The sequence below is a fragment of the Sorex fumeus genome, unplaced genomic scaffold, assembly GCF_029834395.1.
Source record: "Sorex fumeus unplaced genomic scaffold, SorFum_2.1 ptg000131l, whole genome shotgun sequence".
NCBI lineage: Eukaryota > Metazoa > Chordata > Mammalia > Eulipotyphla > Soricidae > Sorex > Sorex fumeus.
The window spans coordinates 39,949,442-40,061,623 of record NW_026606188.1 but is presented as its reverse complement, the minus strand read 5'-3'; the positions used below and the strand labels follow the sequence as shown (position 1 = coordinate 40,061,623).

The 112,182-nt window shown below is 48.1% G+C and overlaps 4 protein-coding genes across 6 annotated transcripts; 1 reads left to right on the top strand and 3 right to left on the bottom strand.

The window, feature by feature from the left end:
- Positions 1-18,726: 18,726 nt before the first annotated feature.
- On the bottom strand, positions 18,727-27,783 carry AMPD2 (adenosine monophosphate deaminase 2). 2 transcript variants are annotated; one of them, XM_056139021.1, is made up of 18 exons: positions 26,825-27,015; positions 23,241-23,371; positions 22,999-23,129; positions 22,808-22,876; positions 22,610-22,721; positions 22,256-22,442; positions 21,991-22,132; positions 21,795-21,884; positions 21,568-21,697; positions 21,287-21,481; positions 21,074-21,205; positions 20,797-20,960; positions 20,581-20,707; positions 20,325-20,488; positions 20,131-20,251; positions 19,861-20,034; positions 19,669-19,779; positions 18,727-19,571 (listed from the first exon to the last, which is right to left on the bottom strand). In XM_056139021.1, the coding sequence occupies exons 1-18, from the start codon at positions 26,904-26,906 to the stop codon at positions 19,362-19,364; spliced, it is 2,472 nt and encodes an 823-aa protein (XP_055994996.1). In that variant the 5' UTR covers positions 26,907-27,015; the 3' UTR covers positions 18,727-19,361. The 2 variants fall into 2 exon arrangements, with proteins under 2 accessions (XP_055994996.1, XP_055994995.1); XM_056139020.1 differs by lacking the exon at positions 26,825-27,015 and adding an exon at positions 27,630-27,783 and having other exon boundaries at positions 18,729-19,571.
- Positions 27,784-37,501: 9,718 nt separating this feature from the next.
- On the top strand, positions 37,502-50,531 carry GNAT2 (G protein subunit alpha transducin 2). Of its 2 annotated transcripts, none has more exons than XM_056139093.1 (8): positions 37,502-37,619; positions 40,165-40,207; positions 40,861-40,989; positions 42,861-43,037; positions 46,878-47,006; positions 47,241-47,370; positions 49,711-49,864; positions 50,304-50,531. In XM_056139093.1, the coding sequence occupies exons 1-8, from the start codon at positions 37,502-37,504 to the stop codon at positions 50,492-50,494; spliced, it is 1,071 nt and encodes a 356-aa protein (XP_055995068.1). In that variant the 3' UTR covers positions 50,495-50,531. The 2 variants fall into 2 exon arrangements, with proteins under 2 accessions (XP_055995068.1, XP_055995067.1); XM_056139092.1 differs by having other exon boundaries at positions 40,861-41,002; positions 42,880-43,037.
- Positions 50,532-59,931: 9,400 nt separating this feature from the next.
- GNAI3 (G protein subunit alpha i3) lies at positions 59,932-100,050 on the bottom strand. The gene is made up of 9 exons (XM_056139104.1): positions 99,822-100,050; positions 81,053-81,095; positions 80,795-80,936; positions 74,415-74,572; positions 71,368-71,496; positions 67,135-67,264; positions 65,982-66,135; positions 61,545-61,757; positions 59,932-61,457 (listed from the first exon to the last, which is right to left on the bottom strand). The coding sequence occupies exons 1-8, from the start codon at positions 99,937-99,939 to the stop codon at positions 61,567-61,569; spliced, it is 1,065 nt and encodes a 354-aa protein (XP_055995079.1). The 5' UTR covers positions 99,940-100,050; the 3' UTR covers positions 59,932-61,457; positions 61,545-61,566.
- A 4,201-nt stretch (positions 100,051-104,251) lies between these two features.
- GPR61 (G protein-coupled receptor 61) lies at positions 104,252-105,838 on the bottom strand. The gene has a single exon (XM_056139063.1). The coding sequence runs from the start codon at positions 105,705-105,707 to the stop codon at positions 104,352-104,354; it is 1,356 nt and encodes a 451-aa protein (XP_055995038.1). The 5' UTR covers positions 105,708-105,838; the 3' UTR covers positions 104,252-104,351.
- Positions 105,839-112,182: the final 6,344 nt, after the last annotated feature.

Below are 112,182 nucleotides of genomic sequence, written 5' to 3'. Positions count from 1 at the left end.
CATCTGATTTTCAACACCTTGGCAAACGAGATAGCATCCCTGATTCTTGATCGTCGATGGAGGTAGGAACTCCGGATTCTTTCTCTCATTTGAGTGAAACATGATACACCAAGCATAGCTCTTTTGATTCCTCTTTGAGAGACCCGAATAGCGAATAGCGTTCTCACCCTGTATAGTGTTCTCATCCTGTTTGCATAGGGCCCAGGTCTCTGAGGCATATGTTAATGCAGGAAGAACAGTGGAATCAAAGAGATGTGCCCGGAGCCGGAAGTTCTTCATCCTCTTAGCTATTTCTTCGAAGTTCTTTTCCTCTTGCACAGCTCGGGTGCCAGGTCATTTGTCATGTTGACTTCTCAACCTAGGTACACATAACTGTTGCATTTGGATATGGTGGTTCCGTTGAGAGCGAATGGAGCGTCAGGAACGAGGCTGTTTCTCATAAACATTGTCTTCGTAAGATTCAGCTGTAGTCCTACCTTTCCACACTCACGGTCAAAGTCGGCCAGCATTTGTGCCGCTTGGCTGATGTTTGGTGTTATTAAAACAATGTCATCAGCAAAGCGGAGTTGGTGTAGTTGCCGACCATCTATCTTCACTCCCATTCCTTCCCATTCCGGTCGTCACATGATGTTCTCGAGGGTGGCACTGAAGAGTTTTGGGGGAAGTCAGCCTTCTGGAAATAAACTTGGGAAGAAAGAAGGGACCAGCCCTCAGTGGGGCTTGAGGCCCCCTCTTTCTTCCTCTCCCTCCTCCCTTTCTTTCCTTTTTGAGAGGTCCATACCTGGTGGTGCTCAGGGCTTACTCCTGGCTCTGTGCTCAGGAGCTACACTTGGGATTCAAACTGGGGTCCAGAGTGGATGCAAGGCAAACGCCTTACCCACTGTCCTGTCTCCCTGGCCCCCTTTCTCACTGTCTGCTCGCTCATCCCACCGCTGGAGGCGGCCACCCATTTAGCCTCTGTTTCTAAGTGTCCAGCCTCTTTGGTTTATCCAAATTGCAATATATATAATATATATGTGTATATATATATATATATATATGTTTGTTCTGGTCTTGGGGCCACACCCAGTGGTACTTAGGATTTACTCCTAGCTCTGCATTCAGGAATCACTTTCAGCAGGCTCAGGACACCATCTGGGATGCTGGGGACAGAACTTGGGTTAGCAGAAGGCAAGGCAAATTACCTTGCCCATTTTGCTAGCTCTCTGGTTTAATATTTGGCATTGAGTTACTCCAACTAATGTGATGTCACTAAAGACAGGATTTCCTTTTCATTATTATACAATATATTTATTTCCTTTTCATTCTTCTGAGGTTTCTCGGGAGTTCAAGATGACGCTCTGTCTAATGTTCATTGATTTAAAGAAGGCCTTTGATTCTGTTGAGATGGAAGCGGTCATTGAAGCCCTAGCCAATCAGGGCATTCAAGCCCAATACATCAGGATCCTCCGTGAGCTGTATTGCGGATTCACTACCAGGATCTCACCATTCTACAAAGAAGTAATCATTGATGTCAAGAGAGGGGTTTGGCAGGGTGATACCACTTCAGCGAAACTCTTCAGTGCCACCCTTGAGAACATCATGCGACGACTGGAATGGGAAGGAATGGGAGTGAAGATAGATGGTCGGCAACTACACTACCTCCGCTTTGCTGATGACATTGTTTTAATAACACCAAACATCAGCCAAGCGGCACAAATGCTGGCCGACTTCGACTGTGAGTGGGGAAAGGCTGGACTACAGCTGAATCTTACGAAGACAATGTTCATGAGAAACAGCCTCGTTCCCGACGCTCCATTCGCTCTCAACGGAACCACCATATCCAAATGCAACAGTTATGTGTACCTAGGTTGAGAAGTCAACATGACAAATGACCTGGCACCCGAGCTGCGCAGGAGGAAAAGAACTTCGAAGAAATAGCTAAGAGGATGAAGAACCTCCGGCTCCAGGCACATCTCTTTGATTCAACTGTTCTTACTGCATTAACATATGCCTCAGAGATCTGGGCCCTATGAAAACAGGATGAGAATGCTATTTGGGTCTCCCAAAGAGGAATTGAAAGAGCTATGCTTGGAATATCACGTTTCACTCAAATGAGAGAAAGAATCCGGAGTTCCTACCTCTGTCGGCAATCAAAAATCAGGGATGCTATTTCGTTTGCCAAGACATCAAAAATCAGATGGGCTGGTCACGTAATGAGATTTAGAGACGGCCGCTGGACTAGAGCCATTACCGACTGGATTCCACGGGATGTCAAAAGACCGTGTGGCCGCCCACCTACCAGATGGTCAGACTTCTTCATCAAGATCATGAATGATCGATTTGAGGCTCCTAGAATGAACAGACGCCATTGGGCTACACTAGCACGCGACAGGGACAAATGGAGATGTTACTGGCGCCCGCTCGAGCAAATCGATGATTAACGGGAAGTCAAGTGATCAAGTAATCAAGTGACTTCCCCCAGCTGCTGGGAGAGTGAGCCAAGACATCGCCCGTGTGTTCCTCACATCTCACTAATGCCACACATGCTTAGACAGGCGGGATGCCATCCACAAGCCCACGACCCTTGCTGTTCGAAAGCTTGTCTGAAGAAGCCAGAGTACCAGCCCTCTGAGGCTCTCCCGCCCACCGATGAGATGTTTATGGAGACTGATGAAAACAGTACTCTTGGTGAAAAGGGCGTCTAGTTCAATGTGGGTGAAGCCAAATATCCCCGAAGGACATCTGAATTCTTCCAGTGTCTACAGAATCTCTGCGGCAAAGCTCCAAGTAAGCAGATCACAAAAAAAAAAAAAATAATAGAAAAAGACCCGGAAGTGGAGCGATAGTACAATGGGTAGGGCGGTTGCTTTGCATGCGGCATCCCATGGGGTCTCCTGAGCACTGCCAGGAGTGATCCCTGAGCACAGAGCCATTTTGGAAGCCCTGAGCATTGCAGGATGTGACCCAACCGCCCCCCCCCCCCACAAAAAAAAAATAGGGAAAAGACGCTGGTTAATTGCTGTAACACTGTAGCACTGTCCTCCCATTGTTCATCAATTTGCTCCAGCACCAGTAATGTCTCCATTTTGAGACTTGTTACTGTTTTTGGTATATCACATACCCCACAGGGAGCTTGCCAGGCTCTGCCATGCAGACGGGATACTCTGGGTAGCTGCTCCCAGCCGCAAGGGTGGGAAAAGATGCCGGCAGCTTTGTGTGCGAGGGTGCGGTTCCTGAGTCAGAATCTCTCTGCCCTGAAACCAGAATGTCCCCTCCCACTGGCCTCTGCTTCCCAGCAGAGGAGCAAGTAACTTCCTGGCAGCCTGTTTCAGTAGAACAAAGGTATTCAGGAAAAAGCAACACTTTTGTTTGTTTTTTTGTTGTTGTTTTATTTATTTTTTTTAAGAGTTTTCACTTCATTTAATGTATCTCTTTTTTTGTTTGTTTATTTTGGGCCATACCCATAAAGGTGTTGCACGGGGGTTATTCCTGGCTCATGCACTCAGGAATTACTCCTGGTGGTGCTCAGGGGACCATATGGGATGCTGGGAATTGAACCTGGTTTGCCCTGTGCAAGGCAAGCGCCCTACCTGCTCCAGCCCCTCTTTTTTTTAATTGAATTACCACGAGATACACAGTTACAAAGCGTGCATGATCAGGTTTCAGGCATCAGTCATACAATGTCCCAACATCCATCCACCTATCTCTTCACCAATGTCATACATTTCCTGCATCCCCCGTTTCCCTCCTGCCCCCTCCCCAGCCTGCCTCTATGGCAGACACCTTTCTTCTCTCTCTCTCTGTCTCTCTGTCTCTCTCTCTCTTTCTCTCTCTCTCTCTCTCTCCCCTTCTCTCTCCCTCTCATTCTCCCTCTTTCTCTCCCTCTCCCACCCTCCCTCCCTCTTTCTCTCTCCCTCCCTCTTTCTCTCACTCTCCCTCTTCCTCCCTCCCTCCCTCCCTCCCTCCTTCCCTCCCTCCCTCCCTCTCTCCATTTGGCAGTATGGTTTGCACTACAGGCACTGAAACATTATCATGTCTGTCCCTTTAGCTCCTTTCAGCACTCAGTTCTTGTCCAGTGATCATTTCCAGCTATCCTTGTAGTGGTCCCTTCTCTACCCTAACTGCCCTCCTCCCCTCCACCCCAACCACCTGTGACAAGCTTCCAACCGTGGGTTGGTCCTCCTGGCCCTTGTTTCTACTGACCTTGGGGTGTTTGTCTCATATCCACACCCCTCTTTAAAGGAGAGGTCTGTGTGGGGTGTTCTACAAGCTTGGGGTGGGGACAGGAGCAGGAGAACTCAGGAACACAATGCAGCAACTTACAGGTGGAGGTCTGAGACAGGACAGACCAGGACAGATCATGGACTGTCATGCAGAGCTCAGTCACAGTCCCTCAGCAGGCCGCCACTCACATGTAGAGAAACTCGCAAATGAGGTGGGGGCCAGAGGGGGGACATGACAACACACAAGGGGTCCTCATGTGCTTCTAAGGCTTAACCTTTATGAACGGATATTTGTGAACATCTTGTGAATATACTTGTTGGATATACTTGTGACTATCCTTTCACAATCTGACCAAAATCCCTAGGAGTATTTCCTTTTCCTTTTCTTTTTCTTTCCTTACTTCTCTCTCTCTCTCTCTCTCTCTCTCTCTCTCTCTCTCTCTCTCTCTCTCTCTCTCTCTCTCTCTACCATACCTGGCAGTGCTCAGGGCTTACTCCTGGCTCTGCATTTGGGGCTCACTCCTGGCAGTGTTTAGGGAACCATATGGGATGCCGTGGGTCAAACCCTGATTGGCCGCATGTATGACAAATGCCCTACCTGCTGTACTATCACCCCAGCCCTCAATCTTTCCACTTTTAAAAAATTGTATTTGTTTGGTTGTTATTTCAGTGGTAGTGGCCAAACCCAGGGCCTCATACAGGCAAAGCATATGGTCTCTCAGGGTGGCATTCCTGTCCTGGTCACTTTCACATTATCCGAGAGAGAGGGGCCTGGGGATCAAACGCAGGGACTCACACATTCAGAACAATCACTTTGCTGATGAGTTACATGCCTGGGCTTTCACCAGCCTGGCTGTTTGTAGAATCCACTTCACAAGGAGATAGCCTGTGAGGTTTCTGTTCTGCTGATCAAGAGTACAAAGGACACACAGCGTTCTATGTCCACTGAGCTCACTGTGGCCTCTTGCTCGCAGCCAAGATGGTCTAACAGCAGTGGCCACCATATTTACAAACAAAAATTATCTATTTTTGAGGGGGTGGGGGTACATTCAGTGGCATTCAGGGACTGCTCCCAGCTCCATGCTGGTGTTAGAGCAAAAATAACTAAGCCAGCTAGTTTCCGGCTCCTAGGTCCTCGGGAAAGGCGAGAAGACCAGCAGTGCGGAGCTGGAGCACCAGCACAGCAGGGGGTGCTCACCTTGAACACCATCAACACGGGCTCAATTCTGGCATCCCATAGGGCCCCCAGCGCACCACCAGGAGTGGTTCCTGAGTGCAGGGCCAGGAGGAACTCCTGAGCATCACCGGGTGTGGCCGAACACAAAAACAGAAAAGTACAGTGGTAGCCCATGGACCACAGCCTGTCTTCTGTGGCAGTTCTGGTTACACTGACAGCAACACTGTCAGGCCCCAAGCTCCCCTCCCGCTGCTTTTTTCCACCCACAGCTCCCCTCAGCAGCAACTCCTCACAGCAGCTTCTTTCTCTTCCAAGACCAAAACTCCAGCAACCCATGACCTGCGCTTAGAAACCTGAAGCATCCCTACCCCCCTCTCCGGCTGGCTATGCCCTATCCCTTCCCTGTCTCTGATCAGTTACGCCTTATCCACATCTGTCTGACTGGCCATGCCTTTCCCTCTCTGTCTGATCAGTCATCCCCTGCCCCCATCTATCTGATTGGTAATCCTAATCAGGGACTGAGGGCCGGAGCAATAGTACACCGGGTAAGGTGTTTGCCTTGCACACTGCCAATCTCTGACACCCCAGTATGGTCCCCTGAGCACCTCCAGGAATGATCTCTGGATTCAGAGCCAGGTGTAATTCCTGAGCACAGTTGGGTGTGCCCATAAACAAACAAAACCCCCCAAGGGGGACTGGAGTGATAGTACATCGAGTAGGGTATTTGCCTTGCATGCAAGGTTCGATCCCTGGCATCCCATAGGGACCCCTGAACATGCTGGAGGTAATTCCTAAGTGAAGAAGCAGGAGTACCCCCTGAGCATTGCCAGGTGGACACAAAAAGGGAAAAAAAATCCAAGGGATTGAAAACTGATCACCCAGATTGATTATACACAACGATCAACCAGATCACCCACATAAACAACCAGTCAGATGGACTCTACCACTATCCATCAGGTTACCTGCATGGTGACTAGTGGCTCAGCTCTGTGGCACCCACTCCAGCGGGATAGAGGAGTTTGCCTGCCTCGCTTCCATTGTGGCACTTGGCATCACTCCTATCAGTGCTAGGGGACCATGTGGTATGGGGACAGAACCCAGGCTTCCCACAAGCAAAGCAAGTACTCCAACTCTTTGGACCATCTACCCAGCTCCTCAGTCTCTTCAGGAAGAATAATGACCAATGTTTCTTAATATTTCCTAAAGAAGATGTGGGATTCTGTAGCAATTTTGGCTTAGAAATAACTATGATCTGGAAACAAAAGATAAAGATATGGGGGCTAGAGCAACAGTATAGCAGGTAGGATGTTTGCCTTGCACGCGGCCAACCCGGATTCAATCCCTGGCATCCCATATGGTCCCCCAGCACCCCCAAGGGTGATTCCTGAGTGTACAGCCAGGAGTAACCCCTGAGTATCATTGGGTATGACCCCAAAAAGAAAAAAAAGATGAAGATACAAAAACAAAATAAACAAGGGGCCTATTTGCCTTTACTAATATATGTTGAATGCCTATTTCATATTTATTACATAAACAGTCTCATCAAATCTTCAGAACACTTCTGAATTTTGTATTTTTTCCACCTTTTGATGGATGAGGCAACAGACCCAGGGAGGTTCGGTACCTTGCCTAAGGACACACAGTTGGTAGATTTGGGTTGTACTTGACACAATCCATTCAACCCCAAGATTGGGTCTGCACCCTCTGCATCTCCGCTCACACCATCATCAAACCTTCTGAAGGCCCAGAGGTGACTGAGTGGCAGGAGCCAGCATCCATGCAAGACTGTCTGTGGACATACCGGTCACTGATGTTAGACCCACTGGACTGTGAGTAGGTGGCCATACAAGCACAGAGGACATTTCTTAGAATGCTTTGTGCCTGAGTAGTGTTACTGTCACTGTCCTCCCATTGTTCATCGATTTGCTCGAGCGGGCCCAGTAATATTGTGAGACTTGTTACTGTGTTTGGCATATCGAATATGTCACAGGTAGCTTGCCAAGCCTTGCCATGTGGGCGAGATACTCTCAGTAGCTTTCTGGGCTCTCCAAGAGGGGCGGAGGAATCGAACCCGGGTCAGCTGCATGCAAGGCAAACGCCCTACCCACTGTGCTATCGCTCCAGCCCAATAATAATAATAGCAATAAAAATAACAGATATGATGGAGAGAGATGGTAAGACAGAAGGAATGTGCTAGAAAAATTTCAAACAGGCACAAAAAAATGAAAATAACTTAGCTGCATAAACCTTATTATACTATACCTTGGGGCTTTGGAATAACCCGGGATGATCATTGAACCCCTGAAAACTGTGGAAAGCGAAGTAACACGCTTGGCTCCAGAGCAGAGGGAGAAGAAAGGAAGTAATTTACCTATGTTGAACCCTACTGTGTGCCTGGGATGAATTCTACTTGCCCTTGGTATATGATAAGTTGTTGGATTTTGTTCGCTAAGATTTTGTTGGACATTTTTGCATTAACGTTCATCTGGGAAATTGATCCGAAATTTTCTTTTCTAGAAGTGTATCTTCTTTGGATATTAGTATAAAGTTGGCTTCATAGAAACTTTTGGGAAGGATTCCTATTTCTTCAATATTTTGGAAGATCTTGAAAAGCTTTAAATGTTTAATACACATGACCATTGAGGAAGAAGAGGGGAAGAGGAGGAGGGGGAGGGGGAGAAGGTGGAGGGGGAGGAGGAGGGGGAGGAGGGCGAGGAGGAGGAAGAACTGTCCCTTTCCGGAGAATGGACCCAGGTCGGAGAAGCAGGAAACTCCAGATAGCCACGGCGGAGGGGTATGTTTTGGGGGCCCTGCCAATGCGGGGAGGGGCGGTGGCGGCACAGGAGTCCCCCAGAGACAGGAGACAGGATGCGAGGATGCGCGCTCACCTGCCCAGGAGGCTGAGCCGGGTGCGGCCGGCTGCTGGGTCCCCAACCCTCACCGCAGACGGCAGCACCTCAAGCCTCTGTTCTACAGGGGGCCCGCCAGGGTAGCTGCCCGAGAAGGCGGCGACCCCCGAAAAAGGCCACAGACTGTTGGAGTCCCTGGGAGGTTCCAGTGTGAGAAATTGGTGCCCCACGGACCGGCCGTCATGCCCTTAGCGCCCCCTGGTGGCCGCTTCCAGCCAGGACGCCAGGGTTCCTCGTGCCTGGGGAGTGACCAGCATCGGCCTCTGCCCACGCCCCCTCACTCCCCCCACCCCGAAACCTTAGTGCTTCCCCCCTGGCCTCTGCCTTCGCCCACCCAGACAGACAGCACTGCAGGCGCCACCTCACGGCTGTGGCCAAAGGCCTGCAGCTGGCCCGGGAACTGAAGCCACACCAGGCCATCAGAGACACTTCTCTGATCCAAACAGCATCCAAACAGCAATGGCCCTGGGGCCAGAGCCGCCGTACGGTGGGGAGGATGCTCGGGACGGGGCTCAATCCCCAGCACCACCTATGGTCCCGTGAGTCCCACCAGGACTGATTCCTGAGAACAACAGGGTATGACCCAAAAGACAAAACAAACCAAAAAAAAAAAAAACCCATAAAACAACAGACAACAACGGCTCCTTTATTGAGAGGCTGGAGAAGGGCCACTTTGTACCTAGTATGTGTTCCTTACCACCTGCACAGGTAAATAGGGAACAGGTTGTGGGGGAGACCACCTCCTGCTGTGCTCAGGGGTCATTCCTGGCGGCGCTCAGGACACCATGTGCTGCGCAGGGGATCAAACCCAGGTCAGTCAGAGCCGAGGCCAGTGCCTAAACCTCTGTACTGTCTCTCCAACCCCTTGAGTTGTTTTGAAACGCCCCGTCATGGCATGAATGTTGAGGACTGGGTTCCAGAAGCTCGGGTGTTTTCTTCTGGTTTTATTTTTTGGGGTGTGTGCGTATTTATAGCCACACCCAGTGAGTAAGCTCAGGGTTTTCTCTTGGCTCCGCTCTCGGGGATCACAAGGCAGGCTCAGGGGACCGTGCCAAGGATAGAGCCAGAGCGGGCCTCATGCCATGCCCTTCCCGCCACGCTATTGCTCCAGCCCCAGGCTCCTTTCCTCTGGTTCTCACGCAGTGAGCTTCCCACGTGGCACAGGCTGGCATGCCCACCAAACCCACCTCTCCTTCTCTTTGGCTTCCCATTTTCTGATTATTTTCCTTCACAAGTTTCAGGAGGCTCTCTCCACCCTTAGAACGCCTCAGATGCTCAACGCAAACATTAATTCTCTTGGCAGGAATCTTGCCCTTCACTTGAGTGTTGACGATGTTGGCTGCATGCTGGATACACTGTAGATGCTTCCAGCTTCACCCTGGAGCGTGTGTGGGCCCTCCTCCTGGAACTGCACCCATTCCCTTGATGTTGACATAGCACCTTTCTGAAGGAGTCCCATATACGTGGTCAAAGAATCCATGTCATGGTTTTGTTGTTTCTTGGGGGGCTGAGGAAGGGGTTTCAGCCATACCTGATAGTGCTCAGGGCTGTCCTGTCAGTGTTTAGGGTACCATACAGTGCTGGGATCTAACTGGTATCAGCTGCAGACTCTCTGCTATCCCTCCAGCCCCATAGTGCCATGTGTTCTTTTTATTTGTTTGTTTTGGACTTTTAGCAGGGGAGAGGGGCAAGTGCACAGGGCTTACTCCTGGCTCGGTGCTCAGGGTTTACGACTGGCTCAGGAATCACTCCTGGAGATGCTTAGGGAACTATATGCAGTGCCAGGGATTGCCAGGGTAGTCACTTATGAGGCAATCACCTCACCTGTTATATCTCTCTGGCCCCAATTCCATGGTTTCTTTTTTATTTTTTATTTTTTTTTGGTCTTGCACGCAGCCAACATGTCCGACCCGAGTTCGATTCCTCTGCCCCTCTCGGAGAGCCCGGCAAGCTACCGAGAGTATCTCGCCCACACGGCAGAGCCTGGCAAGCTCCCCGTGACGTATTCGATATGCCAGACACAGTAACAACAAAGTCTCCAATGGAGACGTTACTGGGCCCACTCGAGCAAATCAATGATCAACGGGAGGGCCTTTACTTTACTTTACTTTACTTTACTTTACTTTACTTTGGTCAGGGAAGGGCAGGATATGGGGGCCACACCCAGCAGTGCTCAGGATTACCCCTGTTTTCACTCCTGGTGGTGCTCGGGAAACCACATATAGTGCCGGGGATTCAAACCAGGATTAGCCACGTGTAAGGCAAGCGCCCTACCCCCTGCACTGTCTGTCCAGCCCCATAATGCCATGTTTTCTAAAAGGTGTGATGCTATACAGCTGGGGTTGCCCTTCTGTCCCTTTGAGGTGGTCGTTTGGGCTGATTTCCTGGAAGGTGACCATTTTGATGGGTGTGTCTTACAGCAGTGTGAGGCTTAGCTCACACTTCCCTGCTGTCCTTTACGGCTCACCTCTTCCCGGTGCTCATTTCTGTGGTCAGTCAGGTGACCTCTCCTGTGGCAGGCCTCACCCAGACTTCTGCTCATTTCCCCAAGAGTTCGTTTTCTTATTTCCAGTTCTCGATCTAATTCTGGCTGCTACCCTTTCATTGTCTGTTCCCATTTTGCGGCTGTGGATAAATTAAAATCCCTTCATCTTAATAGGACCCAGTTGACCGCTGCCAGCTTCCTAGCTGGTGCTTTTGGTTTCTGTGCAAGGAATCTTAGCATTGCAGGGTCATCAGGCCGGCGGCTATTTCTGTTCCTTCTCAAAGCAGCGCTTCAACCCACCCCAGCCGACACGAGCATGTTGTGAAGCTGGAGTTGGCAATTTGCCCCTATACACTGCTGGTTGACCCGGCACCAATTATTAATAGAATGTAATATAATATATATTTTTAAGGAATGGAGCAATAATACAGCGGGTAGGGCTTCTGCCTTATATGTGGCTGACCTGTGTTCGATCCCCAGCCTCCCTTATGGTCCCCCAAGCACCTCCAGGAGTAATTCCTGAGTGAAGAGCCAGGAGTAACCCCTGTGCATTGCCAGGTATGGCCTCAAAACCAAACATATATATGAGGCCGTTGTCTTCCGACTTCCAATTTTTGGAGAGGGGGTCAGTGACTACCCAAGTTTCAGGCCAGAGCGGGTGGAAAACATTCCCCTTTCTCAGCACCTTAGGGGGCTGCTTCACTTACTCTCCATCCCATAGTTACCCAAGTAGCAAAGAGTCCGGAAGAAGAATGTTTCTGCCAGGATCCAGGAAACTATAGAAAATGGGGCTTGGAGGCTCAGTGGTCAGTGGAGTGCCAGAGTTGCAGCCCTGGCACTGCACGCGCCCCTACAGGTGTGGCCCTGGAGTCCCGCCCCCAGGTCGTCCCTTATTGACACGCCAGGACAAAGAGCTGCGACCACAATCATCATATCTGCGGGTGGAAAGCCACTGGGAGGAGCTGGGAACCCTCACCAACTCTCCTCTGACGGCTCCGCGGCTTTGTTGCTGCCCTCACGGCAGGCTCAAGTGACCCACCTGTCCACTGCGTGAGCTGAGGCAGCAGCGGATGGCACGAGAGGCTCGGTACCGCCACCACGTGGACATGTTGGGAGCTGCAGGGGCCTGCTGGTCGAGTCAGCAGGAACTCAGTTCTCTACCCAAAGACACCATCAGATCCCTGAACTCTTGGAGCTATACCTGCCCAGAGGGCTCTTGCCTTTTTCTAACTCATTCAAAGTGGCACACAGGTAAGGCCAGCCCTGGGTTTGTGCATGACGCGACCCAACCCTGCCCCACTGCACGAGGGCCTCACGCCTTGATGAACCAGGTCAGGGCAAGACAACAACGAGGTCACATCATCTGATTTGAAACACAGGCAGGGGCCTGGGAGATAAGACAAGCGGCTAAAGAGCCTTCCTGGGTTCCATCTCCAACACCCCTGAGTTTCCTGAGCACGGAGCCAGGAGTGACCCCCGGAGGGCAGAGTCAGGAGCAGTCCCTGAGCGCAGACCCCAAATTAACAAATAAACTGGGAAAATAATAAAATGCTCACATGAGATGCAACATGGAGTTCTCAGCGCCCACTGCGCGACGCCCTTCAAGACCAAACACTAGGGGCCTGAGCGACAGCACAATGAGGAGGGTGTTTGCCTTGCATGCATCCACCCGGGTCCAATCCCCGGCATCCCATATGGTTTCCGGAGCCCTTCCAGGAGTCATTCCCAAGTGCAGAGCCAGGAGTAACCCCTGAGCACTGCTGGATGTGAACCAAAAAGAAAAGAAGAGCAGACCTGAGAGCACATGTCCTGCCTGATGGGGCCAGGTGTGTGTTGGGGGGCAGCTGCAGCTGTGCTGAGCAGACGCCACAGTGAATGCCTGAAAGCCAGTCTGTGCCCCACGGCCACACTGCACCCGTCATGAGGCTCCGTTACCCGAGGAAGGGGACTCTTTCCCAACCTAACTGCTGGCCGGCAGCAAGCAGCCCTGCCTGGCCCCGGGCCAGGGGAGAAGGAGCCCAGGGCCAGCACAGGCTGTGTCGGGGGCCTAGGACAGGGGTCAGGGCATGTGCCACATGCTGTGAGTTGGCAGGCAGCTGCCCCGCCTGCTCAGGTCACCCGGAAGCTGGGTGCCGGGAGACAGTGCGTGTGGGCTGGTCATCACCATGATAACTAAGCTTCTGCCCTTCGAGGACACCTGGTTCTCCCCTTCCCTGCACTCTGTTGCTGTTTCTGTGATAACAAAGGACAGCCCCCACTTCCCCACCCCACCCCCACACACAGGAGCACGATACTCACACATGTCACGGGTTCACTCTTGGGCGTCCACTTTTACATGCAGTGCTGGTGTGCCCCTGACAGCTGGCCACACTCTGGGCTGTGGTGCTCGTGGACCTTCTTCATTTGGGTGCTCAGGGTGTCTCATGGGTGCTTGCTCCTAACGGCTGAAGTGCCACCTCCTGCAGCATCAAAGGCTCTGAGCAGAGCTGCAGGGTCAGTGAGGCCTAAGTGGGTGCCCAGGCTCTAACCCAGACTGAAATGTGGCCCCTCAGCCCCTGCGCCAGCCTCCAGCCCACAGCTACTATCTCCTGCTTCCCTCTGCTGATCCTGGAGATCTTTCTTCTCAGCAGTGCTGTAGCTGGAGGTCACTGCGACTCTTATGTGGAATTCAGTTACTCAAAGATAGAGTGATCTTTCGGGATGATGGGGTCTCAGGGCCAGAGAGATAGTACAGTGGGTAGGGCACTTGCCTTGCCAGTAGGGCGGCTGACCCAGGTTTGACCCCTGGCACTCCTTATGGTCCTCTGAGCCCATCAGGAGTGATCCCTGAATGTAGAGTCAGGAGTAAACCCTGATCACTGCCAGATGTGGCCCCAAACCCAAAAAATTAGAGATGGGAATTCTCTGCCCCCCCCTCCGACCCTGAGATGTGCCCTTGTGGGTCAGCTTGTACTTGGGGTACAAGTAGACTCTAGAATCTTAGCTCTTTTTTTTAATTTCTTTTTGGGTAACACCCAGCGATGCTCAGGGGTTACTCCTTCCTGGCTCTGCACTCAGGAATTGTTCCTGGCGATGCTCAGGGGACCATATGGGATGCTGGGAATTGAACCCGGGTCGGCCACGTTTGAGGCAAATGTCCTACCCACTGTGCTAACGCGCCAGCCCCTAGAATCTTAGCTTTTGATGGCTCCAGCCAGACAACTCAGGACAAAGGACCAGCTCTTAGGACGTCAGGAAGCCAGTTCAGTGAACAGAGGGGAGGATGGCGGATACTGCAGGTGTGCAGAGGACTGTGTGTGAGTTGTCAGGACAAGGAAAGGGGAAGGCAGGGCACACAGAGAGAGAGACAGACAGACAGACAGAAGGAGGGAGAGAGAGAGAGAGGGAGAGAGAGGAAGGGAGGGAGAGAGGGGGGAGAGAGAGAGAGGAATGGCAGGTAGGCTGAGAGACCAGGGGCCAGTGGGAGGCACCTGAGTAGCCAGAGCCAGCAGAGGCTCTTCTAGAAGGCCGTTCCTATAGGCAGAAGGTGGGGTGGGGTCAGAGGAAACGGCAGCTCAGGGCACTTGGAGGCTCACAGCCTTGCTCCTGATAGCCTCCCGCAGGCCTCGGGCTCCCCCATCCTCCCTTCCAGCACGTCTCTCTTCAGCAGGGATCTCCCCATGGCCACCCCAGTCTCCAGCCACAGCTAGAAGGGGCCTGGGCCAGGAGTCAATGGTGACCCTTGCCGGTCACCTCCTTGCCTGGGACCCAGCTCAACTGCCTTCCCAGTGTCCATTCTGAACATACAATTTCCATATCATCTTCCTGCAGGGACCCGGGAAAACGGCTTAGAGGTCTGAGCCCAGGTCCAACCCCAGCACCGCAGGGTCCTCTGGAAGTGACCCCTGGGCAATGCAGGGTGTGGGCCATTCTCATGAAACAAGTGTGGAAACGTATACGGAGCAGGACAAAGGTGGCGTTGCTGCAATTCTCTCTGTAGTCAGGGGACCTAGGGATGTGGGCCGGGGTAATGCACCCACCTTGGAAGCCCCATCCCAGACTTCCCACACACCACATGCAATCCCAGGAGCACTGCCACCGGGCACCGCAATGACAGGCCAGCATTGCCACCAAGCGTGCGGCCGGAACCTTAACCATCACGTCAACCACGGGAAGAGAGGGGAGAGGAAACAAAAAGGGTCAGCCCGCCCTTCTCTTTCCAGATCCCCAGGCTGAGTGCAGGCCTTTGCCTTTCCTGTGTCAGCCTCTGTTGCAGCTTCAGACTGCCACATCCCAAGAGGGTTTCCTGCCACACGCGCTGGTTACAGTATTTCAGTCTTTCGTGGCCACACCCCACCAACACCACAGACCTGGGATCCTCAGTCTCTGGCTAGCAAACGGCCAGGGTCTCTGGGCTAGTAAATGCTGCTCAGGACCCCCAGCTTCAAGCCCCAGCACCATGGTCCTTAGCTCTGCTGGGAGCAACCCCCGAGCACAGATCTGAGATCAGCCTGGAGCTCTGCTGGGTAAGGCCCTCTCATGAACAAATAAATGCTGTGAAAGAACTGTGTCAGGAGGCGCCAAGCCAGAGCGCAGCGGGGAGGACATTTGCTCTGCACGTGGCAGACCCTGGTTCGATACCCAGTACCCCATGTGGTTCCCTACGCCCCAGCAGGAATGAACCATGACTGCAGAGCTAAGAGTCAGACCTGTGCACCTCTGGGTGTGTGATCAGCCCTTAAAAAAAAAAAAAGAAGTAAGGAAGGAAAGAAGGAAGGAAGAAAAGAGAAGCAAGAAAGCAAGAAAGCAAAAAAGAAGAAAGAAAGAAAGAAAGAAAGAAAGAAAGAAAGAAAGAAAGAAAGAAAGAAAAGCTGTACCAGAAACAATAACTTGGCAGGGGTTGCAAATTCAGACACATCTCTGCATCTCTGATGGCTTCTGAATTGCCTTAGGTGAAAGCATTGGGGAGGGGGAGGGCTTGTGGCCAGCTAGAGAACTTACATGGCACAGAACGTTCATCACATTTTTTTTTTGGTGGGGGGGTACACCTGGCAGCTCTCAGGGTTTACTTCTGGTTCTGCTCTCAGGAATCACTCCTGGCAGTGCTCAGGGGACCATATGGGATGACAGTGATGAAACTTGGGTCTTCTGCATGAAAGGAAAACGCCTCCCCACTGTACCATCTCCATCTCCAGCATTCACACTCTCAATCTTTCATGACCCCGTGGCTAGTTCTTCCACCCCGTCTCACCCCTGTCCTACCTTCTGTCCCCCTGCCACACAAACACACAGAGCTCCTCTCCCTCCCTACTGCCCCTGACCTGCTCTGCTTGTACCTGGGTTACTGCAGGACCCGCCTCCAAGCCTTTCTGTCTCCGGCCTCAGGGTTCCAATCGTCCTCATCAAGCCTCCCCACCGGTCTAGTGTAGGAACACAGTCACTCGTGGGGGTGAGAGGGCAGGGCTGATGAACAAGCCTTGTGACCCTCACCCCACCCCACTGTGTCCAATGACTCTAGGGAACAGTCTATGCCCAAGTCCCATGCAGACTGCAAGGAGGCAGCTCCTGGGCCCCTCACTGCCCTCCTCTGGGGCTTCCAAGCCATTTGGATCCCTCCCCTCTCCGCATTGGTGCAGAGGCCCTGGCTCCTCTCTGGACAGATGACCCCCCTCTCCACACACTCAAGTCCACCCAGGCGGGCCACGCCTTGCTTCCCAAAGCAGAAAAAAGCCGGCCTGAACCTTTATTTTTATACTTTATTTCTAGCAGTAAGCAGTTAAGAAAAATGAAAGAGTTGTATCGTGGACCTGGTCGTTTTACTCATAGCCATTGGAACTAGGAGGAACCATATCTGGTAACCATGGCAGGTGGCCATCAACCAAGCTCTTGCTTAGTGTTTTCTCATCAGAGCCTGGAGTGACCGAGCCACCCCACTGGGCTAGAGGGATGGTCCAGGGCTGGAGTGCATGTGGCCGTGGGTGTGACCCAGGTAGCTCTTGCCCTCACAGAGCCTTCCAGAAAGCTTATCCTACTCTCCTGTTTTAAAAAAGACAAAGTGATGCATTCACCTTAAAGTCAGCTTCCCTCCGCCCTGGGCAACTGGGTCCTGGAGGTGCACAGGCCCACGTGGGTGAAGCAGTCCCGATGCTGACTCCATCCTCCCCGTCCCATTGCGGGCCCCAGCTGCCAAAGGTCACCTGGCCCTCCTGAGCCTGATTCTCCAACAGACCTCAGCCAAATTTGTGCCATCTCTTGATCACACACTGAGCCCTGCCACACGGAAATGATAGCACCACTGACAAGAGTGGCTCCCTGGGCACAAAAGGGTGCCTGGGTCTGGGCTCGAAGCCCTCAGGGGACAGAGACATCAGGGAGCTTATGCCCCTAGGCAGAGGCCACCCAGCCATGTCCTGTGGGTGCTGAGGCGCTGAGGGGCTGGGCAATTGTCACACAGGATTCCTATTCCTCTCGGCTTGTGGTCTCTGGGGCCACTTGCTCATCCTCTTTCCCACTCAGCCGCTGCCTTCTCCGGTCAGGCCCCAACACACACACACACACACACACACACCGGCTCAGCCGCTGCCTTCTCCGGTCAGGGCCCAACACACACACACACACACACACACAGAGTCTCTCTGCACAAACCCCAACACATACACACACTCTCTCTCTGCACAGGCCTCAACACACACACACACACACACACACACACACACACACACACAGAGTCTCTCTGCACAAACCCCAACACATACACACACTCTCTCTCTGCACAGGCCTCAACACACACACACACAGAGTCTCTCTACACAAACCCCCCCCCACACACACACTCTCTCTCTGCACAGGCCTCAACACACACACACACACACACACACACACTCCGGCTCAGCCGCTGCCTTCTCCGGTCAGGGCCCAACACACACACACACACACACACACACAGAGTCTCTCTGCACAAACCCCCCCCCCCCCAACACACACACACTCTCTCTCTGCACAGGCCTCAACACACACACACACACTCCGGCTCAGCCGCTGCCTTCTCTGGTCAGGGCCCAACACACACACACACACACACACACACACACACACACACCGGCTCAGCCGCTGCCTTCTCCGGTCAGGGCCCAACACACACACACACACACACACACACACACACACACACACACACAGAGTCTCTCTGCACACCCCCCCCACACACACACACTCTCTGCACAGGCCTCAACACACACACACACACACACACACACACACTCCGGCAACCATCAGAAATTAGGAGTAGGGTATACTAAAGAGAGCAGAGCAGGGAAGGACGGTGGCTTGTACCTGGCCGACTGGGTTTGATCCCCCGCATCCCCAAAGCCACCAGGAGAGATTCTTGAGTACAGAGCCAGGAGTAACCCCCTAGCCTCACTGGACGTGGCCCAAAAAGAAAAGAAACACAAGTAGAGACTGAGGGACCTACTTGCAGATTCCCCAGCCTCACCATCCACCCATGGCTTCCCCCCTGCTCCTGTGAGGCCCTGCCTGGTCGGGGGCACCAGAGATCACACTCAAGCCAGCGAGGCGGTGCCAGGCGGAACTACAAGGCAGGACCCTGCCAACAGAGCGAGCCTGGGCCCTGGGCCCTGGGCCCTAGACTCCACATTTTAAACAAGCTCCTGGGGTGAGTCTGCTAATTCCAGGGTCTGAGAACTGCTGGCACCAGGCCCACCTGTGGGCGCACATTCCCACATGGACTGGCCATGCCAAGGTCCAGTCTCGGGCAGGAAGCAGAGGCCAGGTGGCTGGGCTGAGTGGGGGAGGCAGATGATCCCCCAGCCCAGAGCCCCTCTGCTCTCCAGCTGCTCCCTTTGTCAGTCCCCTTGAGCACCAACCAACAGCAATCTCAGAACATGCTGGACCCCAGGGGCTCCCTCCCCTTCCAGCAGAGACCACAGCGCCTCATTACTTAAATAGTCTTTATTTCTCATGCACTAGGAAAGACAGGATTGTACGAAACACTGCATTTCACAGCAAAGGCCTCAGTCCAGAACATAATGCAGGGCACTGGCTAGGACCCAGGTCGTGTGAAAATTCAGGGGCCACACAGGGGACATGGCCCCTGAACAGGGCAGTGCCAGAGCCCTCCAGCTGCCTGGCCCAGGAGCACGGGGAGTGCGTGGAGCCAGCAGTGATCAGCAGAGGCAGGGACCCGGCACCCAGAGGCCAGGGCTGCAATGGGCCCACAGCCCAGCCACCCGCCCCAGGACTCCCGCAGCCCCGTGCCCACAGTGGGCACGTCTATATGGCGACCTCCCACCGCACCCAGCCACATAAACTGGACAGGGACTGAAACGCAAGCTCAGATTTGCCCATGGGACCCCTGTGGCCAGAGGGGCCAGCCCCCCACAACCATCCCTAGGGCCTGTGGACAGATACACGCCCGCAGGGGTGACCGAGCACCGTGGGAACAGAGCCAAGGCTGAGGCACAGGTGAAGCCCTGCTCGCCCCGAGTGGCGGGGCAGACACGGCGGGACGGGACAGAGACATGCAGGACAGGACACAGAGGGACGGACACATGCAGAGGACGGGGCAGAGCGCGGCTGAGCTGCGGGGTTCACTGAGGCCCGGGGCTCGGCGGCACGCCCGGCTCCTCGGCGATGGTCTCCAGCATCTCGCTCTGGACGGCCTGCGTGATGAGCGCCAGCTCCTGGCACAGGGTCTCGTGGCGGTAGCCCACGCGGATGTCCGGCACGTTGGTGCGGCGGATGTCGTTGCCCTCGGGGCCCTCCTTCGTGTAGTTGGGCCCCAGCCAGTGGCTCTTCACCTGCAGGGGACAGACAGAGGGGGCGGGGCAGGGGCGATCGGGCAGGGGACCCCTGGATCCCAGCCGAGGGCGGGGCGGGGCGGTGGGCAGGGGTTACCTTGTGGGAGAAGCCGCTCATGAGCACGCTGTTGCGCGCCAGCTCACACATGTCGCAGGAACTGAGCTTCCACACCTGGGTGGCGATGCTGTACTCCTCCATCAGCGGCTCCTGCGCGAGCCAGTCCCCTCAGGCCGCGCCCCCGCGCCCGCCCCGAGCCCCCGCGCCCCGCGCGCTCCCGAGGGCGCCGACCTTGGTGAAGTGGAACTGCAGGGGGTCGTCGGTGGACAGGGAGACCATGAGGCCGCGGGACAGGTACTCGGGGAGCGGGTTGCGGTGGTAGCTGAGGAAGAGGCTGTTGTTGCTGAGCGGGGACATGGCGATGCCGATCTGCGCCAGGTAGTACAGGTACTGCAGGACGGGGGCCTGGGGGGGGCGGGCGGGCAGGGTCAGCGGGCAGCGGCACAGGGGCCGGCGGGCAGGGCGGGGTGGGGCGGGGCGGGGCGGGGGGCGCGGCCTGACCTTGCGCAGGAGCAGCCCGTGGGAGATGTTCTCGGCCAGCATGAAGGCCGACACCAGGTGGTGGACGGGGCCGGCCTCCCCGCAGTGCGGCCGCAGCACGAACGTGTGGAAGCCCCTCTGCCTGGGGCACGGAGACCGGGTCAGCCCCGCCGTCGGGGGCGGGGCGGGGGAGGGGCGGAGGGGCGGGGCGGCACCTGCGCAGGTGGTTGAGCACTGCCATGTTGGCGAAGGTGTAGTACAGGTAGTAGGCGTAGGGCGGGTTGTCCTCCTCCACCCACGCCTCGGGCAGCGGGCTCTCCAGGTTAAACACGTGGTTCTCGGGCTTGGACTCGTCGTCCACGCTGTCGAAGCCGTCCACCTGCGCGGGGCGGGGGTGGGGGGGCGCCCCCCAGGTCAGGCCCCCGCCGGCCAGCCCCGCCCCGCCGCCCACCCTCCGGGCCACCCCCTCACGTGCTCCAAGAAGAGGTGCAGCTCCGGGTGGCTGGCGGGGTGCACCGTGGCCTCGAAGAGGGGCAGGAAGATGTTCTCCAGCATCTCCTGGAAGTTGGCCAGCTGGCCCTTGGTGCGGTACACGTCGCTGTGGGCGAGGGGCCGCGCCGGGCGGGTCAGGGCAGGGCGCGGGGAGGCCCTCCAGCCGGCCCCCTTCCCCGCCCGGGGGCCACTCACAAGAGGCGCGGCACCTGCACTAGCCAGCGCACGTTCGGGGAGTGCACGCGGTGCATGACTGCCCAGCGCGCCAGCTTGTCCCACTCGTCCCGGGCGCGGCCGTAGATGGACAGCCGCAGCTCCGCGTTCTGGTACTTGCTCTCCTCCAGGTCGGACATCACCTCCTGGGAGCCGCGCGAGGCGAGGGTCACACGCAGACCGCGCCCACTCCCACCCAGGCCTCCCCACACTGCCCCCTAGCCCCGGCAGGAGGGGCCACGCCCCTGCCCCTCTTCACCTTGATGATATGCGCAAAGTACTTCCCGGCAACCCTGTTGTCCGTCTTGATGAAGATCTCCCGGAGGACAGACTCCCCAATGGGGTTGTACTTGGCGTTGAACTTGTCGAAGCGGTGGAAGGTGTTCCTGTCCTGGGGGTCAGGAGACACCTGGGTCACCACCGGCCCCACCTGCGCCCGCGAGGCCCCCAGCCCCCGGGCCCAGGCACTGACCGCGTGCACGTCAAGCGTGTCCACGCTCAGGTCGTACGCCGTGAGGTTCATACTCTCGAAGACCTCGCGCAGCGTCTGTTCGCGGCCCTGCTCCACATGCACAATCTCCTCCAGGTGCCGCTTCATCGCCCGCTTGATGAAGCGCAGCAGGTGCTTCTGGTTCATGCAGGACGAGGCGTGGATGTGCGTGTCCACCTGGGGGCACAGGGGGGCTTCCAGGTCCTGCGGGGACTGGGCGGGGAGGGGAGGAGGGGCAGGCGGGGGCAGGGGCTCGGGCGCACCTTGCGGATGTTGTAGAAGTCCCGGTGCGGCACCTTCTTCTGGGCCGCCAGCTCCTTCATCTCGTTGAGCAGCACGTGCATCTGGAACTTGGAGCTCAGGTACTGCAGCCGGCGGTAGCAGAAGGACTTTCTGGGCAGGGAGCAGAGAGCCGGGCGTCAGGCCGGGCTTGGCAGGGTGCCCGGGGTGGGCGGGGCGGTGTGCAGGCGGGGAGGAGAGAGGGGCTCACATGGGGCCGTTGATGATGAGGGCCATCAGCACGTTGACGTCGGCCACAAACTCCTGCAGGTCGGGGTAGGGCAGCTCCACCTCGGCACAGCTGGCAAAGGCAGCCCAGTGAAGAGCGCGCGCCAGCCCCGTGCCTCACCCCCCCGCAGGCCAGTGTTCCCCCCCCTCCCCCCCGCCTCACCCCGTGCCCCTCTTACTGCTCATCGGGCTCCCTGTGGGTGTAGACATGCACCACGCCCTGCACCATGCGCAGGCCTAGGCCCAGGTCCCCGGGCATGGTGCTGGGCTCACAGTGCTCGTAGGGGTGCTGCTCCAGGGCTGGGGGGTGCACCGGAGTGTCTGCAGGGGCAGCAAGAGGGGCGGGGCCAGGCTCACCTCACACCCAGCAGCAGGCAGGGCACCCAGAGGGAGAGCGAGCGCCCCCCGCCCCGCCTCCACCCGGGGCCAGGAAGGGGGTCCCACCGGCAGACACGGGGGTGTCAGGCCCCTGCTCGTAGGTCCGCGTCTCCAGCGGCTTCTCGGCCAGCTGCTGCAGGTAGCGCCGGGTGGTGGGGCAGAAGCTCTGCAGCGACAGGGCCATGTACTTCTCCCGAATGAACAGCGCCCGCACCACGCTCTTGGCTGCATCCAGCAGGTCTGTGAACGGCACCTGAGGCCCAGGCAGTCTGAGCGCCCCGTCTCCAGGCCAGGAGGGGGGGCTAGCACCCACCTCCCACCAGGGCGAGCACTCCTCTCTCTCCCCCAGCACCCGGCCCCACCCCCACAGGCAGGGTCCAGGGGTGCCGGGCCCAGAAACCCAGGCCGACCAACACTCACCCCACACTTCTCCTCTCCAGAGATGGTGACGCGCTGGAACTCCCGCTCCAGTACCACGTCGCGCTCCCGCAGGCCCCGGTCGCCCTGCCCCTCGCCCTGCTCCTTGTAGAGTCTGTGGAAGGAGACACCGTGGGAGGGCGCGGCACCCCCGGAGGCACACCCCCCCACGCACTCACCCCATCCTTCTGCCCTGCTCACTGGAGGTCCGAGTCACTGTCTGTCTTCAGGAAATCTTGCTTGGCCCGAAGCAGGATGTCTGGCTCCAGCCTGGAGGCGGGAGAGCAGCGGTGAGGCAGGCAGGGGGCCGGACGCCCAGCGGGGTGGTGCGCCCCCTCACAGGGCCCGGGCTCCCTGTGCCCCCACCCCAGGGCGGCAGGGCCGGGGCTCACTTGACATCCTGGCTGATCTGCCGCTCCAGGCGCTGGCGTCGCTCCTCCAGCTGCTCTATGGGGCTCTCCTCAGGGAACTCGTACGGGGCACTGCGGAGCTCACTCTCGGCCAGCGAGCGGCTGAACAGCTCCTGGAGCGAAGGCAAGGCCTCTGAGCAGGCGGCAGCAGCGGGGGGCCAGGAGAAGAACGCGGCCAAGGCACCCCACTGGGGGCAGGGGGGGGGGATCTGAGGCAGCCGTACCTCGGCGATCTCCTTGTACTTGCCGTCCATCGAGGTGCGCAGGTCCAGCGGGAAGTGCTTGAGGCAGGGGGCAGGACCCGGCAGGGAGCGAGCGGACTGCAGCGGGGGAGCCCCCAGGCCTCCCCGAGCGTCTGTGGAGATAGTGATGCCCAGGGTCAGAGGGGGAGGGTCTGGCCTGGGAGCACCGAAAGCCCCGGGCCAGGCCCAGGCAGGGGTGAACAAAGGAACTGTCCAGGGGCCTCCCCCCACCACACTGATTCTCAGATTGCATAAATCGTTCACCTTTCACCAAAGGACCGCCCTCCAGTGGACCCCCCCACCCCCCACTTCCCCACCTATCCTGGGCTCCGGTCTCGGGGGGCCCTGAGTCTGCCCCAGGAAGGGGTCACTGACTCCAGGCCTCCAGTCTGAATCCCGGGCTCAGGCCTGCCCCCTCCACCCAGAGACACTCCCGGGGAGTCGCCCAGCATCCCCCTCCCAGCCCACAGCCCACACACCACCCGCAGCCCAGCTCAGGCGGCCACGGCGCCACTCGGCTCTGACAGGGAAGTGAGGGCAGGAAGTGGAGGAGCTGGCTGGCACAGGAAACCCAGGCCCTCCCCAGAGGCCTGCCCTCTGCCCAGGACCCCGGAGCTGCCAAGCAGAGGCCCGTCCGGCTGCCCTCCCTCAGCTGGCCGCCCCCCCTTCCCCCCCAAGGGCCTGCGTCACTCCGGGCTGGGATCTGGGCGGGAGGCCCCAGGAGGGCCTGGGCAGGGATTATCAGCAGCAGGGGGCTGAGCGGGCCAGCAGCAGGGCAGGAGGGAAAGGCCCCACGGAGATGGCTCTGGGTCTCTGGGGCGCCAGCCAGGCCCCCACACCTCCCACTCTGGGGGCTGCTCCTTCCTCCCACACCCTCTGCACTGTGGCTCAGGGCGGGAGACCCTATCCATGTAGTGAGCCCTCAAGATTCTGGCCCACTTCCCGGCAGCCCACTCGGTCCCAGGCGGGATAAAGGGAAGAGGAGGCGCCCGCTGCAGGCCTGGGCCCCGGGCACTACCTGGCGAGGCTGGCTCCCCACGGCCTGCACCCACCCGAACTCCAGAACTCCGGATCGGGGACCAGCACGGGCTGTACCAAGTCAGGCCACATGCAGGGGAGACCCCGACAGGATGGAGTGTCAGGGACTGAGCAAGTTCAGGGAGCCCCAAGAGTTAGGGAAGAAGGGTGCTGGAGGCCTGAGGAAGCCCCAAACCAAACAGAGCCCTAACCTGTCCAGGACCAGAGTCTAGTCAAAAGTGTGGCTCTTGGGGGAGGGGTAGAACAGAGTAAGCTGTGATGGCTGGGGTAGACTGCAGGGGTGGGGCAGGGACAGTTAAAAACACTGCTGGCCTGGGGGGCAGTGCTGGGCAAGGCCTGAACCGTCAAAGAGCAGAGGGCAAGGCAGGGCTGGCACCTTTATCACCACAGCCTGCTAACAGCTCCTATTTTGCCCACACAGTCCTCCTAAACCCAGCTGGGGCCCCTCCCAAAATGAGGCCTCCCCTGGGAGAGGCGGGAGCTCTAAGGCCTCCAGAAGGCTGAGAGAGATAGGCACAGTGAGGGCGCCCACAGAGAACAGCATCCTCGAGTGTGGGCTCCCGGGCTCATCGCGCTGCCCACACGCAGTCCGAGCCACGGAGCAGGGGGCAGCAGGTGCGGGGGGGTGGTGTCTCAGGCCACAGCCAGGCCGAAGCAATGAGCCGTGCAGGGCAGAGGAGAGAGGGGAGCTGGCAGGCAGCGCTGAGGGGTGCACTCTCTCTGGAGAGGGCAGAGCAGGAAGGGCAGCACAGCAGCTCATCCCCAGGGTGTGCGACAGCCCGAGCCTAAGGTCCGTTTGCACAAGAACCTCCTTCTCCTTGTGCAACTCCCTCCCTCCCTGACAGGCATCGGCCCTCGGTGGCTGTGGAAAGGCTGGCAGGAACCTGCTCAAAGGCCGTCCCACTTCCACCAGGCAGCTCGCCCCCCCCCCCCCCCCCGGCAATACTGGGATGAACAAAACAGTTCCAGAAGCCAGAACGACCCCCAACCTCCACAAGCTCGCCAGGCCCCTCGCTGGACAGACCTCCAGGGTTCACAGGAGGTGAGCACAAGCAGTGACCTCCACATTCTCTGGGCCGGGCCAAGAAGACCCAGCTGTGGGATCTTCTGATCACTGTGCTGGAAGTTCCCAGTCACAACAATACACTCTCTCCCACACACGCGCGTGCGCGCACACACATACACTCACACTCTCATACTCACGCTCATACACACACTCACACATACACACATACGCCCATATACACTCACATCCACACACACGGTTACATTCACACACAGTCACATTCACTCATACACTCATATTCATATACACACACATTCACACTCATACACTCACACACTTATTCTCATATGCTCACACATTCACACTCATTCACATTCACTCACACTCTCACATATTCTCTCCTGCCCGCTCTCTTCCTCTCTCTCTCTCTCTCTCTCTCTCTCTCTCACACACACACACACACACACACACACACTCACACTCACACAAGCCAGCCAGGCTACCTCTCAGCCACTCCCATCAATCTAAAACCAGTGAAACCAGGCACCTGGTCTACCCTCTTGACCACCGGCCCTTTGCTGCCAGCTAAGAGCCTCAGCAAGCAGGGCACTGTGGCTTTGAGCTAAATATCAAATACTTTCACCCCAAGCCTGCAGACCTTAGGACCCGGGGAAAGACCCTCCGTTGGCACCCACCTGAGCAGACCGCAGGCTAAGCACCATCAGTGGCCTGAGCCTAGACAAAAGGGACATCACCAGCCCACAGAACTGATACCCACTGGCAGCTAGGGCGAGGCTGGCCTTGACCTGGTCACCAAAGCAGGTGTGGCTCTTCTGTCAGCCCAGAGCACACAGCTGTCCCTGGGCAAGCCCTGGAGAGCCAGGCACACCACGCTGCGTGCTCCAAATGGTGCAGCAATGCCTACCCGAGCGGCAGCCAGACCAAGGCAAGCAGCACATGCAACCCCGATTCCGGCTGGCCCAAGGACACCCCAGACCTCTGAGGGAGGCTCACGAGATGCCCCAGGAGCAAGCACACAGCGGCTGGCAAAAACAAGTGAGCCCCACCTTCATGACCAACTAGCAAGGGTGAACCCTACTGCTAGACTCCAGTGAGAGTGCTGGAAAGGGGGTCCCCAGAGGAGAGTCGAGCCCGAAGTGGGAAAGACACCGCCGAGAGCGGCGCATCCAGCCCGCACCCCAGTCCCGTGCATACATCCCCCTCCCCTCCTTCACAAGCGCCAACAGCCCCAGCCGGGGCATTCAGGACACGTGTGCAAACACACCCCCCTCACACGGCACCTCCGCCCACTCCCCCTCCCGGGCATCCCCGCCACCGAGACCCGTCACCTGCAACCAGCTGCCGCGACTTCCCGGGCCGGCCGTTCCAGCCGCCCGAACGCCGGGCACCGCGGCACAGAGGGCGCAGGCCAAGCCCACTCGCCACTCTCCGGGGCCGGCGACCCTGGGCAGGGAGCGGTGGCCGGGCACCGCCTGCGCCGGGGCCGGGGGTACCCGCTCACCTGGCACTGCAGAGGCGGCCTGCAGGCTGGCCCGCTTCTTAAAGGGACACTTGGCCTTGGCCTTGCCGGGGCAGGATGCCATGGCTCGGGCCGCGGGGCCGGCGGGGGGCGTCCGAGCCGCAGCAGCTGGGCCCCGCGCGGCCACCTCCGAGCCCGTCCTCCGCCCCGCCCCCAGCGGGAGTGACTGAGGCAGGAAGCAGCGCCCCGCCGGCGGAAGCGGCCCTGGCCGCGATTCCTCCCGTTGTCTAGGCAACGTCGGCGAGGGGGCCTCCATCCCCGCCCCTTAGCCCTGCCCGCCCTCCGCGGTCCCCGGAGCGACGCGACGCGGGTGGCGGGGACCGAGGGGGAGAGCGCCAGGCGGGGGGGCCAGCCGCCCCCTCCAGCTGCCCCCGGGACCCCGGCTCCCACTGCACCCCCGGCACGGGCCCTCGCCCCAGGCCCGGGCTCGGGGGCAAAGGGGAGCCAAAGTCCGCGGCCGCGGGTCCAGCAGCCCGGAGGAAAATGATCCGGGCCCACGGGAGCCCCAGGCGGACTCCCCGAACCTCGGAACACGTGCCGCGCGGGCAGGCGGGCCCCGCGGAGAGCCAGCCCACCGCCCACTCCCTCCGGCCCCCCGCGACCCCACACCCCCGGGGGAAGCCCACCCGGGAGGACGGGCTGGAACTGAGAATCCCGGCCGGCAGGGAGGAGCCTGCCCTGGGGAAATTCCACTGACCGGCACCAGCTGCCTTCTAGGAAGGCGGGAGGCCGGGCCGCGGGGGCCGCGCTGGGGGGCTTCCCGGCCCCCGGTCCCGCGCGCACTCACCTGAGCTCATGCCGCCCGAGCCCTGCGGGGCCCCGGGGAGTCGGCCCGCCAGGATCTACAGAGCCACGAAGGCGGGCAGGGGCGCGGACCCCACGAGCCCCGACCCTGGCCCCGGGAGGCGGGCGAGAAGGCAGCCTTCCCGAGCCGCCGGGAGACCCCCGCGGCCCAACTCCCCCCGACCCGGCCCCACCCTCCGGAGGCCGGCAGGCCACGTGCTCCCCAGGGAGCGGGCCGGAACTCGACCCGGCTCCCCTCACGCCTCCCGGGGGACTCGGGATCGCACGCCAGGGGCTGCAGTGGGTGGGGAGCCACGCAACAGGTGCGACTCCACCAGAAGCCCGCGGACACAGCCGCGCGCCTCCGCAGCCCCAGGCCCAGCCAGGTCCGAGACCCCGCCCACGCCGGCCCCGCCCACGCCTGCCGGCCCCGCCCACTCCCGGCCACGCCCGCGCCCGCCGGCCACGCCCACGCCGCGCTCCCCTCGGCCGGGCGCCACGTGGGCGGCGGCACCCGGCGGTCGGCGAGTCCCAGGCGGGTGTGTGCTTCCTCGTCAACAGGTTGCGTGTGGGCCGTCGCCGTCCTTCCTCGGCGGCATTACAGCGATGACCAAATATCAAGCACCTCTGCGCGGTGCCCGACCCCAAATCGGCGCCCAGTGAAAGTTATTATTGTTCCGCGATTCATTTTTAGCCTAAGCCCCGTCCTCCACCCGCTGGCGTTCCTTCTCTTCGCATGTCAGTTTCTTCTGGCAGGCCGGCGCGGGCAGGGTGTGCCCTGCAGTTCTGGCTCTCCAGCCCACATTTATTTCTGTATTTGTGGGTAGGCGCTCAGGCTCTGCAGCCAGCATGTGGAGGTTCAGACTCCCACCTTCTTCCTGAGTGACCTTGGGAAACTGCGATCTTCCTGCGCTTCCCCTGTGGCACGTGTCCCAACTCCTCTTCTGGTGGGTGTTAGGATAGCGCCAGCATGATTTAAGCGTTTGGAGCAGAGTCTGGCCTGGACCTCTGGCTTGCTGTATCCTTGGCCTTGGTTCCTGCGCCAGCGCACTCAGTGTGGAAGTGGGTCTGGGCCCTTTGAGGGATCCTCAGATACCACCCAAACAATACCCCGACTTCTCGGAGTGGAGAATCCTACCTAAAGGGAGTTTGAGGGAGGTCCCTAAGACCTCAACGAGTATAATGAAATGCACTAGCAGGAATTAGTCTTGTCCCTGTTTCCTCTCTTAAGAGGGCCCTTTGCCCTCCTCGTCCATCTAATAGTACTAATGCTGTTTGTCCTGCCCCTCCCAGTGTCATCAACCTGCAGACACATCCTTCCTACACCACCGCCCCCACCTCGCAGCATGGAATTTCGACCCTGAACCCGATACCCACATCTGTTGCCTCCAATGATCTGTGGGTCCCTCACCTTGGAAACTAAAAAGTCCTGGTCTCCATAATGGTGGGGCGCAGAGGGGAGGGGGAGCAGTCCATCTCATAAAAAATCACTAAAACTTTAAAATAAATCCTTTTTTTAAAAGTAGAGGAAATAGAGAAGTAGTACAGCAGGTAGGCTTTCTGCCTTGCACACAGCCCACTCATTGGATTCCTGGCACGGAATATGATCCCCTGAGCACCAGTACCAGATATGGTCTCCAACCATGCCCCCCTCCTCCCATCAAAGACAAGGAGATATCATGTTTATCCATGAAATTAGCAAAGATTATAGGGAAAAAATTCCTAACAGGCAAGGGTGTAGTGTCTAAGGGCACACACAAAACCTACTCATGGGCATCAGTCTTCCTGAAATTCTTTTAGTGAATGACATACAGTCAAGAGTCTTTCAAAGGTTCATATTATTTGAATCAGTAATTCCACTTCCAAGAAACTGGCTTTTTTAGAAGTGCTATGGAGGGGGGGAGAGACAGTACTGGAATTAAGCTGTTTGCCTTGCATACATGTGGTCAACCAAGTTTTTTTCCTGGGTAGCTGTGGTCTCCCCCAAGCACAGAAGGGAGCAACCTCTAAGCACAGATCTAGGGGTCACCTCCACGCACTGACCAGTGTGATTCAAAAGTTCACAGATAGAAAAAAAAAGAATATAGCTGCCAAAACATTTCACAAAGTTGTTCATCACTTTATTAACAGAAAAAAATTGTTTTTAGGGAATTTTTAATAAGATTAAAATGCTGAGCCCAGAGAGAGTCCAGTGGATGGGGCATTTGCCTTGCACGCAGTCAACCCAGGTTCAATTTTTGGCATCCCATATGGTCCCCCAAGTTCTTCCAGGAGTAATTCCTGAGTGCAGAGAACCAGGAGTAACCCCTGAGCATCTCCAGGTGTGACCCAAAAATCCAAAAAATGAAAAACCATATATGTACATATATATGTTCACATACATGTATATGTATATATTAGGTTATAATATGTATATATAAATTTAAGTGAAAAGATATATGCAAAAACTCTACACACAGTACAACTCTGATCCTGTGACATATTTGCACAGAAAAACACTCCTAAAAGTGATTATATGTAGCTTTAATTTTTTTCTTTATACCTCTCTGCATTTTAAAAATTGTCTACAATGAATATTTATTATTTTTGTACTCTAGGAGTTGGCGGAAACTCTATAATAATCTGTAACAGCCACCCCCCTCATTCACAACATACTCTCCTGGGTCTAAATTGGACCCCAGACTTAATTGGTCTTGGGGGTCCCTTTGGGCTTTTGTGAATGTTTGTGATTTTTTTTAAAAATATTTATTTTTTCCCAAACACAAAAATATGTAACTCTGCAACTGTACCTCAGAGTGTTTCACTAATAAAAAATAAATAAGTAAAAACATTTTTATTTTTAGGACTGGAGCGATAGCACAGTGATTAGGGTGTTTGCCTTGCACGCGGCTGACCCGGGTTCGATTCCCAGCATCCCATATGGTCCCCCAAGCACCACCAGGAGTGATTCAAAGTGCAAAGCCAGGAGTAACTCCTGAGCATCGCTGGGTGTGACCCCAAAAGCAAAAATATTTATTTATTATTTTTATTAAAAACACTGTGATTTAAAAGTTGTTCATTATACAGTCCTTTTAGGCATTTAATGTTCCAACACCACCAGTGTGACTTTCCCTCCACCAGTGTCCCCATTTTCCTTCCTGTCTCCAACCTGCTCCTTTAGGGACATAACAAATTTACTTTCTATTACTTGTTCCAACAAAACTTTAAGAAATGGCAAATAAAATGATCAGAAAATAAATCAGTAAGAGCCAATTTGTGTTTGCTATATACAAACATGTATACATAAGGAAAATAAACCCTTTAATACAATATAATAAAATGCTTATTCTCACTTACATGTATAAGTTCTCAACTCTGAAGCCTAAAGTATATCACTTTAAATTTTATTTTATATTTGGATCTATTATGGTAATAATCATGTCAAGACAGGTAATAAACCTGTCTTTAATAAAACTTTTAAAGAAATTTTATACTAATATATTTTGGAGCTTCTCATCCTTCTCACCACTACCAGGATCTCACCATTCTACAAAGAAGTAATCATCCATGTCAAGAGAGGGGTTCGGCACAGTGATACCATTTCACCAAAACTCTTCGGTGCCACCCTCGAGAACATCATGCGATGACTGGAATGGGAAGGAATGGGAGTGAAGATAGATGGTCGGCAACTACACCACCTCCGCTTTGCTGATGACATTGTTTTAATAACACCAAACATCAGCCAAGCGGCACAAATGCTGGCCGACTTTGACCGTGAGTGTGGAAAGGTCGGACTACAGCTGAATCTTACGAAGACAATGTTTATGAGAAACAGCCTTGTTCCTGATGCCCCATTCGCTCTCAATGGAACGACCATCTCCAAATGCAACAGCTATGTGTACCTAGGTCGAGAGGTCAACATGACAAATGACCTGGCACCCGAGCTGCGCAGGAGGAAGAGAGCAGCTTGGAACGCCTTCAGGAACGTCGAAGAAATAGCTAAGAGGACGAAGAATCTCCGGCTCTGGGCACATCTCTTTGACTCCACTGTTCTTCCTGCATTAACATATGCCTCAGAGACCTGGGCCCTACGCAAACAGGATGAGAACGCTATTCAGGTCTCCCAAAGAAGAATAGAAAGAGCTGTGCTTGGAATATCACGTTTCACTCAAATGACAGAAAGAATCCGGAGTTCCGACATCCGTCGACGATCAAGAATCAGGGACACTGTCTCATTTGCCAAGGTGTCAAAAATCAGATGGGCTGGTCATGTAATGAGATTTAGAGACGGCCGCTGGACTAGAGCCGTTACCGACTGGATTCCACGGGATGTCAAAAGACCGCATGGCCGCCCACCTACCAGATGCTCAGACTTCTTCATCAAGACCATGAACAATCGGTTTGAGGCTCTTCGTGTTCCTAGAATGAACAGATGCCATTGGGCTACACTAGCACGCGACAGGGACAAATGGAGACGTTACTGGCGCCTGCTCGAGCAAATCACCGATTAATGGGAAGTCAAGTGATCAAGTGATATTTTGGAACTTACATGAAATAGGTAAAGCCTACTTCTGTAAATTTTCCCCTACACTTTATATAAACACTGTGGTTTGCAAAATTATTCATGATGATTTGTCATAGGCATTCAATAGTCCAACACCAACCCCACCACTATTATCACCTTCCCTGTACCACTGATGTGTGCTTTTTTTGGAGGTGGTAGGCCAGTAACACACCCAGAGACCCTCAGGGTTTACTCCTGGTCCTGTGCTCAGGGGTCCCTCCTGAAAGTTCTTGAGGGATCATATGTGGTGCTGGGCATGGAACTAGGGTTGGCCGTGTGCAAGGCAAGGGCCTTAACCCCTTTACTGTCTTTCCACCCTGCCTCCCAGGACTTGTGAGGTTATTGGACTCTTAATGGTGAATAACAAAATTTCAAAATTAAAAACCAAACGCCAGGATCAGAGTGACAGTTTAGTGAGTAGTGTTCTTGCCTTGCATTTGACCAAGCTAGATTCAATCCCCAGCGACACATATGGTCCCCCAAACACCACCAGGAGTGACCCTTAAGCACAGAGCCAGACATGGCCCATGAGTACTACTGGGTCTTGGATGTCCTCAAAATTATGGAAAATTTGACATTACTTTCAGGAGTGGTCTCCTGCACGGGGTCAGCCTCCTGACATGTCCCCACCCACCCTTTTTCCCTACCTACTTCCAATAAACCCACTTAATCAGCCAATAGACGGCAACTCCTCCGCTCCTTACCCAGGCAAACCGGTTCACAATGCTTTCATGCTCTTCCGAGTCCCATCTGCAACACCCTGTGCCCTGCCACCCTCCCCAGCGAGTCCCAGGTCCTTTGGCATGTTGTCCTCACTAAAAAATGTCTGCCCTGATTACTGCTTAGCATCAGTCTCCCCTCCTACGCAACCCCAACAGGAATCTCAGTGGGGGGGTCATTGTCTATGTAAAACAGAGTTAGGGAATGAAGTGAATCATCCCCTGCACTTCAGCTCTGCTTCCTGCGGGCACCCGACTGAGCTTCTGGAATCTCCTGTATGACTAAAGAGTCTCTTCTCCTCTCAACCTCTTCCCCATGCTTTCCTCATTGGTCTCCCCTGAGCCCCCACCCCCTGCACCCTTTCTTCTCTTGAGGAATGGCTCCTGAACCGCAGCCCACTTGCACTGCCTCCTTCGCAGATCCTTAGCTAGAAAAATTCCCCAAAGCAAGCCCCATCCCGAGGCCCTTTTAGAACCAAGCTGTTCACTTATTTCCTTTTGGTGGTTCTGGGAAGTGAGGGGCGGGCAGGTTGTGGATTGAATCCAGGTCTCCCAGTCTGTGCCCTCCCACTGAGCCACATCCCAGGAGTCCATTTAGTTGTTTCCTAGCTTGTCCCAGCAGCCAGCTGGGAGCCAACCCCGCCAGGCATTGTTCTCTGTCCCAGATGTTTGCGTCCAGCTGTACTTGCTTACACCCCCTTCAGGGATTTTTGCCAAACCCTTTGTCCTTACTCAAGGCCCCTGGCTGGCTAGCCAAAGTTTTCCTTTTCTGTCCTCACCTCCATGGCCTTCCCCCACCTTTCCCGCCCTCATCCCCAAACTTCAACCCTACCAGCAAACTGAATGTCACTTGCACTAGTCTCTTGCCTCACCACAAATCTCTATTCCCTGTTTCTATTGTAGTTCTGCTTCTCTGATGAAATTCTGTGTATTTTATGCATTTCATTTCGATCATGGGGATATCTTTGGACTGTACCCAGTGGTGCATGGGCGCTCTTCCTGGCTCTGTGCTTTGGGTCACTGAGTGGTGCTCAGGAGACCACGTGGTGCCTCGGAACCCACCACGTGCAAAGTCAGTGCCTAGGTCTCTCGGGCTGTGCCCTTCACAATGGCTCCCTTCTTTCTTCTGCTATCGGATGCATCAGCCTGACAGTTTTTGTGTTGAATTGTCTTTCTGCGGTGGAGGTTAGTTTGGAACAGCCCTAAATTCCCTGGCTCTGGCTCACTGTTCCCATAATTGTTTCTCTAAATTTACTCCACCTCTTCCTGGACTGGAAAAAAAACCCTGCAAATAGTTTCTCATTCCTCACATCTTCCCCCACCCCCACCGCCCCCAAGTCTATGTGGCACCAGGTTGCACCCACCGCCACCATTGGATAAGGCAGACCCCAAGGTCTCTGCTTCACTCAGGCAACAGGACCAAACTGGTTCAGCAATGCTGTGCCATGTTTTTCCCCTTGACAATGATTTATTTGGTTTGGGAACTAGGACACCTGAGCACTGGCTGATCTAGTGGGGTCCTGAATCAGCTGGGATCCTGTACACCAATTTGTTTATTAATGTGAATGTTTTGAAAGTTTCTTTTCTGTATTTCACTCAGCTCTGAAATGAGAAAAACAGGAAGTCGGGTTAAGGTGCTAGCTCTGTAGGCAACCAGCCTGGGTTCCATCCCCAGCACCAAGTCTGGTCCCCCAAGGCCCACCAGGAATTATCTCTGAGCACAAAGCCAGGAGTAAGCCCGGAGCACTGCCAGGTGTGACCTCCCAAGGAAGAAAATTAAATGAGGGAAGCAGGACTGAGGATGTAGCTCTACTGATGTAGAGTGGGTAGAGTGTGTGTGAGGTCCTGAGTTCAGTTCCGGCCACCACAAAAACTAATGAATGAAAGAAAGAACGAAAGAAAGAAAGAAAGAAAGAAAGAAAGAAAGAAAGAAAGAAAGAAGGAAGGAAGGAAGGAAGGAAAAGAAAACAGGGTTTTAGGGCCAAGAGACAGTACAGGGGTTCAGGCACCTGCCTTGCATCCCAGGTGCCTGCCATAGTCATGGTATCTTTGTTCAATGATTGTTGAATGACGGAATGAATGATACTTCTCAAAAGAGTAGTTTTCCCAATTAAACTTCCGTAATTTTGCTTCATTGGGGGGAAAAAAAGACATCTGCTTTGTGTATACTAACCCTGGTTCAATTCTGGGCACTTTATAAGGTCCCTGCCAGTGGTCACTCCTGAGCACAGAGCCAGAATAGTCCCTGAGCACTGCCAGGTGTGACTCCAAAACCCAATAAATAAATATAAATAAAGTGAGACAAGCCCCTTCCTGGTCAACCTAGTCCACCAGGACACAGAACTTAAATGTAGAAAGCTTTCGGGAAGGCCCAAGAGAGCCCTGGGCTCAGAAGGCGCCTGCAGAGTAAGGGGCAGGCACAGCCCGGAGTCCGCTCGTTCCCATAGTGATAGGAGTGGGGAGGGGAGCAGAAGCCGGCAGAAGCAGCTCTAGAACTGGCAGAGGCGGCAGCTGAACAAAGGGAGCAGCTCAAACCCTTTGCCAGAGTGTGACAGGTCAGTGGCTCTTGTACCAGCGCAAGGACAAGTGCCGCTGGGACTGAGCTCAGGCACCTGGCGATTTGCTCCATGGTGGTGGTGGCCGCCTCCTTGGAGCACTGAGTGTGTCTCTTGACTGAGCTCTCAGATGCTGAACAAGTGACTTCCTGGCCCTTGAGTCTCAAGTTTTTGGTATGTAAGTTGGGAACAAGAGCATCGGCCTAGATTTATAGAGAGAATAAGCTGATAACATAAATTGTCTAGGTTTAGCTTATTCAACTGGATGTGTCTCAAAAACAAAAACAAAAATAATAGGGGCCCAAGTGATAGTACAGGGATAGGACGTTTGTCTTGCATGCAGCTGACCCGGTTCAAACCCTGGCATCCAATATTGTCCCTCAAGCTCCATCAGGACTAATTCCTGAGTGCAGAGCCAGGAGTAACTCCTGAGCATTGCCAGGTGTGACCCCCCAAAAAATCAAGCAAAAATTAAAATTAAACAGTATAATATGTTTGTTGCCATTTTACACCCCCATTGCTTTGGAATTGTCTTTTTTTTGTTTTTGATTACTCCTGGCAGTGCTCTGGGAACCAAATGGGATGCTGGGAATCAAACCTGGGTTGGTCATGTGCAAGGCTAACACCCTATCCCCACTGTACTATCGTTCCAGCCCCCAAAAGTGTGGTTTTAAGTGTTTAATATATATATGTATATATAATTATCCCAAATAAATAAAACACTGCTTAAAAAGTAAAATAAAACTCCCCAGTGAGTTTGGTATATGACTCAACGTTAGAACACTTGCCTTGCATGTTTGAGACCCTAAATTTGATTTCCAACACTGCATAGTCCCCCAAGTGCCACAGGGAGTGACCCCTGAGTAAGAAGTTGGGTGTTGCCCCAGAGCACCACCAGATGTGGCCCCAAAACAAAACAAGTAAAACAAAACCCCCAAAGCTCCCTGGGTAAATTCTAGTGTACACCAAAAATTGAAAAGCCCTCTTCTAGGTCAGGATTACCAAACTTAGCGGATGATGCAGATCACCTTTTAGCTTAAAAGACACTTTTGGGGGCTGGAGCAATCGTACAGCAGTGTGGGGTGTTTACCTTGCATGTGGCCAACTTGAGCTCCATCCCCAGTATCCCATGTGGTCCCCTGAGCACCACCAAGAGTGATCTCTGAGCTCAGTACCAGGAGTAAGCCCTGAGCTCCACTGGTTGTGGTCCAAAAGCAAAATAATAATAATAATAATAATAAATTAAATTTAAAAAATTTTGGGCCTGAGGAGACAACTTAGGGGTGAAGGGCACATAACTTATATGCATAGGGACACGAGTTCTTTCCCCACACTGATCGGTAGAGCCGCATCCTACCCCCAGTCTCATGAGGGAGTCATCAGGACAAAAATTAAAGTGAAATTTTGTTTTGTTTTGTTTGCGGGCCATACCTGGCGATGCTCAGGGGTTACACTCAAGAATTGTTCTTGACTGGCTCAGGGGACTATAGGGAGGTGCCAAGGAATGAATCCGGGTCTGCCACATGCAAGGCAAGGGTCCCACCTGCTGTCACTCTGGCCCCTATAGAGAAATCCTTCTGATGGAAGGATATGTAGAGGGGCTCTAACGCCTGTGAAATCCCTGTCATCTGAGTGCTCAGCCCTGGCCTTGGACCCCTCATCTCAGGACATGGGGGATTCCAAGAAAGAAAGAGGCTCTGAGCTGTGAGCCCCTCGGAAGGATGGGGGTGCTGTTGTGGCATCCCGAGGTTCCGAGGACTCTGCCTCTCCTCCTGGGTCACAGTCCAGCAGACCTTCCCTGAGCTCAAGAGCACCGCGTCTCTGCCCTTTGTCGTTTTGAGCTCTTAATGGGCTTGGCCCATCCTACGTGGCACCAATCCCCACTAAGCACATCCCCATTGCGGTGGGGAGTCTTGGGGCACACCAGGCGGGAACCAAAAGCTGCTCCATCACCCCCCACCCCCAGGCTGAAGAGACAGATCCTGACTTCCTTGGTTCTCATTTTCCATCTCCCAGTTAAGAAACCCAGAGGGCATCGCTGAAGGCTGGAAAAAGAAGGATGGGCAGCGGTGCGAGTGCGGAGGACAAGGAGCTGGCCAAGAGATCCAAGGAGCTGGAGCGGCGGCTGCAGGAGGACGCAGCCCAGGAAGCCAAGACAGTCAAGTTACTGCTTCTGGGTGAGCACTGGGCAGGTGGTCCTGAGGCAAGTGCCGGTTCCTGCTTGTCCCCAGCCTGGGAAGTGGGGGAGGGTTCTAGCATGCCCATGAGGAGGAGGACTGAAGGCGGTCTCCATCCCCCTCTCCACCATCTAGTCTCAGGTGTGGAGATCAGAAGCTCATGGGCTGAGCCCCACATTGCAAGGAAAATTAGGGTGCCAGGGCTGCTCTGGCATTGAGAGGGATCGGCACAAGCCCACCTGCATCCAAATCTCACCAAACCTGACCCCTCCTTCCCTTGGGCTTGGTGACTGTGGTGATCCTGGGCACGCGGCACTCTCCTACTAGGGGTCCCGGATCTGAATGCAGAGATCAGAACTGACCCTTCCTTCCACACCCTCAATGCTATGCAGTGCTGGGGGCAAGCCCAGTGACTCATGCCCACTCTTGGCCGCTTCTTGTTTTCAGTAAAATATTCTGTAAAACATGGGCCAGAGCAATAGCTCAGTTGGTAGAGCACATGGCGGGCAATCCCTGAGTTCAATCCCCTGCACTTGTGTAGACCCCGAGCACCAACACGTGACTCCTCTTAAAAAAAAACTGGGGGTGAGGGGCATGAGGAGACGCCTGGAAGTTCCTGCTTTGTGTGCGCAAGCCCTGTGTTCCAGCCCAGCACTGCCGGGAGTAACCCCCAAGCACCACCAGCAACCCCTTCTTCCCCCAAAACTTTCTTTTGGGAGGGGGAGTTACACCCATCAGTCTTAAGGACCTACTCTTGGCTCTATGTTCAGAGATCACTCTTGGCAGGCTCAGGGGACCTTGTAAGATGCTGGAGATCGCATCTGGGTCAGCCGTGTGCAAGGCAAATGCCCAACCCACTGTACTATCACTCCAATCCCAAACCATTTTTTAAAACGAGGGAGTCCTAAGAAGGGAGAGATGGAATCTTTGCCTCCAGCAATTTGGGGGAGTGGTTTAGGTCTCCCAAATGGTGCCACTCCTGGGGTACTTTTAGTCACCGAAGTTAGCATTCCAGTGCCAGGACTGAGCAATACGGGGGATGGAATCAGGATTGGCAGCATGCAAGGTCTCAGCCTTAACGCCTGTCCCATTTCTCCAGCCGCACCCACCAGCAGCCCTGGTTTCTTTGAACCCCCTGACAGATGGAAGTCAATGGTCTGAGCTCCTAAGAAGATCACGGGTGTGTGCTAGGAAGAGTTAAGCTCCTCGGCGGGTTAGTCAGAGAAACGCCCATGGCTACAAATAGAACCAAGACTACAGAATTCCAAGCGCTGCAGAGGGAGGCGAGGGGGGCGCAGGGGTGGCTGCGGAGCAGAGGAATCCCAGGCGAGCACCCCTCCTTTCCCCAGAGGGAGGGGCTCACAGCAAAGATGCTGCACCCAAACCCCAGAGAGCACAGGAGCCTGTGGACAGGGCTAGAAGCCAAGGCACTGGGTCGGGGGGAAGGTGCGGGGAGGGGGGGAGCTTTTAAACCTAAGCAGCTTCTTCCTCAATCTGGATAAGCAGCTCTAGGGACCAGGCACTGGTGAGCTGGGAGGGCCACAGGCATCAAGACGGGATGCCTGGGGGATGAGTCTGTGGGTGATACAAGGCCTGGGGGTTTTCTTGGGAGAGGGGGTGAGATTTCGGTTGGGGGTCACACCTGGCAGTGCTCAGGGTATACTCCTGGCTCTGTGCTCAGGGATCTCTCCTGGTGGGATTTGGGGAAACTGTACATGGTGCCAGGGATTGAACCCCAGTTGGCCAGGTGCGAAGGAAGTGCCTCAACCTCTGGCCCCTGGTGGGTGGAGGGTCTTGGAGGAGGGAGATCAGAGTGTCAATGAGAGTACTGGGATAGAAGCAGCAACAAGACAGGGAGAAAATCATATTTCAGTGACATGACAGAGTTCTATTGGGTCCTGCCCCTCTAGGTACAAATGGGGAGGAAAGGGTGGCAGAGGACTTCCCCTGAGCAGAAGTGACTGCTACTCCAGGACTACCCGGAGACATCCCCTCACCTTCCCTCTGTTGCCGTTGTTGCAGTATTGAGGGCAGCACACAAGGTCTAGTGTTCGGATACACATGGCTGAGACCCAGACTCACCTTTTGCTGCAGGGCCAGGGTTTCCGGAAAGCACAGCTGTTCTGACACGTGTGGGCAGAAACAAGGACCCAACACACAGCCTTATGCTTGCAAGGCAGTCCTTTAAGCTACTGAGCCATCCCTGGGGGCCAGGGTGACATTGTGTCTGGAACAGGGTAATGGAATGCTTCTGGTCTCCAGCAGGCAAAGACGGGGTGAGGGGGACTGCACAAACAGTCGTCTGCAAACAAGAATTCCCCATGCCCAGTGTTACTAGTATGGAGGGGGAGCAGCTCAATCTGAATTTAGACTGACTCACTGCCTCCAGCCTGGCAGGAATGAAGGGCAGGGACCCACCTGCCCCTGTGGGTTCTCCTCCCCAGGCATGTCCAAGCCAGCACTGGCCAGGCAGTCACGACCACCTGCTGGCAGTGGGCACAGGGGTGCACTGTAGATATTGGACCATGCACATTTCTCCCTTCAGGTGCTGGGGAGTCCGGAAAGAGCACGATCGTCAAACAGATGAAGTGAGTAGGAACAAGGCCTCAGAGGATGGCGGGTGAGGGAGAAGGCATGGGGCCAGGAGGAGGGAGGGGGCTCTTTGGCGGGAAAGGAAACCAGAAGTGAAGGCTCTAAAGGACCCTGTCCCCGATGGCCCTGATCTGCCTGCCCCTTGCCTCTGCTCATTGCTCACCTTGGGACAGCCACCAGAAGAGAAGCCAGGTTCTTTTTTCCTTCTTTTTTTTTGAGCCATACCTTGCTGGAGCCATAGCACAGCGGGTAGGGCATTTGCCTTCGATTCCTCCACCCCTCTCGGAGAGCCCGGCAAGCTACCGAGAGTATCTTGCCCCCACGGCAAAGCCTGGCAAGTTCCCCGTGGCGTATTCGATATGCCAAAAACAGTAACAAGTCTCACAATGGAGACGTTACTGGTGCCCGCTCGAGCAAATCGATGAACAACGGGAGGACAGTGCTACATTGCTACCCGGTGGTGCTCAGGGGTGACTCCTACAAAGCTCCAGTGACCAAACTCGGCCCCCTGTGGACAAAGCCTGCACTCGCGCCTGTTGAGCTCTTTCTGGCCCAGACAACGGGGTCTTGTACACATTAAGTCTTTTCAGATTCCCTGGGCTCTAGTCTGGTTCCTCAGGGCCAGCTGAGGTCCAGTCTGCCCTCCCAGGATCATTCACCAGGAGGGCTACACGCCGGAAGAGTGCCTGGAGTACAAGTCCATCATCTACGGCAACATACTGCAGTCCATCCTGGCTATCATTCGGGCCATGGCCACGCTGGGCATCGACTATGCTGAGCCGAGCTGTGTGGTAAGTGGCAACGGCATATGGTGGGGGGTGGCAGGAAGAGCTGATAAGAAGTGCACAAGTAGGCAACAGCCCTGAGGGGACTGGAGCAATAGTACAGCGGGTAGGACATTTGCCTTGCATGCAACTGACCCGAGTTCATTTCCAGCAAGCCCTGCCAGGAGAAATCCCTAAATGCAGAGCCGGGAATAAGATTGGAGCACTGCTAGGTGTGGTCCAAAAACAAAACAAATAAATCATGAAGAAAGGAGGGGCCAAGAACTGAGAGCTTTGAATGTTCTTGCTCATTCTGGAGAGGGGTGCTGTCCACCATTGCACTTTGCTTGATCTGCTCTTTCTGCCCGATTATCTTCTTTCATGCTTTATTTAGGGGGTTTGACTCCACTGGACGGTGCCCAGAGCTTACACCTGGCTCTGTGCTCAGGGATCAGTCCTGGAGGACCATATGGGATGCTGGGTGGACCACCGGGTCAGCTGCGTGCCAGGCAAATACCTATCCACTGTGCTATTGCTCTGGCTCCTTCTTTTATTATTTAAATGGCTCTGTTTTTCCCGCCACCTCCTTCTTCTCACTGAGGTTATTACACTGAGTAGAGGTCTCTCACTTTCTGTCTTCTGTCTCTGTCTCTCTGTCTCTCTGTCTCTTTCTCTCTCACACACACACATACACACTCACACATACACACACAATCCTACACATGCACACATGCACGCACTCACATTCTCCTACATACACATACACACACACACACACACACACACACACACTTGGCGGTGCAGGATCACTTGCTTGTGCTGCTCACTGGGGGTGTGCTTGTTTATTTGTGGGCTCACCACAGTTGCACACTTGGACACCAAGTCCCGCACTCTAGCTGTGTTGTTCACACACACCTGAACTACTCTCTGTTCAGGACATGTGGATGACACCAGGGACTGAAACTGTGGCCTTGTGCTTGCAAGGGAGGCGCCTTTTCTGCAGAGTCATCCCTGGGCTCCTGAGTTAACTTTTAGAAGCAAAAGCCCTAGCTTTTGTACTATGGGCCTGGAGTCATAGTACAGCAGGTAGGGAGCTTGTGCAAACACAGCTGACCTGGTTTTGATCTCAGCATCCCATATGGTCCCCAGAGTCCTCCAGGAGTGATTCCTGAGCACTGAGTTAGGAGTGGGTCTTGAGTACCACTGAGTGTGGCCCAAACATCAGAAGGAAAAAGATGTCTACAGTATTAACCAGTTCCTAGATTCCAATCATTGGAAAAGCAAAACTTTGTCTATCTCATGGATAATATGGCCTTTATCACTTTTAAAAACATGGTGGGGGGCATAGTCAGTGATGCCCAGGAAGTCACGTGGTGCTGGGACTAAAGCTGGCCATTGCCCATGGAAGGTGTGTGCTCTGCCACTTGAACCATCAGACCCCTTCAACATAGTTGTTGATCACCCTGTAGTGATCGGGGTTATTCTTGGCTCAGGTGTTCAGGGATGACTCCTGGAAGTGCCAGGGATTGATCTGGGTTGGGCTGCATGCAAGGCGAGCACCTGGATCCCTTTATGATCTCTCCAGCCCTCAACACATTCTTTAAGTCTCCAGTGTTCCCGGAGCCAAGGAATCCCACTGTGTGGTGCTACATTCTGGGGTGACAAATGAGGAGTTCCACCTGGAACCTTAGCTATCCTTGAGCCAAGCCGAAGGTGGCTCCACAGCTTCCCCTGCCTTTCAGAAAAGCACCAAGAACCTTGCTTGCATTAGGGTCTTGCTGGAGACCACCTCAACTTCCAGTTGCAGTGGGAACGGAAACGATTTTCCTCTTGGCAGTATTCCCAGAATCCTCCAGGATGGCCACGATTTCTGTGTCACTCTCAGCCTGGTTTCTGCCTTTCAGGATGATGGGCGGCAACTCAACAATCTGGCCGACTCCATTGAGGAGGGAACCATGCCCCCAGAGCTGGTGGAGGTCATCAGAAGGCTCTGGAAGGATGGTGGGGTGCAGGCCTGCTTTGACAGAGCAGCAGAGTACCAGCTCAATGATTCAGCATCCTAGTAAGTCTCGGAAGAGGGAAGGGGTCATGTGAGGCGCACTCAGGTGGCTAGAGAATCACACCCAGTTGCAAATCTCAAATGGGGCACTCGAAAGCAGGCATCACACTATCCCAGCTTGGATCAGGCTCCAGCAGGTGGGGAGGTCATTCCCTTCAATATTTTAGGATTCTGCCTGTAACACTGAGGCTCCAGGTTGGAGCTTGAAAAGGTTTAGACGCTAATGATGTGCCCTCAGATGTCTGGCACCATTTGTAGGAAAGTCTTAGGCATGTTTCATAAACAAGAACAACTGAAAAGTATCAGTGTTATGAAAAAGGTGGTGTATGTGATGGCATAGAGTTCCTATTCGCTTTATCACAATATTCAAGACAGAAAAGTTGTTCTATTATACAGTAGCAGAAATGGGTCTTTTTTTTTTTTTTTTTTGCTTTTTAGGTCACACCTGGCAATGCACAGGGGTTACTCCCAGCTCTACACTCAGGAATTACCCCTGGTGGTGCTCAGGGGACCATATGGGATGCTGGGAATCAAACCTGGGTTGGCTGCATGCAAGGCAAATGCCCTATCAGCTGTGCTATCACTCCAGCCGCCCAGAAATGGGTCTTTTTATGTGCATGCTTTTGTTTTACCTCAAACTAGAAATATAGGGTGACCAAAGGGTAATAAAATGACAGGGGCCAAATAGGTGTACAGGGGTTAAGGCACTTGCTTTGTATGTGACTGATCCTGGTTTGATCCCCAGTACCACATACGATTCCCTGAGTACCACCAGGAGTCATTCCTGAGTACAGAGGCAGAGTAAGCTCGGAGCACTTCCAGGTTTGGCCTCCAAACACCACCCCCTCAAAAGTAAACAAATGAAATGTCAGGGCCTGCAAGTTGCAGCCCCAAGGACTGATTCGTCCTGTACACTGTTGGGTAAGGCCTGGGTGGTGCTCTGCCATGCTTGGAATTCAATGCCTTTATTTTTTTCCTTTTAATTTTTATGAATCACAGCAAATGACAGTTAAAAAGTAATTAAATAATGCGATTGAATTTCAGGCATACCATATATCAACCCCAATCCCTTCACTAGTGCCACTTCCTCCACCAATGTCCCCAGTTCCACCACCAGCCCCCAATTTTTTTTCTTTTTTGAATCACTGTCAATTGAATGTCTTTAGACAGACACATTTGCCACAGTTCCTGCCTCTTCATCATGCCTCACTGAAGCCTACAGATGACCCCATATCCTACGCAAGGGTACTCTGATCGGCAGCCCCCACCCCCATTCTCTGAATCTGGCACATAGTCAGTTCAGAACCAGGAGTACACAGGCAGCCCTGCCCACAGCCCCCACCCTCAGACACACGGCTCAGACCTTCCCTTAGGGCTGATTTTCCAGCTGGTAACCCAGGCTTGACTCAAGCCACTGAATGAAAGGTAAGTTTTGGGGAAGGAGTGATGGTTCAGTAGGTAGGGCATTTGCCTTGTACAAGGCTGACCTAAATTCAATCCCCGGCACCCATTCTGGTCCCCTGAGCACCACCAATCTAAGGAGAGTGAAAAAGAAGGTTTTGCCTCTCGTTCATTCCCCCTTTCCCCTTGTCTTTGTTGCTATGGTGACCAGGGGCTGCACATGTGGTGGTGTTACTCGCTAGGGGCCACAAACTTGGGGACGTCCTGGCAATTTTTTTTTTGCAGTGCTTTGTATACTTGGTTGCATCAGAGAAGCCACACCTGGTTGTGGCACCAGGGATCACAAACATCAGTGCCACCAGGTTTGAGCTCAGCACCTGGGGCAGTGCCAGGGATCAAGTTCAGCCTTGTGCCTGCAGGGCTGATGTGCTGTCCGTAGTCTCTCCAGTCAGGGGGTCAAAGCAGGAAGCACACAGATGGCCACGACAAACCAAAGGAGGCTGGGTGGGAGTCAGAGAAAATCAACCTTGTAAAGGTGGTTTTCCGAAGATAAGGGACACAGCGTTTACTAACCCTACTTCCATCAGGTAGGTGTTACAAACCTGTAACGAGACTGTGTATTATTACCCTTGGAATACTGATTTACTAAGGGCCCAGGTATTTGCTTGGAGTATCAGCCCATTCATCTTGGTTAACTTGCACCACAAACTGTCAAGGGAGATAGTACTTTTTATTAATCTCACTTAGGATGAAAAACTGATGTTCAACAGAGTTCATGAATTTGCTCAAAGTCATACAGATAAATGACAAAAAGGCTGCATTAGAATCAAGGTCTATTTGACCACACCATTAAGTAGTTTTCACAATTCACCACAATGCCTTCTGGGAAAGTGATTGCACACTCTTGACGTTATCCTTCATCTGTGAAATGCAATATGGAATTTGAAGACTCGGGAGATAAATGAGAATCCAAATGTGAGATCTCTGGTCACAGAAGCCACTTGTGTTCATTTTCTTCTCCTTTCAGTCATCTCATTTCATGTTTGTCTTCTGCCTTTTTTATTTAAGTGAGATTTTATTTTATTTTATTTGCTTTTTTTGGGTCACACCCAGCAATGCACAGAGGTTACTCCTGGCTCTGCACTCAGAAATCACCCCTGGCAGTGCTCAGGGGAGCATATGGGATGCTGGGAATTGAACCTGGCTTGGCCGTGTGCAAGGCAAACGCCCTACCCGCTGTGCTATTGCTCCATCTTCTGCCTTTTTTGCTCGAGCGGGCCCAGTAACGTCTCCATTGGAGACTTTGTTGTTACTGTGTCTGGCATATCCAATACTCTCGGTAGCTTGCCGGGCTCTCCGAGAGGGGCGGAGGAATCGAACTCGGGTCGGCCATGTTGGCCGCTTGTAAGGCGAACGCCCTACCCGCTGTGCTATCGCTCCAGCCCATGCCTTTTTTAAAAAATGGAAATTGTCAATCTATAGAAAAGAGAGAACGAGATAGTGAGTGGCCTAGCTTCCCAGAAAGCAACTCAGGGTCACTCTTGCTTCATTTTACTTCCTTTCCCACTGGATTCATTTGAAGCCAATTCCAGATATGTGATTACATCCTAAATTTTTTACTATATATCTCTAAAATATAAGAAATCTTACAAAACCACATCATTGCAGCTAAATCTGTAAGAATGCCTCTATGGCATTAAATATTCCCAGTTACCGCAAATGTTTTACACCCCCTTTCCCCAATCCAAGACAGAAACAAGGTCGATGTAGTATAAACTCATATTCCCTAACTCTTGTTGGTTTTTGGGACACACAGGCTGTTCTCAGGGTTTATTCCTAGTTCGGTGTTCAAAGATCACTCCTGCTGGTGCTCAGGGGACCATATAGGGTGTCCGGGATTGAGCCCAGGAATCTCACTTGCTGTACTGTCGCTCCAGCCTCTCATGTCTATTTCCATGTACTGCTTCTTCCTGTTGTGGTGCTGGGTAGGGACCAGTCCTACCTGGATGGTACCCACGACCTCACATATGCCAAAGCTGAACTCTACCTCTTGATTCCCATCCTCAGCCCAATTCTTGCTTTTGAAGAAACCTTTGACACCGTTTAAGCTACAAATCCCATTCAAGATAGGGGTGAATAGGGGTTAGTTAACCCACAAACCCAACAATCCCCCCTCCACCCACCCAGAGAAACACAACAAAAACTCTTGTAGTCAGGAAAATCCCCAGGAAAAAAAAAATGCCTGAAAATGTTACAACCTTCCCTGCATCTAATGGGGTGTCCCTTGGCCCCTTCCTTCTATAAGCACAGATGAGGATTTGAAGGGAAAATCCTTTTTCAGTCTGTCCCCAAACTCGCTGCATGAATGGGCCTTTCCCTTTCTGGGCCTTGCTGTAATAGGGTGTGTGTTTGGGGTCACCCATGTCTCTGGTCTTGCTCCAGCTACCTGAACCAACTAGACCGCATCACGGCCCCTGACTACCTCCCCAATGAGCAAGACGTGCTGCGCTCCAGAGTCAAGACCACGGGCATCATCGAGACCAAATTTTCCGTGAAAGACTTAAACTTCAGGTCAGTCCATGGTTCCCTGGGGTCCCTGGGATTCTCACTCATTCACTCATCCCCACAAAGGGCCTGGGCATGCTTCGCTGCCTTCATGAACACCGCATCTGAATTATGTCCTTGTCTGTCCTCTCCACCCGCCCTCAACCCCAGCACTGGGCCCAGGAGCCATGCCCGCCCTTCCAGGGAAAGCACCTCAGTGAGTGGGGGCCTCCCAGTGAGAGTGGCCCCTTGTCCCCCCAGGATGTTTGATGTGGGAGGACAGCGATCCGAGCGGAAGAAGTGGATCCACTGCTTTGAGGGGGTCACCTGCATCATCTTCTGTGCAGCCCTCAGTGCCTATGACATGGTGCTGGTGGAGGATGATGAAGTGGTGAGTGACCTCTTCCACACGAGCTCCCCCTGGACCCCCCTCCAAGTTTTGTCTCTCCAGACCCCAACTCAGAAGCTGTCACTACCACCAAGTCTCCCCTTGTTTCCTTCCTGTGGCCTCCCCCATCCTTCTGCTTGGCCCCCTAGTCTCATGCCATGAGCCCCGTTTATGCTATTTCCACCTCTAGCCCCCTTGAGGTATCTTGAGGGACATGCCTCTTGGTGGAGAAATGCCCCTTGAGCCGACAAATCGGCATCTCAGGCAAACGCTTCTCCAGAAACCTAGCATGCAATGGAGCTCCGGGTTTACTGAGCATGATTTTGGATTCGGAGTAGGTATCTGTGTTATTGCTTAGACTGCCCAAAGCTTTAAAGGAATGCAGTACAAAAGGGCTTTACAACTTTCTCAGCAGTTAAACCTAGCCTGCCTCCCCTGCTGCCTCTGGGAGGCTGGGGTTGAAATGATGGGCCAAGAAAACAACACCCGCCATTGGGAATGTTACACAACACTGCGGAGTGTGAACTAACCTCATTGGGGAACCTGGTAACCAGGTACCACAAGGCACCAGGGCTGAGAGACTGGCAAGTCAGGGTTCTCAGGTGCCACTCAAGCTGGCTGCTGGAGTTTTCTGGGGAAGTCTCTGAAGCCTGATTTTTTCAAGCAGAGTCCCACAGACAAGAGCTCTGCAAGATCTTGCTAAGTCCAGCCAGGTACCTTCTGAGTCTCAGATGCCAAAGACATGGAAAACTAGTATGTCCCTAAGCATCTGCTCCCTGTTGGAGGCCGTTTCTGATGCAAAAAGCTCATGTCCAGCTCTTCCTTCTCCTTGGTAGTTCAAATTCACATTGCTTAAAAGTTTTATTGGGTCACACTCAGCGACACATAGGGATCACTTCTACTGGCGCTCAGGGGACCCTATGGAGTACTCAGGATAGAACTTGGGTCAGCTGTGTGTCAGGCAAGTGCACTCTCTTTCCAGACCCTACATTTTTTTTTTTGGTGGTGGTTGTTTTGGGGGTCACACCTGGCAGCACTCATGGACTATTTCTGGTTCTGCACTCAGAAGTAACTCCTGACAGCACTCAAGGAACTAAGCGTGGTGTCAGAGATTTGAATGGGGAAGGTGGGATGCACGTTAGCCCCCTATGAGTACTTTTTTTTTTAAGTGAAGATTTTAGATTTTCATTCAATAAAATAGATTTTATTGAATGAAACTTATTGGGAAAGATGTAAGGACAGAAAAAAATTCAAGAGAGAACACAAGGCTTCTTGAGGGGGGAAAAGCAGACATAAAGCCACGCAAGTGAGGTATGTATTCACCGGAGAAGAGACGGGGTAGCAGAGGCCCTAGAGTATTACTAGTCATTTTGTCTTATGGGGCTCTTAGATCTTCACTTTTTTTGTGGGGGGGGGGGCACACCCAGTGTGCTCAGGGCTTAATCCTGGCTCTGCACTCAGGGATCCCTTCTGGCGGTGGTCAGAGGACCATATGGGGTGCTGGGAATTGAACTGGCAGCATCTAGTGGCTAGTGACTCCTGCTGTCCTATCACCCCAAATCTTCATTGCTGCTTTTGTTTGGGGCCACACTGGTGGTGCTTAGAGCCGTGGGTGCAATCTTCCTTTTTCAACCCCAAAGCTTATGAGGTCTTAAAGAGTTTTGCAAGAGGAGCAATGAGAAAAAGACTACACATTAGATTGTACCTTCTTTATTAGATGAAAAGACACCAGAAGTCAGCCAACAACATACTTCCAAATCCTAGTGCTTCCTAGAAACAGGTAGGGATGAGGGATGGGGCACCTCTGATGCTCCCTCTAGAGCACTGCTCCTCACCTGCTCGGTGGCCATGAGAGGAGTCGAGGCAGTTCAAGTGCCATGGAGTAGTGCTGGGAGCCTCCAAGAATCCGTATGTTCCTGTCCAAACTGCAATCCCAAACTGTAAGAGGAGCCCTTCAAAGCTGGCCTGGAGACATGAACAAGCACAAGCGATCCCAGCCCAGGTCCAAACCTGTATTTGCCGCCCTTGTAGCTGTCAAAGCTCTCACCTGTCTGGCTGCTGCTGGCAGGGACACCAGCCTCAATATATGATCTCACTGGACTTTCAGAGTAACCAGGGAAAAAAGGCTCAGAAACACTCCCTAACTTCTTCCCTGTCTCAAAGCTCTGCTAGAAAGATTAGATAGTCAGATCACTCTGGCACTCTGCCACTGCACTAAACAAGAGCTCACCTGTGTCCTATTTTTCTAAATCTGGAGCATTAGTCTCTCCATGGAGAACAAGGACAGTAGCAGGTATGTGCCCCCAACCAGCTCAAACCGATGCTTCCTGTTCCCTCCACTAGAATCGGATGCATGAGTCTTTACACCTGTTCAACAGCATATGCAACCACAAGTTCTTTGCAGCGACTTCCATTGTCCTCTTTCTCAATAAGAAGGACCTCTTTGAGGAGAAGATCAAGAAAGTTCATCTCAGCATTTGTTTTCCTGAATACGATGGTAAGTGTCAAGGTTTGCTGATAATGAGAACACTCTCTTCGGAGTCACTGTTGATCTCGTTTCCTCTAAAGAGGCATCAAGGGCATTGCTTTTGAGAAAACTGGGTATTGGGCTGTAGACAGAAATGTAGCCGTCTCTGAACAGAGCAGTCCTTAGATCCAGACATGCCCTTTTCTGTCCAAATGATGACACTGACCAGGAAAACCAATGGTTGGGATGCAGAAATGCCTTGCCCTCAAGTAAGAAAGTTCTGGGATGCTAGAATAGGGAATCCTCCCTACAAAATCAGGCCCTCAATTTATGCTCAGCTAACACTGGACAAATCAGTATTATCAAATCAGACTTGATAAAACTGATCAAATCAGCCACCTAGGAAATATGCGAGCAACTAAGAAGGGTTTCTTCATCCCATTTCTTCACTATTTTTCTGGAAAACCAGGAAACAACTCTTATGAAGATGCGGGGAATTATGTCAAGAGTCAGTTCCTTGACCTCAACATGCGAAAAGATGTCAAAGAAATCTACAGTCACATGACTTGTGCTACAGACACACAGAATGTCAAATTTGTGTTTGATGCAGTTACAGATATTATCATCAAAGAAAACCTTAAGGACTGTGGACTCTTCTAATCTGCCCCATTTCTCAAGAATACGTTTAAGAAGGCGGCTTGAAATCTGTGTGATTTCAAGCAGAAAATTGCAACTCCACACACTGTAAAGAATGAATTCATTCTCCCTAGGAGCTAAGCAGGCATGACTGCTGAAGAGCCTCACAGTGGGTCAGTCTGTGATGCTTCAGGAGTACAAAGCCTGGGGCTGGAGAAAGTACAAAAGGTCAGGCAATTGCCTTGCATGCAGCCAACATAGGTTTGGTCCCTGAGCAAAGAGCTTGAGCACTACCAAGTATGGCCCCTCCAAACCAAAAAATAACACCCCCCCCCAAAAAAAAAGAGTGCAGAGTCAGAACACCAAAGCTCCAGAATTGCCTCTGCAACTTGCACACAAAATATGTGAACACTTCATTATTCTGAACCTCGATCCCTTTATCTGTAAAATGAAAATAACTTCTTCATAGGATTGTTCTGATCATCCCAAACATTAACTGATGGGAAGGCACATAAAAGCTGTGTGGTGAGTGGACAAAAAAACTGAATAAAACCAACATATAAAAACTGCCATTTATTAAATTCATTACCTGGTATTTAGTAAACTACTGCAAACAAAGCAGTAAACTCTACGGTTTACAAAAAATTTTAAAAAATTCAATTATTCACAACTCTTTTTGTTTTGTTTTTGGGTCACACCCGGCTAGGTACAGGGATTACTCCTGGCTCATGCACTCAGGAATTGCTCCTGGCGGTGCTCGGGAGACCATATGGGATGCTGGGAATCAAGCCCAGGTTGGACGCGTGCAAGGTAAACGCCCTACCCGCTGGGCTATCACTCCAGTCCCCACGTCTTTTTATTAAGAAAACTGACTTAAACATCTGGATAGCAGGCTGAGAAGATGTGGGTTTACTGTTTCTAAAGCACATCCAAATATAACAATTTTTTAAAATTCTCATTTGGGGGCTATATCTGGCAATGCTCAGGGTTTACTCCTGGATCTGTGCTCAAAGGTCATTCCTGGGAGTGCTCGGGGGGACCATATGCTATGCTGGAGATCGAACTGGAATCAGTCATATTTTGGAGCAGGGGTGAGATGGTCTGGGCCACTCTCCGTGGTGTTGTGGGCTTAATCTTGGCTCTGTGGGGCTTTGGAGACTATATGCAGTACCAGGTATTGAGTCTGGGACTGAGGATCAACCCAGGTTGGGCACATGCAAGGAAAGCACCTTATCCACTGTTCTCTCTGACCCCAAGATCTGGCTACAATCAAGGCAAGAATCTTACCTCCTCTCACCCCCCCAACCAATGTCTCCAGCCCTTCACATTTTATTGGGGATATGTGTGTGTGGTGGGGGGGAGGGACGTTTACCCAGTACTGCTCTGGGGCCATTCTCAGGCACACTAATGTTTATGCAGATTATTCCCTTTTACCCTGTTTCTCAGCAGTATATTTTCTGAATAAACTTGGAGGACATCAACATACCCACACCTGGAATATTCATGATTTTATTGCTGCTAAGTCTCTTGTAGGTTTTAGAACAAGTGGGGCATTCTAACATTCTCATTTCCACCACCACGGTTCAGAATAAACAAAAAAAGCAGAAGATCTTTCCTTAGGCACTGAACATCTTTGCAGTTGGTTCCATGTGACACTTGGCTGAAAACAAAATCTCCCTGAAGAGGCCCAGCAAATTATTCCTTTGAAATGCCTTTGAGGGGAAATGAATGCTTGCGTTTCTCCTGACAGGAGGTGGTGAAGTCAAGTATAGACTTAGCATTTACAACTACCAGTGAGGAAAAGCTCTTGGCATCCGAGATCTAGTATATAAAAGTAAGCATCAATTAAGATGAAAATCTGCTCCTTGCCAGAAACACACATTCACACTTAGGCTGCTACTGGCAATATTGATACTAGAGAGCCATATGAGCTGGAAATACAGTGAAGGAGAATCTGCAGCTGCTAAAATTGGACTCATTTAATAGTCATTCTGATTCCCTGAAAAGAAATCAACTCGGGAGAATTTCCAGAAAAATAGGAAACCACTCTTCCTACTGGAGACTTAAAAATAAAACCCATGAGACCTGCCACACTCCAGAGCTATTCAGGGACTTTCCTCAATGGCATGTTTCAATCATCACTAACTGGTTCACTAAATCCAACATACACATGGGTCCCTCCAGCAGGCAAGTGAAACTCATGGACCTTTTAGCATATTTAAAAATGCGTAATATCCAATTCCAAGAATTACAAAGGAAATCTTCACACCGACTGCAGCTCGACCTTTGGGGGGGGGGGGGGTGAGGGGCACATCTGGGAATGCTTAAGGGATGGCTGAGTATATGTAAAAAGTCCCAATTTAGCTGCCTAGTAAAATTAGCCTATTTTTCAACCAAATTCTTGGTTTTTTTTTTTTAAATTGAATCACTGTGTATTACAAAGTTATTCATGATTCAGTTTCAATGTACAATGTTCTAACACCAATTTCTTCTCCACCCCCCTTTGTTTTTTGGGCAACACTCAGCTATGCTCAGGGGTTACTCCTGGTTCTGCACTCAGGAATCACTACTGGCAGTACTTGGGGGACCATCTGGGGTATAGGGAAACAAACCCAGGTTGGCTGAGTGTGAAACGTCTTACTCATGGTACGATCTCTTTGGCCCCTTCCCTGGTTATCTTTGAGTTAAACTATCTCCAAGTCATAGATGCATAGTAAAGTCACTTCAACAAAATACAAATGTCTCAAGGTGAATGTGAAACTACCAAATATTAAGGAAAGTACTTTCAATTTGTTAAAAATAGGATTCCCTGGAGCTGGGGAAATAAACTCAGGGGCCTCTGTAAGGCACGGAGGAAGAGCTCCGGCACTGCATGGCCCTCCAAGAGTGTAGAGTAGAGCGTACAAGGGCCCCAAGCACCGTTAGGTGTGGCTTGTGACCCCTAACACCAAATTGCATCTCAGAACTCCAACAGCGAAGTGTCTGGCCCGCTCAGAAAATGATCTGGTTTCCCAGGGTTTCCCGAGCCTTGCTTGGGAGGCCTCCTCTCCACCCTCCAATAACTTCCTGTTTATATCCTTAGAGGCCACACATCATTAGGTACTTCCTGTGTATTGTGTAATACGTTGTCGACAATACACAGAACGTAAACTAGATTCTACTTCATAAAAATCTGATGACGTAAAAAATAAAAGTACGCGATGGAAAAAGGTCAGTCACGTGATTCCGCTTGCATGAGGTATCTGAAGTGGTCAAATTTGGTGGCCAGAGCAGTAATACACCTGGTAGGGCATTTACCTTGTATGCAGCTGACCCCAATTTAATCCCCCCAAAACGTATATGGTCCTCCAAGGCCACCAGGAGTGATATGAGTTCAGGCATGAGTAACCCCTGAGGACCACTGGGTGTGGCCCAAACCCCACCCCCACCCCCACAATAAAGTGGTCAGATTTATACACAGAAAATGAATGATGGTTACCAGAGGGAAGAAAAAGAGGAAAAGCAGGTTACTGCTTAATGGAGAGTTTCAGTTTGGAAAGATTAGCGTTATGGAGATGGTGGTTAGGGCTGTGCAACACTGTGAATTATACTTTATACCACTATGTTCTGAAAAATTAAGATGACAAATCTTTATGTCTGTTGCAATAAAAAAACAAAGGAACTATGCTTTTGTTTTGGGGGTGTAAGGGTGTTAGCAGTACAAAATGAGATGTTTGATCCCTAGCACAGTAAAAATTTATAAAAAGAGGGGACAGGAGTGAGGGCACAGCAGGTAGGGCGTTTGCCTTGCACGCGGTCAACCCAGGTTCGATTCCCAGCTATCCCATATCCCATATGGTCCCCCGAGCACTGCCAGGAATAATTCCTGAGTGCACGAGCCAGAAGTAACCCCTATGTATCGCTGGGTGTGACCCAAAAAGCGAAAGAAAATAAATAATAAAAAAAGAGACATCACAAAAACACAGTCTTTAAATAACAGACATTTAAGAGCTCATACGCTTAACTTCTAAAAAATCCTTACAAAAGTGGAAATCATGCAATTTGTTGCTACATAGATGGACCTGAAGTATCATGCCGAGTCAGGTAAGTACAAGGATAGATGCAGAATGATCTTCCTCCTATGTGTGATATAAAGAAACACAGCAAGGAAACTGCCCCAAGGCAAGAGAAACTAAGAACTGGTCTTTGGTAGGAAGCCTATCACTGGTAGGGAGATGTGAGGCAAACCGGACACTATTGAGGTGGGAGGACAGAACGACACTGGGACAATGGTGGAGGGAAGCTGATGCTTTAAAAAAAAAAAAATCACACCAGAATCTGCACGCAGGGATAATTCCTGGAAGGACTATAGAGGGTGCCAAGAATCAAACCGGGGTTCAGCTGCATACAAGGCAAACACCTTACCCACTGTTCTATCACTCTAGCCACTGCCTAAAATAATTTTCTTTTAAAGAAAATCCAGTTATATGTAACTCATATGATCCAAATCAAAGTAGTCCCATCCCTTGGGTGAGCAAGACCTGTCGGAAACCCAGTTCTAGGGCATGAGCCTTAGAACAAGTGCTGGCCTGCAAGGCGCACGTACTGGGCATACTCCTCTCCCCACACAGCCCCTGCTGTCAGCTTTCTGGAGAGTTCAGTGTAGGCTGGGCCACAAGTGTGCCAAAGCCTCTGGTGGTCCTGCTGGGTATAAATCTGATGACATTTCCTGAGACATGCTGCAGATCACAGAAAAGGATATTTTTGACTGTGGGCCAAGAAAAAGTACACACTGGCACAAGCATCAACCGAAAGGCAAAATAGCCCCTTTCGTCACCTTCACCAATTACAGAGCAATTTATAGTAGGAGTAGTTTCAGGTCTTCAAAACAGTCAGGGGTGGGTTGGAGCAAAGCACAGCGGGTAGGCATTTGCCTTGCACAGGGACAACCCAGGTTCGATTCCCAGCATCTCATATGGTCCCCGGAGCACTGCCAAAAGTAATTCCTGAGTTGCAGAGCCAGGAGTATAACCCCTGTGCATCATCGGGTGTGACCCAAAATGCAAACAAACAAGCAAACAAACAGGCAAGTGATGCTGAGATACACCCAGCTATGGTCAAGAGGAGTGTGCGGTAGAAGAGATCTCTGTCATAGTGTGGCGTAATTTAGCATCCAAAAGAAAATTTCAGGGCTGAAAAGAGAGCTTAATGGTCAATGGGCGGAAGCACGAGTGCATGAGCAGATTCTCAGCATATGTCTCTCATGCCTCTGCCAGGAGCACATCTGGGCACAGTCGAAGTGGCCCTTGAGATCCACTGGAGTGGCCCCAAAAGAATGCTTTGCAAAGCATTTCCAAATAACCTAGCCCACAACCAGATTAAGGTCAGAACCTACATGAACTGAGAATGGCTAGAGCAGGTAATTTCTAGTATTGTTAGGCCTATTAGCACTTTCCTATCAATATATTTTCCTTAGCAAAAATCTCAATGGGACAAGTGATGTGCTGGGCCATTGGATAAAAGGATTATGGACAGATTAGCCATGTTGTTCAAAATTTAATATTCCTGCTCTCCAAAAATCTACAACTTGGAGGCTGCAAATACACGGAGATAGGTGTATCCCCAGTAGCATATCTGCTAATATTTCAGGAAAAGAAAACATTAGCACTGGGCCTACAACTCTTAGTACTTACTTGCTTTCCTCAATATTTTTTCTGATGAGCCGGAATTCCCACTTTAGAGCCAGCCAGCTCTAAGTGAATTTCGTGCTATTTATTGACCAACTCTAAATGAATTCATTATCACATATAGGGAATAGAATGTAAAGAGCTTTTCCTATTTTCCTGTCTAAAAACACTGAAATGTTTGGAAACTCCCAAGTTTCTTGTTCTGTCTTAATTTTGGTTTGGTTTGGTTCATTTGGGTTCTTCAGTCACATCTGGCTCTGCACTCAGGTCACTACTGGCAAGGATTGGGAGACCATATGGAATGCTGTGGATTGAACCCAATCAGAAAGCACCTTACCTGATGTGGTATTGTTCTGGCCTCGTTTTAATTTTGTATAAATACTGAAATGATGGTGTGGAGCGAGAACTCTATAGACTGAGCACACACTTTGCATATGGAAGGCCTGGGTTTTAATCCCTAACATCACATAGTTCCCAGGATATCATGGTTTGGCCCCACAACCAAATCAAACCGACCAACCCACCAAGAAACTCACTTAACAACACTGAGAGGTTCTTGAAAACAGCAATTCAAATGAAATGATATACAAAAACAAAGATTCTCAAAAAGTCAGTATTTTTCCATCATCAGCTAGAATATTTTTCACTGACATTTGGTATGTGTATAAGGTTCTTTAAGTACAAAAGATGCTTCTTATCAGCAAATAATATGTAATTCAGTAATTCATTAGTGACTTTTGAGTTTTGTTTCCAAATGTTGGCCCCAAAGCTAGGTGCACCAGAACCTTATGAAGTATTTATTTAAAGATCTATAATCCTGGGGCTGGAGTGATAGCACAGCGGGTAGGGCGCTCGCCTTGCACGCGGCCGACCCGGGTTCGATCCCCAGCATCCCATATGGTCCCCCGGGCACCGCCAGGAGTGATTCCTGAGTGCAGAGCCAGGAGTGAACCCTGAGCATCGCCAGGCGTGATCCAAAAAGCAAAAAATAAATAAATAAAAATCTTAAAAAAAAAAAAAAGATCTATAATCCTGGGGTCTGTCTCAAGTTAGTGAGGGAATTGGAATGTTCATTTTGCACTCCAGATATCTAGAGCACTATGACATTTCCTGATACTTATCATGCCAGAGAATACGTGAAGCTTGGTCTAGACCTTGAATGTCAACGGGAGAATATCAAAGTGTCCTGCCCCAGCTTGTTCTAAAATATGCTATCCTCACAGAGGCAGCTCATGAAAATGGAGGGGTAGGGGCTTAAAAAAAAAAAGATAAAGAAACAAAGATCTGGTTTGTGTGTCATTTAATCTTTTACCTCCAGACAGTTGATGACAAGATTGACTAGACCACTGAAACAGCCCTGTTTTCTCTTGTGCTTGGGTACATAAAGCTTTATTGAAAGTTGTGTCCGGTCTAAATCAAATCTCTGATATATACTGTGAAGCCTGAGGGATAATACAAAAATCATCTAACAGTATTGGAAAACTGAGATTATTTTGTTCTTAAAGTACACATTACAAAAAGAGATTTCATAAGTAACTGTGTATGGAGGGCTGGAAAGATAGCTCAATGGGTTGACTTCACGCTTTGTACAGGTCCCCTAGAAGCACCAGGAGTGACCTCTAAGCAGAGAGTCAGGAGTAGTTCTGAAGTATTGCTGGGCTGGCCCCCAAAACAATCAAAGCCAAATTTTTTATTTGAGTGAAATTAACTTTACTCTCTAGATAACTGCCAATATAGTGGGAGTTCTACCAGCAGGAAACTTATGCTAAGCAAACGGATAGAGATGAAATATTAGTCAAGGCAGGAAAGCGCTCTTCAAAGAAAGTCACAGCTACAAATAAGAAAACAGCAACCTAAATATAGAAAGTGAGGTGGGCAAATTAGAACCAGTAATTATTTTTAAATACTCCAAAATGTACATATACTGTTTAAGAGAATAAAAACACAAACTAGGCAATAAAATTGGGTTTTTTTGTTTGCTCTTTTTAGTGTTGGGGCTAAAACACAAGGCAAGTAACCCAGTTATTTACATCCTGACCCAAGCAAACAATTTACTTTTTTTTTTTTTTGAGCCATACCCGGTGGTAGTGCTCAGGGGACAATGTGGTGCTGGCACTTGAATAAGCGTTTGCTACATGCAAGGTGAGCCCCTCAACCCCCATACAATCTCCCTACCCCCCACAAGTATACAACTGAAATCATTTTTATTTGGTTTATCTCTTCTTAGAGTATAGCACCCATGGAAAAACAACAATCCAGTTTAAATTACAATAAAGTGGAACACTCAACTAAAGATTCAGAACTTTAACTATCCAAAATGAAAATGTCATCTCAAGGTCTACTTATTAAGTTCTTGGAATTGTGGATGCTGGAGAGATAAGACAGTGGATAAGCAGTCAACCCAGATTCAATTCCCAGCATCCTCTGGGTATGAGGGCAACACCAGGATTAAGTCCTGAGCGTCAGTGGGTGTGGTCCAAAACCCAAAAAACACGGGGGGGGGGGGGGGGGGGGGGCGGGGCGCGGGAGGAGAACATTACTGGAATTTCAAGCCTGGAAATTATATAAGTCCGATTTTATAAAGAGGGAAAAGGCCACTAAGAAGCAGAAAACTTCCTCCTTTCAAAGGGCCTAATGGTGGGCAATTTGTCTAGCCGTAGATTTTAATGAAGTAGGAAAAAGTCAACAAAATAAAGTTCTTGTTGCAGTCTTTCCAGATAGTGTCTATTTCCTGTTCCTCATCCTCACTCATTAACCCTTCCGTTTCTTAAATGTGATTTCTTAGAAAGCCTGGCCATCTGAATTCTAAACATGACATATTACATATATCCAGAATTCTCCAAAGAAGGACAGAAGGTGACTTTGTTTCTTCAATGACAAATACCAATTTTCTCTAGGCTAGTACGTATGATGTGTTAGCCCCCACATTCTAGTTTAACTACAGGGAAAGTAGCCCAAAAAAAAAAAATTTTTTTTTGGACTACTTTATTTCTAAATTCAAATTAGTGATTTTATAAGGCTGGTGATCAGAATCACCATTTAAAATTTCTCAATAGCTAGTCAACCCCGGAGGTGTCAATCTGAAACTGATCTTAAAGCATAATGATTGGCAAACCACTGAGTCCTTAAGGAATGAATAGGCATGTAGAGAAGTACTTGGATGATGAAGTAATGGCAATGATATTCATGTAAATATAGGACAAACATGAAGTGTAGAGGTAGGAAAATGGAGACTGTTTTTCCAGAGGGCTTAAAAAAATTGACAGAGGGCTTTAAAAAATCCCAAACATATAGGCATATTATTTAAAAATACAAAATGCATTTCAAAATAAAATAAATTTTTCTGGATTATCTGTTACTTTAGTTATCAACGATACCATCCCATTACTCCAAGTTATAGGAAGAATACAATGAAAACATCATGTCTCCAGTTTCCATTTCCAGATGATTCTATATTACAGAAGAATACAAGAGGAGATATTAAAAATAAACAAGAATTATCAACATTGTGTGCACAAGTCAATCACCAATTGAAGATAGTAATTTTAGATTGTTTCCCCAAACCCTGAAAAAATGGTGCTAATATAGGTAACCATCTTCATCATTTCCAAACAGAATAAATTAAAATAAAAACACCAATAAAGGCACTGATGGGCTGTAATGTGCTTTCTGAACCAGCTCTAATGACCAACTTATTATTTTTAAAAACTCATGAAACATCACATCAAAAGATGAAATAGAATCCAATCTAAAATGACTGGACCCCAAAAGGCACTGTTCAAAGCACCGAAGTAAAAAGCTCAAAATGTATTCTCTTTATTTGCCTTCCTTCTATGGACCATTCAGTATTTAATGACATTTGCTGTACATTGTACAAAAGGACCTGCAGGCTAAATGAGTATATATAGCTCTGCACACAATCAAAATGTAAATCTGGAAAATGAGTTATAACTAAGCATCACTTATACAGATATGACATTAGACCCTCAATGGGCCAAGATCGAACAACACTTATTACAGCAAAGGACTAGACTTTCAGGAAAGGCTTCGATCTAAACCCAATTTCAGACAAAAGGCCAAAGCACATTCAGCAGGAGCAAAACAGAAACAGAAGAAATTATTTCTAGAAAGGGTGTATTACAAACAGGAACAAACCTGGATTCTTTACTCACCATTTTAATACTGCTGCCAACTATAACATTAAAATCTGTACACACAACAAAGTGGAAAAATGTCCCCAAATGCAGTAATTTTGCCAAAAGAAGGTACTGACTAGTACAATTAACAAGGCTACATTTAAAAACGGTGGCAAAACGGGACTTGGCACCACGTTCACAAAGTAAAAGCATGCACTGTTAATACACTTCAAATGTTTCCCAAAGGAAAGGCCATGGAAGATGGAAAACAAGGGTCATCTTTCACAAAATTCCCTATGATTGAGACAAACAAGCAGAAATCTAAGTGGTCAATTTAGTTAAGGTATTAAGTAGCAGCAAAGTCACTGGTTCTATTTGGAAATAAGCAATTTGCATTTCTAATGGGCAGCTGCCCTGGGTATAGCTGTATCCAAGAAGCTGACTTATCATACAACATCAACATTTATCTACTAATTTGGTATCAGCATCAGTTTAACCAGTTTAACCTTCAATGGTTAAGTTTAAAAAAATAGAGAGCTAGCATACTTCATACAAACTCTCCAAGGTAAATACCGTTTAGAAATCATACCAACTGGTATTATTAACAGGACAGTAATGTGAATTTCATCCAAAAAGGCTGTAAATATAGTCCCAAGAACTGTAAAGAACTAAGTCTTTGTGGAAATATTATATTCTGACCATACCAAGAGTTAAAAACCAAAAGTTCCTACTAAGAGGAACATTTTCAAGGTGATCTGTCACATCAGGTGCATAGTTAAGACTGTTTTAATAAAGGATTCTTTCACAAAGAAGTAAAATTTAGTAAAGTTATTCTTTTCTTGAATTAAAAAAAAACCTTAAAAAGGAACTATTGGTGCTGGACAAGAAGGGGAAAAATGACTAAGCTATATATTGAAGTTCTGGAATGCAGCACCTCAACTTCACATCTGCCTCAAACAGTATGAAATCCAACAGATGACTCGCAATAGAATCAAACTTTATAAGTGTTCAAATTCCAATGTCTGATATTAGCAACTCAAGTCAATTAAGAGTTCCTTAATACAGAAGATTGTGCTAAAGAGTTCTAAGATTTTGCATGCCGCCGCCATTCCCTGGTCCCGTTCATGCTTGCAGCTGCCCCGTGAGGACAGCAAAGAAGTCTGGCAACACTCCACACTGTATTAACTAGAAAAGAAGAACATTTCATTAGAAAAAGTTTATAAAACCAAGAGCCATCACACAGCACGGAAGACAGATGATTCAAAGCTTTACCGTTTACTAAGGTCAGCACTCTTCAATAAAGTCCACATTCCTTCAAGTTGTTTTTAATGATGACATCTGTAACAGCATCAAAAACAAACTGCACATTCTTGGTGTCTGTGGCACAGGTGAAGTGGGTGTAGATCTCCTTGGTATCTTTTCTTCTATTCAGATCTTCAAACTGGCACTGAATGTAAGCAGCTGCTTCTTCATATGTGTTGGAACCTGAAAGACACCCAATATTTTGGGTTCAAATTGTAATAGCTCATCTAAATTAGGCCATCACCATTTACTTACAGCGAGAAGGAAAAAGACCCAGTGAACACACAGATTTCTGTATTTCTAAAGTCACTCAGTTTTCAGTTAAAAAACAAACCTAAAAGGAAACTAAAGGAGGAAGAGCAGAGCAGGCTGCATTTCTAGGAGAATTCATTTGTTTAAAAGGTGAAGAGGGGAAAAAAAAGTTAAGAGGGGCTGGACTAATGGCACAGCAGGTGCCTTGCATGCGGCAGACCCAGGTTCAATATGGTCCCCAAGTATCAATATGGTCACCAAGTAATTCCTGAGCACAGTACCAGGAGTAACTACTGAGTATTGCCATGTGTGGCCCAAGACACAAAACAAAAAACTAAAAATAAATAATAAAAAGTTGGAGAGCCTGTGTATCTTGCTGTGATCTTGAAATAACTAACAACTCGAAAGGCTAAGTCATGTTTACTTTGAAAATCATCCCAATTTTAAGAGGGCTTAGCTCTGGTTAAATAAACAGATAAACTAATAGGTACAACAGGGAAGAACCATACACTTCCAAATGGTCAATGTTATGTCATGGTGTTTGAATTTTTAAAACAAGACCCAAAGTTGCAACAACGTTATTTATCACTTTTAACCACTTGCTTCCTCCAACAACCTGTCTCCCTGTGAGTTTTCAGAACCCTAGAAACTAGCTACAAAGCCAGAAAAATTCAACAAAGATGAGTTATTCCTGTGACATAGAGGCTATTTCTACAACATAAAGACATTAAAAACTGAGTATAAAAATTACTAACAAAGAAAATCTTAAAGACAAAATACTCTTTAGACTAAAAAAACAACAGCTAGAAGATAGTTTATAGATGCCTGAAATAGGTTCCCTGAGATCTGTAGACATTCTGTAAACACTTGACTGAAAATTGTCTGGTACAAAAATATAATGAGGGAGGGGAATCACAAAAATCCTTAAGAAAATCAAAGCAAGAGACCTTGGAAGTAACCAAAAAAAAAGAACATGACACTGAGGGTTCTTCACTATGTATGAAGATTCCCAGCAAGAACATTCATGTCAATCCTTATTCTTGTCTTAAGTCGTTTTCTCCCATCCTCAAAGATCACTAAAAGTTTTCTTTAAATTAATCTAATTCTTCTATCTCTCCTCATTCTCAAAAGATGAAGAATTTCCAATTTTCCTGAGGAAAAGAGGCCATCTGAGGCTTAAACTACATCTTCATGTTTTGGCCTGCCAGTCCACTTAAAGTCACCTACAGGGAGGATGCTCAAGAGGATGGCATGCATGCAATGCATGGGGGAGATCTGGATGTAATCCCAGACAATGTATATGTCATGTCTAGCACCACTGGGCGGTAGTCCTTAGCCCATCAGTCATGTCTGTATTTATGTGGCTTTCCTGACAACATCCCAGATCCTACCAATATTTTGCCGTTAGTTTGTTTCATTTCCCTTGCTGTTAGGGTTGAGTTTTCCTCAACGCAATTTTTTTAATGTCACAAAACATTTCACCTATGCTACCTTTTGTCTACTTTATGGTTTGGGATCTTACAGCTAGGTTTTTAAACTACTTCATTTTTTTATATGTGGGGTTAGAATCGTTCAGCTTCTTTTCTAGGTTTTGGAGCCACACCTAGCACAGCTCGGGGTCCATGCAATGCCAGTGACTGATGCTGGCAATCTGCAGGCAAAGCAAGCACTCAAGCCTTCAAGCTATCTGACCAGGTTTTATTCTTTTTTTGCTGTTGTTTTGGTTTTGGGGTCACATCCAGTGGTCCTCAGGGCTTACTCCTGGCTCTGCGCTCGGGGCCCAGAAATCCTGGGACTATATAGGCTGCTGGGGATTGAGCCCCAGTAAACCATGTACAAGGCAAGCATCCTACCTACTATACTATTTCTCCAACCACCAGGCTTCACTATTTTGCATGTGTCAATCCCATTTTCCCAGTACTATTTAGCTGACGAGAAATGCTTCTCCATTGTATGTTCATAGATCCTCTGTCACTATACTATTTCTCCAACCACCAGGCTTCACTATTTTGCATGTGTCGATCCCATTTTCCCAGTACTATTTAGCTGCAGAGAAATGCTTCTCCACTGTATGTTCATAGACCCTCTGTCATAGATTAAATACCGGTAAATGTGCGGATTTATGTCTAAGGTCCATCTACTCCACTGATCCATGTTATCTTTTGTGTTTCAATACCATAGGTTATTTTCTGTTTGCTGCACTCCAATCCAAATCAAAATTCTAATGACATTAAGAAATGATAACAAAAAAGTATTAAGCTTCATATGGAATTTACTAGAAAAAGATGGAAAAAAAATGCTTCCAGGAGTCTTGTCACAGTCCTGTTGCCTAGTCCTAGCTGCATACTTTTTTGTTGTGTTTGGGTCCACACCCGGCTCAGTGCTAGAAAATCATGTGCTCAAGTGTAGTGAACTATCTACCTGGGTTCTTAAGAAATGTTTCCATTCTTGAGCTGGAGATACAGTACAGTTGGTAATGCACCTGCCCTGCAGGTACCCAAACAGAGTTCAATCCCCAGAAACCTACTTTTGGAGGATCCTCAAGACCCTCAGAAGTGATCCCTGAACCAGAGTCAGGGGTAAGCCCTGGCACAGCCAGATATACCCCCCAAATCCCAATATCTCCCACCCCACCAAGTCTGCATTTCCACTCTTGATTTTGATAGTGTATCTTTTTTTGTTTTGTCTTTGGGCCACACCTGGATGTGCTCAGGGATCTGTGTATTCGGCTCTGTGCTCAGGGATCACTCATGGCAGAGGTGCTTACAGTGCTCAGGGGACCACACTGGGTATCAGGGATTGAATCCAGGTTAGTCTTATCAAGCCATATGTGCTACCTGTTATACTCTCTCTCTGGCTCGATCCCTGTATCTTCACCTTCAGAGTCCTTACGTTATCAATTTGACTTTCTTAATATCTATATTACTGCAATCTGCAATCTTTCTAAAGCGTAGTCCTTATTACATCATATACCCCAATGACATTCAATAGCTCCCTACTCACTCTGCATGAGATACAAGACTCTATGATCATCTCTGTCCATCGTTCCAACAACTTCGTAACATTTTTAGACCCCAACAATACCAAATTCCTTCTAGGTTATTGAACAGATTCATTTCCTCTCTTCCTCCACAGTCCCTCTCTCCCTTTCCCCCCAACCTCTCTCACAACTCTCTCAGTTTCTGAGCACCCAGCAGTCCTAGGGGGATAACGAAGTGCCAGGGATCAAACCCAAGCCTCCAGCATGCAAAGCATAGACTCAGCCACTGAGCTCTCTCGCTACCCCTGGAGATCTTCTCTTTACCTTCATATTCTCATTCATGGTACTTCCACTTTTTATTTCCTCGTTTGCCTATGGATTTCTTTTTTCTTTTTTTGGCTTTTTGGGTCACACCCGGCGATGCACAGGAGTTACTCCTGGCTTTGCACTCAGGAATCACTCCTGGCGGTGCTCCACGGACCATATGGGATGCTGGGAACCGAATCCAGGTTAGCCGCGTGCAAGGCAAATGCCCTACCCACTGTGCTATCACTCCAGCCCCGCCTATGGATTTCTAACAATCACTTATTCCTGTACTGGAACTCATTTCCTCCAGAAAAAGACTATGCTGACTCCGCAGGAGTGAGCCACTTCGCCTTTTCTTCTATTAATGAACATTTAACACTATGATGAAATTGTTTACGTTTTTCTCTAAACAATTAAATGAGTTTCTTGAAACACAGTAATATCTCCTGATATTTGTTCAAAGACACTGATATTAAATTTTGATTTTTATCTTTACTATCTTAAAAAAATAAGGAAAATGGGGCCTGGAGAGTTCACACAGCAAGTGGTTAAGGTGATTCCCTTGCATGCAGTCAAGCTGGGTTCTTGCTCCACCACTTCATATGAGCCCTGCCAGGTGCGACCCCCAAAACAAGAAACAAACAAAGAAAAGCAGAAAACTTTAACACAGTAAACTCATCTATATCTAGCAAAGGACTTTAGACATAAGGACTCTTAGCTCACACGCTTAACACTGATACCAATTACCAGTAACCACTAAGGTGTAACTTAAGGCTAGACATGCATTGTCCAAAACGAAACAGGAGTTGTAGGAACATCAATAAAGTACCTGACTTTGACCTCCAATATAATCTTACAAAACAGTCTACCTGTGTATTCTGGGTAGCAGATGGTTAACGGACTCCTCTTTATTTTTTCCTCAAAAAGGTCTTTCTTGTTGAGGAAGAGAATGATTGAAGTGTCTGTGAACCATTTGTTGTTACAGATGCTGTCGAACAGTTTCATGCTTTCATGCATTCGATTCTAAAAAACAAGGATGACAGGTCAACATCAAAAAAATGTTAACTTACAAACATTAACTGCTAGTGAGAAAAATATACCAAGAATCAAAGCACTAAAGAGTATTATGAAAAACGATTAAGTGATAAAACAAAAACCAGTTATCCTCACCATTGTGATTCTTAAGATGTGAGAAGGAATAGCTAACGAACAATTTATCACGTCCACTTAGACAAGATAAGTCACTTTTTTTCCCCATGAGGGGGTCTTACAGTGGAGAAAAGGTCCACACAAGCACCAGGAGGTAATACTCAAGGAACAAACGCAATGATGGGGATAAAACCAACCAGAGACAGCTACATGCAAGGCAAATGCTTACTTCCTGTACTAACTCTCCAGCCTCACTGTTACACTTTTTTCTTTTTGGGCCACACCTGTCTATGCTCAGAAGTTACTCCCAGCTCTGTGCTCAGTAATTACTCCTGTTTGGCGCTTGGGGGACCAAATGGGATGTCAGAAATAGAAGTGGGTCAGCCATGTGCAAGGCAAGTACTTTAATCCTTATACTATCTCTCCGGCCCCACATTTCTTAAGAGTAAAAGGGCAAAGAGACAATCATCAAGTAATATCCCAACTCTCCAACAAGTGCAAACTCCAGCACAAGAAGCGGTTTATGTTAGAGAATGTCTTAATCATCATGTCATATAATTAATCTGGTGTATTCTGCTTTTTAAAAATATGTATATGGCATTCATTTCAGAGGCGGGTGGGCAATGGCCTTTAGATTTTAATACACTATTACAAATCCCATTAAAGTATATAAGAATAAAATAATAAAATTTAAAAACATAGCAGAGCATGATTTAACATTCTGAATTTCACTGACATAAAGAAAAATTAAGAATATTAAGTTCTGGTTCAATGAACAAATGGATACACAACCTCTACAAGTTATTTTCTACTTTTTGACTGCACTAGATAAGTATTTTTGGTTTTGTTTTTTAACCAGAAGCTTACACATACCATCTCCTCATCCTCAGCCAGAACAAGGTCATAATCACTGAGGGCCACACAGAAGATAATTGCTGTCACCCCCTCGAAACAGTGAATCCACTTTTTTCGTTCTGATCTCTGGCCACCTACATCAAACATCCTAAGGAGAAAGAACAAATTGAGAAAGGTCACACACGCACACTCACACACACTCTCACACACCTCTCCCCAGTATCGGTTAAGGAAGTTCCCTAACTGGAATGATTAGGGAACTTCCCACCACCGTGTATTCAAAAATCCTATTTACAATTTGAAAGACAAACAAGGAGACAAAATAGTCAAAATAATTGCCTGAGATTAAAAATAAAATGTGACAAAACAAAATTTAGAAATTCTCATTATAAAATAGCTAAGTCTCTCTTCTATAAAAGCTTCTATCACACATGCCAAAAGCCAGCAGAATAAGCAATGAAACAGATTAAAGGAAGGAGGGGATATGAGGGGCTAAGGAATACAGATCAATAAGAATAACAACTAATATGTAAGTGGCTACCACAATGCCAGATATTATTCTAAGTAGTAAATAGATGAACTCACTTTATTCTGCAAATATTTTAGCACTATTTTTCCTGTTTTCCAGATAAAGAAACTGAGGCACAGATATGTTCAACGGTCCACCTAAAGGCAAATCACTAGTAAATAGAACGGGGATCTAAACCCAGACACGCTGACTCAAGCTCCCAAGCTCTTACCCCATTACTGCCTGACCTCTCTGAACGGTTCACACCTCGACTTACAACAATGGAAGACTATGTCCCGACTCTGCACTCTGGGCTTCCAGAACCTCTGTCTCCTGATTCAAAAGTTTGTTTTCCTTACTTTTAGAAAAATGATCTGAGACTGAAAATTATTTAGGTAAAAATTATGCGCACACACACACACACATATATAGTGTATATGTTGTGTTTGGAACACATCTGGGGATGCTCAGGGAATGTCTCTGCATTTAGGAATTATTTCTGGAGGTACTCTGGGGACCATTTGGGATGCCAAGGACTGAACCTGGGTCAGTTACATGTAAGATAAACACCTTACCCACTGTACTATTGGTCTGGCCCCAAAACAAATTATATTTTATAGAATATCTCTAAGAACTCAATATCTAAAACCAAAACTTGTTGTTTTTCATAGTATCTAAAAATATTTCCCCACTCTAAGTCTTAGTTGACCTTAATAATAATAATACAAGTTCCCACTGAAGACACACTTATGTTCCACTCAAAATTAATTTTATTGCACTAGCCCAGTATGACTTAATATTCTAAGTCAGCTGCCAAACTCTGTCAACAACTACCTCTTATAGTACAAGGAGCACCTACACATTGTCATTTTGTAATAGAATAAGAGGCATGCATGTAAATGGTGACAGACACTCTGAAGACTTTGTTTTGGTGTCATGCTCAGTGGTACTCAGGAGCTACTCGGGGCTTTGTGCTCAGGGGGTCAGGTGATGGCAGGGGTCAGTCCCAGGCCTACTGCATAAAAAGCATGCTGGGCTCAGCCTGTTGAGAGCTCTCTCAAGTCCTAATCTTTTCTTCTTCCTTTTTGATAACACAGCAGTGCTCAGGCATTATTCCTGGCAGTGCTCAGGGTACCAGTACCTTACTATATGGTGCCAGAGATCAAATCAGCCGGCAAGGGCAAGGCCAGCACCTTAACCCCCGTACTATCTCCCCAGGCCTGGCCCTGAACATTTTTTTTAGGCACATCTGGTGTGCTTAGGGGTTACTCCTGGCTCCACACCAGGAATTACTCCAGGCAGGGGACCATATGGGATGCTGGGGATCGAACCCAGGTTGGCTGGGTACAAGGCAAACACCCTACCTACTGTACTATTGCTCTGGTCTTTGAACATTTTTGAAAGTTAAACTCCGCCAAACTGATTTAGTGTGAAAGATCTACAGACATCCGGAGTCCAAACTGACAGACTTCTTGCTTCAGAGACTTAGAGAAGAGGTAACTATAAATGTAATCATAATGAAGAACAGTTATTTCCTCATGACTACTACTTTTTCTTTTAGTTGATCATATACTATTTTCACAAACTTTAGTCATAACACCTGGAATGATGCCATCACAACTTGAGGTTAGTGCAGGATCATATCACAGGTTTTAGGACAACTAATATTTATTTCACCATTAAGTCTTGCATGGGGAACATCAATCATTTTAGCTTATTTTCCATTTCCTTCATGATGGCCATAAAACTAAAGAACACTGTGACATTCCAAAGTAGGGTTTTACAACATATCAATATTTACATTATCATTCACTGAAACATCAACAGTTTACAAACATTACCTCATAACTGAGAGGCAAGTTAGCAATTACACAATGCCTTGCATATAGCAGATGCTCAATAAATGTTTGAATGAATGGATAGTGGCATTGCCTAGAGAGAAGAGGAAACAAAGGAAGAAGTGATAGTACTTCACAGCAAGATATCTACATGCCAATAATAAAGTGGGTGCATCTGGCTTCTGTCCTAACATAAAACACACCAGTAAAGAGCCAAAGAGATAGTACAGTGGTTAGGGCACTTTCCTTACACGCTTTGATCCCCTCCATCCCTCATGGTTCACAGCCTGGAGTAACCCCTGAGCATTGCAGGGTGTGGCCAAAAAAACAAAACAAAACAAAAAGCAACAAAAAAGCTCCACCAGTAAGATCAATCTGTGACAACATCAACGAATAAGTTTCCCACACAAAATAAAAGTCACAACATTTAATTATCAACATATCATTTTATACACGGCTCTAAAGAGACATCTCTGAGTTTCACAGGTGAGAATCCATGTGGCCTTTGCTACTCCTATCAAATAAATTCATCAGTAGAAAGCGAGCATCTACTCTATTTTCAAAATATTTACCTAAACTTATTTTCCTGTACCAGTTATCAAATTTGTTTTGGTGTATTAAGATTTTAAGATCTCAACTGGTATCTAGTAATGTCTAAATTCTTGGATTTCACGAATCCTGTGAAGCTAGTGTTTTCAGGACAAAGAAAACAGAACAGCTCTACACTAGAAATCACATTTACATGCAATAATGCTTAATGCCACATTCTACAAACAAGCCTAAGCAAAAGCTAAAAAGTGTATCATATATTCAAGGGGTAAATTTATTCCTAAGCTCAAAGTCACAAAAACAAAAAGTAGGAACCAGAAAGATCTAATATATACAGTGGACACGGCACAGAAGACAAGCTGAAACTTATCCGAGAACTGCTAATGCTGACGAGAAAACCCTTTGTGTGAGAGAACTAGAATTCTCTTTCTGAAACAATCCCTAGTTCAATGTCGTGGCACCTTCCCAAAATACCTCCACCACAGGTCGGCTTTTCATTCTACGCAGTATTATGAATTCAGTTGTGCAGACACTCTGCACAAACTACTTTATAAGCCATAGCAATATTAACTCCATTCCAGTAAACTTAAAAAAAAATACAATCCAGTTAGAAATGATCAACACTGATGAGAAAAGCAATTCTATTTTAATATCAAAATAGCAGAACAAAGCTACATAACTAAGCCACAAAATTGGTTTTCTAGTCTTTTAATACTGTTGTAACCCTTCTAAACAACAAACATTCAATACCTGTTTTGGTGATTCCAACAAAAAAGCAGCTGAAAAGAACAAAATTAAAAATAAAATAAATCGGTAACAATATGATTAAATCTACTGACAGGTAAGTTACAACTTAATTCTGAATTTACAGTCCTCCAAGCAGACAGATGTAATTTATGCTATTTGGAAAAATGAGAAATGTTTGGGGTTGATTTAGTTAAAAATTCATACAGAAACTGATGAATGTAATAGTAAGTTTTCTGTTTCTTTTGTTGGTTTTGGGGGCCACACCCAGCAATGCTCGGGGGTTACTCCTGGCTCTACACTCAGGAATTACTCCTGGCGGTACTCAGGGGACCACCCGGGTTGGCTGCATGCAAGGCAAATGCCTTACCAGCTGTACTATCTCTCTGGCCCTGCAATGATTAAGTTTTCTAAATCAGTGGTTTTCACAGTCATTTTACAAACCTGCAGACTAGCAAGAAATTTCTGACAGACATCAGTCCACGGACTGACAACTGAAAACCACTGTTTTAAACCAAAGAATACTGCCAAAAGAAATTCTGCCTTAATTAAGAGACACTAACTAAAGGAAAGATAGGTGTTTAGCACACAAAGCAGAAGAAAATGACTTACTTGAAGTATAGCTCTTTGAAGGTGAAATGCGTTTCCACAATGCCTGTGGTCTTCACTCTTGTTCGCAGGACATCTTGCTGTGTTGGAATGTAGTTGTTTTGGGATATTCTGTCCAAATCATTTAGGTAACTAAATAAAACACATATTTAATTTTACATGTAAAGCTAATCACGTGCACAGCAGTTTAAACTATACTAGTTCTTTGTCTACAGTACTTTTTTTTTTTGGCTATGCCAGGGTTGTTCTAGAACCCAGGACCACACACATGCAAGATAAGTACTATTACTGAGCTCCATTCCTACATTCAAAAAAAGTAGATGCTGATCTTGTTACTTCGTGTGGCAGCATAAAACTATAATGTTCAAGATCACATAAATATTAATGAGAAAAAAAGCAATTCAGCACAGGGCAAGAATGTAGATTGTGTAGGAGCTGGAGAGAAGGCAGAATGTGCTGAGTACACGCTTTGTATGCAGAGGCCCTCGTTTAATCCTCTGCATTTCACAGTCCCCCAAGTACCACCTGGACTGATCCCCAAACACAGACCCAGAAATAGCCCCTGAGTACGACTGGATATAACCCCCAAAGAAAAGACAAACAAATATAAATAATGTACATTCAACAAATGCTAAAGTGGTTTTAATTCCATAGAATTAAACTCTAAAGGCCAATGGGGGTGGGGGGTGCCGCAGGGAGAAATATAAAAGTGTTGGAAGTGTTGTGCTTATTCAAGATTCCTGAAAATTTTAGTACTGAATCAAACATTATTGTGTAACACAAAACCTAAACCAAAAAATAATTAATTTCTTCAGGGCTTGAACAAGAGCACAGCAGGTAGGGCATTTGCCTTGCACATGGCCCACCAGGTTCAATCCCCAGCATCCCATATGGTCCCCCAGCACCACCAGGAGTAATTCCTGAGTGCAGAGCCAGGAGTAACCCCTGAGCATTGCTGGCTGTGACCCAAAAAAGCAAAATAATAATAATAATAATAATTTCTTAAAAGTTAAACTAAACTCTTCACAATTTCAGTTCCAGGAGATAGTCTGGCTAGAAAAATGAAAAGTAGGTGGCACCATTGTAAGTGTAATTAATGGTCTGTTACAAATTAAGTACCATCATTAATATTAAGGAACCAGTTAAGCTTGTACTAATAATTGTGTGTGTGTGGGCGGGGGGAGACGGGGAGAGACTTGGTGTGTGCTCTATCATCTTCAGGTGCAGTCAGAGGATTCAGAGCTTACTGCATGTATAATGAAAAAGGCAATCATGATCCAGCATTATTTAATGACTTCTGAGAAAACAAACGATCAATATCTACAATTGGAAATATTATTATAGGAGCCAAGAGGGGCCAAAGAACTGCTCAGTGGGCTGAGAGGATGCTTTGCACTAGAGGCGCAAGTTTAAGATGCGGTTTGGCCTGAGCACCTGTTGGTGTGCCAAGTGTGGCTTAAATTACGACCCCTACTCCCATCCCTACTGAGTAAATCATTAATGGCTCTTCCATAAAACTAGATACTAATTCCAGTATTAAAGAAACTATTATGAGAAAATATCTTAATGCTTAAATGTACATTTATTTACTACAGAGATGAATACAGGTATCAGAAACATACCAAGCTCGCTCACCCACCCCTCCCCAAGCACATTAAATTTTTAAAAAATCCTGAAGAAAAGCTTTATTTTAAAAAATGTTATAAAAGAAGCAAAACTGAACAGTGTGTAAAGTAGCTCAACAGAAGTATCAATCATAAGCTCTCTATGACCATTTAACCAAGAGAATTTCTTTGCCAAATAGATGCCTCAATTTTGTTCCAAGACTCAGCTCTCAGTACAAAGTCTGCCATTGTAATCTGGCAAAAATTCTTTAAGCGGTGACTAGTAGTAGAGAAATCCATACAACAGCCAACCACAGAGAGCAGGGTCCACAGAAAAGAGCTATCACATTTCTGGTTTCCCCTATAAGCTGACAATCAATGCACAGCCTTCACGCAGAGGGTAGTAACAGAACCAAAAGAGATCCTGGATCCAGGGGTTGGAGAGATAGCACAGCAGGTAGGGCATTTGCCTTGCACGCAGCTTGACCCGGGTTCAATTCCCAGCATCCCATATGGTCCCCTGAGCACCGCCAGAGTAACTCCTGAGTACAGAGCCAGGAGTAACCCCTGTGCATTGCCGGGTTGACCCAAAAAAGCAATAAATAAATAAAATGTTTTAAAAAAAAAAAGAGAGATCCTGGATCCAGTGGCAACTGAGTTCTCTCCTAGTTCACTTGCTTATCATAAATAGCCATGGCACATATTTTTTTCCCTCCATACAGACAGCTTTATGTAAAATATATAAACATTTGTACAAATTGGTACAGATTGCATAAATATGGCAAGTATGCTTGATTTACAGGTGTGCATGTACAATGCTGTGCAAAGTATCACAATACTACAATTTCAAAAATTATTCAAATTGGATCCAAGTAAAGCAATTAGTGAAAATACCTATGTAGAATTAAAATCTCAGAACAAAATTTAAAGTATTTTCAGCAAAAGTTCACACATTTAAAATAATTTTATTCATTTTATTTGTATATGTCAAAATACATTCTTATTTCCAAAATAGTGGATTTTGCAGTTAGTTTCATGCAGACACAAGGTCTACTCAATACTACCAATAAAATCAATATAGCACAGTAGCCGTTCAGTTTTAGATACAAAGATAAATAACCTAAATACAAAACACGAAAACATCAGAAACATGTATTTCACTATTCTTCACAGACACCCAAACTCCACGAATATCATCCTTAGCACATCTGACTATTGTTGCATGGCACAACTTTTATGTTGCCAAGTCTCTGACTGACATTCCAAAAATGAATTATTTTTCTCCAAGTCATATAAAATGACTCTACAAATTCTAACCTGAGACAACTGTTAAGACTCCATAAACATCTAAGAATGTTCTTTAAACATCTTCTTAGGGATGAACAATACTTTTCTAGGGTCACCAAGTTATTTTCTGTTTTAAGTTCACAAAGAAAAACTACTTACTAGGAAGCAGAATCATTGAGCTGATACTCTCGAGATCTGCTGAAGCAAGCTTGCACTCCACCGTCAAGCCATAACCGTCTGATGACTCCTGCTAGTTCCGGGGTCATGACTCCTTCTTCGGCACTGCCAGCTAAAACGAATAACTGCCGGGCATCATCCTGGAAATAGCAGGGAAGAAAGAGGGACAGATGAGTTTCCATTTCTAGGAAGACTGAATAGTCTCTTAAAGAAAGAGCCCTCCCTTGGGGGCTGGAGTGATAGCACAGTGGGTAGGGCGTTTGCCTTGTACGCGGCCGACCTGGGTTCAATTCCCAGCATCCCTATATGGTCCCCTGAGCACTGCCAGGAGTAATTTCTAAGCGCAAAGTCAGGAGTAACCCTGAGCATCGCCTGGTGTGACCCAAAAAGAAAAAAAAAAAAAAAAAGATCCCTCTCTTGACATAGTGTTCCGAGAGAATGTAATAATGAAGGCTTTCCCCTTCTTATGTCAATACAGTTGAAAGTGGAGAGCCGGGCAGGGGAATATTTTCACTCCTCGCACCACTGTACCCAACAACAGGCTCTAAAAAGATCTCTTCCATCTGGACTACCAAACTCCATCCTAGTTACTTACTCTTCATTTTTGACAGAAAATAACCTAGTCCGTGAGACAGGCACATGTAATAATTCCCAAAATGTTAAAAGAAGCTTATAATACAGAAATGGAGACATTACTAATAATATTAGCATATTAGCAGTAATATCTAAACAGAGTAAAGGAAGTGACATGCTATCCAATTTAAGGGAAGAGGAGATTAAGGAACTTAAAAAGTCTGTAAGGCCTTGTTGGGGAAACAAATCTGGCAGAAAAGATTTCCCCAAAAGAACAAACAATTAACTCTAAATTAGAAAGGGGAGAAGATATGGTAGAGGTAAAGGAAGTAAAAAGATTTGATCAAAACTTTATGAATCAGACACTGCTTTACAAGTGGCTTGCAAATCTAAATCTTAAAGCAGCAGAGGGGACAAAAATGGGGTATGCAAACTGTGACTTCTTGGCTTTTTTCCACCCACCGCTACAAGCAAAATAGTTTTCAAAATAAACACAAGTCTCATAGAATGATTTCCCTACTTCAAATCCAGTATTTAGCCATCTTGAGAGATTTCTAAATAATTATATAGTTATTTAAAAAAGCATATACTGGGTTAAAAAAAAGTAAAGAGGACAGAGAACAATCAACAGTATCACAAATAATCATTAGGACAAAATAAACAAGAAGAGAAAAACATTTCATACCATAGATGAAACTACAACAACAACAAAAAAACCCTTAAGATTTGTGCACCCCTAAACTAAGCAGTAACCGTTGTGACTGTCTGATTTTACCAACCCCGGCGTCTTCAGCCTTAGCATCTTTCGACTAAAATACCTCTCTCCTAAGATTCTTATCGTCTATTAGTTCTTTAGACCCAACCTCTCTTTTTTTAAAAAAATTTTTATTAGTGAGACATCATGAGGTACAGTTGCAGACTTACAAATTTTTGTGCTTGGGTTTCAATTATACAATGATCAAATACCCATCCCTCCACCAGTGCCCATTACCCACCACCACGGATCCCAGTATCCTTCCCACCCCCCATCCTGCCTCTGTGGCAGGGCATTCCCTTTTGTTCTCTCTCTCTTACTGGGTGTTGTGGTTTGCAAAAGAGGCAATGGGTGACAATCATGTTCGGTCCATAGTCTACTTTCAGCATGCGTCTCCCATCCTGGGAGGATCCTCCCAACACCTTTATTTGGTGTTCCCTTCTCTATTAGAGCTCCCTTTTCCCCTAGCATGTGTGGTTGGCCTCCAAGACATGGAGTCAAGTTCCTGGTACTAATCTCAGCCATTCTTGGGTGTTAGTCTCCTATTTTGTTATTTTATAAACCCAACCTCTCTTAAAAAATCTAACATTTAAATTCCCCTTTTCTCCTGTCAGAGAGAATTAAAAATTTTTAATAAAAGAATCAGTGACAGGCCAGAATGATTGTACAGTAGGTAGGATGCTTGTCTTGCACACGGCCAAACTGAGTTCTGTCCCAGTACCCTACATGGTACCCCAAGCCTGCCAAAAGTGTTCCCTAAGCACAAAGCCAGGAGTGGCCCAAAACAACAAAACAATAAAAACAAACAAAAAAAAATCCAAAAAATGAATCAGTGATTAATGAAATCTGTAACATTAAAAAATGTCAAACGTTATGTACCAGAGAGCATGTCATACTTTATATTATATTGTTTTATCTAATGTCCTTAGACTGCAGAGTACCTTGGTTCTAAAATTCAACCTATACTCATGTAGGTAACCCAAAACTTTAATAATCTGTTTTTCAGTGTCAGAATTCTAACTTTAGAATCTTCAAAGTCAAAAGAAACACAGCCACATATTTTGCTGTCCTGACTTTGTTGAGCACTGTTTTAGTAAACAACCTTTCCCTCCTACTTAATCTCGTTCACTGACCTCGCTTGCTTCCCTACAATAAATCTTCTTTATAGGTCTATAAAAAGGTCCTCCTCTTTACAATAAACTTCATACCTCCACCCTTAGGCAGATAAAACAACTTAAACCACACCCAGTTCTACTCTCTCACTCACTCTCTAACCAACCATAAAAGACTAGGAAAGGATTAAAGAGCCATAAATAGGAACTCCGACAGGGAAGGGGACTAAAGAGGGAAACTGAACATTCTAAGGACTGCAAATTAGGCCAGAGAGGTAGATCTTCAGAAGAATGATGTCAACTGCATCTGGTAACATGAGTGATAAGATTAATGCCAACTGATCTGACAAAAGAAATGAGAGGCAGAGAGATAGTGTGATCTGAGAATTCCTGTCATTCCACAAAAATCACAAGGTGAATTCCTAATATCCACTGAGATGGTATCAGGAGGAGGCCTTTTGAAGGTGGTCATGAATGGGAGGAGGGAAACCCTAGATATCCTTTCCCCAGCACCAAGGGAAGACTCAGGGAGACAGCAACATCATGAAAGAGGCCCTCAACCCACCGCTGCTGACTCCTGATGTCAGATTAACTTTTGAGAACAGCAGGAATAAATTTCTCCCATTTATAAACTGCCAAATGAAACTTTGGTATTTTGTTATAGCAGAATGTCAATGACATCAATTACATTAAGGAATGCTAGGATGCAAAAATTAACATCAACTGATTTGATAATGCTAAGAAATTTAAAAAAGGAAAGACAGATGATAGTAAATTTAAAAAGGAAGAAATTAAAAAATAATGACTAAAATAAACAAATAATGACTAAAATAGCACTGTAGCACCATCCTCCCAGTGTTCATCGATTTGCTCGAGCAGGCACCAGTAACGTTTCCATTGTAAAACTTGTTGTTATTGTTCTTGTCATATTGAATACGCCACGGGGAGCTTGCCAGGCTCTGCCATGCAGGCAAGATACTCTCGGTAGCTTGCTAGGCTCTCCGAGAGGGACAGAGGAATGGAACCCAGGTCAGCCACATGCAAGGTAAATGCCCTACCTGCTGTATTATCACTCCAGCCCGACTAAAATAGAGGAGGGGGGGAATATATAATAATAAACTAAAATAGAGGGGGAAAAAATCAACAGAGAATAAATACCATATTACTGACTGAGGACCAGGCACTTGGCTCAAGTGGTCAAGAGCCCATCTTGTACGCACAAAGCTCTGGGGCCTATTCCCAGCCTCACGTGGCCCCAGGGGCATCTGCAAGTGTGGCCCTGGATGCCCCTGAGTGCTCCAGGAAGAGGTTCCACACAATAAAAAACATAAGGAGAAAGGTGAAAAGGAAAGACTTTGTTTATTCTTGTCTTGACTATCAAATTTCCCCTGCATAAAAGCTTCAAAAAAATAATCAGTAACTTGCATAATACGGTATCTTTTTACAAAACCAAAAATTCTGTCTCACATATTTTTTCTTTCCTTCTTATTTGGGAGGAAAAGTGAGCACAGGGGTTTATGCCAGATCCACTGGTGCTCAGCTACCCTTGCTCAGTGCTCCGAGGTCAATCTTGTCGGTGTCTGAAAGACTATGTGTACCAGAGGTTGAAACACAGGCTTGCTGCTCACGGTCCAGTCAGTTGAGCTATTTCTCCAACCAAAATGTTGGCATTTCTTTGTTTTGTTCCTCAGGGATGGGGAAAGGAGTCATACATGCAACGCGAGTGCTCTACCACTGCGCAACATCCCCAGTTCTTTCTCTGCTCTCCTTACCCTATCATTTTACAACCCTGTACCTAGGGCTTTATCCCTTAGATCATCCCTTAGACTATATCTATCTATCTATCTATCTATAATTTTTTTTGGGGGGGAAGGGCAGTTTGGAGCCATACTTGGCTGTTAGGGCATATTCCTGCCTCTGTGATCAGGGATCATTCCTGGCAGACTCAGGAGTCCATATGGAACATCACTGTATCACTGTCATCCTGTTGTTCATCGATTTACTAGAGTGGCCGCCAGGAACATCTCCATTCGTTCCAGCCCTGAGATTTTAGCAGCCTCTCCTTACTGCCGTGCTGGAGGCTCTTTCAGGGTCAGGGGAATGAGACCCATTATTGTTACTGTTTTTGCCATATCAAATATGCCACGGGCAGCTTGCCAGGCTCTGCCGTGCCATATGGGATATAAGGAATTAAACCTTATGTATAAGGATTGGCCGCATGCAAGGAAAGCACCCTGCCCATTGTTCTACTGTTCCAGCCCAATCCCTTAGATTACTTCTAAAAGACTCCCTATTCTAAAACTATCCACCTACAACTATATGCTCAGGAATTACCCCTGTGAGGCTGTGGGACCACATGCAGTGCTGTGAATTGAATACATACTTGCTGTACAAGGTAAGCGCTGTAAGAGCCTTAAGCATCTACTCTCTTTGACACACACACCACCTCTCCTCCCCCAGTAATTTTTTTCATTTCTTTATTGAACATCAATGCCTTATACTGTATGTGTGAGGCCTTGGATCCTGTCCCTGACACCGGGCCCTCACTCCAGAACCCCCCTACAAAAAGCCTTTTCAGGTGGCTGCCCCAAGTCACTCCCTTTTTATTGCCCAGGGCAACTAGGTATGGACACACTGATGACACAACTATTTCTAGGAGTTCATGCCATACATTCTCCTCCTACTCTTAGAATTTATTGATAACAAAAGATGCCCTGCCTTCATGTCAGCCCTCTCCCCACCATACCACATAATTTATTTTACAAATTAAACCTTCAAGATCCACTAAATATCGTAACACAACTTTTTTTTTGCTCTGCCTTTTTTTTTAAATTTTTATTAGTGAAACACCATGTGGTACAGCTGTAGACTTACAAATTTTTGTGCTTGGGTTTCACTTATACAATGATCGAGTACCCATCCCTCCACCAGTGCCCATTTTCCACCACCACTGATCCCAGTATCCCTCCCACCCCCCATCCCCCCTGCCTCTGTGGCAGGGCATTCCCTTTTGTTCTCTCTCTCCTTTTGGGTGCTGATAACACAACTTTTAAATATCTGACATGTGTAAGAATTCTGCTTGGCATGATATAGTTCTACAGCCACTGTTCAAGAAAGGGCAAGTACACGGTATTCTTTTAAATTTTTCATTTCTTTATCGCTAAGGGCATGTGTTTATAATGATGGTTACCTTGTGGGGTTGTGGTACAATTATACCTCACCACCATACTCCTGAATAACAGAAAAATCACGATCACAATCACGATCATCCTGTTGTTTGTCGATTGCCTCGAACAGGCACCAGTAACGTCTCCTTCGTCCTAGCCCTGAGAAATGCTCTTTCAGAGTTAGGAGAATGAGACCCATCATTGTTACTGGTATTTGGCATATTGAGTATGCCACGGGGAGTTTGCCAGACTCTGCTGTAACAGGAAAAAAATGTCTCTAAAACGTATCTTTAGGGAGACTACTCTGAGAGACTGGTTTTTGTTCTTAATCTCTACATCTCAAAGCAGAGCCTACTTATCACAATGATATTACTTCTAGATTACTCCAATCTGGGTGGTGCTACGGTCCAGACCAGGGCCTCACACACACAAAGCAAGTGCTCTATAACTGAGGTACATCCCCAGTTCTAGATTACTTCAGTTTCAATGCTCACTTACTAATATAATTCAACAGTGTTGTACAAGAAGTAAAGAAAACAGCTATCACAGAAGCCAATCAATAGAATTCCACATTTCCTAAGCTCTGTGATGATAAACTATTATGTTCTAAAACTAATAAGTATCTCAACTGAGTGCACAGCACTTTACTATATTTTATCTCATTGCTTAAATTCATTTCCTTGAAAGATGAAGCAAATTTTGCTTAACATAAAGTACTGAAAAGGAGCAAGTGAAGAGAAAATGAGAAACACTTACTGCTCTGGCAGCTTCCCCGAAGTCAATCTTCAGCCGCCCCATGGCTCTTATGATTGCAATGATGGACTGAATAGTATTGCTGTAGACAACTACCTTGTACTGCTTACATTCTTCCTCTGAATAGCCATCCTCATGGATGATTCTTTGAAACAAAAATCAAAACTCACAAATCAATATCACATGCCTAAAAGGGAACGATACTCTGGACTCTTAAGCTTTAAGTGAAAATGCATTATAAAAGGCCATGTTCCAACTTACTTCATCTGTTTCACAATGGTGCTTTTACCAGATTCTCCAGCACCTGAAAGAAAACCAAACTCTGAATTAATCTGTAATCACACACAAAAGTATAAGCTCAATCTAAGTCTATATTAGTAAAAAAAAACACACATTCCAGAGAAAACAGTGGTGGAAATTCCAGTTAAAAAAACTACTGAGCGTCTCCCTTAAAGTACTTCACTTCCTTCGTCTATACCTCAACAACCAAATATAAGTCACTGAAAGTGTTCCAGGGCCTACTTGTATCACACAGGTATTCTAAAGGAGACATAGCAACATAATACCTGTATGAACCCATTCTCTAAATGAAACATGGTGAAGACACTGAATATACACTGAAATTAAACTGAAGTATTAAAAAAATTTCATTTTTTTGGCCAAATATAAACTGTATCACAATATAATTCTGTCTCCAAACCATCCTATGGCTTTTAATTATCCAAAATAAAATCAATGAGGAATAAAATGTCCCCAACACACCACCAAAGTGACTCTAGAGCATTCTACCAGCTATAGCCCCCTGCACCAGAAAGCTGACCTTGTAGCTCCCTGAACCACTGGTCCAAAGCAGCTTGGGCATGGCATAGCCAGGTCCAAGCACCAAACCTCAGACCTATTATATTGCCTATGTAACACTATTGCCAGCTCCTAGGAGAATCTCTGGGGATAGCCTGGGGCTTCAGCACAACTGGGGAAGTCAACGCAAAGCAAGAGGCTAGAAAGACAGCTCAATAGGTTGAGCCCATGTTTCACAGGACAGGCTTAGGTTCAATCCCTGGCTATGGGAACTCCTGAGCACTGACCCAGAAGTAACCTCCAAACACTGCTGCGTGTGACCTGAAACAAAAACCAATCAAAACAACAACAAAAAATGGGCTTAATGGATAAGGATGTTTGCCTTATTCTGGCCTATTAGAGTCTGAACCTGGTTACTACATGTGGTTCCCTGAATACCACCAGTGGTAAGCCTTGAATATAATCAGATATGGCCAACCCGCTCCCAGCCCGTGATCACAGAGAAAATGAAACAAAAGACAAAACCCAAAATTTTGAGGCCCTGGGTTCAAACACACACACACACACACACACACACACCACCACCACCACCACCACCACCACCACCACCACCACCACACACGGAAGAAGATGGCCAGTCTGTCCCTTTTATTATAACACTATGATTACCTAAGCTTTTACTAGACCTCTGAACACTGACCACAGAATCAAATACAGATTTTGCTCAATGGCATTTGCTCAAATACAGAATGAATGACTTTATACCAAAGCTGTTTGACCGATTCAGCTTCTAGATCACCAGGAAAAGTGTCATCAACTCAACTCTCTTCCAACTATGAAACTTAAGAGTCATCTAGAATCTACCCCTTCTCTCCTTACCTCAAGCTGTAACAAAACCTCCTCTCATGCATTTCTCAAATTAATCCTCTCTACTCCTCACTCATCTGAGCCTGCCATTGCACATTTTATATGAAACTACTGTTATTTTCTCAAGCCTCTAGTTTAAAATTCTTCCTTCTCATTACTTCCAATAGTACTACCAGAAATGATCTAACTGAAACTGATCTAACAATTCCCAATTGCTTAGTAGTTAATGCACTTGTAATTAACATCTCACTCAGATTTCCCCCAAGCTGCTTCCCATTTTTATCTTGCTTCCCCCACCATATGTGATCTTTGGAAAGTCCCTCCTCTTTTCTCTATTTTAACATCTCCTTCCTTCATCACAAGTTAAGGGGAGATTCATCTGCCCATCTTCATTCTAGCAGGGTATTAAGATTCCAAAGACTAAAGGGAGCAAAGGAATTTCAAAAAAACAGAATCTATGGGTTGGAGAGGGAAGAAATGGGAAGATGACTAGTGAAACTGCGTAGCAGATAAGACATACAGAGAGCGTCATAGAGATTGGAGGGTAAGGTCCCAGGATCTGAAGACAGTACAGCAGCTGGGACACACTGAAACTAGGTTGATTTCCCAGCACAAAGTAGTCCCCTAAGGATTACCAGAAGCAGCCCTTGAGGTCCCCAGTACCACCCAAGTGGCCCTGGATGCCCCCAGTACAACTGGAGTTGTCCAGGTGTCCTTGGCACTGCAGGGTCTGAACAGCATAGCATGGGCTCTTGCACTGAGCCACTGACCTGGCTGGCCAAGAATCAATGGTGGGGTACACCAGACCTCCTGTGAATTACTTAGGAGCACCCACTGCCCCCCCCAATTCAAGAATGTATACCAAAAGGGCAGCCTACATAAATGGGAAGAAAAGGATGAAGGGGAAAGCGGGAGATTTTTGAAAAAGGAAAAGTAGAGGCTAAGTGATCTTAATAAAAGGAAGGCAATAGAGAATAAAGGTGTAGAATAAATTTAGAAAATAAACAGTACAAGAGTATATACAGTTAGCATATGTTATCACCAACGTAGTTAGACAAAACAATGATTCACTGGCATATACTCTGGCATGAATCATTTTCTTTTCCCAAGTATGTTCTTAATTTTAAAGGAACTCCTTGAGAGCAAGTACCATATCATAAACCTTTCTATTTCTTTCCCTATAATTATTCCCTATAATACATATATATATATATATATATATATATGTATAGCAGCCCACGGCAGAGCCTGGCAAGCTATCCATGGTGTATTCGATATGCCAAAACAGTAACAATAATGGGTCTCATTCCCCTGACCCTGAAAGAGCCTCCAATATGGCAGCGTTGGGAAAGAAGAATAAGGAGAGGCTGCTAAAATCTCAGGGTTGGGACGAATGGAGACATTACTGGTGCCCGTTCAAGTGAACGATGAACAACGTGATGACAGTGATAGTGATAATAATACAGCAGTCATGAAAAATAAAGAGATGATAATGGATTTTTTGCAAGGTATTTTTTAAGCCAGAGAATGAAAAAGTTAATTTAAGTAAGTAATGAGTAAAATAAGTTCAGCTCACTTAAGACCAATTTAAAAATGAATCTAAGGAGGCCTGGAGAGATGGTATAGTAGGTAAGGTCCTTGCCATGCATGAGGTTGACCCAGGTTTAATCCCTTGGCATCCCATATGGTCCCGAGTATGTGATCCCAAAACAAAACAAATTAACTTTAGGACTAGAGTAACAGTAGGGATTAAGGCTCTTGTCCTCTATACAGTCAAACCCAGTCTGATCCCCAGGGCTGCCAATGGTTCCCCAAGCACCACCAAGGCGGCCATAAACCCCAGAATAAACTTTTTTTTAATTCTATAAAATGGGTGATACTTAAAAAACAGAAGACACCTCATATCTTCTCCTTTTTCTTGTTAAATTTGACGTAAAGAAAAGCAGTCTGAAAAAGGTACCTGATGTTTTACTCTTCTATGCCTTTAGACAGATTAAACCTCCCTCCATGTAAAATACAAGTGAACAGATGATGTTTAGTGAAGTGTCTGGCACATACTAAGTATTCAGTAAATGTGAACCAGCTATTATTTACGAAAACCATCTTCACTGTTCTGGAATGCCACCAAGTAATGCTAAGGTCCAAAGAGTCTAAAAAAAGAAAAAGGAAAAAATATTCTTCCCCATCTCCCCTCCATTTTTAAACACCATGGTTTACAAAGTTTTTCATGATGATTTATTACAGGTATTCAATATGCCAACACCAATTCCACCACTGCTGCCACCTTCCCTCCACCACTGGGGAAAAATATTCTTGGATTATAATTAATGCTGGTTCAAAACCCCAGTGCAAAAAGGTCTATTTAACAGCTGCTTCAAAATAAAAAAAAACCCTAGATAGAATCTGAATTCACACACTTAACAGAAACTTATAACCTAAAAGCTACAGCAAATTACGTCAAAGGATTAGTCATTTTCTCCACCCCACCCCCAAAAAAACACACTCTTTCCCTTAAATACATTTCAGTCCAAATTACCCGTCTACTCCCTCCTCTCCCACACTCCTACCCATCTGTTCTTTGATCGTTTCCCCCACCAGGACACCCTGCACCCTTCCGCGAGCTTCCCTCACAGGTCTCTGCGCCAAATGCCCCCTTTTTTTCTTTAAAATACAAATTTCTGATGAGAAATCTTGAAATTCCTAAAAGCTCAAGATTACAACAAGAGCACAGTCCCTTTCCTGGAGCTTTAGAGAGGTAGGTGTCTATATGGCACTGTAGCACTATCCTCCCGTTGCCATGACTTGCTCGAGCAGGCCCAGTAACATTGTGAGACTTGTTACTGTGTTTGGCATAGCCAATACATCACAGGCAGCTCTCGGTAGCTTGCCAGGCTCTCCGAGAGTGGTGGAGGAATCAAACTCGGGTCGGCCGACCAGCCTCATGCAAGGAAAACACCCTACGCACTGTGCTATCGCTCCAGCCCATAAATGGCTCTATTTTGGGAAAATCCTCTTGTTAGTGTTACATTCTAATACTGCCCCTTATTTCCAGACATATGGGAACTTATGAAGACAGTAAGAATTAGCCTCTCTCACAGCAAGCTGAAAGTATGCTCTGTAAATAAAAGGTCTCTTTTCTAGCTTATTTTCTAGCTTTTTTCATGTAAAACAGACACCTAAAAAGATTTTTAATGATCAGATGTAGTAATAAACTCTGTGGAAGTATCCATTTTAGTCCTAGATCTATTATGACTAGCTGTGACTTGGTCAAGTTATAATGCATAGCTCCCCATATAGAAAATAGGAAGCTTTGCCCTAGATGCTCTACTCTATGATTAAATCTGCAATCGTGACACACGATGCCTCACATAAAACAAGACTCTGTGAACCCAACAAGCCAAGATAGCTAACTAATACAGTGATCAATATGTTCATTAAGCATGTACTCTCAGACCAAGAGGGGCTAAAGAAAGAATTAAAGAAAGTGTGCAGCAATAGTAGAGAAGTTTTGTGGAAGACAATTTGGGGGGCAGTGGGGAGGCAGGAAAGAGTAGAGTGTGGCAGTGCTAAGGGATCATTCCTGGCAGGACTCAAGGGACATATAGGGTGCCAGTGATGAAACCCGGGTCAGCCACACGCAAGGCAAGTCCTACCAGCTAAACCATCTCTCTAGTCCAAGTCCAAAAAAGACAATTTCTTATGCTTGAAGATATTCTATAATTATAGTCCAAAAGTAGCAGAACATTCAAGTTAGATGGATATTCTTAAAAAGAACAACAAAAGCCATGAGTGCTTAGAACTACAATGGACACTAAGTCCATGCGATTTCTAAATACAAGAATATTTCAGGTCAGAAAGATAGCTTGAAGGGTTGAGCACAAGCTTTGTAAGCAAGAGGTCTGACATGGCATATTGCCCCCCCAAAAAAGCCATGCGATGCCTATGTCCCATCCCATTCCCTCCCCCAAGCCCCCACCTGCCAGCACAGAGGAGCTAGGAGTAGCCCCACCAAACAAACCAACCAAAAATAATATTTCTGGGTCCCACTAATTCCTTTCATTGACAGCTGTAAGGAGTTAAAAGAGTAAAAATTCAGATGAAGGTAAAAATGTTTTTATCATAATGCTTTTCAAAGTACCATACTTAATACAAAAACAGTTGCTTCCTAATTCAGTAAAAGATTTGAATAATTACCATGGACTGGGGGGAATGTTTGTTATTGGGGGGGGGACTATTACTCCATCTGTTTTACTGGTTTGCTTCTGTTTTTAAAACAAATATGCCTCCTCTGAGACCAGGTCTACAAAGACCAGAGACTTTAAATACAAAAAAGTTTAGGAATTTACGGTCTCACAGAGGAGTCAGATCTCTTTTTCTTGTGAAATCAGAATGGTTCCTTAGCCTATAACACCAGAATCATTTTTCACCAGCCCAGTTTTCCTCCAAATGTGCCAGGTCTTTGCACAAGAACATCTCTGACAATTCCATTCAAATCAAACTTCTGCTGGAAACTTCCCCATTCCCTCTGAGGAGTTATGATTCTGTCCTGAGAGCTGTAATTGGTCACTCATTCATTTTCAGCATCAGTTACGGGGGAAGTTCATTTCCAAGATTAAATCCCAAACTGCCTTTCCCCAACTACCTCACCTCTTTTTATCTCTAGTCATCTTAAGCTACTCTTTTCTTTAAAAACAAAAACAGTGTGACTTAGGTACTGCTAATCTGGCTACTCTTCTAAAAACTAATTTATTATCACTCCATCTCTACTCTTCTTACTCGTCTTTGTTAGCTGATTTCAGTGGAATGAAACTCCTATTGGTATGACCCTCTGTGAGTATTTCCAACAGCACCATGAGAAGGCTCAGTCTTGCCCCAATGCTAGCATCAAATACCATAAAGTGAATACTTGATTCACTTTATATTGTAGAACATTGCAATTATTTGGGTCTGTTTAAGGTCCTTTGGTCATGAAGTCATATACATACTCCTCGAAAGCACAACATAGTGCTTTCTTTTTGCATCTCTCACCCCCCCCAAAAAAAAAAATCTGGAGTACAATCTAGGGCAGAGTAGGCACATAATAACTGTGGGATGAATGGTTTGAGTTTCTGTGCGATTCGGGGGTTGCCTAATCACATTTTGCAAATGCCGGTTGCAATGGATGGAATTTCCAATGTGGGCAGTTAAGAGAAACAGATTTCCATTCCTCTGCTATCCTGATTCAGCTCCACACCCATTCCTGGCTATGCCTTCCACTCTCACCCCACAACTCCACTAACAAATTCAGACTTACAGCCCTCCTGACTTTTTTCCTAAGGGTAACTATTAAACCCTATCCCAACTGCTTAGTACATGATATCCACTTCAGTAAAATAAAGTGCAAAAAACACAGTGAGTACTCTTAAATGTTTCGGTGAATAAGTGAGTCCAAAAGTCAGGACGACCCCCAGCAGTGTTCAAGGAGCCAGTCAACGCTTTTTACCTCGGGGACTATCTCCTAACCTGAGCTACGGCCCTCAATATGTATCTTCCCCACCCTCGTTCTCTGCAGCGCCAGGGGACTGAACTCAAGTTTTCTGCATGCAATGCCTGCACCTCACACGAGCCGCATCCCTGATGCCCTAAATATCTTATGACTACAGAGGTCAGAGAAATGCGACTAGGTCAGACAGAGATAATGGGTCTCCACTATTTATGGAGGCACATAGAAAAAATTTTCTTAAACTTAACTGACAATTTCTGAATACCTGCCTGCCCATACCCTACTCAAGTCGACTTCGCTATCATCCCTATCAGTGGACAATGACCTCCACGATATATGGGCCACGGCACTCCCTGTGCTGGGTCAGGAGTATTTGACACAGGATAGGTTGCCGCCCAGTCACGGGTTGATTGAGGGCTGACACCCCCTGCCACCAAACTTCCAAAGCTGAGGACCAGATTATCAGTGTGATCTGCACTAAGACATACAGAAAACCTCATCCTAAATAAGAAAGATTGTTGAGGCTACCAATACAGGACTTCATGCAATGTTATAAAGGGAAGCACTCAGGTAGTTGGTCTGCAGAGAAGAGAACAGAAAAATGTGCAGACAATTTTGTAGTCTTGTGAGAGGAAAAGGATGCAAGAAAGCGAGGAAAGAGAATGGGTGGACTGAAGCAGACAAGAAGAGGTAGAGACAAGTAACAAATGAAGATGAAAAGGGAAGAAAGAGGGGAAGACACAGAGAAGACAGTAGTCTATCTATGAAGCTACCTATGTGTCCCTCCCTTTTTTCTTTTCAATTGCATTTTCTACTTTTTTAATTGCCTTTTCATTAAGTATTTCCAGAAGGTAAGTATACAGAGACAGAAGAGCTGCGTAGGTCCAAAAACTAAAACAGGGCCAGAATTCACAGCAGTAGTGGATTCTTTCACATGTTCCGGCAATTACAAGGGCATAATCCTACCATTTTACAAACCTTATAAACCATAAAGCAGAAAGTTGAGCATTTTTTACATTCATAAATCACCTAAGGAAAATGTTAATTTGATAAACACAAACAGCATATTTAGCCCTGGTGGCTCTGTGATATTAGCATGAGAATATGAACAAAATCATTTGAGTGCTGCTAAAGATTCTTTTTATATAATAGGCCAACTGTGAAGTGGGTTTTTTTATGGGGGGAGAGGGCTTTGGTTATGGGGTCACACCCAGGGATGCTCAGGGGGCTACTCCAGGCTCTGCACTCAGGAGTTACTCCTGGTAGTGCTCAGAGGACCATATGGGATGCCGGGATCGAACCTACCTAGGCAGCGTACAAGGCAATTGCCCTACCAACTGTACTATAGCCCTGGCCCAGAAATGCCTTTCTTCCTTACTTTCATGGAATAAAAAAAAAATTTAAAAAAAAAAAACAGGATAAGGAGCCGTCACTGTGATCAAGGAGGTGTATTATTCTTTGACTGTCTCAAAGTTCAAATTTTGGCCTTTCGTGAGCAAGTTTCCTTTTCTTCTTTTAAAGCAAGGCAAAAAGCTATGGCTGATGCTAAGGCTGAATTATTACAGAACATACCTATGAGATGACGAAAAATAATTTTTGCAAAGGCACATTTTTTACTAGCTTTGATTTAAATTTTTCTAGATAGAAATGCAAAATATGATTCCTGTAGATACATGGCCAACATAAATCAAATATTTTTGGGTCATAAACATGACGCTTGAGGGACACTCCTGGCAGAGCCTGGGAGACCATACAAGTGCCTGAAATCAAACCCTGTCACACATTTTGTTTGGGGCCACATCCTGCTATGCTCAGGGATTACATCTGGTTCTGTGCTCAGAGATCATTCCTGGCAGTGCTTAGGGGACCATATGGTGTCTGGGATCAAACCTGGGTCAGCTGCAAGCAAGGCAAGTGCCTTGTCCACTGTACACTCTCTCGACTCCCCATTACATACGTACATCAAGTTTCTATTACAGAGCCACATTTCCAACCCCCAAATCAAACGTTTAACTACAGTTATATTTTAGAGAAGCAAATACATGCCTTGAATAGCATTTATGCAAACACATGCACACAAAAACTACAGTTAACTCAAATAATTATATACATACGTGGAGATAACCCCTTAAGGTAACTGTAATGCTAAATTTTATCCATTAAGATCCCTATAACTTGGGATGGAGAGATAATACAGTGGGTGGAACACTTGGCCTTGCACGTAGCTGACCTGGGTTCAATCCTCAGCATCCCATACGGTTCCCCAAGCACTTCGAGAAGTAATTTCACAGTGCAAAGCCAGAAGTAGCCCTAAGCATCACCAGATGTTGTCCCCCCCCACACACACAAAATTCCCTATACTTGAAATTTTTATAACTAAAAATGTAACAAGAAGTCTTCAGGATAGATAAAGAATTACCGATAAAATAATCAATGACACTGTAGAACAAAATTCTGACGTGAGTGCCAAAATCACTGGAGTAAGATATAATGGGAAAACTATAAAAGAGCTGAGAACTGGATAGTATAAAACTTGGCTCCTTGTGACCATATACTATAGCAATACAATGGCCACGGGGCCCAGCAGTCACTAGACAAAATCCAGTGAGCTCTGCCATTTCCCATCAAAAAAAAATTTTTTTTAAATAGCTGTTTTATTTTTAGATTTTTTGCCACACCCGGCAGTGCTCAGGGATCACTCCTGGCAGAGTTCAGGGAATATAGGAATCATATGGGACACAGGAGATCACATCCTACTGTGTGTCTCAATCACTGATAGACACATACAGCACTTTACTACATGCCTAATATGTGTCTCACTAATGCTGTGAAATAAAAATCTTAAATAAATGGGCTGGGGCTCTGTATAGATAATAGGTAAAACACCTGCCTTGGATATGGCCGACCCGAGTTCAATCCCACCATGTATGGTCCCTAATCCCTCTCAAAGTGATCCAAGGACACAGAGCCACAAGTAAACCCTGAGCACTGCCAGATGTGCACCCCCCCATGATGTATGTGTTTGTGTGTGTGTGTGTGTATATATATACATATATAAATATATATATATACACTTAACTTCTACTTAATGTCTTTACTTCTGTCACAGCATGAATGACTAGCAGTATTGCAAATAAAAGACAATGAGTAACAGGAAGAATATAAAGTACATTACTTTCTCCATAATATATCTCTAGCTTTTTGGTCTATCTATAATTAAATGTAACTTATTTTACTATGCACCAGCTATTAAAATAGATGCATAATACATAAAACCTTTAATGCTCCAAGTTTTCTGCATACCATTTCTTTCTTATCTCCTGTTACTGTTCTATATCCACCCTTTATTCCAGGCAAAACTATCAGTTCTCTCAGACTTGAGTTTTTATACTTAACTATTATTTCTTTTAAGGTGCACCTCAAATGTCACCATTTCAAAGAGGATTTCTCTTTATGCCTTATTCCTTCCAAAACTGGCTACCATAATCACAAGTCATATATATTACCACTGTTTACTTATAAATCTTGACAGCATAAAGTGCTTAAATTGCTTGACTATTTCTAATTTCTATCTCCAAGATAACTGGAGAAAACTGGTCATAAATAAGAGATAAGCCTCACAAAAGAAAACTAGGAAGCTCAATAAAAAAAAAAAAAAGCAGTCTTGGGGCTGGAGCGATAGCACAGCGGGTAGGGCGTTTGCCTTGCACGCAGCCAACATGGCCGACCCAGGTTCGATTCCCAGCATCCCATATGGTCCCCCGAGCACCGCCAGGAGCAATTCCTGAGTGCATGAGCCAGGAGTAACCCCTGAGCATCGCTGGGTGTGACGCAAAAAAAAAAAAAAAAAAAAAAAGCAGTCTTGATTCAAATACAAGTATCCTAGATAGGATACTGAACCGGGGAAAAAAAAAAAATCACTGGCAAAAAAAATGCTAAAATTCAAATAATACGTGGGCCAGAAAGATAGCTTAAAGGATGGCGTGCATGCTTTGTATGCAGAAAACCCAGTATGAGCCCTGCCCCAACATGGGTCACCAGAGCAATGTAGAGTGACCGCCAAGCACAGAGCCAGAAGTACAGGGGTTAGGGTGCACACCTTGCTGCAGGCAAATCCAGTTCAATCTCTGACACCACGTATGGCACATATTGTCCCCAAGTAACCCTAGGAGTGATTCCTGAGAGGTCAGAGTCAGCGCAGAGTCCGGAGTAAGTCCTGAGCACTGCCAGATGTGGTCTCCAAACCAAATAATAATAATGGTAATAAATATGTTCTAACTCATTAAAAGAGAAAATTTCATTAAAGAGAAGTCACTCCAAATCCTTTTAGGGCTGGAGGGATAATACAGCTGGCAGGGCACTTGCCTTGCATGTGACCAACCTGGGTTCAATCCCCAGCACCCCATAGGGTCCCCTAAGCTCCACTAGGAGTAAGCCCTGAGCACTGCTGGGTGTGGCCCCTCAATTTTTTTAATGCTTTTTTTTTGAGGACGGTGATGTTTCCCCAAGCAATGCTCAGGTTATCTGGAGCTCCTCCAAGGAATCCTTAGCCAACTGGTAATTCAATGCACCAGAAAATTGTCTGAAGTTTAAGGGAAGAGAGAAACAGACTATTTTTGCTTTCATATTTTTCTTAGGGAATATGTGAAAACATATTTGGCAAAGCAGTGTTCTCAAATTTTAGCTTTCTGTGCTGCCTTTTTTGGCCTCACCTGCCAGTGCTCAGGCCTTATTCCTGACTCTGTGCTCAAGAATCAACTCTTGCAGGGTCCAGATGACCATATGCAGTACTGGGAATAGAACCCAGGTCTGCTGCATGGAAGGAAAGCACCCTACCCTCTGTACTATCACTTGGGCCCAATATCTGCCGCTTTTTTCTTATATTTACTTTTGTTTTATTTGGGAAGGGACAACTGTCACGGAAAGGGGAGAAGAAAAAGTGCTTAAAAGTACTCAGGAGGGATAATATTAGCAGGTGAAAACAAAATGTTCTTATCAAAGTCTCTCTAAGGCAGTGGATGCGAACTTTTTTTCTTTTTTGCAGACGAGTACTAATAAAATACATCCTCTGACCTCCTAAAAGAGCTGGAAGATTCCAAAATGGAAAGTCAGTCCTAATCTCTGAACCTTATTTTCTTGCTCTGCTTTTGGAGCCTGTGGTTGAAGACTACCAGTGACCCCTCTGCTCAGGGGTCACTCCTGGAGGTGCACAGGGAACCACGTGGTACCAGGGATTGAACCCAGCTGCCTACATGCTAAGCATGAACTTGGCTGCTGGAGCAGTCCTCGAGCTCTAGCTTCATTTTTTTTATTCTGCACAGTGAGGTCCAGTTTCAGGGGTTCTTTGCTTGTTACAAGTCATAAAAAGCATGATTTTTGTATAGTTTTTAATTTAAATTATTTGTTTAGAGAGACAGTTAAAAACATGAAAGTCGCTATTCATAGTGATAATGGAAATCTTGAAGAGAACTTAGAAATAGTCTAGGACTTGATTTCTAGTTTTAACTGTGTTTCATTTTGGGATAATTCCTTTTACATGTTCAGCAAGTTAAGAGTTTTCTTTAGAACTTTATCTATGCAGCTATCCTGTTACTTAGCAACTATCTGCATCATTTCTGTAATTCAAGATGCACGAACTGAATAACACTGTGTAAGGATCACTTTAATTTTCTAGTCTTCATACTGCACAGCACTCTGTGTAGATGAAATATCCTATTTTCCATGTCCTGACATTATTCACTGTCACTGTCACTGTCCTCCCTTGTTCATCGATTTACTCGAGCGGGCCCAGTAACGTCTCCATTGTGACACTTGTGTTTGGCATATCGAATACATCACGGGGAGCTTGCCAGGCTCTGCTGTGCGGGCGAGATACTCTCGGTAGCTTGCCGGGCTCTCCGAGAGGGACAGAGGAATTGAACTCGGGTCGGCCATGTTGGCTGCGTGCAAGGCAAACGCCCTACCACTGTGCTATCACTCCAGCCCCTTGATATTATTATGTAGTAGAAATTAATATGTATGACATGAACCAAATAGCCTAGATTTGTTCAACTTGAACATGATCTTAGAAACAGGCTCAGGAGGATCTAGTCGTTAGATTTAAGTTAGAACTGAAGTTACTTAAAGATTTAAGGAAGATTAAGAATTATCTAATATTGGGGTTGGAGCAATCCCCAGAGAAAAGGCTTATTACTGCAAACTCTGCTAACCATTTAAAAAGTACAAGGATCTTTTGAAGTCTGAACAAACACAGGCACCCCAGGTTAAAAAAAAAAAAGAGGCAATATCTGCAAACACATCCACCCCCTATCTCCATTCCAAGAAACTATAGAAGAAAGCTGCCTGCACAGGAAGGCACGACGGAGTAGAGGGCAGTGCTCCAGGTTCCACCAAAGTTCCCTGAAAGAGGAACTACTTTTATCAGTGTTTACAATTCCTATGCTAAGACTTTTTTCTAATAGTGCAGAAGTTCAAAAGGCTGCTGACTTTTTGGGGTGCTGGAGTAATAGCACAGCAGGTAAGGCACTTGCCTCGCACACAGCTGACCTGGTTCAATCCTGACATCCCATATAGTCCTAAACCCCACCAGGAGTAATCTCTGAGCACAGTGCTGGGAGTAAGCCCTGAGAACTACCCGGTGTAGCTCAAACGTTCAAAACAACTTTTTGAAGAAACACAGTTGGCAGCCTTGACTAAAAGATTGCATGCTTTGTCAAATTCAATAAATACTAAACAGGCGACTCTATGGTCAGTGCTGTCTAACTACAGACTTAGCACACTGCAGGCAAAGGCGCTTGCTTGCCGGGCAGCTGACCTGAGGTACAGCCTCCTGGGTGTGGCCAAAACAAACAAACAAAAATAGAATTAGCATATAGTATTACCACTCCTGAAAAGGATCAGATTTTCTGACTGCAAAAGTGGTGAATGCATTCAAGTTTGAAAAGAGGGGCCAGAGTGATAGTATAGCGGGTAGGGCACAGTGAGTTGGGTGCCTGCCTTGCACGTGACTGATCTGGGCTTAATTATTGGCACCCAAGTCTGCCAGGGTCAAGCCTGAGAATGAGCCAGGAGTCACCTCTTGAACATCAAGAGGCGTGTTCCCAAAACAAAACAGAAAAATTGAAAAGACACAAAGAATAGTAAGTGCCTGTAAAAAATCTATTTGGCAATGTCAATTACTTCTCCTTTTCCTTTTTTTTTTTTTTTGGTTTTCATTTCACACCTAGCCATGCTCAGAAATTACTCCTAGCTCTGCACTCAGAAATTACTCCTGGTGGTGCTCGGGAGACCAGATGGGATGCTGGGGATTGGGCCCAGGTCAGCTGCGTCCAAAACAAGCACCCTACCAGGCTCTCCAGACCCTCAATTTCTTTCTTTTGCGGAGGACCATATCCAACAATACTCAAGAATTTACTACCTTGCCCTGTGCTCAGGGATTGCTCATTCCTGGTGGTGCTCAGGGGACCAGAGTAATGCCAGGAATCAAACCTGGGTTGACCATGTGCAAGATAACTTCCCTACTTGTTGTACTATAGTTCCGGCTCTGACAATTTCAATTTCTTTTCAATTTTCAATTTTTTAAGTGTGGGGAGGGATGGAAGGAGGCGGCTCCCAGGCAGTGTCTAGGATGGTTGGGGCATATTCCTGGCAACATTCAGCCAGACCATTCAATGCCAGAGCCCCTCTAGCATTGTAGTGACAAAAACCACCTGGATCACACCCAGAGTTACTTGGGGATTTAGGGGCATATGGTGAGGCTACTTGAACCAGGAGGGTCCCAAGCATGCAAATCCTGCACCCTGGAACACTTAACCATCTCCCAGGCTCCAGTTTCTACTTTTCATGTTCTTTTTCTTTACTTTTTACTCATGTAAAGATACGCTGATTAAAATAATACTGCTGCTCGAAGGAAGAAAACTGTTTTTCAAAGTTTAAAGCTGAGGGCTGCCAGGAAAAAGGAATTCACAGAACGTTCTGATTAGCAGCATTCCCATCTGCCCCAGCACCGAATCAAGTTTACACGAACGCAGCTGCCTGGTACAGGCAGTATACTCTTAAAAAGAGGAAAAAAATGTGGTCAAGTCATTCCTCTCAGATGGACATATGACAATTCCTAACATACAGCATAACAAGAAAGTGAGTGTTTTGAATTCGAGATTGTTCTCTCTGAGGCAGGAACCATCCTAGGCATAAAAATATATGAATTAAGAGATAACACTTAAGGAGAGAGAGAACACAGGGGATTGCCCTGCCACAGAGGCAGGGGGGATGGGGGATGGGGGTGGGGGGGATATTATCCATGGTGGTGGAAAATGGGCACTGGTGGAGGGATGGGTATCATTGTATAATCAAACCCAAGCACAAAAAATTGTAAATCTAAAAAAAAAAAAAAAGAGACAACACTTATCCAATAATTTGTGTTTAGATGGGTCACTCGGTCCAAGGTTTCAAAATCACAGTGGGTGACTAACCTGGGCTTTCCCACACCGGGGGCAGCAGGGGCCTGTGAAGTAAAAGGCTGGAACTGCATGCAGGCTTTTCACAGCCCAAAGGGCAAGGTTTCTTTCCCTCTATTGCTGATTCAAAAACTCTGCATATTCACCTCCCATATGCACAGTTTTGCACACATGGGTCCTCAGAAAATATTTAACAATGAATCATATATATCCTCCAAATGGAAAACATTGTGAAGAATATCACAGGGCCAGGAAAATAACTCAAAGGGCAAAGAATGCATGCTTTATATGCCAGAGGCTCAGGTTCAAGTTCTCATACCACATGGACCTTCCTGATCAGTACATCTGGGTATGGCCTAAAAAAAGCAACATAAACACAAAAAAGAATATCATGTGGGAAGATTAAAATGATAGTACATTTATAATATATATTTATACTATATATGGTATATAGTATAAATTATAGTATGTAGTCAGCAATATGCAGATACTTAAATGTGAACAGTCAAACTAAAGTTTCAAAATTACAAAAAAATCGCATACCTATCTATACACCACTCTGGCCAGGAAACACTGCATAACATACCTTTGCCTTTCTATGATATATTATAATTCTCCATGAATTTGGCACATCCAGATTTCCCTAGCAACACATCTAAAAGAAATTCAAAGCAATAATAACCAAAAAACTGAAATTCACACTCTTCTTAACTATTTCAAGCCCATACTAACTTCTTATAGCACCCAAATCTGTAACATTTATTTTTCATTTAGTAACAATTTGCTAATAATCAGTTAAAAATCTTTGACAGAATGTTTTATTTTTTATTATCATATTTAATCCTTACACCCATGCTTATGAAGTACCTCTATTCTTTTCCATTTTGAGGATGGAAGAAACTGAGGCAGAGAGGAATTAAGGAAATAACTTCATAAAGGTTAATTCCAGAAGGCAAATGGGAATTGAAAGTCTGATTTCTGAGTCTACATTGTGAATCACTGTGTTAATATGATAAAATTTTATGAACACCTATCATACACCAGGAGAAAGGGGGATAGATAAGTAGATAGACCTCAGCTTAAATCAAGTTCAACAGTCTCACAGTTACAAAGTGAAAATGACTTGGTTCTATAGTCCTGCAACAATTGTTGCCCTTTTAGTCAACAGGGAGGATACAGGAGGTGGCCCCAACTGGCTACACCACAAAGCTGAGGTCTAGTGTAGGCTGGATCATGCAGGTCTGTGTGATGACACTCTGGGACTTTCATACAACCACCACAATTGCCTAATAACAGGTTTCTTAGAATATAATCTGTGACACATGACTACATCAATGAGGCATTTTCTGCGTATAAACAGCAAGTACGATGATTTCACACACACATACTATAATATAGTTCAAGCAAGAGTATCTGTGCAAGTTATTTTAATTTGGTCAGTTGAACTTGCTTACAAATATAGATTTTTTTTAAAAAAAGGAATGAAATTGACAAATCAAAAGCAAATGTTTTAGTACTTTGATTTTTAAAGAAAGCTTTTCATGTTTCCTAAGTCATCATGTTTAAATTGTTTTAATTAAAGGCACTATTTATAAAATCCCGAGTAAAGATTTTTCTAGTCATTTCAACCAGTTCTGCGGCCAAATCCTGCCATTTGGAAGAAAGCTTCAGAATTTACAACTGTACTACTACAATAAGCTAATGTCCTAAGGGAATCTCTCTGATCAAAATTAATAGAAACATTCACCAAAGGTAAGATACATTTTAACTTTTATAATCAATGAAAAAAATGCTACTGCCAGAGTGTTGTGGTTGACAGTGGACTCTAAAAAGCACCAAGATCATGTCAAACATTAGCTGGCTCAAGCTCATTTACAGCAAATTTTTCAGGAACACCAAGTATAGGCCCAGGTCTCCTTTCCTGCTATGGAGAGGCAGCTCGGACCTGCAGGTTGAACTGATGCCTCCTGAAAAGATCAAGTATTCAAGCTGAAAGCTTACACGCCAGTCTCTAGTGATAACTTTAACTTCCCCTCTATCCAGTTGCCAAGGCAACACAGTCCAAGCTACAAACAAGCAAGCATGTTAACCGGAAAAGACTAGCAGAGGGTGAGCAGTACATCCACAAGTAGCCTGGATCATAACCATGATGCATTTTCCTGTCCTCCTCTGAAGCCTGGGGTTATCGATTAGGTCACTTTCCTCAAAGCAACTTCTTTTTCTCAAAAATCAATGGCCTTGAAAAGTTCCTTAGCTTACAGAAACCATTACCCCTCTTCACTATTTCCTAAAAGGTTCCTAGAAAAACCCACAATAGTGGGAGCCCTGTGGCTTGCCTTATTCATAAGGGAATGCCTTGGAAATACCATTTTACTGAGTCTCAAAAAAATTTCAAACTGCTCCCGCTGGGAAAAAACGTATCGACTGTAGATAAGCAGTCCCATTCAAAGGAGTATCGGAAAGCCAACCGCTGTCCTTTGGAAGGAAGGGGCCGAAGGGAGCGACCCGCCAGCGGCCACCGCGACCGGGCGGACACGCCCAACTCCCTGGTCTGCCCCGGGCCAGCTCGGTTCCCACGCAATCCCCGCGCCCGGGCCGTCCCGGCAACCCCCGGCGACTGACGACAGCCAGCTGCCGCTCCTGCCTCCAGCCCAGCGGGCCGACCCTCGCCTTCCCGCGGCTGCCACCGCGTCTCTCCCCCTTGGTGAACGCGAACCAGGAAGGGAGCGCCAAGCCCCGTGCGGGAACGGACACCGAGGCGGGCAGGAGGGGCGGGAGCCCTAGCTCGGCGGGGCTGGCCGCGCACGTGGCCGGCCCGGGGTCAAGGCGGTCTCCCGCGAGCCCCGCGGCGAGGGACGCCCCGAGCGCGGAACCGGAACACGCCCCCCGAACCCTGCGGGGCGTGGCCCAAAAAAGTTGGGGGGAAAAAACCCACCCACCCACACACACACACACAGAATCAAATCGACAATCTCTGCACCCCGGCTCCTTCCTTCTCTCCGGAAACGTCTCCTTCGGAATCTCCGCCGCCCAGGCTCCCGGGACGCCCCCTCGGAAGCCAACGGCAGGGCCGCGGCCAGACAGCCGACTCGACCCCCGCCCCCCTCGCCGGGGCTCCGCGCCCGGAGCGAGCGAGCGAGCGAGCGAGCGGGCGGGCGGGCGGACGGAGGGAGGGACGGACCGACGGACGGCCGCGCGCCCCGAGCAAACCGTCCCCGCCGCCAGCTCCCTCCCGCGACCCTTCGCCCGGCCCCGGGGTCGCCCCCAGCCCCACCCCCTCGGCGCGCCGGCCGCCGCCCGACACCCCGCCCCCCGCCCGTCACGCCCTCCGGAGCCCGCCGCGTCCCTCCGGCCCGGGCCCGCGCTCCGGCCGCCCCGGAGCCCAGGCCGGCCGCGGCGCCCCGCCAGCCCCGCCCCAGCCCCTCACCGAGCAGCAGCAGCTTCACTTCCTTGGCCGCCTTCTCCCCGTCCTCTCGCAGGTTGCGGTCGATCATCTTGCTCCGCTCCACCGCCGCCTTGTCCTCGGCGCTCAGCGTGCAGCCCATGGCGGCGGCGAGAGAGGGGACCGGGCCCGGGCTCGCCCACACCCCGCGGACGCGGCCGCTCGACGCGCTTCAGGCTCCGCGACGACGCTTGGGCGGCGGCCTCTGGCTCGGCTCCCCGGGCGCCCCGAGGAACCGGATATCCGGCGCACGACACTTCCGGAAACGCCTCGCCGCCGCAGCGGCTGGCCCCTCTCTCGCCGAGGCGGAGGGCGGGGGCGGGGAGTGGGCGGGGCCGCGGGCGGAAGCGGAAGTCCCGGAGCGCGGCCGCTGGGTGTCGACGGCGCCTGGCGGTGCGGCGGGGCGGCGGGCTGGGGTCGCCGCCGCCTCTGCCTCGCCCTCGCTCGCCGCCTTAGTGGCGGGAACGCGGGGAGGCGGGCGACTGGCGGCGTGGGTTCGAGGCGCGCTTCCCCGAAGGCCCACGGCCGGCTTTGGTGGACCGCGAGGAATCGGGGATTCCCTCAAAGCGTCACTCCCCGCGCGGGAATCTGCCGGCAGTTTCCAGCCGACCAGAAAGTCCCTTCGCCCTCCCTCGGAGAAACTTCCCGGCTCCTGTCCCGAGGGGGGGGACGTTTTCCCCGGAGTCGTCTCGGCCGAGCCTTCGGGTTGGGGACCAGCCGGGAGCACTGTGAGAGGAGAACCGGCCCGACCTTCCTTTTCTGCCCGCGCCGCCGACCCAGGGCCTCCTGCGCCCAAAGGGTGGTCCTGATGCCACCCCGGGACGGACGGGTGTTGTCGGGGCTCTGGAAGTTGCCCAACTCCTGAACAGGCGAGGATCGCCCACAGAGGCGCTTCCGACCTGAGGGGGGAGCCGGCGGTTCCCTTGGAACACCCAGCGCCGCCCAGCGCCACTTGCGGTCCCCTCTGGTCAGCCTGCGGTGTAGGGTTTTGCCCAGGTGAATCGAGCTCGGCCCACACCCCGAGACCGACGTTCCTGTGAATCCACAATGCCCTCTTTGGGGGCCCGAGCGATGGTACAGCGGGCAGGGCGTTTGCCTTAACACGCGGCTGACCCAAGTTCGATCCCTGGCATCCCAGGTGGTCCCCCGAGCACCGGCAGGAGTAATTGCTGAGTGCAGAGCCAGGAGTGGCCCTTGAGCGTCGCTGGGTGTGACCCAAAAAGTCAAGAAAAAAAAATCCTCTTTTGGAGCCACACAAAAAAGAAAAGTTGTGGCACAAATTTCTGCTCCGATCTGAAAAAATAAATAACTCTCCTACTCCCCAGGAGAATCCCAGGCCAGTAGCCTTTTAAACGCTTAACATGAGTGTTCCCATCAAGGTGACTCTAAATGATCTTTTTTTTTTAAAGTCAACAACTTTCTGCATTTACTTTCAGTAAATGCCCTCCAAGTCTTTTTGTGCTATTCAACATCATTTCCCTAATGGACTCTAAACCTTAAGGTCCCACGAGAAAGGTCTGTCTGGGTATGAGCCTTTCATTGGGAGGGCTGGGGGGTTCTTCTTGTTTGTCACCTTACCAATTTGAACCACCATCTGATCATCACCTTCAAAGCTTGAAAAGTCTTACTCATCTCCGACTTTTAACAAGAGAGTGCTTTTCCTTGTCAATATGGAGGGAGGAGGAACGGGAAAGGGAAAAGAACCCAATATTTATTTAATGTCTATTTGCCAGGCACAGCTGAGTTCAAGTCCCCTCTCAGGGCCTCACAACAACCCTGTGAGGTAGGAGATGTCATCCTCATTTTCACAGATGAGGGAATGAATCCGGCTCAGAGAAATTAAACTTCATTTATATGTTTACAGAGTAAGCAGATCCGATGCCTCGTAAAGCCCTTTTCTACCATTCCACTATAAGATGCTACCTGCAGAGCCCTAACAGCAGATGGCTTTCATCTAGAGTTGTGACTTACCCCACCGCCACCAGGGAGCAGGGAAATGAAATGAGACAGGAGAGTGTGGCTGCTTCAGCCTTTTAACTCTTGTAGGTTAGAGAAGGTCATGTTTCATCCAGAAACTGAAGTCAGAGCCAACAATTACTTGTGAACTTCACCATACAACACCAGAGAGTAGAATAAACTCATAGGAGGTGACCTAGGCAGAAACTGATGGGAAAGTTCTCCACTTGATAGAAATTTTTATTTCCTACCACATCCACTTAAGAGCAAAGAGTAAATGACCATTGCACCCATCTATATGTCAAATTCAGAAATGAGTGCCAAGTGAGATCACAGTGTCAGGAAATTTCAATTCAAATTGAGAATGCCCTTACACTTAAATTCAGCTCAGAGGCTTTCTTCTGTGATGTATGTGAAGGAAGGGTTGTTCCAGGGCAAAAGTCAAAGGAAAAGGCAAGATAAATTGACAAGATGGCTGCCTAATAGTATTTGATTCCATTCCCTCCCCCACGTCCTGGACCATTCTGTCGCCAATGAACTCACACTGCCATCTGCTGGCAACATGTAGGGCCTAAGCTAATCACTAATGTTTGGAAACAATTTCCTATCTAGGAATGAGGGCCCTCCATTCTAAATTTATCTTAAAAGAGAGGAGGGAAGATGTGTTCCTGTTACCAAAAGCTCTGCTTAGGATATATTCTATCTCAGATTTCCTCAATGTAATAGGCACTCTACTAGAGTAAGTCTAGTGATAGACAGAAACCTTGATATTTTTCTTATATCTAATAGAGAAACGTTTGACCAGTTTCATCAAATAAATTATTTTAACTAGAGTTCCATTTATAGCCCTCGCTCTTTCCACAATCTGCAAAAAGGCTCCATGTAGATATCGTGCTACAATATACTGAATTCTTAAACATTCACACTACATGTATGTTCTCCAATATATTTCTCAAACACATTCCAAAGACTTCACAAATAAATTAAATGCTCTGTTAAAAAAAAAAAAGCAAGGCATCTGATAAAATTCTACTATGAACTCCTGAGAGCAATGACCATAATCTTCTGTGTGGGTCCCAGAGAATATTGGGTATTCAACTATTTTGTACTAGATTAAAAGAGTCAATGCTGATACAGGATGACTTTTTATAACAAAGTATTTATTGGCTGTTCAAAGGGGAAACTATTCCATTCCCATCAGCCCATCTTCCCCTTTGATATTCGATAAATCAAAAATTTGTTCAATTACAAGCCACACCACCCTCTGGTCCTGCCTTAAACCATAAATGATACCTGATTCAATTAAGGGAAGTGGCTTGGATAGTGGCCTGTCCAGAGACTGCAGTTATTCCCCTAGTTCATAAATAACTTCTACTAACCAACAAAGGTTCTGCAGGCTCAGTGAGTGAACAACCAAGACCAATTCCTGTGCATTCTCCAAATCAGGGGTGCTGATAGGAGAGAAGTTTTAGGTCTTTGTCAATATCAAAGCTAATTTTGAGAGCAAGGAATGGAAAGAAGGGAGGCATTTAGTGGACTATGGTAACCGCATACTTCCTATACCCAACCCTTAGTTTCCTATACCCAATTTATCCAAGGGGCTAGAGGTGAGTCTGCAATGAAGAGAGATTGGGAAGGTCAGTCCTAGAGGGAGGTGGTGGGGGAGGGGAGGAATATTTGCAATATTATGTCAGGGAAATTACCCGGCTTCTCTGTAGCCAGCCTCTTTAGCAATTCCAAGTGTAATCTCCTTCGTCCATCACACTTCCCTTCTCTATACTCCCTTCATCCTAAACGCCAAAGAGAAAGGGCCATCCCACTTTATTCTTGTTGCTGCTGATCTCAAGCCAATGCTGATCTCCACATGTAGGAGAAAAGGCAGAAAACTGGAACAGAAGGGCTGTTCCTGGAGAGTGAAAGAGCGAGCACTGCAGCCAGCTTTTCTCTCCTCTGTGGAGCCTGATCGCTACTTCCCCTTGCTCCCGGCCAAACTCAGGGAAGGAACAGACACAGCTGGTCCTCGCACCTCAAGGAGCTCTCAGGTCTAAATCTAGGAAAAGGATCTATTAACTCAAATGGAAACACTTGGGCTGTAATCAAATTCATTTTAAAACCAGCAAGGAAACAAGAAAACATGAGTCATGTTTTTACCTTGCTTGGGTGCAATTACTTCCCTGGACCATTACACTGAGAAAAGAAGTATCCGAGCATCCCAGGAATAACTCCCAGCCTTTCCTGTCACCCTATACGCTCCAACTCCTATGCTTAGAGTTTCCCTGCTCCCTGAGACATTTAAAGTGCTGTGACTGAGTACCATTGTCTCAGTTTTGTGACCTTTTACTCTCATCTCCAGCTCACCAAAACCCAGTAGTCAAGAATCACAGCCAGGTCCAGGCCACATGTTCATCTTCTTCCTGACCCAGAAAACACTATGTCAAAGCGCTGTACAGAGAACCTAGGCCCAGCCCCAACAAGCTGGGAAATGATGCTCCTATGAGGTGGTCCTTGCAGCCCTAACTGGCTACCAGTTCCATCTCCCTCTGAGAATCTGACAGTCTATCATGACTCAAGTCGGGGTGAGGGGGCAGGATGGAGGTAGCTGTCCGACATGATGTCGCTGGTGAGTTGCTGCTCCAGAAACTCAGAGGTCTCCTCTGCTATCTGGCCTGGAATTCGAAAGTCAACAGCAGGTGGCTCCTGCTTGGGGCTGGGGAGTGGTCGGGGAACCCAGGACTCATTGTTGGGACAGCCCGTCCCCTGAAGGAACTGCAGGAAGTTCTCCTCGATGGAGCCCTCCCTGCTGGGCAACCTCAGCTCTTCCTCTGGAGCAGGCTTGAAGAAGCAGACGAACTGTTTGCTGAGCTCCCCGCGAATCTGCCGGTTGAGACACCCGTAGAAGAAGGGGTTAGAAGTGAAGCAGAAGTAGCCAATCCAGGTCACCACACTCTCTACCTGCCCCATGGAAATGGGCTGAGCACTCAGGGCCACATAAAGGTGGAAAGAAAAGTAGGGCAACCAGCAGAGCAGAAACTGGCCCCCCACAGCCAGGAGGATCACTGCCGCTTTCCCTCCCCCAAACGTTCGGTGTGGGGTTGTCTGAGGGGCCCCCGAGCTGGTGACCATGGTGGAGCGGCTGCTGAGAGACTCGGAGCGTTGGCGGGGCGTCTCCATCCACGTGGGCAGGGGCCCGTGTTGCATGGCAGCCACGCGGGCCACTCGGAACATGCTGCAGTAGACCACAAGGATGAGGATCAGGGGCAATAGGAAGTACAGAACGGCAAAGACCACCACGAAAAGCTGACAGTAGGCACTGTGGCTCCATTGGAGTGAGCAGCCCGGGGGGGCGCTGGGAGCTCCCTCCTCCCAGGAGACCCTTCCCAACACAGGCACGGAAGCCATCGCCAGCGCCTTCACCCACACGCCCACCAGCACAGAGGCCACCAGCCCGAGAGTCATGCGCACCTCGTAGCGCATGGGGTGGACCACGTAGTAGTAGCGCTCCACGTTGATGGCTGACACTGAGAGAATGGCCAGACTGACAAAGCAGACACTCAGGAACAGGTAGAGGCGGCAGGCCACCTCGCCGAAGAGGTCATGGTCAAAGAGGGCGGAGCTGGAGAGCATGGCCAGAGGCATGAGGGTCAGGGCGGCCAGCAGGTCCACCAGGCAGAGGTGGAAGACGAAGACGAATTTGCGGAGGGCTGGTGTCTTGGCGATGACGGCCATCACAGCGGCATTGCCGGCCACGGCAGTCAAGTCCAGCAGGAGCATGAAGAAGAGGGTCACAGATTCCGAAGCCACGTCCCGCAGTCCCACTTCGGGGACCCCACTGGCAGTTGAAGGACCTGGGGTTTGAGGGACCTTCCCCAAAGTAGAAGAGTTCCCTGATGATTGGGGGCTGGGTGAGGACTCCATGGGGCCGAAAGAGGACACCCAGGGCACCTCCTGTCACAGGCCCATCCCCCATCCTAGTCCAGTGACCCTGAGGTGGCCAGCCCAGGCCCAGGCTTCCCAATCTGGGAGGAGGGGAGAGGTCAGAGGCGGCGTAAGGGGCCTCTTGTCAGAGCCTTCAGGGCACCAGACCAGAAGCTGAGGGCTCAGCAGCTCATCTTTCCGGAGGGAGGAAGCACTGGTCAGGGTGCAACTTGGCAGCTGGGCCAATCAGGAGCCAGATGGGAGCCTCAAACTCTCAGCACCCCATCTTCTAAGAGATGTCTGCCTCCCATTCCGCTTCCTTCCTTCTCTTCGCCAGACCCCACTTCCCTTTCAGGGACTGTGATCCAGAGCTTCGGAAGCCTCTCTCTCCCTTTCACAGAGTCCGACTGAGCTTCGGAACAGTGCCCCAGTTTCAAGGTGGCTTATGTGAGTTCCTGACTTCCCATCACCTCAGAACACAGAAGCTGGCAGGGAGCAGAAGGAGCACAGTGTTGGTTTCTCGTCCCAGATCCAAACAACGACTCACTCTGTGACTTCTGATCTTTCAGGCTGCTCATACGGCCATCTGTAAAAGAAAGGGAAAAAGCTGACTTCACAACTGTATCAGGAGGATCCTGTGAGATTTATGAACAACAATGCTGATGATAATAACGTTTATATATGGGACTTTCCACATGCTGTTGTAAGCAGTTGACAAAGATGAACTAGTTTTAGACTTCACACAACCCTAGGAGGTAGGTATTATTCTCACCACGTTCTGCAATCAATAAAACCGAAGCCTAGGGTCAAAGAGAGAGGGGAAGACTGTGGTTGCATGTGTCCGACTCTGGTTTGATCCCAGGTATTTTCACAGTATGTGTCTTAGTCTAGTTTGATCTTCGGCACCACATAAGATTCCTGAGCACCCTGCCAGGAGTAACTATTAAACACAGAACCAGGAGAAAGCCCTGAGCACAGATGGGTACAGCCCCAAAGTGCACCCTGCCCTGCCAAAGAAAACCTGAAACCTAGAGGTCAGAGAGACAGTTCAAAGGGCTAAGTATATGCAAACCAGACTTTGCATGTGGAAGCCCAAGGTCCAGTCCCCATGTCTGCTCCCTGAAGCACCACCAGGATTGACTCCCAGACACCACTGGCCTCAAACACAGAACAAGGGCTGGAGAGATAGTACTTGCTGACCTGGGTTCAATCCCAGTTAATACATATCGTCCCCCGAGTCCCACCAGGAGTGAACCCTGAGCACAGAGCCAGGAGTAAGGCTAGAGCATCACTAGGTATGGCCCAAGGAAACAACTTCAGGCAGAAAGAGGGTGAGTAACTTACCAAAACTCACACTGCTCAACAGTGGCACAGTTAGGGTGACATGTGGCCCTAATGCCAGTGTTCTAGCCCCACCCCCGTCCATGCCATGCTGTGCTGGCAGGTGCCCTCCACGGAGGTGCAGCAGGTAGGTGTTATTCAGTCAAGAGTCACTGCATTTGAACCACCTCTAAGAATGGCTCTTTGTCACTGCTTTGGGACTAGCACTGAAAAGGGGACAGACTCTCCTTTGATCACTTCTGACAGAAATGCCACTGGAGGAAGGTTGAGAAGAGGCAGTGAAATTTAAAAGCTTGAAGAAAGCTGGGGGTTCAATTTGCCCCCCTTCCACTACCCCCAAAGACATTTAAAACTTTAAAATCACAGGGCCAGAGCGATAATTCAGCAGGTAGGGCATTCACCTTGCATGAAGCTGACCCGGATTCAATTCCTGCCATGCCATATGGTCCCCAGGCACTGCCAGGATTGTTCACTGAGCACCGAGCCAAGAGTAGGGCCTGAATACCGCAGAGCTTACCTATTTCCAAAATAAATGAACAAACAAGCAAATAAATAAATAAAACTGCCTTTCTGGTATGGAGAGAGAGCACCTAACTGGTCGAGCACGTGATTTGCATGCAGCAGGTTTGGGTTCAATTCCTGGTGCCACATGGTTCACTTGAAAGAATCCATATTAGGGCATCAAATTTTTGTGTACTTTAGCTAACTTGCAACATTGCTTTCTGTAAAACTGCTTGGCTGCTTTGCACCTGGGGGAGAGGGGACTTGCAAAGTGAACAGGGCATAACTTCTTTCTACAAGATTCAGGTGTATTTACTGTCCCTGAAATGTATTGTCTCAGTAAAGCACCCTGCAGATTTGGGTAAAGGCTAACTCAGGATGCTGGTGGTTGGGGGAAATTGCCCTTTCCTGGAATGTATTGTCTCACTAAAGCACCCTGCAGACTTGGGTAACACAAAACGAGGATGGTCAAGGGAGATTACCTAAGGCTTAATGATTCCAGCTATAACCTTGCTTGTGCTGACAATCGATGTACGTAAATGCTGATCTTTGAATCTATAGGCTAAGGAGTGAGGTACTTTTAAATGGATTGGTTAAGAAAGTATATGTTGTTACAAATCTATTGGCTATGAAATGCGCGGGCTTTGCTGTAACGGCCAGTGAAGGCCTATATAAGATCCCCTTTGAAGAAGTTCAGGGCTCTCAGCCACTGCCCATTTTTGGGGTATGCTGCGGAGCCCCAGCATGCTGGTCTAAATAAACCCCGTTTTTACTCCTGCAGGAATTGTGTCTATCTGGTCTCTCCGCGCCTCCCAGGGCCAGGGAACTCCCGATCCCAACACACTGAGTACCACCAGGAGAAACCCCAAACTCAGAGGCAGGTATAGATCTTAAGCACCACTGAATATGACTGAAAAACAACAGCAACAACAACAATTAAATGGTCCTCGTGGGGTCCAGGAAGATAGTTTGATGGACTGACCCACAGAGTCATGTTTTGCATATGAGAGACCCAAGTTTGATCCCTGACACCAATGGCCCTTGAGTGCTACCAGGAACAATCTTCCAGCAGAGCCGTAAGTAGTCCCTGAGATCTTCCAGGCGTGGACAAAGACATAAACAAACCAAAAAAGAAATCACAGTTCTAAGCCACAGAGATGACTCAAAAGTGCTTATATCTTATGAGGGAGGTCCACGTTGAATCCCTGGTCTGGGGGCAACTACTGCGCACCAAACCAAGAGTTGCCCCAGAGCATCACCGTTTGTGTTTTTTTTTTTTTTAAGAAAAAGCAAAAGTAAAACTTTTTCTTTTTCTGCTCTAAGTCACTCAAGTGGCACTGCTCAAGTGGCAGAGCACATGCTTAGCATGCGTGAGGCCCTAAGTGTGATCCTTAGCCCAGCATATCCTCCACCCCTTGAAACACTGGTGACTCAAGTGACCCCTGAACATTGAACCTACAGGCCCTGCAGCTGAGTCTCTCTGGAGTGGCCCCGTGTGTGTGTGTGTGTGTGTGTGTGTGTGTGTGTGTGTGTGTGTGGTGGTGGTGGGAAGGGGATGTCAGGGAGCTATGGCCCTTTGTTTTGTTCCTTCATTAACTCCTGAAGGCCCAAGCTCCGTCCCTAGATCCCCATCCCTAGATCCCCAGATCTTTGGTGGCCCTTGGAGGCTCCTTTCCCCAAAGCCCCCTTGGACCTAACCTGTTAACATGTTCCCAGAGCAAGGAGCAGGAACAGGCTTCTGCGGGGAGAGTGTAAATGTGTAGATATATGTGTGAGAGTGTAGATGGCCCCGAGGTGTTAGTGGGGGAGCAATAAGCAGAGAAGAAAACGAGAAGCAATTAGGAGAAAAAGTCTGATGTCAGCACTTCACATTTCTCCTGATTAAATTGGCAGATCAAGTCTGTCTATGAAAAAATAAAATCAAAATAGGGGTTGAAGAGAGAGGATAGAGAGTGAAACACTTGCTTTTCATTAACAACCCAGGTCCATCCCTGGTACCGCCTACAGTTCCCTGAGTGCAGAGCTAGGAGTAAGCCCTGAGAACATCTGGGTGTGGCCTCTGCAGCGCAGCCCCCCAATAAAAACAAATATGTTTTTATGTCTCATTCTCATGCTGAGTCTGCTTATAACTGGGATAAATTGCCTGAAGATATATAAAATTATATAAAATTTCCCACTTCTCAATACTACCCAGGGTCTCTCAGCAGAGCACAAATATGAGGCAAATTTTGGTCATGTGGATGAGTTTCCTGGGTTTTAGTTTTTTATTTGTCTGTTTTGGGATTTTGTTTATTTATTTATTTATTTATTTATTTATTTTTGGCATTTTGGGTCATATCCAGAGATGCTCAGGGGTTACTCCTGGCGCTGCACTCAAGAATTACTCCTGGCAGTGAATGGGGACTATATGGGATGCCAGGAATCAAGCCTGGGTTGACAGCATGCAAGGAAATGCTCCATCTGCTGGACTATCCTTTGACCCTTAGAACGGTGGTTTTGAATCTTTTTTGTTTGATACTTGGTTTGGGGGCCACACCCATTGGTGCTCAAGGGTTCCTCCTGGCTCTGCACTCAGGAATGACTCCTGGCGTGCTCGGGGGACCAGATGGGATGCCAGAGATCGAATCCAGGTCAGCAACATTAAAGGCAAGTGCTCTATCCACTGTGCTGTCTCTCCGGCAGGTCTCAATTTCTTCATCTATAAAATGGAGAGTCGAACTGAAGCTTGAAAGGCCCCAAAGCTTCCCACGTCTGGCAGCACCAATGACTGAATTGTGAGATTGCAGACAGTCCAGCTGCAAAAAGGACCATGGGGGAGATAGGCCCCAGCTCCGCTTCAGAGTTACAGCCTGACCATCAGCCTTGACTCTGGCATGACCATCAACCTGGCACCAAGGCAACGTCTAGCAAACCATGCAGTCCATATATGCGCAGTACAATTGTGTGAACTGACTCAAAGCTCAGACTCATCTGTGGAATCTCTGACACCCTCCCTGCCGTCGTACTCCAGGAAAGCTCAGTCACTCAGCTCTGCGCTGGCTGGGGAGCCTTCCAGAAAAGGGCAGCCTGGGCTCCTGCACTCCAGGCAGCCCTCACTATAATCAACTGCCTGGAGATAACCAAAAGCTCATTTCAAAGAGACTCGGGGGCTTATAAAGAGGGGCCAGGGCCCCAGCCTGTGGAGGCATCAGCTTCTCATGAGACAGAGACTCCCGGGGTGGGGGGGGGGGAACAGGCAAAGTAATGCCAGAAGAGGCATCCTAGCCCCTTACTCTCTATGCCATGACATCCCCAACCCTTCTAGCAGCAGGGCATGGACCCAAAAGACATGGCTCTGAGGGTCCAGGCAGCAGAGGGCTCAAGCACCCCCCATTTCTGTATGGACATCAGGAGGCCATAGGGCCCACTCAGGAACCCCGGGCCGAAGGTCCCCCGAGGCCTGACAAGGGCTGGCGGCCCTCACGAAGCCCCAGGCAGGAAGGCACTGGTTACAGCTCACTTTCTGACTCCCTGGGCCTTGCCACAGTTTCTCCACACACCCTCCTTTCGAAATTGCAGGATGCCGGCTTTCCTCCCAGCAGACAGCTTCAAGCACCTGCCCTCTCGCCTCCCCTCACACCGGGGCTGGCCATGACGGGGAGGGACGGTGCAAACGGCCTCCTGGAGCCTTGCTCCACTCCAGCTCCTGCCATCGTGCCTTCCCCCGGGCTCTTGTCTTCCCACTGCTTCTTCTCAGCCAGCCCCACCTCACCTCCGGGCCCGCTCTGAGCCGCAAGGCTTTGCCACCAGAGGGTCTGAGGGCTGGGCCCTCACAGGAGCGTGGCCGAGTTACAGATGTCCTTGTCTTGGGGTGCCCGATGGACATAAGTGGCCAGCCCAAGGCCAGAGAGGTGTTGCCGGGCTCTGCATACACTTGTCCCAGACCCTGGGTCCTTAACACTGCCTGCCTTCACACCAGGGCATGACCCTCCTAGATTTCCAGGGGGGCCCCAGTGCCTGTCCGCAGCAGAGGTGCCCACACCCAGGACACAATGGTCCATTGACCAGGATGCCAGAGAACCGTTTAGAGGCTTCAGGCACCCCCATCACTAGGATCGGGGGCCAAAGAGATGGAGACCTCTGTCTGCCTGTGGCATGTGGGTACCCCTTCTGACAGAGATCACCCCCATCTCTAGGTCTCCCGGATGCCCGTACCCCGACCGCCTTGGGGATACCTGGGAGCCCCTTCCTAGACAGAACTGCCCACCATCCCATAGGGTGGGCTGGTCCGTGGGGTGCGGGGCTACCTTCTGTGTGGTCCCTCAGTGCTCAGCCCCAGGCCCTGGGTCTGGGCCCCCTTCCTGGCCTAGTCGGCAACTCCTACCTTTGCTGAGCGGCTCCCATGTGATAGCTGCTCTCAGCTGATGCTTCTCCAAGGCTGCTGAAGCCTGAACCACTGCAGTGAGCGCTGAGAGGCAGCGGCAGAGCAGGATGCTCCGAGCGCTTCTGGGTCCTAATGGCCTCCTGCTTTTCTCCCAGCCCCTCTGAGCCCATGATGATTCTGAAGCAGGGTACCAGGCCCCACACCCCAGGCAAGGCACCTGGGAGTGAGCTCAGACCCTCTCCCTTCTCTCAGGAGTCTGGAAGGGTCTCA

Coding starts and splice junctions, on each gene's coding strand:
- GNAI3 (XM_056139104.1), bottom strand. CDS start 99,939: ATGGGCTGCACGCTGAGCGCCGAGGACAAGGCGGCGGTGGAGCGGAGC. Junction 81,096..99,821: donor AGTGAAGCTGCTGCTGCTCG/GTGAGGGGCTGG, acceptor GTTTTCTTTCAG/GTGCTGGAGAATCTGGTAAA. Junction 66,136..67,134: donor TGGCTGAGGATGAGGAGATG/GTATGTGTAAGC, acceptor CTTGTTTTTTAG/AATCGAATGCATGAAAGCAT.
- GNAT2 (XM_056139093.1), top strand. CDS start 37,502: ATGGGCAGCGGTGCGAGTGCGGAGGACAAGGAGCTGGCCAAGAGATCC. Junction 40,990..42,860: donor CTGGGCATCGACTATGCTGA/GCCGAGCTGTGT, acceptor TGTCACTCTCAG/CCTGGTTTCTGCCTTTCAGG. Junction 47,007..47,240: donor GTGAAAGACTTAAACTTCAG/GTCAGTCCATGG, acceptor TTGTCCCCCCAG/GATGTTTGATGTGGGAGGAC.
- AMPD2 (XM_056139021.1), bottom strand. CDS start 26,906: ATGGCATCCTGCCCCGGCAAGGCCAAGGCCAAGTGTCCCTTTAAGAAG. Junction 22,133..22,255: donor TGACACCCCCGTGTCTGCCG/GTGGGACCCCCT, acceptor CTGCCCCTGCAG/ACACTCCGGTGCACCCCCCA. Junction 20,708..20,796: donor GTGCAGGTGCCGCGCCTCTT/GTGAGTGGCCCC, acceptor CCTCGCCCACAG/CGACGTGTACCGCACCAAGG.
- GPR61 (XM_056139063.1), bottom strand. CDS start 105,707: ATGGAGTCCTCACCCAGCCCCCAATCATCAGGGAACTCTTCTACTTTG.